The sequence below is a fragment of the Eublepharis macularius genome, chromosome 14 (assembly GCF_028583425.1).
Source record: "Eublepharis macularius isolate TG4126 chromosome 14, MPM_Emac_v1.0, whole genome shotgun sequence".
NCBI classification, from domain to species: domain Eukaryota; kingdom Metazoa; phylum Chordata; class Lepidosauria; order Squamata; family Eublepharidae; genus Eublepharis; species Eublepharis macularius.
In genome coordinates this window covers 43,870,324-43,996,635 of record NC_072803.1, presented here as the reverse complement: position 1 = coordinate 43,996,635, position 126,312 = coordinate 43,870,324, and the positions used below count along the sequence as shown (strand labels likewise).

The window sequence follows — 126,312 nt, the reverse complement described above, 5'->3', positions numbered from 1 at the left end:
ATGTATCAGCAGCAGGAAGCTGGCCCAGGTAACAGGCCATGGGACAGCACAGGAGATACAGGAAGAGGGGGAGATCAAATCAATGATTTGCACCTGTTCTCACCTTGGAAAAAGTGGGGCAAGCCATGTGCTAATGCTGAACTTGCTGTTTGGGGGAAGGAACAGCATCAGATGAACTGAGTCTAACAGAGGTGATGATGAGAGATGGAGCTCCATTATCTATGGACAAATTAAAAAGGAATCACTCTCTGGGTCCAGATGGCATACACCTGAGGAACTCAAAGGTGAAACTGGTGATTTTCTAACAGTATATGTATTTTGTTGCCAATATCATCCTCCCTTTCAGAGGACTGGAAAGTAGCAAAGATTACGCTGATTTTTAAAAAGAAGCCTAGGGAAGATCCAGGGAATTATAGGGCAGTCAGCCAAAATTCTATTCTAGGCACATTAGGAGAAACTGGTATTCAAGATGCACATGTGAAGCTGCCTTATTACTGATTCAGACCACTGGTCCATCAGGGTCAGGATTGTCTATTCAGACTGGCAGAGGCTTTCCAGGATCACCTGCCACCCAGTCCGTTTAACTGGAGACGTAGGGAATTGAACCTGGGACCTTCTGCTCTTCCATTGAACTAGGGCCTCTCACTAGAGGCTGAATTTTTAAGCTGCTGAGAGAAAATCCAGATCACTCTACAAAGGGAAATTCTGCCACACCAAACTTCCAGAGTTGTTTGAGAAACTTAACAAAAATGTGGATAATTAGACTTTCAAAACACTTTTGACAGGATTGATGGATCCTTTTATAGATTAGAAACTGGTTAAATGACAAGAAGCAGAGGATAGGAATAAACTGGTTTAAACTGTTTATCTTGGAGCAGACTCAAAGGGAACAATCTTGTGGGGTTCCACAGGGTTCAATCTTATCTCCCATGTTATTCAATCTCTACATAAAGTCTTTAGGAGAACTCATTCGCAGCTATGGAGTTGGATGTAATCAATATGCAGAGGATACCCAACTCCAGATCTCGCTATCCAGGTCCCCACAGGATGCCATACAAAGACCTCTGCCTGACAGCTGTGGTGAATGGTTGAAAAACAACCAATTGAAATTGAACCCAGACAAGACTGAAGTGATGCTTGTTGGGAAGCCAGAGATCTTGAAGGACACTGTACTCTCCACTTTCAACTGAGTTCATCTGACCCCTGCAGACTCAGTTAAGAGCCTAGGGGTTATACTGGATCTAGCGTTATTACTAGAAAAACAAGTTAAGGCACTTTAAAATACTTTCTACAACCTCACTCTAGCCTGGAAGATGGTTTCTTATCTTGACTGACCTGGTCACTTGGATCCATGCTATGGTAACATCAAGGCTTGACTATTGTAATGTTCTATACCATCTAAGTCTCCCATCTAAGTTAACTAGGAGGCTCGACTTATCAGGAGCGAGCAGGAGCATGAACATCACTCCCATCCTACGGTTGCTCCATTGGTTACCCATCAGTTACCATGTTCAGTTCAAGGTATTGGTTATTACATACAAAGCTCTGCGCAGTTTTGGTCCGGCATACCCACAGGACCGCCTCCCTCCCTATGTTCCTCCATAGCAGCTTCGCTCATCTGAACAGGGTCTCCTCCAGGTGCCAAACTGCACATGAGTGAAATCAACAGCAGCCTGTACATGGGCTTTCTCTGTGGTGGCCCCTACCATGTGGAATGACCTGCCTGAGGAGGTCAGGAGAGCCCCCACTTTCCTGGCTTTCCACAAACAATGCAAAAGTGAACTATTTTAAAAGGATTTTTATTCAAATGAGAGGGCTGTATTGTAGGGATGAGGTCTCAGATGCTTCACTAATGAGTTAGGGACCATAGACTTCATCACTATATTGCCTTACATATTATCTGTTGCTTTAAATATGTACTCTTATGTACCACCTGTGCTCCATGTTGTCTAATGTCAAACCTAGAACTGATTATTTTCTGTTTCAGTTTTTTTTTCTACTCTGTATTGGATTTTTGCTAATACTATGTCTTTTAAACTTGTATCTATTTACCCTATGGCATCGTGTATGGAAATGTCCTTGATACTGTTTTGAAATTTACTTGATACTGATTGTACTAATCTCATACTATGTAATCTGCCTTGAGTCTCAGTGAAAAAGATGGAGTATAAATGACATAAATAAAATAAATAATAAAAATAAAACAGACAGTTCTCTCAATGGATGGATGTGCGCCATGGGGCCCACAAGGTAGCACTGAGACTGGTGCTATTTAATTTGTTCATACATGATCTGGAACTGGGAGCAAATAGTGCAGTGGCCAAGAATGGGGGTGATAACAAATTATTCAGATTGGTGATGGCTGCTAGCATAGATGAGTTTCAAAGGGAAACGTTCATCGGACTTTAAAAGAGAAACAGATTCAACAGACATGGTAGCCTCTGTTTGCAGAATCAGTAGGCCTCTGAATACCAGTGCTAAGAGGCAACACTGGGTGTGTTGGGGGGTCAGCCTCTATGCCCTGTTGTTAGCCCTCCAGAGTAACTGGCTGGCCACTGCGTGAAACAGAATGCTGGACTAGACTGACCACGGCTCTGATCCACTGGGGTGCTTCTGTGTTTTTAGTTATTTAGGAATTTTTTGTGCCACCTCTCCAGAATCCTGCTGGAGACAGCTTACAAGGAAAAACAATTCCATAAAACTATCATAAATCATTTATTAAAATGAAAACAAAAAAAGGCAGGCACATTAAAAACTGCATAAAATAGACTCCAGACGAGAAGCAGACCATAGTACTGCTTTAAAAAAAGATAAAACCCCTTACTGAAAAGTCTAAGTAAAAAATGTTTTGGCCTGGAGCACCAGGTGAGCCACAAGGGGAGGGATTCCAAAGGCAAGGTGCTACTCTTGAAAATGCCATGTCACTACCTGGCTTGGTTCTGAAGGCAGGTGTGACAGACTGCAATTGAAAGCAGGTTTTCTAAGTGCAGCAATCAGAGAGCTGGGAGGGAAAGAGTTAACTCTTGCTTGGAATAGAGAGCTTGCAAGACAGATTGCTCCCTCATCTCTGATTGGTCAGTTTGAACCCTGCTGAAGGGCTGACAATTGGTTTCTGTCAGGATTGTTCAGAGTGAGTTTGTGAGTCAGTCTGACAGGGAAAGTCAGATAGGTTCCCCTCTGGAGTGAATCAAGAGGAAACTTTTGTCTTAACTGTAACATGATTGTCCTGAAGCACCTTTAAGACTAACCAACTTTATTGTAGCATAAGCTTTCGAGAATCACAGAGAACTGTGATTCTCGAAAGCTTATGCTACAATAACGTTGGTTAGTCTTAAAGGTGCTACTGGACTCTTTTTGATTTTGCTACTACAGACTAACATGGCAAACTCCTCTGCATCTATGATTGTCCTGAAGAAGTCAATTTAAGAATTCTTAGTATAAGAAACTGAAGCCCGCTTGACTAGGGTTGCCAACCTCCAGGTGGTAGCTGGAGGTCTCCTGGAATTACAACTGATCTCCAGTCCACAGAGATTGGCTCCCCTGAAGAAAATGGCTGCTTTGAGGGTGGATTCTATGGCATTATATCCCACAGAGATCCCTTCCCTCCCCAAACCCTGTCCACTCCCCAAAATATCCAGGAATTTCCCAACCTGGAGCTGGCAATACTACGCTTGACACAGACACCATAGACCTGGGAGTGTTGTTTGGCAAGAGTGATTGGGTAGTAGGTTAGACTCCCTTTCAAGCCAACAGAAGAAGGGTTATATCTTCTTAGGAGAAAAAGATTGATTCCTGCCCAGTTTCTAAGGGGTGGGCGGGATTGGCTCTGAGGAGGATCCTGGGTTTGTTGTCAAGGGAAAGCAGTTTTAAACTGTCATAGGACTCTGTGAAAAAACATTTTTTTGCTGTAACTGAAGTATTAAGTAAAATACCTCTCACTGCTAAGAACCAAGAATATAAGAAACCAAGCTTCAAGAAAATTATTTTGCCTGTTACTCAAAGTGTATTATGTAGTACCAAAAATTTTTACCTCAGCACTTTCATTCCCTGACTACTCTTATTCAATCTCTGCCTGTTAAATGTTTTCCTTTTGAACATTATATATGCTGATTCCGCACATGTTGGATAATGCACTTTCAATGCACTTTATCAATCGTTTGAGGTGGATTTTTTGTGTGTGGAACAAAAAATCCGCCTCAAACGATTGATAAAGTACGTTGAAAGTGCATTATCCAACGTGTGCGGAATCAGCCATAGTCTCCAGTACCATTTCCAACAAAAAGGAAGAGAGCTTCTGCTTCTCCACATTAAGTTCCTGGGCTGGGCTAAAAAGCCAAATTATATCTGACTGTCAGGGTGGGACAAACAGACTTTCAGATCACAAAGATTAACACAGTACCTGGGGTTGCTCAGCAAAAGCAGGCAAACTGAATTTTGGTGGGAAAATCTGCCTCATCATGGCGGAGCAAAGGGAGGGGTTAATCATACCAGAGGCCTTCTTATATATTGTCAGCTGAGCCCCACACGCAATCTATTTTCAAAGCCAACCAGCATTCAGCCAAAGTAGCAAGAAAGACGAGTATCTCTAAACATATGCAGAGTGTCTGTACCCCCATGACAAGAGTCCTCAAATATTTTAACACCAGTTAAAATCCAGTCAGAAGTAGCAGAAAAGGCATAAATGATTTTTGAGCATATGCAGACTGCCCCATTGTCATTTGTAACCTCAGCACTGGAATTTTTCAGTAACGGACTCAGTTTAAGATATGTGAAGATGGGAGTGCCTGTGCAGTGTGGCATCCCTCACACTTGTGCAACTACAAGCAGAGTTCAAGATTGCATTCAGGACCAGGCTTAGGCCAGGATCATGTGAATTAGTAAGAAAGAGAAGCGCTTTTCTGCAGTGTGTGACTCACCACAGCTAGGCTCAACCTTCACCCTTTGTGGCTGCTGGTGTCAAGCCATGCTGGGATGGTTGAATGGGACCAGGAGATAATGTGGGAGGGTGTAGTTCTGACTGCCTTGAAAGAAACCAACATATGGCCTCTCCTGAAGAAGGCATTCCTAGACCCCAGTAACGTAAACAATTACCACCCAGTGGCCAACATTTCATTTTGGGGCAAGGTGCTTGAGCAGGTGATGGCCACATAGCTTCAGTTGGTCCTGGAGAGATGGACTATCTAGACCTATTTCAATGAGGGTTTTGCAAGTTCAATCCAGAGAAGGACTGAGGGGAGTCAGCCTGTCCAGGAAGGAATACATTTCCCCTGAAGGAACAAGCCTGTAGCTTGGGGATACTGCTGACTGGGTCCTAGCCTACAGTTGGATGCCCAGGTTTCCTCTGTGTGACGAAATGAAAAATACATGGGAGGAACAAAAATTAATGGTTGTTCTATAAGCTCTATATCACAGGTATTTACAATGGCATTATGCTCCAAAGCTTATGAAGGTTTCAATAAATCATGCATAACACAATTCCCACAGGCAGGTCCTAACTGCAAACAAAATATGTACAACAAAGTACAATATGCTCCGTGTTTTCTTATATATTTTGAGTGTCCGGTAAATAAATTTACATGAGTAGATTCTTAAAGGTACAGGATGTCTCAGAAATGTAAACATGCAAAGTGGATGTTCCACAGGTAGATTCTTCGATAGTACAACAGGAATAATCAGATCACACCCAATCCGGGGCTGGCTAATTACTGCAGATTTCGTGCCCTTGCTTCCTCAGAGGCGTGATTCTTGAAGATGACGTTAATTCTAAAAATTGTTGTACATATTTTGTTTGCAGATAGGACCTGCCTGTGGGAATTGTGTTATGCATGATTTATTGTAACCTTTATAAGCTTTGGAGCGTAATGCCATTGTAAATACCTGTGATATAGAGCTTATAGAACAACCATTAATTTTTGTTCCTCCCGTGTATTTTTCATTTCGTCACACACTGTTTCCGGGAGTTGCCTATTTTTGTTACACAGGTTTCCTCTGTGGCATGTAGCACCTTTTATGAGCTTCGGCTGATATGCGATCTATGACCATTTATCAAAAAATGTGATCTGGCTGCAGTGATTCATGCTCTGACCACATCCAGGTTAGATTGATGTAATGTGCTGTACAGAATGCTTTTTACAAAATGTTTTCATGGAAGATAGTCCATCAGTGGCAGTTAGCAATGATAGTTGAATAAGCCTCCGTATTTGGGGGCAGTATACCCTGGAAGGTCAGTTGCTGAAGGCAACACCATAAGATAGCTTTGGTGTCTGTGCCTCTCCTGGTTGGCCATGGCAAACTGGATTCTGAACTAGGTAGACAGTAGGTCAATTCCAGCTGACTTTCTTAGCTAGTTCTACACTGCTAGACATGTGAGGGGTACAAGATGCACTTGGCGGTGAGCGGAGAGCACCCTACACCAGTTTCATGTAGTGGTTAAGAGTGGACTCGAACCAGGTTTGATTCCCCACTCCTCCACTTGAAGCCAATTGGGTGACCTTTGGTCAGTCATAGATCACTCATAGCTTACAGCCCCACCTACCTCACAGGGTAATTGTTGTGAAGATAATAGAACTCTTTGTAAACTGTTCTGTGTGGCATTAAATTGTCCTGAAGGACGATATATAAATCAAATGTTGTTGTTGTTGTTACCTGCTTCATGTTGCTGTTCTCAGCAGCGAGCTTGCCATTTTATAAAATAAGTTTCAAGGGGGAAGTTTCCATATAGTTTGAACTGGCCAGACTCTTCTCAATCCCCTCGCTCTTTTTCTTTTCTGTTTTCCCCTTTTTTTAGCATTTGGTGATTGAGTCATTGTTATTTGCATGTTGCCTTCATAGAGAGAAAAATAATATAATTGCTAACTATAAATACAGCTCTTTGGGGCCCATTGAAGGTATTCCTGAAATAAATGAAAAGTTCTGATTGTGTGTGTGGAGGGGAAGGGGTGTCTCCATTATTATTATTTTTTTACTTCATTCATATCTTTCTCTCCAATGGGCACCTAAAGCATTTTACATCATTTTCCCCTCCTCCATTTTATCCTCACAGCAGACTTCAGGATGAGGATAAGGCAAAACTCTTCCCTCTTGCTTTTTGACCTAAGTGTGTGGATCCTTAGTTACCAAGCAAGTTTTTATGGCAGAGTAGGGATTTGATACCAAATTGGGAGGTGTGGCAAACACCCAAGAAGATAGAGTTAAAATTCAACAAGAGCTGAATACTCTGGAAAAGTGGGTGGTTGTGAACAGGATGCAATTCAACATAGATAAGTGCACAGTATTACATCTGGGCCACAAAAATGTGAAGCACAAATACAGGATGGGGGATACACTTCTGGGTAGTAGTGTATGCAAAAGAGATCTTGGAGTAAGAGTGGACTGTAAACTAAGTATCAGCAGTCAGTGTGATGCAGTGGCAAAAAAGGCAAACTCAGTCTTGGGTTGTATCAAAAGGGCCATTGCATTGAAATCGCAGGAGGTCATAGTCCCTCTCTATAATGCCTTGGTCAGGCCGCACCTGGGGTACTGTGTGCAGTTCTGGAGGCCTCACTTCAAAAAGGATGTGGACAAAATCGAGAGGGTGCAGAAGACAGTGATGAGAATGATCAGGGGTCTGGAGACTGAGCCCTATGAGGAAAGGCTGAGGGCCTTGGGAATGTTTAGTTTGGAGAAGAGGAGATTGAGGAGGGTCATGATTGCTCTCTTTAAATATTTGAAAGGCTGAGGGCCTTGGGAATGTTTAGTTTGGAGAAGAGGAGATTGAGGGGGGTCATGATTGCTCTCTTTAAATATTTGAAAGGCTGTCATTTGGAGGAGGGCAAGGAGCTGTTCCAGTTGGCAGCAGAGGATAGAACTTGAAGCAACAGGCTTAAATTACATGCAGAAAGGTACCGGCTGGATATTAGGAAAAACTTTTTCACAGTCAGAGTAGTTCAAAGGTAGAATCAGCTGCCTAGGGAGGTGGTGAGCTCCCCTTCACTGGCAGTTTGCCAGAAGAGGCTGGATGAATATTTGTCAGGAATACTTTAGGCTCATCCTGCATTGGATAGGGGGTTGGACTAGAAGGTCTGTATGGCCCCTTCCAACTCTGTGATTCTGTGAACCTGAGTTTCCCACATCCTAGTCTAACCACTGCACCCTGGTAGCTCAATCTATTATATTATCTAATCCATGACCCTTGGTATTAGAAAGAGATTTGGGGGTTCAACCCAGGCTAAAATTAAACCCTGCAGGAAACTTTATGAAGAAATTGAGAGTACCTCTGAGACAGTGTAGAGTACATTTCACTTACCAATGAAAATTCACAGCCTACCCTCACATCTGTGAGATGATGTCATAAATTGCGACACAGTGTGGCTTTTATACCTGTACTTTGCCCACTAGGGGGCAAATAGAAGTTTCAAAAGGGTGCAGTTTTGACAGGGGAAAAAGTATAGCTTGATAAAGTTAAACGCCTTCAGTGCCACCTCTCTGATCAAACAAGGAGCCCTTGAGACTATTTTAAAGTTTTTGTTTTAAAAAATCCACTGCTGTGATTGCAGTTTTTATCATGCAGTTTGCCCCCTTCTTGGCAGGTTTATACCATGGGAAGTTAACCGGTGGACAGCCTGGCCTCTCATGTTAAACTTTTAAAATGACATTTCTTAAAAAAAATCTTATGAGTCCTTCTCATAAATGCTCATGTTGGGGAATCTTCATTACACATCATGTCACGATGAGGGAGGGATTGCCAGCTCCTAACATGTTCCCACCGCAAAAGATACAATTCTTTTGTTATCAGCCTTGAACAAAAGTCATCCCTCCATTCCTGCCTTAAAAGAACAGTCTTACAATGCTTATGGAAACAGGACAGTATGGTAGCCCTCTGCATCTCTTCAGAGAGGGCATTTAGTGATGCCAGAACCCTTACCAGGGAAAAAAATAGGCCCATGCTGTAGCTGATGGGAGAGCTCACAGGGAGGGTTCAGCTAGGAAGAGGCCCTGGGCTCACCTCACATCCCACCTGAGCCAGAAACTCACTAGGTAGCCTTAGGTAAACTGCTCTTTTTCAGCCCACCTGCAAGTTGGGGGCAATACTGCTGGCCTACCTTACAGGAAAATAGTAATGCTTACAAGATAATGGTCATCTCCACACACATTGAATAATGCACTTTAGCAATCCTTTGGAAGTGGATTTTCTGTTCCACACATGGAAAAGCAGTTCCAAATGTTCACTAAAGAGTATTGAAAGTGGATTATCCAATGTGTGTGGAAGCAGCCAATAAACGTGAAATGATTTGAATGCCGAAAGTACTATATTAATGATATTATTATACCATGGTGTGCCCCTAACCATTTTGTAAGCCAGCCATCTAATGCTGCAAGTGTCACCGTTTACTGATCTTCTGGTTTATCTAGTAGAATCAGGAGGCATCTGCCATCAGCCTAGTGATAATAGTTAAAAAGGGATGTTCTGAGGCTGTGGTGTGGATTTCCTGTCCCACAATCCTGTGACTGTGTGTGTTGGTTGTGGTTTACCAGTGGCATAGGACAGGAACTCCGCATATGGTTAGAGGCACTCTTTATTGTGGTTTTCCAAGATCCAAAGAAGAGCTGTGACATTCCAGAAAGGTTCAGGGACTAAGTCCCATAGGAGCCTTGGCTCCAGTCAGCCCTGAGATATCGATTAAAGGTGCCTGTGGGAGAAAAGCTGCTAGTGGATGCGGGTTGTAGTTTAAATGAATCTCGTGCTGGGAGGGCTTCCCACATGTGGCGTGGTATGCTCTTATGATCAAACGGTGCCAGGCACGCAGTAGGCCAGGCGTGGTGCTGGGAAGGCTTGCTTCATTTCTTGTCTCTCCTTGCTCTGGGTGTTTGTTCTCATGCTTCTCTCTGATGATGGAGAAGCTCGGCTCAGCTGGAGGCAAAGCTTTGGTGGAAAGAAGATATTGGAGAGCAGGAATGAGCCTTCTAAGTTCGGGCCACCTCCTCAGGCCAGGGTCTCTTGGGACCCAGCTGGCCAAAGGCACCACACCAGCCACATCCCTTCTTGATGCTGCTAGGGCAGATTCGAACATTAATATGGCACAATAGCAAACTGAGATGTGCCCCAGGAGTGGTGTCATCTGCCTTTCAGGGCTACTCATCTTAGATCCAGAGAGCAGCGCTGACAACCAGCATTTGTTTGCCCATTGCCTCCTCCCACAGCATCACTGCAGATGTCTGAATCCAAGCAGAGCGAACCCTGCAAGGCTGAGCACACTCCTGGGGTTCAGCTTATTCTAGCCCACCTGCAACCATGCAGTGGAGCAGCCTGCCAGAAATTTTCCCTGTAAGTTAAAAGGCCAATCCACTCCTGAAAGCTGCTAACTGCCTTAGGACTGCAAAAATGGGGTGTGGTAGGAAGAGATAATAGATTTCATTTTTTAAAAATCTTCAGTCATAAAGATGTTCAAAGCAGTTTTCAAGAATAACCAAATTAAAATACATTGTATAAACCATTAGAACTAGCAACAACAATCAAAACCATTAAACTCCACGGAATAAAAATAAACCAAGCCACTTAAGAATTTAAAAACACTCAAATCAGCAGAGATTCAAAACAGCAGTGCAGTTTGCTTAAATGAAAAGACTGCCTAAACAGAACCATGTTCACCAGTTTCTGAAGGCAGAATCAATGCCAAACGCACCTTACATCATGGGAGGGCATATGGCCACCAATAGCCACTTGCTGGATTACTAAAGACAGGGGACTATGGAACAGGGCTTCTCCACTGGATTTCCAGGGTACAGGTAAGTTCATATTAGAGAAGGTATCTTGGTCCCAAACCATTTCGTTTTCAAACATCTAGCAAGTCACAATACATGTGTGGTGATCTTTTGTTTATGGGACATAAATTTTATTGATCTAATCCAAGACTTGTCTCCAGTGACAACCAGCCAGGTGCCTCTGAGAAGCTCCCAGGAAGGACATGAAGGTATCCCCTCCCCCACACAAGGCATCTGGTACTCATAGATATACTGACCCTACACACACAAGTCCCATTTGGCTATTATAGCTAGATTTTCACTGTCTTGTCTTCTATGAGATATAAGGCTGTGCTTTACATAGAGTCAGACGAATGTTCCATCTAACCTATTATAGCTAGAGATGTAAAATTTCTAGAAATGTTGAAGCCTGGGGGTGGGGACGGGGACTGGGCTTCCAGGGTTTTTTATGGGAGGTAGATATTAGGGGAAATCTAAATATATGCGATACTTGCTTTCACATCAAGCCTAAACTTATTTTACTGTTTAACAACATTAAATGCATCATTTGTAATTCCCTTGTATTCGGCATATTTATGGAATTTAGAAGTGTAATGGCCTAGGTTTTCAGTAAGCAAAATGCAATACTTCAAAGAGAGCTATAGACTGCTGCACTCTATGTAATCTTACATCTGAAAGGCTGATTTTTAAAAAAAAATTACAATTGTAAAATATGTTTTGTAGCAAAGAAAAGAAAATATATGATTTGGACTGAAATGGTTAAATAAACATGTCCTTGAAAATACATGGTACATGTCTACAGTATACATTGCAATTATTGTCATCAAATACTGAAGGTTGTCTTAATAAACATTTTCATGCTATACATTGTGAGTAATTAAACTTTGTCTTAAAATGCATTTCATTCATTCCAACATGGGGTTTTTATTTCAGTGCTCCATGAAATTTTCCAAATTTTTCATTGGAAACTTGAAAAAGTCCTTAGGGACTCCCCACCACTTCATTTTCTCAAGTTTGTTACACAGGCATTTATTTATGTAAGTACAAACTGACAGCAACTACTCTCCAGGGCTTCAAGCAGAAATTTCTCTCAGCCTTGCTACCAGAAAGCTTTTAACTGGAGATTTCACGGATCACTATTGGCAAAATATAGCCTCCACCCAAAAATATTTTGTTCAAAGCACTTTGCATCCATTTTATTAGGACTCCTTACAGCAGTTCTGGAAGGTAAAGCCATTGCTATTACCTTCACATTGCAGATGGTATTCTGTATTGTACCACATAATTTGATAGCATTAAATCAAATTTAACAATGAATGAAAATTTGAACTTCCCAATTAATACTCTTAACCAACTCCAGTGCCACAGTTGTGTAAAAGATGGCCCTTCCAAGCTGCATGCCACTTTCCCACATACGTGGATTCATAGAGTTAACAGTGCCAGATCAAGAGGCTTCATTTTCAGAAAACAACCAGAAATCCACTTTCTGTGGCACCCCACGTACCCCTAGTTTCTTTCCCCCGTCAAGTGCCATCATTTCAGAGCTGTGTCACTCCAGCTCTTGGTTATCATTCATGCAGCCTAAGCTCCACTTATACAAGTGAGTTCAACAGCATGCACAAGCAATAACCATTGAGCAAGAGGTTTCTGAAACCCACCCACCCACCACCCACACCTAGCTCCAGAGGCCAAGAAAGGGAGATGCATGGGAACAACTGTACGATGTAGCCAAAGACCACCCTTCCAATAGCCTCCTCCATGTTGCCCTGTTCCAATTTTCAATGAGTACATTGTTGACAAAATCATTTTCTATTTCTTTGTTCTGAAGTAAACATGGTTAGGTAATATCACCCTAGCAATATAACATTATTTAAATAAATATTTATTAGCACTCTCTTTCTTTGCTAACAAACTTCCTGTTGCATAGCAACATAAATAATAGAATGGTGAACATTAACAAAGCAGCAATCTTAATTTGTTTGTTTTCTTTCCTTCTTCCTTTCGCTCTTCCTTCCCTCCTTCCAACCCTTGACAAAAGTCCTGTGTTACTCAAAAATCTTGCCTCCAGCATTGCAAAAGTGAATGGACTCTTATAAAGGAATTATGTCTCGGTAACACTGTGTTCTTTACTGGATCTGTTTCAGGACACAATGCAGTTAAACAGGCAGGAGGGCCAGGTTCTAGGATTTCATACCTTAGTACCACTAGGCAGCCAGCCAGATCCATAAGCAAAGACTTGGGGAAACCAGCATCTTCCATCTTCCCACAAACAAAAATCAGACCAGAGGAGGACGGCAGCAGAGCTGATAGGTGGATTCCTGATGTTGATGATAATGATGACAATGACAACAATGACAATGCCATTATATCCTGAGCAGCTTGGCCGGGAACAGTCCAGCCACCAAGGCTGAAGGATCTAGCATCTTTCCAAAGCAAGATAAATCCACCCCCGCATCTGCATTCCCTCTCATTTTGTTGTGGAAGGAGCACTTGCTGGTTTGGGTGCACAGAAAAATGTATGGTGGCATTGCTTGGGAGAGTATGAAGAGACTATGCACAAACTCTTGCCGTGATATTATGATTTGTCCTCTGGAGAATCCTCCCATTTTGATCTACAAGGATTGCCAACCCAAGGTTTGGTAATGAATAATTGTAGAGCAGACTGGCAATCTAGGCTCAATATGTTAATAATAAATCAGATTCAGATTAGGATAGATTTGAGAAATTTCATAATGAAGACCAGTTAACATTCTTAGCAAGGAACAGCAGTCTGGTGTTGAAACATAATATGAATGGTAGGGGGTTTCAGCATGTTGTTTTGTTCTAACCATACACTGCAAATGTGGCCACTGGGGTTTATCCATATTTGCGCGATGAAGCAGCTCTCTTGTTGGATGGAGCCAGTTTGATTTCATAACTAGCAAATGTCATTGTAACCATAAAGAAGGAAGGCAGGACGGCTGCCCTTCTTTCTGGTTTTGCCTGACTTCTGCTTCAAGGCTTTTCAGTAGCCTTAGGAATAGTGGCTTGTTACTGAGCATGTAACACCCCCTCCTCTTTTCTGCCGCAGAATCCCCTCTGTTTTTTTATTCTTACAGCACATTTGGAGAAGTGGGACACTGAACAGTTGCCATAGCAACATGCACTATTTAAAGACGTCAGCAGAACAAATTTGCATTGATGAAAGGGGGAAGAAATAATCTCCTTCAGCTCTTTTATTTTGAATAAGGGGGAAGATGTGAGCTGTAACAACATTTGGGAACGGCAAGGAGAAAAGATATATATAGAAGTACACCCACCAGCCACTTAGTGGCGTTTGTCATGCCAGATTAGAAAACCTTTGTTTCTGCACTTCATCTGCAAACCTTTTAATTTAGTCCTGGTGATGAAAGCTGCCAAGAGGAATGCTCTGGAATGTACAGCTTGAGTTATTGCTTATGTGCACATGCTGGGCAGAAAAATAAACTATTCTGAAAAGGAAAGCAGGCAGCAGAGCAGAATTTAATTTGCTCGCCCAAGTTTCCACCTGTGAATCTGGGTGTTGAATTATCTTCAAAGGATTCCAAAAATCCATTTTTTAAATTCATATATGTCAAATATTTGGTGAAGATTTTCATTATATCAAATATTCTGCCCAGTGTCCTCAGTTATTGAATACCATTAGATGCCAGTTATCAAATGCAACTGAACATCAAATATCTAAAGTAAATATGAATGTCACATATCAATGTAACTCCATAAACCATAGAAGTAAAATCTCAGTCACCTATATCAGATATTATAGGTAATGATTAAAGCTGCATATCAAGATTGAAATGCAATGTCAAAAATCAACTATCAAATACTAAAATCAATTATTAGATTTTAAAGCAGATATCAAATATTATTAACTATTCAGCAAAAATTCAAGCATTTAAAGAACATCCTGGCAAATTTGGTATCAAAATTTATGGTGGAGAATTTTTGGAAACAATGCAACTTTGTTTCAGCTCTGCTTGGGTCAACCAACTTCTCTACCTTTGGATGAAAGAGTCTGGATTATTTCCAATCTGCATATACTACACATGTGTGGAGAAAAACCACCAGAAACTTGGGCCCAGTAACTCTGTGTCCTGATCCCAGATGTGTTCCTCAGTCGTGAAAGGCATTGTGCACATTGTCAGATACATTCTATTTATCTTTACTGGTACTTCCTATTTCAGGGCTGAGCATTGGAAATAAATTCTGGAGCTCAGTTTTGTGAATCTCTTCTCACTTTTGAATGAACTTCCCTTAAGACACTAATATAGGATGGCCATTGCTGAAACCTCAGTTGATGATTCTTCATAGGAAAGAGCCACAGATCAATATGAAATTAAATGGGCTTCAGCAAGATAACATCACAGTGATCTCAGACGGCCGTCTTTGCCAGCTTTTAACTTCTACCCTGTCAGTGGAGTCTGTTCCTTCTCCAGCTCTGTTCCCATGGGGGTGGGGGCTGTAGCTCAGTGGTTGAGAACTTGTGTTGCCTGCAGAAGGTTCTAAATTCAAGGTGCAATCCTTGGCATTTTCAGCCACGGCACGCCTATTTAAAGGTGTTGGAAAAGACCTTTCTCTGCACAAGACCTTGATTCAATATAAACTGCATGTTTAAAACATGTGAAACTAATGACAAAGAGTAAACTCAACACACTCACACAGTCAGGTCCAGGCTCGGGCCATGTTTGGTCATACCAGAATCTAGACCTGCACTGCATTTTCTTCATTCCAGGGTTTCTTTGGTCAAGAATAGAGTCTGAATGCTTCAACTGGAAGGCTTGGGCCAGGACTGGAAGTAATTAGCATAATGCCCAGCTCTGTTCACTAGATAAGGACTAAAACTCAGGCTGCTGGGGGTTCAGTGCTTCAGGCCATGAAGTTCTTCATTCAGACCCCAAAGGTCTTCACAGACATCACTGAATATATATGCATGTGTTTTATCCCTCCACCATCTCTAGTCAAATGTGGTTTTGCATGGTTTTGGAACAGTGTAAAGACCTGCCTGTAGACCAGAGCAAAAATGGGATGTGCTTAAATACCATAAGCAGTGATTCACCTTTCAAAAATCCTTGAAGTGCCCAGAAAACTATCGTCTGTCTGCAGCTTCAGTCACCCATAAATGGAAAATGTAACTGGTTGTCACATGAGAAATAATCCTACACAGAAGCGGACTAACATTTTCCTGCTTTGAAAATGGACTTCTTTCTACAAAAAATGTGGAAACTTCTCTGATTTTTAATTTTTTAATTTGGGAGAAATGTAATTATTTGAATTATTATTATGTATTATGTTTATCATTATAAAAATTATAATTATAAAATTATATCAATTGCTATCTTTGCTCAAAACATGAGGCATTCTCATACTTAGAGGAAAATAGACGTGGGATTCAAAATGTTGAAAAAGGACATGCATACATTTTCGCTTCTGTCATCCTTTTCCTCCCCATTATTATATGTGTGCAAAATCTTTGTGCTGCATCTGTATGTGTATTTAATTTTGCTTTTGGTTTATTATTGTTTGTTGCTGTACATTGCCCAAGTGTCTTGATAGAAAGGTGATGCATTCATTTTTATTAATATATAACCATATTCCATAGCAATAATGGTGTTAGTCTGTTGCAACAAATGGAAGAATCTAGTGGCACTTAAAAGGCTAATAGATTTATTATAGCAAATCTTTAAGGTGCCACACAACCAATCATTGCAATGATCAACTAAATGTTGAATGGTTAAACTGGCCATGCAGGATTATTGGAAGTATGTTCTCTCCAAAATGAATCCCAGTGATCTTAACAGGTCTCCATAATAATTGTGCTTAGGAATGCAGCTTTAATTATGGATCTCCCACAAGAAGGGAGCTTGGCACTCACTCGTGTCTTTAAGGATTCACCAACTAGAAAAAGATCCAGAAGACAGGAAATCTGGACCTAGCCATCCATGTCCACCCACTACCTCTCCTCCCTCCCTCCCTCCCTCAATGATTCCCGTATGCTGTCCACTGTACCACAGGGATATCATTTGAATTCTTCATTCACACCCTTCTTGTTTTCTGGTCCTTTCTCCTTCAGCCTCATCTTGTACCTTCTCCTGGCACCATCTAGTCTGTGTCTATCTGGTAGTCCCTCCATCCCTCCTTATCACCCTATCTTGCCATCGTCTTTTGCCTACTTGGTCTACTCTCTGGCCATCCATCTCCCCATCCTCCTGCATTCTCCCATCCACTTCATCCATCCTTTTGGCTGGGTCTCCAGCATAGCTGCCACATCTCCCCCCAAATCACCTGCCCGCATTGCTGCTGGGGGGCTGTCAAGGAGAACTGGAGAGACATCCTTTCTGTGGTGAACCCACAGAGGAAGGCGGAAAGAAGAGAGAAAACCTCTTTAATCTGATCTGGGGAACCGGCAGTCTCTACACTTTGGAGAGGGAGGAGGACTACATTAGCTGAGGGCTGATTTTCTCTAGCCTCCAGATTTCTAAAGGGTTACTTGGTGTCCAGCTTTTCTTCTTTGGCCATCTCCCCGCTTTTATTCCCTGGTTTCTAGTTAGGGGGAAAGATTCCAGAAGCTCGGGTGGGGAGAGAAATCTCTCTTGATCTGACAGGTTTGGACAGGGCTGGCTTTCACCTGCCCCTCCCTTGCCCACCCCCTACTCCAGGGCCCTTATCCTCATCCCCTCTCCTCCCTCCTCACCCCAAGCTCAGCTGCCGCCCCCGCCACAAGACGAAGCACTGCCGCATTGGCAGGCTGGGCTGGTTGGCAGTGCGCAAGCTGCTCGTCTCTCTGTCTTGCAGGGGGCTGCTGGGGGGTCTCAGCGGAGGAAGTCGCAGCGAGGGCAGGAGCAGGCGGCGGCTGGTTTCAGCACCACGGACAGAGCAGCCGGATTTCAGGACCACGGACAGCACCACCGTTTATCCCGGCGTGGGCGATGGGCGGCTGAGCGAGCCAGTGGCCCATGAGCGCGATGCGCCTCTTGCTTCTCGCCGTGCTCGTCTCCTTCTCGTTTGCCCGCGCCGGCTGCGAGCCCAAGATCGTCAATATCGGCGCGGTGCTGAGCACCAAGAAACATGAGCAGGTCTTCCGCGAGGCCATCAACCAGGCCAACAAGCGCCATGGCACCTGGAAGATCCAGCTCAACGCCACCTCCGTCACGCACAAGCCCAACGCCATCCAGATGGCCCTGTCCGTCTGCGAGGATCTTATCTCCAGCCAGGTACCAGCCCCAGCTCATACTTCCGCCCAACTCCCCCCCCCATTCCCTTTCCCTACATTCATGCATTTGTGCTTGGCCAGGTTGACTTGACCATGCACCGGTCAGTCCATCCCTCCACATGGGCCATCCTTCCACTGAACAGTCCAGCAGTCCACAACCCTTCCCCTTTCGGCTGTTTGTCCCTCCAACCCAATATCAGCCCTCCTGATATCCATCGCCCTAGCCATCCGTCTGCCCTCTGGTTACCTCCTCCCGTGCTTCTTCGACATAACTCCTTTCTGCCCACCACAGCTGGCGCATCCGTCTGCCCCGGGCACCGGTCCTTTCATCCTTCCAAACGTGCCCGTCACTCCTGATTTGTCCAACCATCCTCAAGAAATCGCCTTGCTGGATCAAAACCCAATGGTCCACCCGGTCCAGTTCCTAGCAGTGCCAGTCAGATCCCTTGGGAAGCTCCCAAGCAGAGGATGACGGAGACTACAGCATAAACCCCATTTAGCCACCTGTCCTTTTCTATCCCTCTCGTGTGCCCGTCCATCACAAGCACCCCCCACCCATCCACTAGAACATTATCTACGCCGGCACCCCTCCCTCTACTTCCCTCGTTTTTAATATATGATCCAGTCATGGAGACAGAGTGGGATTGGGGTAGGGGTGGCACTGGATCTCTAGGAGATCTTCCCTCCTTGCCGTGTGTATGTCTATTGGACGTGACTCGGGATTCTTGGGAGTGGGGTGGGTGGGTTACTGCATTTATGAACGACCCGTGAATAATCTGTACGTGTATATCGGATAAGGCGGTTACAGCCTTATTTCTGCTTTGCCGAGCGCCTGCACAGAATGCGCTTTAAAGATCTCGCAACCCACATTCTGTCGTAGGATCTCTCTGTCGAGACTGTGTCCCCTCCTCTCCCTTCAAACGTCCTGATGCCACTCTAAACCGTAATAGTGCTGGGGCTAGTGAGCGCAGAAACCAGGGTGTGGTAGTTAATCCGGATCAATTTATACACCATGGACTGCGCGCGTGTGTAAACAGGCACTTCGAAGGAGCATTGCAGGCAGCATCTTCGTGTCTTTGTGCAGGAAAAGAATATAAGCTCGGAAGGAGTGCAGGGAAACAGAAACGTCTACTTTCTGCCGAATGTCTTTCTTTGCGAGCACAATTTGGCACCAATCCGGATGGGAGGGGGTGCTCCCTTTGCTATGTCTCCGAACCCTGATGGGGGGAACAAGACTGGAGAGGCAAACGACCGTCCCCAAATCAATACAATCGGCTCGTCCTGTTTTCCACCTAGCTGCGTTCATATACACATAAACCCCAGAAATAGCGGCTGCGCGCATCCCGCATTCCCAAGCAATCATGCACGCCTCTTTGCAAGCTCATACACAAACGAGCCAGCGGAGGCACAAGCACAAACGCGAGCGCAGCTTTCATACGTACACGTTGTAAGCGGTTTAATTCCAGAGGGGGGGGGAATCAGCCAATGTGTCATTTTATTTGAGTATTCGAGGGGAAGTGTGACTGAATAGTGGTCTACAAAGCCACATCTGCATCTCCCCCTTCTCCCCCCCCCCCGAGTTTGTAAGAACGTAACATTTTGTTTGTTTAGAGACCAACAAGATTTTCACCGTATAAGCTCCCAGACTTAGAGATCCCTTCTTCAGATTTTTGTTTCTGTAACACTAGGGACTAGAAACATAGTTCTGTCTTAAAAACAAAGCAATGCAACGTGTCATCAATTACCCAGAAAACAGGGGTAGGGGAGTTTACCAGAGTCAATGGCATACATTTTACAGGCACAATACATTTTTATGTATTTTATGTATCTTATATATTGTAAAAAAAGTATTTTATAAAGTTTATAGGCTCAATACATTTTTGGCATATGGAGAAAATTATGTCCTTTCCTGCCTGTGCAAAACCAAGCAGATCCCCCCTCCCCATCACAAAACAGACATTTCTTTTAGGGGTTAAACACCGGGAGGTGCCCTCTGGGCAATGCCTAAAATGTTTTGTTGATGAAAATCTAGGATCAAAAGGAGTTCTCATCAGTGGCAGGGACAATGGTGGGTTAGTGGATATCTCTGAGTATGTGCAGAGTTCTGTTTGCAACAACAGTCCACAAATTCAGTATTAAGAAGGGGACAAGACAAGTAAGGAGTGGGTGTGGATTCCAGTGGTGTTAAACCCACCTTTCTCTTGTTCCACATTGTTCCTCCTCCTGCTGCCCCTTCCCCAAGGCTTCACACTTCCCTCTGTTTCCTTCTCACCCCTCCCCTCCATTTTCTTTCAGCCGCATTGCAGGGGTTTTACATAACAGAACTGTGCTTGCCTGTGAAAAGCACACACGGGAGAGAAATACAAAACACACAGGGAAAAAGAAATAATTATCTTCACACTTGGAAGGCAGGCAAGCAATAAGGAAAGTCAATGATACAAGAGTTGAAATTAACAGAAGGTTCCTCTCTACAGCCTCTGCGGGGCTAATGCTGCATCAAGCCCCAGTACCTCATATGAAATTGGACAGGGGACCCCTTTCCTAATTCTGCAGCCTTCATAATGTCTTTTTCCACATGCAGCGTCCAAGCTGCACCTTTCTTTTCTAACAAGACTCCCACATCTTTAACAGTTGCCTGACAGGTAGAAATTCAACAAGAGCTACAAGGATTTTAGGCAGCCAGCTCAGGAAAGGCAGATTAATTGACCCAACTGGAGAGCTGGTAGTATCTTACTAAAGGGGGTGGGGAGGCAGTGGGGGGAGGAGGCTTTCCTCCATGAGTTTTGTCTAATATTCTCCAGCTATTCTCTGAACATGCAATGATATCAAGCATTAGAATGTAATCAATAACAGGCATCTTATGGGAGTCCAAGAAAGGCCAGCCAGATGTTTCAGAGATGTCCCCAGTACAATGTGACGGTAATGGTCATCCCTAGTTGCTTTCATCTGGTACTCAGAAATATACTGTCCCTGTACATTCTGGTTCCGTTTAGCTGTCATGACTAAAGGTCAAAAAAGAGAGAGAGAGAGAGAGAGAAAGATACAACAGATGAAGCAAGGAGGAACTCCAGAAAAGGAGTGGGCAGAGAAGGCCATGTTCTGTGCTATCACAGTGTGCCAAAGAAAGGTCCTATGCTGCCTGAACCAGAAATGGAATTTTTTGCCAATTATGACTGCACCAACAGTTCATCATAAGTTGCCTTAGGGATCTGATTCACACATCCACGGAAAATATGATGGTGGTGGCGATGGATATTGTAGGGGTGGGTGGGAAGAGGATAGGGGAAGAAAAAAACAGTTTTGGGACTTGATGGAAAAGTTTCGAGTCTACAGCCTGTAGACATGTTTAAAAGGCATATAGAAGGAGATCAGTCTTTGGCATTGCCATTTTAATGGATCTCAAGTAGCAAGCATTTAGAATGACTGTTATCTGTCTGAGATCTTGGAGAGCAGATACTGCTGACCTAAAGAGACCAATAAAGCCTCTTGATATTGGGGAGGGGATTTGACTCAGGGGTAGAGGATGTGGCTTTGTGTGCAGAAAGTTCCAGATTCTACCTTCAGCTAAAGCAGCTCCAAGAGCAGATGATGGGAGAGATCGTTCTCTCAAAAAAAGGAGGGGGGGAGTCCCTTCTCGTGAACAACAATTAATGCAATCAGTAAAGATGTTTATACAAAGTATATGAAGTGTATATTTAAAGTGCAAAGTGCCAAAGTAATGTTAGGAATAAATAATCAAACTACTCTACAGAATAAATAGTTATAAATAAGACATCCAGCACAATACAAAATGGGCTCAAAATACATAATGATATATGATTATGCTGAACTCTTTCCAAATGCTATTCCTACTGGGAAAAAATCAAGTGGACATTCCCGAACCAAGGTAGGTATACAATTTCAATGTTGCTCCTGCCAATTGTTAATATTGTCCCTTCTCTCTTACTGTCCCCGGGGAAAGTCCAAAACTCAAATGCATTCTGCTGAGAGGTAGGTATGCAAATCTAATGTGGCTTCTGCCGTAGTCAAGAGCGTACACAGTTACAGTTGACGGCTATCCCAAGAAATCAAGGCACAGATTTCTACAACGTTTCTGCTGATGACAAGAGATTTTTCAAACATCTTGAAAAAGATTTTCAAAATTGGCTTGATCTAGCAGCCTGTTGAGCGGCATAAGTTTTATTGCTGGACTCTCTTGTGGTTGTCACCTGCAAAAGAAGAGACATTAACTATTGGCAGAAGCCACGTTGGATTTGCACACCTCTCTCTCAGCGGAATGACTTTGGCACTTTGCACTTTAAATATACACTTCAGATACGTTGTATAAACCGCTTTACTGATTGCATTGATTGCTGTTCAAGGGGAGGGAGCCCCCCCTACCCCCATGACTACCTTTCTTCTTTGACTGAAAGATCTTTCTCTACCCAAGGGTTTGGAGAGTTGCTGCCAGTCAGTATAGTCAGTATGAAGCTGGATGGACCAAGGTTTGACTCAGTCAGAAGCAGTTTCAATATGTTAATGGGTAGTTCCAAATCTTATTTATATATCATGTTAAAGAATGATTCCTGTGTTCTCTGCAAAGAAAGTGACCTGATTTCACATGAAAAGGAAAAAAAACCATCTATATATTTGCCAGTTCTGTGAATTATGGCCCCACGTGCCCAAATGCCATTGACATGTAGCCATGACCCACTTAAGCTCCATTGATTTCAGCTAGGGATGGCACTGAATTTCACAAGCTTGCTGGTTCAATTCAAATATTGCCATATTGATTTTGCTTCTCCCTTGTGCAAATCAAAACTCGGAGACATTATTTTTGGGGACATTTTCTGTTTCTTTGCACCATTCCCTGCGCCCCCCCCCCCAGAAAACATATGCATTTTTCAATGTTCAATAAATCAGTGTTATATATTACAGTATAATGTATGAATAAATGACATGGTGGAAAATACCATTAAGTCACAGGTGACTTACGGCAACCTTGTAGGAATTTCAAAGCAAGAGATGATCAGAGGTGGTTTGCCATTGCCTGCTTCGGCATAGTGACTCTGGACTTCCATGGTGGTCTCCCATCCATGTACTAATTAGGGCCAACCCCGCTTAGAGTTCTGAGATCTGATGAGATAAATGATATAAATGCCATATACATTGCATAAAAGAAATAAACAGATCATCCATACTAGTAATAAAAATGAGTGGACCTAGACCGTTCACAGTGACAATGTACAGAAGAAGATAAAGCACATTCTTCATCCATCCTTACCAACGTGGGGTGTGACTAACATTCCCTGGCTGGCCCCTGCTTTTCACACGACCTTTGCCTTGGGAACAGGAGAGCCTTTGCTGTGCCTGCTGACATTTATTCCCACAGAGGAAGGAGCAGTTGTGTGTACACTGGTGCATTTTTCTTTCTCATTCCCCCTTCTCTTCCTTTGCCCAGAATCTCAGCCAACCGTTTAGCCTGGAATAGTCCTCTGAGGAAAATTACACTTACGTATTAAATGTGTGGTTAAATAAATCACATTATCTAGCCTGCCCGATCACTGGAGCTTTCTGCTTGCTCTGCAAAACGCATTCAGGAAACGAACATGGCTCCGCTAAGGGCAACAGAAATCCACTGCAGACGAATTCTGTCTGCATGAGCTGTGCAGAGTCCACACTGACTTGCCTGGTTTTACAGTTCGATCCTAAGAAGAGTTACTCCAGTCTAAGCCCACTGATTTCCATATATACATACCCAACTTTTAGACGGACATCTGAGGCCCTTGCAGTGCATTTCTTTGCCGTCAGATGCAGTGAGTTGGGACGTGAAATCGATGCCATATGCATGCCCTTCCGGGGGAAATCTGTGCATCCCTATCACTATCACTACTCTCATTTTGAGATGAACAGAAAAGACCTGTTCAGAAAGACTTGGAACCTTCCTTAATGCCTTTCTGAGCCAGCGGATTTGGTTCCATCATGCTTCTCCCCCTGTGAGGTTTACATTGATGGCTGTGGTTTATAATTGGTTTTACTAGTTAATATAGTATGAAATTGGTTTATATATACTTGTTTTACTTATATATAGTTAATGAAGTTTGGTGATTTTTTAAAATCCAAAAGTAAGATAAAATATTGAAAGGTTTTAACTATTTAAAATTCTGTGTCCAAACATTCCAAATTCTATGTATTGTCGAAGGCTTTCATGGCCGGAGAATGATGGTTGTTGTGGGTTTTCCGGGCTGTATTGCCGTGGTCTTGGCATTGTAGTTCCTGACGTTTCGCCAGCAGCTGTGGCTGGCATCTTCAACCCCAACCCCAACCCCCCTGAGTAGATATAAATGACCTGCCAATATCTTTTCCACACTGTGACACTGAAAGATCTCTGTCTTTTGGTGCTACACCTCTGAAGATGCCAGCCACAGCTGCTGGCGAAACGTCAGGAACTACAATGCCAAGACCACAGCAATACAGCCCGGAAAACCCACAACAACCAATCCAAATTCTACTTAAGAACTGTTAGATTCTGTAGTCCAGGGCTTTTTTTCTGGGAAAAGAGGTGGTGGAACTCAGTGGGTTGCCCTCAGAGAAAATGGTCACATGGCTGGTGGCCCCACCCCCTGCTCTCCAGACAGAGGGGAGTTTAGTTTGCCCTCCGCGCAGCGCGGAGGTCAGTCTAAACTCTCCTCTGTCTGGAGAGCAGGGGGCGGGGCCACCAGCCATGTGACCATTTTCAAGAGGTTCCGGAACTCCGTTCCCCCGCGTTCCCCCTGAAAAAAAGCCCTGCTGTAGTCTATATAAAGTATAATAATTATGCAAGTTTGCAGATTGCCTCTTGTTTTACATGCTGTATCCTGAAGCAATACTAGGCAGAGGCCCTAATGCATTGCTATCTTATTCAGCTCAGCCCCAGTGCAGGTGTTACCTACATACTTGCAAATATATATTTATGTCCATAAGGACTAGAAACTTGCCTTTTTACAAATGAAAACTAACAGTCTCAGAAAACTATTACACATCCAATATTTCATTCTGGGGATTTCTGCACTTTGTGCTATGTTATGTACTAAAAAAAGCACATTGTGCTCTGTTATGGAACTTTGTGCTATGTTTTGGAAGCCATGACATTGTGTAAAGGTATATTAATGGTCTTTTAAAGAATGACCAAAGCTGCTCATGGCCATGCTGTGTTGGTAAGGGGAGAAAAATACTGCTCTGGGAAATGTATATAGACAGGAATGAAAAAAGACAGAAACAGGGAGGCAGATGGCTAGAATCTACATCTAGGTAAGGTTTTTAAGAATATAAGAAGAGCCCTACTAGATCAGGCCAAATGTTCATCTATGCCAGCATCCTGTTTTCCATAGCGGCCAGCTGCAAAGGCCATAAACATGAAGGCTACAGCTTCCCCTGGTTGTTGCACCTCAGAAACTGATATTTAAGTATACTGCCTCTGAACATGGAGGTTCCATTTAGCTATCATGGCTAATAGTAATTGATAGGCGGCCTATTCTCTATTAATTTCACTAGTCCCTTTTTAAAGTTAATGGGCATCTCTACATCTTGTAGCTGTGAATTCTGTAAGTTAACTACATTTTGTGTGAAAAAGTACTTTTTGTCTGTCATTAATCTACAGCCTATCAATTCATTTGGGTAACATCAAATTCTATTATGAAAAAGAGGGAAAGAGTTCTTTTTTCCACTTTCCCCACAGCATAAATAATTTTATAAATCTTTATTTATGTTCCCCCTTAATTATCTTTTCTTTTTAACTGAAAAGCCCCAGATTCTTTATTATTTTCTCATGGGGAAGATGTTTCAGTTCATTAATAATTTAGGTTACTCTTTTCCAGCACAAGAAACAATGACCAGAACTGTGCAAAGTGTTGTATTTGTAGCTGCATCATAGACCTATTACAAGGGCATTCAAACACTGGTTATTTCATCCTGTCATGATCCTTTAAGCAGGGGCAATATGATAATAGACTTTTGAGTGGAGATAGGCACCTTCCACCCCCCCCCCCCCAGAAAGGTGAAGATCGTTTCAGAGAGGATTCACTTTGCATAGTATGTATGCATGCTTTTCATATTGCAATGTACAGATTCCAAGCAGTAATTCCTCTTTCAAACTACTGTTAGGTCTCTAAAAAATCTCTCTCCATCCAGAAAGTACTTTCCCGTTGTGTTTTAATAGCTGTAGTTTGTGTAATTGTTGATATTTAGAAGGTTTTTTCCCATTATGGAGACCACAGTCTGTTGCTGGGCAGACTAGAGCTCTTGCTACTGAAAGGAAACGGCAAAGGAGGAAAGAAAGATGGAGGAGAATGTAGAGCAGGGACTATAAGAATAAAACCTTGTATTAAGAATCCTGTCTTGTCTCGTTTCCTTTCCTGCATAAAATTACAGAACATCTTCCATCTCTGAAAGAGCATTAATAACCTCAGCCGGCAAAAGGTACAACCTCCCCTAACTGGCTTTCACCAACTAGGATGGGCACAAGTCTTGCTTGCAAGTGGGTAGCCTTCATACCTTCCAATTTGTCATCTGGCTAAATGAAGAAAAAAGAGTCTGAAAGATCCAAACTAACACAGCCAACGTGAGCAAGCAACCTCTCAACTCTGTCTCTCTGGGTGTACCCAATATACCAGGAAGAGAGTGGTGGAGACAGTTTTATAGCTTACTGTGCCCACATACTAGCTCTAACACAGGCTTATGTTAAAAATACAGGTCTGCAAGTTTCAGCTGGGATCTGCTTATTGAGGGCTCTGACTAGCTGATGTCCATAACATCTTAAACCTGTTTTCCTTCCTCCCCTTTTCCCCATCCCTGGAGCAGTTTTGAAACTCTTTGCAGCTCTTTTTAAAAAGATGAGGGATGAAGTAATAATCTTACTTGCATTGCCTGAGGCATTGGGGGAGGGGTAAAATTGTCAACCATGCTGGCATTCAGTTTACTATCGAGTACATCAGTCATGTAAATTGTAAAACTGGAAGCAAACCACAGCAACTTCTGCTTAAGCAGTACATCAACCTGTTCCAGAACACTTCTCAACCACCATCCATTTCAACCACCATACAACAGCCAGTGACAATGGATGCCGATAGGGTTATTATGATGGCAGCCACATGTATAAATCAATGTTGGTATCTTATATCCTACAGGTCTATGCCATCTTAGTGAGCCACCCACCAGCTCCCAATGACCACCTAACACCAACGCCTGTGTCATACACAGCCGGCTTCTATAGAATCCCTGTTATTGGGCTGACAACACGCATGTCTATATATTCAGATAAGGTAAACTGATTCATTATTATTATGATTATGGTTATTTGGATATCGGGGTACATGGCACTTCCTAGGAAAAGCTAAAATGAAAGAAAGGGATAGGTTTCTAACGCAAAGAGTCTACAGTTATACTGAGCTAACAAGCAGGACGTATATCTTAGAATAAAATCAATTGATCAATATCAACAGAGTTTTAGAGAGTAGAGAGTGAGAAGAAGAGAAGGTCATTGCAGAAGGAAGGGGGAGAATTAGGAGAGGGCAAAGCAACCAGGACTCAGAGAAATGTTGGTTCAGATGAAAGTCTGAAAGTAAAGAGACGGAGAGGTAATGTCCTCAGAAGGAGGACAAGGTATAGAAAGTAGTATGGGTGAATGCATGGAGGCATTCAGATAGCTGGGGTGGTAGCAGAGTTGGCAGACAGTCACAGATAATGATATATGTAGAAATAAGAGCAGAAACATCAAAGGTGCAGAGAGCCATATTCATATTATATAGCAGTATCTTGTGCTATAAAGTAGGCCAACTCGTTGGAAGGGATTCTGTTTTCCCACTTTCTGAAGAACACTCTTGGCTGCCGCCTCCTACCCCTAGTTTTTGCTGGGCAGTTCTTAGCACTGACCTACATATAGCAAGATGGGTTCCTGCCTCTGTCAGGCAGTACTTTAGTCCAATCAACAGCTTTATCACTGTACCACTGAACAATAGTAGCTAGGACCCCCATCACTGGTCCCTGGTAACTGGACAGGTTGCTGGAACAAAGGAGGATAGAAAAAGCATAATTATTTACATAAAACTTCTTATGTTAAAGCAGCCTCCAAGCTGTTCTGGGACAGCTAAAGTGAAACCAGCTAAATACTGATTCACACATACATGATGAGTGATTGCAATGAAAATTAAGGCAGCCCACACATTTTAAACTGATCGGATGCTAGGAAAGGACTGCATAAAGAAACCTCAAAGCTAGCTTCTGTTTGTAGGGTATATCTTTGGGGCAAATAGCAGCTTTATGTTTAACTTACTCGCCTTCAGCAACGTCAGGGTCCCAATCAGAATCTGAGCTGCTATAGCATAGTGTTTAAGTGGTTGGACTGTGAGCCAGCACTCTGCTGGTTTGAATCCCTCTACTGTCATGAGTTCAGCTGGTGGCCTTGGGTAAGCTGCTTCTCTCAGCCCCAGCTCCCCAGCTGGATTGTGAAGATAACAACAACACGGACTTTGTTCACTGCTCTGAGTGGGGCACTAATCTATCTAGAAGAGTGGTATATAAGCACAGGGAATTTTTCTGGGAAAAGAGGTGGTGGAACTCAATGGTGGAACTCAGGACCGCACAATGACGTCACTTTGGATCAGCTGGAACAAGGGGGAGTTTTTTAAAGTTTAAATCACCCTCAGCGAAAATTGTCACATGGCCGGTGGCCCTGCCCCCTGATCTCCAGACAGAGGGCAATCTAAACTCCCCTCTGTCTGGAGATCAAGGGCGGGGCCACCGGCCATGTGACCATTTTTAAGAGGTGCCAGAACTACGTTCCACCACGTTCCAGCTGAAAAAAAGCCCTGGTTATGATGATTATTATATAAGCACAGTTATTATAGGTCCTATTTACAATAAATGCTTGGGATATTCAAACATGGAACTCCCGGGGTCTCATCTAGTTTGACCCTAGCGGCTGGGCTGATTACAAGTGAATATTTGTTTTAAAACATCAGCAGAGCCCTGCTGGATCAGATCAAGGATTCATCTAGACTAGCATCTTAATTCCAAAACGAGTTAGCCACATTGCCTTTCAAGAAGCCAACTAGTACAATATGAAAGTTTGTCTTTTACCAGGAGAGGAGGATTCTGTTTAAGCGTCATGACTAATAGCCATTGATAGACTCCTCCCCCTCCGTGATTTTTTCTAACCCTTTTCCATCCAAGATAGTGGCCATTGCTATAACTTGCAGCAGTAAATTCCATACATTCATTCACTATTATGTGAAGAAGTATATCCTGATTCTATAGCTAATCTGTTTTCACTGAGTGAGTGACTCCCTCCCACTTCCAGCTTGAGTTCTAAGAGAGGAAAGAGAAATTTCTTTCTCTCCCCAACATCCAAAACTTAATAAAGTCATATCATGTTCCATTCTCTAATTATGTTATTGCCAAACTAAAAATATTCAAGCACTTTAATGTTAGTGTCGCCTCGCACTATTTCTGTGCTCATGTAGAACACACGAAGTCCTGATGGTCAGCTGCCACAAAAATCCACCCCAAGCCATGAGGAAAGGCAGGATATACATATTTTAATTACTTAATCAAAACCTTTAATATTGTGTTTGTTCTTCTTTCCAGAGTATCCACTTGTCTTTCTTGCGCACTGTCCCCCCCTATTCCCACCAGTCCAATGTCTGGTTTGAAATGATGCGTTATTATAAGTGGAACCACATTATTCTCATTGTCAGCGATGATCACGAGGGGCGGGCGGCGCAAAAGAAACTAGAGACCCTCTTGGAGGAAAAAGAATCCAAGGTCAGTATCCAGCACCCCACACCATGTAGAATGTTGCCATTACAGCAAACTCTTTTAAAGTCTCAGGCTTGTTGTATGTATGTAGATTTCTGTATGTAAAACACCTTTTTTCTTCCCATTGTTAACATGACTAACATTATGCTTTAAGCATCAACAGTGTCTTGAGTAGTACCTGACAAAAGTTTGTACTCTTATTCATTTCACTTGCTTTGCCATGGTCGAAAATCTCCTACATTTAAAACAAAACAAAACCAGCAACAACAACTGTGAAAGGAAGGGAAGCATAACCTGGAGCTCGTCAAATTCCCATCTCTCAATGACAAAGAAAGAAGCCCAACCAGTTTAGGAAAAGACCTCCTCTTGGCAACAATCAGGATTCTAATTGGGGGCCTCCTGACAAGTGGCAGGCTACTCAGGGCTGCAGAGAGATAGTGGAAACAGTTCCTTAAGCCTTCCAAGTTTCCGCACAGCTCCGCCCATCCAGGAAGCCCATTAGCTTGCTCTGGCTTAGCCTGGTTAGTAGAAATACACCCAGTCCAGGCCACAGTCTTTGTTGCATAGCTGCAGCCTCTGGCTTCTCCCACCTATTCCTCAGTCTCTCTGCCTGCTTCTCAGTCCTGGGTAGGCCAATAGTCCCATTCTGATGGAACTTGCACCTCCAGCCTCCCCGAGCTCCGGGTTGTCCTTGCCCTAGTACTACTGACACCTCCTCTCTTATATTCATTTAATAAAAATCCAATAAAGCTAACATCTAGAAAAAAGACATTTTTTCCCCATTACAAAATGTAGAAGGGCACATTGTTATGTCGGTATAATGCCATTGGGTCACGGTTGTTTCTTTATTTAAAAGATCTAAATCTCCACAACAAAATTCCAAGGTGGTTTCCAACAAGAATATAATACCTCAAAAATATAAAATGATACTGGCAGAGCTTTTTAAATAAATTTCTATGGAATGGGAAGAAATCTAGAATAGCTTTTAAGACTCTCAGGTTAAAACACTCAGACGGGGGATTTAATTACCCAGACTTGAATATTTATCAAATTTCAATTAGATTATTAAATATTATACAAATGGTAAAATTCACAAGTTCCTCAGATTGGATTAAATCTATACACCCTAACAAAGATCTATCATCAATTCAAAGCTCGATTTGGAATGGAAAAGAAAATCAATTGACAGGAAGTATTAATAACCCATTTTTTACCGCTATGCTAACAAACTGGAACCAACACAAGAAAAAGATTTTACCTAATATTTCAAGATTTTCATCCTTTTTGGGCCAAAATTGGTTTTTGCCGGGTCAATCCAGAGCCTTTGTAAACATCTGGCAACAAAATGATATAACTAGACTAACTGATATCACTTCAACCAAAGGCATATTAGACAAATCAGAAATAGAACAAAAATTACAACATAAACTACAATAGTTCACTTACTTCCAACTGGTCCACATGACGAACCACATTAAGGTAACGCAAATTATTAATGCTCCTCTGACGGAATTCGACACAACTCAAAAGGGACTAATATCTAAATTATATAATGTGCTTCTAAGCACTTTAGAAACCAAACTTTTAAAATACCAACAGAATTGGCAGCTAGACTGTAATTCAGAAATCCCTGTAGCCCAATGGAAAGCAATTTGGACTTCCAATTTACTACAATCAAATATTACTTCTATGAAAGTACAATCTTACAAAATTCTTCATCGATGCTACTTGACCCCTTAAAAACTCACTGATTTCCCCAAAGCGTTCTCCACTCTGTTGGAAAGGGTGCGGAGGTGTAGGTACTTTCGCACATTGCTGGTGGGCTTGCCCATTTGTTGAGAAATTTTGGAAGGAGATCTTAACAAACATACAAGACATCACGGGATATTCTATCCCACTCGATCCAAAATTAATATTTTTGAACCAATGGGAGACTGTGAACATACCTAAAATAGGGAAAGAGTTAATTTGCAACCTCTTGATGGCTGCTAAGTCATTATTAGCATCCAAATGGAAATCACCCAAAATCCCCTCTACTGAAAATTGGTTAATTAAGTTATGGGATTTTTATATCCAAGAAAAGGTCTCAGAAATTACAAGGCAATCACAACCCTGCCCAAAAGATTCTAATTTTGCAACTAAATGGCTTCCGTTTTTTGAATTTTTAATTGTCAAGGATATACACCCCCCTAAACACTTATCATTCTTTTGGTTACCCTAAATTAATGTTCAGTTATTTCAGCATTAAAGGTTATTTAACATTTCAATAACAGTAATAACATGTTAAGGCTGTAAGATTTGTATGATATATTCCTCATGTTCACTCGTTGGTTTGCTCTTTGTCGTTATAACGTTTTATTGTTAACTGTTAAAAATTTAATAAAATATATATATATATATAAAATGATTAAAAGCAAGTATCAAACAACACTGTAACAAGGAAAGTAAATACAGCAGTTAACCTAAAAACAGCAGTAAGAATCATGAGAAGGCAAAAAGAAGCTTGTGAGGTATTGCACAGATAATATCCCCTTTCTACAAAGCTCTCTCAGTCTATAATAACATCCCTGCTTCCTCATCTTCATATGTTAAACATATTTTCCAGACATATGGTGTAGGTAAGAAAGAACTGATTTACACAGGCAAAAGAATCATATGATATATTTCCTGGATATTACCATTCAAACTGCTGATGGGGCATCCTATTCAGGCTCCTCCACAAAAAAACATACTAGCCTTTCTCCCTGAATCACTAGTTTTCTGCAAGTATGACTATTTTTAATGATTTTTTAAAAATAAGATTTCACACACAGAGAGGTTCTTGAGAATATAAGACCTCCTGCATGTCTTTATTTGTAACTTAGAAGAGGAAGGGGCCAGTTAAAATGCCTGCTGGGTCTTTCGTCTATGTTTATTATAAGCGCAGAATGGGTCAATGCTGAGACAAATCCTTTTGGCCTGCAGCAATCACTGAGAACATTGACACAGCTGATGTAGGGTGGCTCCACCGGAAGCTGTGTGTGGTTGGCTCAAGTAGGATACTTTAATAAACCACAATAATGCCTGTGGCTAAATAATGGGCAGGTTATTTAAAACCAATGCAGCCAAATCTCCCAAAACAATTTGCCCTCCATCAAATGCCCTGTGAAATAAAACTATTATTAGTTGATTAATGCTTGCCTTTTAACAGATTGGATTAATGAATTTATTAATTACATTTAAATAAATTGTCAAAGCTGTAACGCTGGTGAATGATATATAAAACTTGCCATCCATTGTTAGACAAAAGCTCATCTTTAATCACTTCTTTTTCATTCCTGATTACAGTAAGTGCGTCTGTATCTAATATTTAGAAGATTTTAGTCTTGTCTTTCTGTGCTCAAAATCAACACAATCTATTAAAACTATAAAATATAAATACATAAATATAATACCTAATACATAAATATATAAAAATAATATACACAAATATAAATAACATAAGATCAATAATCATAATGCAAACTCAATAATCATTAAAACTAATTTAAAACAGTGAAAGCTGCAGAACAACTAAAAACGAATAAGAAATAGCAGCAAGTGGCATAGCATATTACAGACTTCAGTCTTTCAAAAACCTTCTGGCTAAAAAAGGATTTTTAATTTCCAACAGAAGGCAGGAAGAGATGGGGCTATTTATACATTCGGGGTCAGAGAATTCCACAACATGGGGGCAGAAAAACTGAAAAGATCCTGAGTACCCAACAGCCTTATGCCTGGTTCCCGCAACAAGACGTCACTCACAGATCTCAAGTCCTGAGCAGGTTCATTCTCACTAGTTCCACTGTTTAAAATTAGTCCCCAACCAATTAATGAACTAAAGCTTTAGTGGGTTTAACTCAACTCCAGAAAAAGAGGATAAAGCTGAGAAAGTGGCTTGCAGATGCTATTCAGTGAGCTCAGGCATGAGCAGTAGAAATTTGAACCAGGACCTTCCTGCCAGGCTCATAGCCAGGCCTCCTAACCACAATGCTATATCAGTTCTGAAACATAGACCCTTGCGACTCATTCCCACCAGTGCTAATGGGACTGTGCAACAGGCAAACCAAGGCAGGATCAAGTTCCAGAGTTTACCTTTATAAGAAAATCAAACACTATGTGGGGTGATCTATAATAAAATACAGAGTGGCTAGGTCTATGGAGGAAGCCTGTGAACCATTCTGAACCAGTATCCCACCTTCTGATGCTTGGTAGGGATACCTAGACCTCCTCTCTAATTATTTTGACAATATATTTTGAAGAAACCAGCTCACACATTCATAAGGACTAGAAACTTGCTTGTTTTTTAATTACAAGAAGAGATTCTGACATTCTGGATCAGCTACCAAAATTTGCTTTACAATTGTACCCTGAGCATGCTTATCCAGAAGTAGACCCCAGTGAGGTCTGAGAGAAATTACTTTGAATAGTTTCCCCCTCGAACTTCCAATACGTGATATGCTTTTTTCTTTCTTAAATAGGAGGCACAGGTCACACGTTTTTAATGAAAAGCTGTATTTTTAGAGCACAAGAATTATCCCCCCTCTGAGGAGTCCATATACTGTATTTCTGCATGACTAGAAGGAGGCAAGCTCAGAGGAGTGACTCATGCAGAGGCACAACAGAAGGCTCCTCAGATGGCAAGCAATTTTGTTGCATCAGGATTGTTTCAATGATCTACACGTACCTGAAGCAAAGACAAAACAGAATTACTTATACCACTGCCCTGGGGGAAGGTGGATTGGAAAGAGACCACAGCAGGGCAGCAAATCCTGCAGAGATACAGCAGGCAACCACCTCTGTGGATGGATGCTTTGTACTCACTGAGGCATTTAATTATGAATTAATAGATTCCTCCTGGCCCTCTAGCAGTTCTCTCAACAATACAATAGGATGTCCTGCACACCATTTGGAAATGGTCCATTAGTCATTCTAGTTAAACGGAACCTCCATGTTCAGAGCTGTGAAGACAAGATACTAGAAACCAACAACAGAGGAGTGCGATTGTTTTCGAGCCTTGCTTGTAAGCTTTCCACAGAGATCTAGCTGGCTGTTGTCAGAAACATGATGCTGGACTACATGAACCTTTGGTCTCATCCAGTGGGGCGCTCCAGTCCTTACGTTCACTTCATGAGGAGACTAGGGAAGAAAGGAGAAGGAGAAGGACTGGCCCATCTTCCCGCTGGAACATTCCTTTATCCTGTTCTCTCTCCGAAACAGAAAACAGACAGTTCTTTTCCAAGTGGTAACTTATCACCACTTGAGTGAGCAAGTTGCAGCCTGCCAGGTGGAGAAGAGCATTGCACATCGCTTCCATTAATTTTGATCAGAGATAGGAGAGGGATGAAATTTTTCTCAGCACTTACCAGGCCAGTTCAGGCAATTGACTGACCAAGTGGTTACATGGTGGTAATGTACCAGTTGGTGAACAGTTGCATATTGCTCAATAGCTTTTAGATGAACAGCAGGGCAATAACAAGCGAGTCAGCAAATGAGAGACTGATTAGATGGCTCCTTCTGGATTCAGCCCCAGGGCTGCCAGTTGCTGACCATTATCAAAATGGCTCCGTCCTAGTCCAGCGACATCATGGAAAGCTCGCCCTCACCACCAGTCATGGGCTTTGCGTGCTCCAGTGTTATTGAGTCCCCCTTTCCACAAGCAGTGGAGGAGGAGTTGGATTTTGGATTGCTTTACTACACGTCATTTTTTTCAACTGTTTATAATATTCTTCTGTGTCTACATATTTTTTCTGTGCACATTGTTCATCAGAGTAAAAAAAGGAACTATGAAAACCTCGAACAACTATCCTATGACAACAAGCGAGGACCCAAGGTATATTTGCATGGACAATGCACGCCGCCCACCAACCTAACTAGCAAAATGACAAATAGCCACAGGCACCAAAAAAAGTTAAAAAAAAAAAAGAAAATCAAATATATATATATATATCAAGCAAGCAAGCAAGCTCCATGTTTTTGGTAGCACGCTCTTTTATGTTGGGATATAAGTTTGGTTTGATCTTGAGAATGGAAATGTAGCAAGCCGACCCTGGAAATATTTCTTTTGGAGACATGCATGTGAAGCAATAATTAACTTGCAAGTTTTTTTTTCTTTCTTGAACAATTGAACCAATCCCATCCTGCTTTCCCTGCCCTTCCTTCCCCCCTCCCAGTTGAAAAGAAACAGCTCCTTGGTGTGAGATGCTCACGTTGATATTCCCCTCCCTCCCAGAGGCAAACCTTGTGACCTTTATTTTTATTTTTAAGTTCCCGTGTTTTTTTATTTTTTGAAAAACAACACTGGTTTGAGTTTTCAATTGCATTGCAAAATGAATAAGTATATATCTCTATATATGCCTTTTTTCTCTTTCCTATACAAATGCACGCCTCTCTTTTGGGTCTTGAGTGACTTCAGTTTGCATGCACAGTGCAAAAAAAAAAATTAAGAAAAAAAAACAGATCTAGAGAAAAAAATAAATAAAAGGGGAGAAAAGAACCCCTAAAAGAAAAAAAATAAAAGAAAGAAAAAAAGAGAAAAGAAATGAAAACGACTTAGCTACCCTTCCTTTCCATACCCAGCAGTGCTTTGAAAGAGTTTGATTAATTCTCTTTCCTAGAAAGCATGGCTCTCACTCAGAGGTGGTTGTCTATCAATCTAACCTGCTTTGCTCACACCATTTACAGGCTGAGAAAGTGCTTCAGTTTGAACCTGGAACAAAAAACGTGACTTCGCTGCTGCTGGAAGCTAAGGAACTGGAGGCCCGAGTTATTATCCTCTCTGCGAGGTAAACTGTCAGATGCTCTGGTCTGAAGTGTTTGCTTTTTATTTTTGGGCTGAAAACACTGCTGTTTGAGGGGTGTGTGTGTCAAAATACCTCCCTCAGCTTCCAGCCCAGTACACAAATGTCCATGTTTTTGTTTCTTATTCATTGCTGTTGTTTCCCGGCACCAATGCTCATGTATTTGCCTTGTTTTGCTTCTTATTACTGCATCTTCTGTTGGAATTAATGCATAGACAATCTCTAACCAAGGTAGGATCTCATAACTAGTGGGGTAATATCTTGATACTACATAAATCAGTCAGATTTGGTAATCATGTTACTGACAGCCAGGGCTTTTTTCAGCAGGAACGCAGTGGAATGGAGTTCCAGAACCTCTTGAAAATGGTCACATGGCTGGTGGCCCTGCCCCCCGATCTCCAGGCAGAGGGAAGTTTAGATTGCCCTCCATGCCACAGCGTGGAGGGCAATCTAAACTCCTCTCTGTCTGGAGATGGGGGGGGGGGCAGGGCCACCAGCCATGTGACCATTGTCTCCAAGGGCAACCCACTGAGTTCCACCACCTCTTTTCCCAGAAAAAATGCCTTGCTGACAGCAAACTAGGCTACACTTCCTGGATCATATATTGCAGCACCCAGCCACAGCCCTTAACATTATAATTGCTCTGAATGATTCATTTTGGCAGCTCTTGAAAAAAATAAGCCACCAGAAGAGCAGATTCTTTTAGCTGTGGTCAAATGTTCATGAAAAGTGCCCCCATTTGACTCGGTCATAGGTTCTCTATAGACATGCAGGTTTTTAAAGAGTTGGGTCCAGGTTCCCCAGACCCAACTCAGGCCCCCCGCAGCCGCACAGCAGTTGTAGGGAATGGCTATTAAAAATAAGGGGGAGCCCAAATGGCCTCAGAGTGCCACTGTGGGGGAGGAAGGGCTCCACCCTCCCCTCTCAAGCTATTTTCCAAAAGAGCAAGTAGAAGGTGTCTCTCTTTTTGCTGCTCCACGTGGAATATTCTGTGCATATGGAGCAGTAAAAACAGGGGAGGAAACCACAGGAAAATGGCTTGAGAGGGGAGGGGGAGCCCTTGCCCCCCCCCACAGTAGCATTCCAAGGCTACTTTTTAATGGCTGTTATTTTTTAACAGCCATTCCCCACAGCTGCTGTGTGGCTGTGGGAAATCCAGGTTGGGTCCTGGACCCAGCTCTTTAAAAACCTGCAGCATTTGAAGCAGGCTGGAACAGAGGGATAGCTGATCACTTGCATCAGCTACAAGTTGTTAAGAGATTCAACAGGTCTGGAAACTTTGGTAGTAGTATAAAACTGGCTGTCTATGTCTAAGGTCACCTGAATCCCAGGAGGGGGCATCTGGTCTTTGATACTGGCATCTTGGTTTGAGCCCAGGTCTTCACAATTTGAATACAAAAATCTATACACAACACCTTGCTGGTTTTGCTGCCGTGGTCCACAAGTTCAAGGCCCACAGTGCCTGGCATTTTGAAAGAGCAAAGAAAGATTTCTACCAGAGCTGGAATGACATTTAGCCCCAATTCAATTCACTTTAAATTCTAATTTTAACATTCTAAGGGCAGCAGGTGGGGGGTAGTTTTAGATTTGCCAGTCTGTTCTGATGCCATTATATTAAGATGCTACAAATGCTCACATTCATGGTACAATTCTATAGTTTTAACATAATTTTTAAAAATAGTTATCAACTTGTTTGTCAGTTATTTCAGTGCCTTTGTACTAGGATTGCCAGCTCCAGGTTGGTAAATTCTTGGAGAGTTGAGGGTGGAACCTGGGAAGATCTGGTTTTGGAGATGGGAGCGACCTCAGAAGGGTTATAATGCCATACACAGCCATTTTCTCCATGTATGGAGAACTGATCTCTGCCATCTGGAGATCAGCTGTAATTCTGGGAGATCTCAAGGCCCTACTTGGAAACTGGCAAATCTGTTTTGCACTCATTGTACAGACCACAGGAGAGAACCAGTGTGGTGTAGTGGTAAGAGTGTCAGTCTAAGATCTGGGAGGTTTTGGTTCCCCACTTGACCATGGAAGCTTGCTGGGTGACCTTGGGCTGATTGCAAACACTCAGCCTAACCTACCTCACAGGGTTGTTGTGAGGATAAAATAAAGAAGGGGAGAATGTTGTAAACCACTTTGAGTCCCTATTGGGGACAAAAGTAGAGTATAAATGAAGTAGGAAAGAAAGAATCAAGTTGATTTCCTAGTGAGCAGCAGAGCAGAATGCTGCCTGCCCATTTCCTCTTATATCTCTCCTTTTAAATTCAGGCAAGGGGACTATAACACATGTAGTGGCCCCTGTAGTAGTTTTGCTTTCTTTTTTTGTATTGTTTTTCTGTTAACCCTGAATTTGAAGCCTCAAGGATAGCTAATATTGTCAAATCATTTACACAGATTGCACATTTGGATTTTACTATGCAAATTCACGAGAGCTTAGAGTTGACAATCATTAGGTGTCTTACCAGTAGACATGGGCACAAAATGGAAAAAGCCCGAGAGTTTCATCACGATCCACAAATCGCGAATCATGAAACTTCACACATTTGCCGAAACGATTTGTTAGTTTCGTGATTCGTCAGAACCTAGGGCATTTCAATGGCACCCTTCATACCCAGAGATGCCAAACTCGCAGGGAGACTTCAGCAGGCTCTCCTCCAACCACCCTCCCAGTTTACAATACGTTGATCGGGAAGGGTGGGAAGGGAAGTGCTGCCAGAGTTCATGACTGAAACAGGGACCGGGAGGTGCTGGATCAGAGGAGGACGGACTGGCCATGGTGGAGCTGGGCTGGGAAGACAGAGTGAGGGGTGGGGTGGGGTGGAGGAAAAAAGGCACCCTCACCCAAAGACCTTCCCACAGCAATAAGAGGCTTCTTTCAGTCTCTTTAATGCAGCAGCAGCCAAAAGCACAATCCCAAATCCTTCTACACACTCTCCCACTCCAATTCCAGCAAAATGCTGACATAAATCTGAACAAGGGGTCTGTGGTTGGCCAACAGACCTGCCTAACAGGGTTTGGAGGGGTGAGATTGGTGTGTCCATGGTTACAGAAGGCCCACCTCCTTGGTTGCCTAGGGGATTGACCCCCCAGCTCCTGGCTGTATACGGCAGAATGGAAGATCTCCAAATGGCTAGGAGAGCTGCCAATCAAAGGTAAATGGGCTATGATTGGGGTTTCCAATGGCAACAAAAGGTCTGGGCCTATTGTTGCCTGGGGAATCAATGGACTGGCGCCAGCCTGTCTGCAATTACGAGTCGTTCACAAAGCTAACGAAACAGGGCAAAAAGTCATGAATTTCGTGATAATTTCGTGATAACCGCGGACCCACAAAACGTTATTTCGTGACACATGAAACGGCCTGTTTCATGACTAAATTTGCTTCGTATTTCAATTCATGCCTATGTCTACTTACCAGTTCACTTGGTATTTTGTTTCTCAGGGTCTTTAGCAGGTATTTTGCTGAACTGAGCTAGGGAGGATGGGTTAAAATGTGTCTTTTTAAAAAAATTGACCACACTTCCTGATCTGCTGGGCTGCCTCCCTTAGGCATTTGAACTGACTAGGTTGTTCCTCTGACCATTGAGAATTTACCCTGGCTCCGGCCCACTGACCAGGTATTTTAAAATCACAACTTTGCTACAGCCCCGCCTGTGACGGTCCCTCCTCCAATTTTACCCCTTTACCAGTTTTGTGTTCCTAGTCACTTGCTGCTCCTTTTGCCTGGTACTCCTCCATCCCTAAACTGTTAATGGTACCCTCTCTCTTTCAAATCCCTTCTAAAACTCTACTTTCGTTGTGAGACCTCTATCTTCACCCCTTAATCCTAACACCCAACTGAAACCAAACTTAAGTTTTAGCTTGGATTTATCCATCACCACCCTTGTCTCCCCCTCCTCTCCACACATCATTGCCTTCCTCACTGTTGAACTGACACTGTAATCTTCTTGGACCTGCTTTTGTACTTGTTAAATTCTGTAAGTGGACAAGCATCCTTTTGTGGAAGCAGGGCACTTCTTTCCCGATATTGCTTCATTACTGCTTTCCACCCCAGTGGGTTATTGCTGGAACAGGATGTCTCTTACGCTAAACTCCTACATTGTGAATTGAACCAGATCCAGACAACAGGACACAGAGAATGCCATGGATTTCGAAGAAGCATGCAATCTGGCCCTTGCAAAAATCAATCATAAAGTGTACCAGAGTCGTTGATTTGCACGAGTCTTCAAGCCCTGACGCTTGAGTTTCAAGAGCAGCCTTTCCCCCAGCCACCTTTTCCTGATATTGCAGTCTGGAGTTTCCTTCAGTTTACGATACCAATCCGTCCGCCACCTGTAGGAAATGCATTTCCTGGTCTTATGGCCGACATCTTCCTCCAGGTGGTAGGCCTCTGGCAGAGAGTTCCTCCACGGTGAACATCCATGGAGGAGTAAGAATCATCCTTCTAGTGTATTCTTCTGTTCTTTTTCAGTGAGGATGATGCTACAACTGTGTACACATCGGCAGCCAAAGAAAACATGACTGGCCCAGGCTATGTGTGGTTGGTAGGGGAAAGGGAGATCTCAGGCAATGCTCTGCGTCATGCACCAGAAGGTACAGTGCATCTTGTTCTTATTGGTTTTTTGGGACCCTCAAGTGTCATAATTAGTCTCTTACTTGTTGCTTTTTTGATATGCGGTACTACCATTTTCCATCTACCCCACCCCCCTCTCTCTCCTAGGTCTCCTGGAAATACAGATGGAGGACTTGCATGCATACGGGGCTTTGTGGTAGTACAGACAAATCTGAGCTGCACTATGCTCAGTGTGGAGGGAACGGTAACAGAAGGAGATTTTTCTCCTCATAGCACATAAAATCCAGAAGTTTACCCTGCTAGAAGTACTTCTTTATGCCATGTCTAATTCCACTTCATTGCTACAGGTGTAGCGCAAACTCAGTAGTCTCAGATTTTTTAAAAAATAGAAAAATTAATGGAGGAGAGATCTACCCTTGGCCATTAGCCATGATAGTTAAATAGAACAACCATATTCAGGAGCGATATATCTCTGAGTATAACATAGGATTGATAATACGCTTTGCTTCTGAACTTCTTGTGGCATCTGACTGAGATATAGTTGGAAACAAAATGCTGAACCTTGGCCTGATCCAGTCAGGCAATGCTTATAGTGTGTCCTCCTTGTTCTAGGGTTAATTGGTTTGCAGCTCATGAATGGGAAGAATGAGTCTGCACACATCAGAGATGCAGTGGCTGTGGTGGCCCAGGCCGTGCATGACTTGTTTGAGAAAGAGAACATTACAGATCCACCAAGAGGCTGCGTGGGAAATACCAACATCTGGAAGACGGGACCTCTGTTCAAGAGGTAGCTGCTTTGCTGGCTCTGCTTTCCTCAGGCCTGGCAGGGACTCAACTATCAAAAGAGACAGTGCCATTCTACAGAGGCTAATCAGGAAGAGAATCTGGCTGCTATTGGCTGAACTGCTGTGATGTGTGAAAGGGGCAGGGCAAGCAGAAAGGCCTATAAGAAGGAAGTGGTAGACAGTGGAGAGACTGAGGAGTCAGATGGTCAAGGGAAGCAGAATAGGCTTCCCAGTTTGCCCTGGGAGACCGGATAAGTCCTGTGTCCCCCCCTCAACTCCCGCCAGGAGAGTATAGGGATCTGGGAACCCTAAAGCAGAAGCTTACAGGAAAGGATGCTTGAAAGAGATCAGAAGGTCAGCGGGAGGATCCAGTAAGAGAGAAAGGCAAACTGGGAGAGAGAATAGATATAGAGAGCAGAGGCACCAGAGGCTGTATATGAGCCAAGATGAAATTCACCTTTTAATTTGATATATAATTAGTCCAGATTTTGACTGCAGCCCTCTTTTAATAATAATAGCCAATGCCAGCAACCTAAATTATGAGGCCTGAACATGTGGTACTGTCACACCTCTTTATATTGCTTAATTAATTTTACTTCCCTTAACCGTTGGGTGGGAAAGGAGCTAACCAAGGTTGCCACTTTCTCATCATTTGAGGCAGTCAACCCCGCTGCCCCTGGCCCTCCCTCCATTCCTTCAGGCACTATCCGTACACTTTGAAGCATACCTCTATAGCCCTCAGGACTAGAAACCTGTCTTTACATGCCAGCATCCTTGAACCAGGGCTCAGTTGTCTTACTCCCTGAACCACTGTAGTAGCTTGCAACTTGCAAGCAGAGACAGCTGCAGCAGGATAGAATTCAGCAGCATTGCAGCACCTCCAGCACTACAATTTGCCAGGTTTCCACTCCATCAGAGATCCAGTGACACAAAGAGCTAATAGGATAATATTCCCTGACTCTGGCCTGACTCCACAGTCAGAGCAAATTGTCACTCAACCACAAACCAAGCTGTTCATCTGCTTACTTGACAACATGCATAATCTGCTTGTCTGACAACATACTTTTTTCATAACCACTTGTGGTACTAACCACCTGCCTTCAGGCCACCAATATTGACAATTTACCATTTTTAAAAAATGAACATTGAACTTTGCTGAATGCTGAACAGGATGCACACATGCACACACACACACACCCAGAGCCTTTTACTTTATGATCTGTTCTGATATCCAAACAATGGTCTTTTCTCTAGAGTGCTGATGCAGACCAAGTATGCAGAGGGTGTGACTGGCCGGGTGGAGTTCAATGAAGATGGAGACCGGAAATATGCCAATTACAGTGTCATGAACCTACAGAACAATAAACTGGTGCAAGTTGGAGTATACAATGGTAGCCACGTACGTATGTCCCCGGAGGAGGTGTGGGAAAGGTGAAGGGTTAATTTTTTTCACTCTTAAGTATGAGCACCAATGGGAATGTCTTTTCACATCTCCTGTTGAGAGGGTGTCTATAATTCTGTGCTTTTAGCCAAGGAAGGGAGGTGATTGTAGGCATTCCTTGCCTGATTTCACATTGGAAGGTAAATGTGCAGCATTTTTGAAGATGGCAATAATTAGCTCTGTGGCTATATGAAAGGGGAAAAACTGTGCACATAGATTTAAAGAAGCCCTACAATTTCTGTATAAATCCTGTAAAACATAGGTCTATTTTCCGTAATTTATTCTGCTTCTGCTAGCTGGCGAGGGCGGGGGGGTGGGGGAGTAAAGTATTTAAATCCTAATGGCAGGAAACCTGCTAATTGGTGCGCTAGTTTTTAAAGATTGCATCACATGCTTTCACCAATCCTTCCTTGCCTTAAGGTTTAGGGACTTCCAGGATTTTAAAATTGTAAGCCCTCTAGATACTAGACCATGGGCCAAAGTTGGTAGACTGACTGTCACAGATTTATCTGCATTAGTCTGCTGCATTTTGTGCCCTGCCCACCCATCTGGGTCAGCCAAGAGGGAGATTATAATTCCCAGTACTGTGCTTCCACAGTTCCTGCCCAATGACCGCAAGATCATCTGGCCTGGAGGAGAAACTGAGACACCACAGGGCTATGAAATGTCTACAAAATTAAAGGTAAAGCTCACAGTAATGAGGTAGTGTTAGATAATGTTTGCTCTTCTAGTCAAAAGTATGCTTGGAAATGCCTAATATTGTACTATAAAAGGTTTGTTCCCATGACAGCAAATACGGATTGCCGTTCTGTGTGAATTGTGCCAAAGATTCCTGAAATTCTCACGAGAAACTTTTTAAACAAGGTATCCCTTGAAATCTTCCACAAAGGCAAAACAGATTCACCAGAGACATGTACCAGAAATCTCAGGCAGGCACTGATAAATAGGAATACATTCAACTCCCTTCTCACTGCTGCCCCTGAGGCAGATACCAGGGACAGAATATGTAATCCCTTTGTAGATTAGATTCAAAGTTTAAGAACATAAGAAGTGCCCTATTGGATCCATCTAGTGCTACACCTTGTTTCCCAACCAGATGCTCCAGGAAAACCCACAAGCAGGGCATGAAGAAAACAACCTTCCTGCATTACTCCCCCCAGCAATTGGTATCCAAAGTTAGATTGCCTCTGACTATGGAGGTTTTGTTTAGCCATTGAAATTAGCTGTTGATTAACTCATGAAGTTGTCTAGTCCCCTTTTAATGACATCTTTTCTAATGACCATTACTGTATTTTATGGCAGTGAGTTCCACAGGCTGACTACATACTATGTGAAGAAACCGGAAGTTATTAAAAATATTTGAATGCACTTTTTCTGAAAGGAAGCACTTCAAGGCAAACCAGCTTTCTGGTTCCTCTTCTTCCAGATTGTCACAATCCACCAAGAGCCCTTTGTCTATGTGAAACCAACACTGGCAGATGGAAAGTGCAAAGCACTGCTCAACAGTACTGGGGGGCTAGTGCAACAGGTCCTCTGCACTGGGCCAAATGAGACTATGCCAGGTAATTCTTTGCATTGACAGCAGAATAGACTGTATATACAAAAATAAATATTGGCCAACAGCAAATAATGGCTAAAACAATTGAAATGAATTGTCCCAGTTTTGCATCTCCAGACTTTTCTCCACTTAGGCAACCATTAATACCCAGCAGGCCATTTCCTAGGGCTATTTCAGGCCAGGAAAATAGTGTACAAAGGAATGCTTAAGCCCTTTCCCCTCACACACTGCAGTCCCATTCAAATCAGGCCCATGTGCCAGCAGGGAGCTCCAAGAACACATCTGTTGAAAGTCCACATGGACTTTAAAACATATGACTTAACCCTAAATGAATGGATCAATAAAGCAGACTATACAGAGGAGGGGCATCAATAGAGTTGCTGTAGCATAGTAGTTAAAGTGGTTGGGTTGTTAATCTGCACTCTGCTGGTTTGACTCTCTCTACTGCCATGTACTCAGTAGGTGGCCTTAGGTAAGCCACTCCTCTCAGTCCCAGCTGTATTGTGGAGCAATAATAACTCCGACTTTGTTCACCACTGTGAGTGGGGCACTAATCTGTCTAGAAGAGTAGTACATAAGAGGAATTGTTGTTGTTGTTATGAGCAAAGCATGTGCTTTGTATTCAGAAGCTCCTAGTTTCAGTTTTTACTATCTCCTGTTAAAGAAGTCTGAGCGGATAGCAGATGGTGAGGAAAGGCCCTTCTTTGCTTGACATGCTGCTGCTCATAATAGTTGACTATACTTAAGCCAGATGGGGCAATGGTCTGACTCATTATAGCAGCTTCATATGTTCACATATCAACTGAAATCAAACATCTTTCTTTATTGACTGCAGAAATAAAATATTCTGTAAATTTTGCACTGGAGAATTTTGAAAGAGAATCATAGGGCCAAACGACAAGTGACAAAAGGCACAGGTTGGACACTTGTCCGCTTCCCTCAAGTTTTGATGGGAAATGTAGGCAGCTTGGCGGAATGTTGGACAAGTGACAGTTGAAAAGTCCATTGGATAGCAGTTGGAGAGCCAAGCTGCAAGACCAGGATGCCTACATTTCCCATCAAAACCTGAGGGAAGCTGACAAGCGTCCAACCTGTGTCAGGCGTCACTTGTAGCTTGGCCCTCAGAGAGGAAATGTTTTTCATCTCTAGGATAAATGAACCAGACTGTCACAGAAAGGGCAGGTAGCAAAGTAACCTTCTACTGAAGCACAGATTAAGGTTCTCACCTCTTTGGACAAAGCAACAAGGATACAAGTTCAGCCTATGAGGTTTTGTATCCAAGCACGGCCACTGCCAGTTCAAAGCACTGAGCACCTCCATTCAAGCTGGCGTTGTGTCCTGTGTATGACCTCTAAATCAGCTCTTATTTAAACTTTTAAACAAAGGTTACCAGGAAGCTGTCTTATCTTTATGATCACTCATATAAAATCACTCAAACATAGCTGTCCCAGAGAACAAAAGAGTGAGTAACGGTTGTATCACATTGTATGCAAGCATTTTTAGACCTATAACACATTCAGGGAACCACAGGTGCGATTGTATATGCTTTAAAAAGAACCACTTACATTTATTTGCCAAGGTAACAAACTGTGTCAAGAAAAACCAAATGTTGTGATCTCACATGCTCTTCCTGAAGTAAGTGATAAAACTAGGGCATGGTAGAGATTATGTAAACTTACTCAGTCACAGTACTGTTCACTGGCATGAAGCAGAACCATCCTCTTGCTGGCAGCAAAGTGAAGGGAGAAGGAAATAGGCACGTGGATAACTATCAGTGATATGCTGCTGGATAGTTTCCCATAATGCAGGCATAAGAATGTATCGTCATTTTTAGGGCTACAAATTATATGAACAGCCTTTCTTGAGGGCTGTTGCATAGTGGTTAAATGGTTGGGTTGTGAAGCAGCACTTTGCTAGTTTGAATCCCACTACTGCCATGAGCTTAGCAGGCAGCCTTGGGTAACTCTCAGCCCCAGCTCCCAAGCTATATTATGGGGATAATAATAACATTGACTTTGTTCACAGCTCCGAATGGGGTACTACTAATCTGTCTAAAAGAGCAGTTGTTGTTATTAAAAGTACAGGCACAACATTTGGATTAAACTCAACAAAGACTACAAATTCCATGATCCACTGCTCAAATTAAAATGCAGGCACATCATCCATGTTAAACAAAACAAATTCTGCAACAGCTCAAATTTTCCCTTTGCCTCAGATCTAGGATTTCAACCCAAATTAGATAGCTGCCTCTGAATTGGATTTTGCATTTGAGACATGGTGGTGGAGAATGCTGGTGGTATCTGAATGGCTGCCTTTGAGGGATTGTTCTATGAATCTGTTTTGTTGTTCTTCCATAGGACGCCCCAGTGTCATGCTGTGTTGCTATGGCTTCTGTATCGACTTACTGATCAAGCTTGCTAAGACAATGAATTTCACCTACGAAGTTCACCTTGTAGGCGATGGTAAATTTGGAACGCAAGAGAGGGTACGTGTGGATAACTGAAATATCATCTTCCTCTCTGTTAAAAGCAAGCACAGCCAAAACGTGCAAGGTTGGTAGCTTCTGAAATTGCTAGGAGTCAAATAGCAGTTTCTGATGTCTCTTCCAGTAAGTGGAAAGAAGTTTCAGGGCTACAGGGAACTCCAGACACAGAGAAGGTACTCTCCAACTAGGGGAGGAGGGGGGGTCAATGACCTGAGTAGAAAGAGCTGGGAGCCTAAAAGTGCAGAAAGCAAAAGGTTCCACTCTATTGACAGAGCAAAATCTGAAGTCCAGGCTCCTAGCATTTTTATCAATCTTGGCCCATCTAGACTTCGTGGAGCCTGAAGAGGGCTCTAAAGGTCTGAGCATAGATTGTCTCATTCAACTAGGTTTCACTCTCAGCCCCTAAGACTCCCAACAGGAGGGAAAATGGAAAGGAGTGGGTACAATTGCTACATCTGCAGATGGAAGATTTCTCCAAATTTCAGAGTGAACTTGTATGCAGATCAGATACTTACAATAGCACTTGGGATGCCCCTGCAGGTGAACAACAGCAACAAGAAAGAGTGGAATGGGATGATGGGGGAGCTTCTGAGTGGCCAAGCTGACATGATTGTGGCCCCGCTGACTATCAACAATGAGCGAGCACAATACATTGAATTCTCCAAGCCTTTCAAATACCAGGGACTCACCATCTTGGTCAAAAAGGTAACATGCTTACACACCTAGTGAAAAACCATCAGTACCAGGCTGTGAGCAGCAGGTGCTAGTTCTAGGCTGGAGCTCTACACAGAAGGGCCCAGGACAAGGGCTGACAACTGTTTACCCTCAAACTGCCCCCTTTGAAAGTGATGCTTTCTCTCCTCTACCCCAATTGCCAACCTGAAGGGAAAATATGGACATTAAGAAAAAGAGTTCCAACAAGGAGCCTCTACTTTGGTGATGGTCATGTGAAGAGGTCCCTGGTTTGAGTCCTAGATTCTGCTGTCATACACCAAGGACAGATGGGCTATTTGAAACCAGAAAAGTTCCCAGTGGAGAGCTGCTCAGGAGGGCTGCTGGCAGCTAGGAACAAGCTAAGCTGTATTGCTGGACCACTCAGCTCAGATCTCAGCCTGACCAAAGGTGGTAACTGCTGGCATAGGCTCACTTATCATCACTACTGGCTTGGTGAGAGATGAGCAGCACGTCAAACACTGCCAACATTGTAAAGGCCACTTGGCTTGTCCCTGGCCAGTCTACCCTGATGGATACCCACAAACCTTGGTGTGAACTTTGTTCCCAGTAGTCTTTTAACTTCAGTTCTCTTGGTTGGTATCAGGACTAAATCTGGCATGACATTTTGCATATATTCACATAAATGTGCATACATTTGGGGGAGAACCCCCCCCCCCAATCTTACAAAGCTCTGCCACAGAGAACACTTCATGTGTATTTGAACCCAGACTTCCTCCCACCTTCTGACTGTTATTCCTGTCTCTGCTGCTGTGTTCCAGGAAATTCCCCGCAGCACCTTGGACTCATTCATGCAACCATTCCAGAGCACTTTGTGGCTTTTGGTGGGGCTCTCGGTGCATGTGGTAGCTGTGATGTTGTATCTCCTCGACAGGTTCAGGTAACCATCCCTTATAGTATATGGATGGGGTATGGACAGCAGCCACAAATAGTTCCTGCAGCTGGAGACACTGAGTAGTTTCATAAATGTCTGGAGCAGGCATCCATTCTGCACACACACACACCAACACTATTTGATCTAGGGCATAGTCTACTGAGTGGTTCCCTTGCACAAGCCTCAGTGAAAGAAATGGCACTGGAGCAAGGAAAGCTTTGCATTGTTCCGAGGTGTGCACAAGGGAAGTTGTACATTAGAGTATCTAGATAAGGGGGCAGGGAAATAAGCAGATCTTGGATGGGAAAGAGGGAGGAAGAAGAGTTTTAAAAGCAGCCAGTGTTGTGAGGTTGGATCCATGAAATCACACTTCAGTGTCCTGTTAACTAAGACTTGTTATGTAGCTTTGGGTACATGACAAATGTCGCAGCATCAGTTTTTCTCCCTTATCTGTGGATTGGACAGAACAGTGGCCTACTTTTCAGGGATGTAATGGAGTTCACCATTCAGCATTTTACCACATTATTAGTACCATATACTTCAAAATAACTAAGCTTATAATGTAAAATATGTTTTATAGTGGGGTCCTTTGTTAGTCTGCTGCAGCCAAAATAATACAGTGGGATGGGTCCTATCCCTAACCTATCACACCGTTGGGCAAAGTAGATTTGACTAATTGAAATATTTATACCTAACCTTACCTTTTAGCTCAAGTCTGAAGTCTTCCTCTCATCTAAAGAGACTTCCTCCAAATTACCTGGCTCTTCCATTGGAGGAAGAGACACTTAAACTGGAGGCAGGCTCCTTATTCTAGAGGATGGTTGGATCCACCCCACTCTCTGTGACACCTTAAAGACAAGTAAATGTATCGCAGCATACATTTTCATAAGCAAGATCCAACTTGCATCTGATGAACTGGGCTCTGGTTTGTGAAAGCTTATGATACAATAAACCTGTTAATCTTTAAGGTGTTACAGAATCTTTGTTTTTATGCACCACAACAAACCAAGTTCTGTAACAAGAATTCTATGTGAATTATGTGCTGTTGCATATCTTTGCATAATGCATTTTACTTCTGCTAATTATGAGCAATTGTAGGGAGCTGTATGGGGGATTGTCATCCGCCTAGTTTACCTTACTGAGCTCATCTTTGGCTACTGAAATTTCAGAAGCATGCTTTCAAACCAAGCTTCAAACATATAAGTACTATAATTTCTGCAAAAAATTGAGATTCTTCAGATGGATAGTTCGCATCCTGTGCAAGATTTTATGCTTGCCGAGTCACAGGATGCATGTAGAGTCCTGATAACAGTGGACTCCAGCAAGGAGCTAAGAACAAGAATATGTCAACTGATTCTGTCTCTCTTTTGCAGCCCATTTGGCCGGTTTAAAGTGAACAGTGAGGAAGAAGAAGAGGATGCCCTGACACTCTCTTCTGCTATGTGGTTCTCCTGGGGAGTCCTCCTGAACTCTGGCATTGGAGAAGGTAAGCAAAAATGAGTGTGAATGAGAGCTGTGAGGAGAACTGATTGATGATAGTTGTAACCTGTTTTGCAGACAACAGTCTCCCAAAGAGGCTCAGCTTGCTTAAGAAACTCAGGTCACAATTAGGTTTTCAAACTAAAAAAGACAAAGCATGCAGTGAAAGCATGGAGAAAGGAGACCAATCCAGTCATGCCAGCACTTACATCCAGTTGGGGCAGAACTGATATTCCTTTCCTGGTGTTCATCCTGGGAAGAAAGGGTGGAACCTCTCCTTAGTCCTTCGGCCAGTGGCAGAGGCCAGAGTGTGCCTCCTCTCACTCCTGCAGTCTCATGGATAACTGGTAATTAGAGCAAAACTCTTTCGGACAAGATGGGGAAGGCCAGTTCACTGCACTTGTTCCCTGCTGCAAGTTCCATGCATGCTCCACCCAAGGAATGGGGCAAGACTGATTGGGTTGTTGCAATGCGTCTTGCATTCAAGAGCCATTGTTTGTGATAAGGGCTACTGCTAGGCAATGGACATTTTACACAATGAAATGTTGAAGCATAGGGGCATGCTTATGAAATTCTCCCCCTCTGAATTCATCCCCATCTTGTCCATGGAGTGATACTAACAAATTATTCATCTGCCGTTCCTCCATTAACTAATTTAATTTGAATATATTAAACTATCTGTATTTGGGTTGTTTTGAACTAACATGATTCTACACAGACACACACACATCAGTGTACCCTTAGCTTGAACCTCAGCAAGTCCCAGGTGCCAAGTTGCCACAGCACCTAGAAACTTCATTGCAACATCTAGTATTTTCTACAGTGTTTTTACTATCGTGTTTCTCAGCAGTTCTCAGTGGAAGTAGGAAGGGCTGGATCTAACCAGTTTTTCTTTTGGTGAAAAAGGGAGGAGGGATCCCCATTGACCACCAACAGCTATGTTTGAGATCATGGGAGCAGCATGAGCAAAAGTCATGGGGAATGGGGACTATGATAAGAAGGGGGAATTGGCTGGAATTAAGTAAAAAAGCTAGCAGGATCCAACCCGAAGTTTATTTATCATTTCATATCAGAATGTTTTGTTGTATAACATAAAAATAAATGTATATGAAGTTCCTGTCATTGCTTATTTATATGTTAACTGAGTTTTACACTGTCCAGTGATGGCGGGTGAATTTATTTCTTAACCAGTTTCTTTCTATTCTGGTTCCAATATTCCATTAAATGGAGCTTTTTAAAGCAACAGAATTATGAGAATTAGGGATAAATTAGGTTGGAAGTTAGCTTTTGGTTGAGGTGATGACAACCAGAATTTCCCCTATATTTATGTATACACTGCAATACTTTTGTCATCATTTTAATAACTTTCCAAGAATATTAAAGGGTTAGGTTTTTGTGGTAGCAATAAGTATAAAATTTGGTCATTAAAATACAAAACCCATGACAGCTGAAAAATGAGTCTGGCTCTTAATTTTTTAGGCTGGCTCTTAGAGTCAATGTGTCAAGGCCTGCCTTAGCGATTCTCCTACAACGTTTTCTAGCTGTGGACCTGGTCAGAAGTTTTAAATAGACCCAATGTAGGCTACTGATGGCTGTCCTGTGCTTCCTGACGCTCTTATCCTTTCCCTATCAGGAGCTCCCCGGAGTTTCTCGGCTCGAATTCTCGGAATGGTGTGGGCTGGATTTGCCATGATTATTGTGGCCTCATATACTGCCAATCTGGCTGCCTTCCTGGTGTTGGACAGACCTGAAGAACGAATCACAGGCATCAATGATCCTAGGGTAATAGCACACTGCTCTGTATTTCAGCTGGCCTGGGAGTTGTTTTGCATAGGAAACAGCAAGCTCTATATTACAGGAGTAACAGGGAAAATGTGTGGACTTGGATCAGTTCTGTTCCCCTCCTTGTATTCATGTTGTATTCTAATGCAACAGAATTCATAAGTGGCAACATTTAAAACAAATTAATTTTGAAATTATGGGTTTTTAAATTAAAACTTAAATTTAAAAAGTTAATTCAAATTAAGAAAAACACAATTCTAAAACTGCATCGAGTTCAGGAGAAACTAACTAAGTTTTTGCTTCTTCCCTTATTACAACCCTCAAAATTTCAAATCCCATTTTATTGTTTTCCAGTTGAGAAACCCCTCGGATAAATTCATATATGCTACAGTGAAGCAAAGTTCGGTGGACATTTACTTCCGCCGTCAGGTGGAGCTGAGCACCATGTACCGCCACATGGAGAAACACAATTATGAGAGCGCTGCAGAAGCTATCCAGGCTGTCAGGGATAAGTAAGTAAAGGGGCTAGGAGTTTGGGAAACAAGTAGAGCCAAATCAATCAGCCATTCACCTATAAATAGATAAAGCTGCCTTATACCAATGGCCCATCTAGATCAGTATTCTCTCATCTCACTGGCAGCGGCTCTCAAGACCCAGACAGAGAAACAATTGCAGCTTCCTTTAACTGGAGATGAACCTAAGGTCTTCTATACATGATATTGCACATGCGCTACAAAGACCATCCTCATCAATGTGTGTGTATGTGTGTGCACATGTGTGCATATGAACCTGCTGTAATACTGTTGGTCCTTCCAGCTAACTATTGTCTAATCTGATTGCCAGTAGCTCTATAGGGACCCAAGCCAAGAATATTTCCCAACACATGCTACTGAGATTCTTTAACTGCACATACCATGCAAAGAACATGCTCTTGCACTAAATTCTATCCCCCTTTATGAATCTGTCTACAGTCTACACTCTTTTTAAAGTCATTTACGCTAGTAGCCCTCACTCCATCCAGCGTTGGTAGGTTCCACAAATTAATTATATATTATTAAAGGTACTTTTTTTCGTCTCTTCTGAACCTACTTTTTTTTTAATTACCAAGCTGTTTCTTGAAACAGCTTCCAATGATCATTAGACACCACAATAGAATACAATAAAATAATATCACACTGAAACTTGCCCCCAGATACACTAATTTGTTTGCCTGAAAGTAATATGGCAAAGGATCATAATCAGAAGAAATTTCAGAACTTAATCAAAAAAGCTGCTTTATACACCTCCTATGGTAAGATATTCCATATGGAACAACAAACCTCCTAGAAGAGGGGACCTCCAGTAACAATTACTGGGCTGAGTAAAGTGGCTGAGCAGGGAAAGTGAGAGAAAGACAGACTGACTTCTTTTAAGTATGTGAGTCAGAAGCTTGTCTTTAAACGTTAAATTCAGCCCCAAAGCAAATTTCGCAACGTGTGCAGCTGTTGTAAAATCAGATAGTGTGGGCATGTTGTCCAGTGCCAGCTAGTGCATTCTGCACAAGATGAAATTTCCAAGATACTTTCAAAGGTAGCCCCACATACAGCAAATTACAGTCCAGCTATAAGGCACAGTGCAGTACTTTCCATCAACTTCACACAGTGTCAAGGGGAAAGGTGCTTACTTATTGAAACATGTAGGCAGGGCTTTTTTTCTGGGGAAAGAGGTGGTGGAACTCAGTGGGTTGCCCTTGGAGAAAATGGTCACATGGCTGGTGGCCCCGCCCCCTGATCTCCAGACAGAGGGGAGTTTAGATTGCCCTCCGCGCCGCTCCAGTGGTGCGGAGGGCAATCTAAACTCCCCTCTGTCTGGAGATCAGGGGGTGGGGCCACCAGCCATGTGACCATTTTCAAGAGGTTCCGGAACTCCGTTCCCCCGCGTTCCCCCTGAAAAAAAGCCCTGCATGTAGGGCATTTTTAAAAATCAAATAATGACAAATGCTGTGACCCAGTAAGGCTATCTCTTGGACAGTTTAGCTTGACAGTTGCCCTCTCTTGCAGCAAGCTCCATGCATTCATCTGGGATTCAGCAGTGCTAGAATTTGAAGCCTCTCAGAAGTGTGACCTGGTGACAACAGGGGAGCTTTTCTTCCGCTCTGGTTTTGGCATCGGGATGCGCAAGGACAGCCCTTGGAAGCAGAACGTCTCCCTGGCCATCCTCAAGTCTGTACCATCTTGCAGTGGGAATGCTGAATGCTCTCTACCTTGCATGGGGCAATCAGTACATTATGAGGGGGGAAGGCAGAGGAATTCCTTTTATATTTCTAGCTTTAAAAAGCCCAAGAGCCAACAAAGAGCCAATAGATGTAGCAGAATTACTTATTACTAGAGGAGACTGCCCATTTCCTGTCTGCCTAAGTACACCCAGACCAGTGACTTACACATGGGATAGCACTCTTTTCAGGGCAGGTAATTATTCTGCCACACTCTAAAAGGTAAAACTTTTTTGATGCAAAACTGAAGTATACCTTGAATATTAAATCCTAAAATAATAATTGTGCCTTGCTTTGCTTGGCTACAAGAAGTATCGGAAACCTGGACTAAGCGATGTAATACAAATACTGAATAACACATCCCTTCTCCACATCCTCGCCAGTTCTTGCCTCTGCTGGGAAACCTGCCCCAGTGACTCCTGTGCTCTCTTCTGCCTCCAGCCTCCACGAGAATGGCTTCATGGAAGAGCTTGACAAGACTTGGGTGAGGTATCAGGAGTGCGATTCCCGTAGCAATGCCCCAGCAACACTCACCTTTGAGAATATGGCAGGTTTGTTCCATTCTCACCTGTCTTCTAATCCCCTCATCTCCGTCTGGCCTTCCCTACACTTTCAAAGAGAGTGTTTCCATGGGGCACCAGAAAGATGTGAAAGAACTTTTCACTCCCTCCACATGTCCCACACCCTTCTCTTTATGGGAACCCATCTAGCTACACCTGGTGGGTAGACACACAAGCATTCCCAATCCATCTCCCCCCCCCCCCCGTTTTTGCAGTAATATGTAGTTGAACATATCCCCATCTCCTGTCCTATTTCACTGACTGCTACTAGGGGAAGGTAGGAAATATTATCATGATGTCATGTCACATCACACTGTTTTGTTAGCTACTGGAGAGATGCACAAAATGTGTTATTTTAACCTAGGAGCCAATCATCATGTGTTAAAACTGTTTCTGGAGTATTCACTTTATACTGGGAGGGAGGAGTCCTGCATTTGTGAACACAACATTATAAAAAAAATTACCTGGACACAGAAAAAGAGCGAGTGAAACTTGTCCCTAACATGCTGATTTTCTATCTGCAGAGTCTTTAAAAAATGAATGGCTCCATCAAACATTGTGCTGTAACACTGCTCTTTACAACAAATGATAGCACTGATATAAGTTGAAGTTTGGGAACCAATTTGTTCTGGCCTAGTGCAAAGTGTGTATTTGTCCAATAGAAGGCCTTGCTGTTGTTAAAAACTGCTCTAGGAATTTGGGATGAGGAAGTGTGTTGGTGAGGTTACTGTTATTGGCCAACAGTCACCATCTACTGCCAGCTTTGCCCTGGTTCATAACTAAATTGTGCCCCCCCCCAAAAAAAACCTTTTCAGAGCTTGCACCAGGACAGATAAAAGGTAAACTGCAACGAGTGCTTTCGAACTGGCCCCATGCCCCCACTTGCACTTAAGCCACAACATCTGTTTTGACCCTTGCTGTGCCAAGAGGAAGATGGGGAGGGAGGGGGGGCTATTGCAGTGCTCTGTCTTCCTCTCTCCTGGGGGTTAACTTTCCTGCTTCTTTCAGGTGTATTCATGCTGGTGGCTGGAGGTATTGTGGCCGGGATATTTTTAATATTCATAGAAATAGCTTACAAAAGGCATAAAGACGCCCGGAGGAAGCAGATGCAACTGGCGTTTGCAGCAGTTAATGTGTGGCGGAAAAACCTGCAGGTAGGACAGACCGTTTTTAGAGCAAAACCTCCAAAACAGGTGCGGTTTTTTGTGTTTCCCATCACTTCACCCAACCAGTGACTACAGTGCTATGTGGGTATAGCACAGGGACAGACTCCCCGCAGCCCCCAGCCCAGCCCAGCCCCAGCTCCTCCTTGCAGGCATACCACTAACAGCCAAACTGGAGCCTGATGCTCCACTAAGCATTAGCATGCAACCCCTCCCCCCATGCAGCACTTGGAAGGTGAGTTGTGTGCCCTTGAATCCACTGTCCTAGTAGGATAGGCCCCACTTAGCTAGACTCCACCTTCCCTCCACCATTTCCACCCCACGCAGTTGGCCAACTGCTGCTCTTCCAGAGGTGGCTTTTTTTTTTTTTTGGCCAGTTCAAGCTTCTGGCCTTTGGCAAGCCATTGCATTGTAAATCTGGTATTTGGCTACCCTTGGCAGGAGGAACACCTTTGGCTAACCTGCCTTGCTCCAGCTTCCCTTCTGATTATCTAGCAAAATAAAATAGTCCAGTGACCTTGAGCATAGCAGCTGCCATCCCATTATGCACCCAGATGAATCTACCCTAATAGTTTCCATGTTTTCCTAGATTCTAAGAAAATGAAGTGTGCTGGAACCAGGGCAGCTGCTCCATGAAGTGCTAAACTTTTAGCACTGCCTGCTGGTGGAAGAAAGGATTACAACAAGCAGAAGGGCTTAAAACAAATTTTGAGCCAAGGGCTGGCTTTTGTTACACACCAGTAGCTGTTTAGTCTGGGCATGTACAATTGCAGAATTGAGACAACAGAAGGGGTACCGGCTGCATATAATTAATACATCCCTATGCCTATCCCTTGGGATCCTGAGGAACCATAGCTGATGAACAGAGCTAATATTTAGGATGGCCTTATGTGTGGCCTGTGCAGAGCTTTTTTAGCCAGAGATTAGCTCCAGATCTGTTTTCAGTGCCAAGACTCAGTCATGAAAAATGTTGATCCTAACAGTACAGATTTTGGGGTACCTCTGAGTATGTGCAGAGTGCCTTTCTCGGTGTGCTGACAAACATCAGCCCTACCTGGGCCACCCCATCCAGATTATAGCACAGAGATTCTAGGCAATAATTGCATGTCAGGTCTGAGTCCCTGGTTCATTTTCTTTTAAAAATATGAAATAAAGAAAAGAATACCTGTCAGATAGGTCCCCAGACAGCTTTGCACAAACCAAGCTAGTCAAGAACAATTTACTTATTATATCGCATGCTAAAGCTCACTATACAGCGGATGCAAAATTGTTAGGCCCAGACACATTCCTAAGGGATTTTTTTAATAGCAAAAGCCATGGGCCTTAGGAGGGGAATCAGGCCATTGAAGAAGAAAGTGAGGAAGAAAGATGAGCTGGCATAGGCCTCTCTGTTAAGAAAACCATGAGCTGTACACTACTGCAATGTTCAAAAAAAGCCATTTCTTATTCTCCCCCTCCCCTCCTTCTTTCTCTTACCATGCCCCCCTCCCCCCCCAGCCAAGTCAGCAGCACTGGAGGGGTTAAGTCCACCAGAGCACATTAGTCACTGCCATTTTTCACTTGCCAACTTTCTAGAAAAAATCCTGCCCTGGGTCATTGGGGGAAAAGAATCTTTGGGGCTGTCAGCCAAGCATGCCACCCCGTGGGTTATATAAACAGAAATACGCTAAAGAGATCCGTTTGACAATGTAAGACTTTTTCACAGGAGGATCCCTCAGACCACTAGTATCTGGTACATTGCTAGAAGGTAGGCAAGTGGAAAGATTTCTTTGTTCAAGAAAAAAACAAAAAACAAATATATCTATATCTATATATATCTATAACGGGGTTTTTTGTTTCCTGGGGGAATCACAGTTTTGCCGTGGCTATTTTCGGCGATGCCATGGAAAGGCACCCCAAAAAAGTCATCCCATCCCATTCTCTTGCTATCTTTTCTTTTTTTTCTATGCATGCGCGCAAAAAAATTTGAGGAAACTGAAAAGGAGGAGGAAATGTATCCCCCGCGCATGCTTCGTGCACCAGTGGGATACATTTTTGGTCACCCCCACCATGTGCTGGTGCAGCCAGACCTGGTTACACCCTCCCCACCCACAAAGAGGTTAAAAAACAAAACACCTCCCCTTAAGAAGTGTCATCTTGCTGTGATTGGCTGGTTTCCCTCCCCCACATGAAAACGAGAAGCCCCCATGTGTTGACCAGGTCTGACCGCTTACCACCGATGGCTATATTCTTTTGAGTTCCGTTTCTTTGAGTTCCTACCATCTCTAACATCATCCAAAGCCTTAATGCTTTGCTTTTTCCTTTTATTTTCCTTGTTTAAGAGATTTTAATTTAAATTTTTTGGTTTTTTGTTTTTACTTTGGAAAAACCAGTTCAGCTTTGCGCCAAGCGTCATTGAAATTTTTGGAATACCTTTTTTTTAACATACAATGACCTTCTCTTTCAATGCAGTCCTCTCTCTCTCTTGTGGCCGTAGGATTCACCTTCAGAAAAGGCCCCGAGCATTTTTATTTAGTGGTAGGTGAAAAGTGTCTCACCTCTCTCTCTAGTCAGCTCAGCTTTGGCAGGAAGGGGTTAGTCCTTCTAGGGAATAAAGAGGCCATTGGTTTGAGCCCAGTTTTCATGGGGAAGCCAAGCTAGCTCCCAAGGCCTCTGAACTTTAAACCCAGGATAAATGAAGCTGCTTGTCCCCTCCCGGCCCTCAAGGGGTTTGTTTCCTTCAAGTCTCAAAGCCATTCCAATGTAGACCATAGAGAACATGTCAACCCTTGCGTAAGACCAGAGCTAAGTTTTAGGGCCCTGTATGTTTGGGACTGACAGCCATAAAACATCTCAGTCATTGGCTTGACCACAATTTAAGAAAAGAGAAAAAAAGCAGAGAAAAACCAAGGATCGTGACGTGGGGCAGTGTTCATCTAGGTGTAGAGGTCCCAACCACCCACTGGAGATCTAATCGCTTATATACATATTCATTTTAGGATAGAAAAAGTGGTAGAGCAGAACCAGACCCTAAAAAGAAAGCCACTTTTAGGTCCTTCACCTCTACCCTGGCCTCCAGCTTCAAGAGACGTAGGTCCTCCAAAGACACGGTAAGAGGAAGAAGACCAATTATGCCCTCTCTCTTTCTCTCTCTCTCTCTCTCTTGCTCTCTCTTTCTCTTCTGTCATCCCATCAACAACCACACACTCATCCCGAAGCTGCCAGTGTAACCTACCATAGCCTCATGTCCGTCAAGAGTCGGTCAGTCAGTCAGTCGGTCAGTCAGTCAGTCATTCCCGTGTCCCTCGAAAGATTCCAAAGTCCTGGAGGGCAAGGAAGGTCTTGGTTGCTTTGTAGTGTCCTGTGAAGAGTTTGGAGATTACTGCAGTGAGTTTCTTGTTCTCAATTCTTTTTCATTTCGTTTTGTTTTTTGGACTGGATGACTTCATTTTATTTGGAAATATGGTTTATATTTTCCTCACCTTCCTGGTGTTGACTTTAAAAAAGAAAAAAGAGAAACAGAGATGTATTTTTCCTGTTTTTGAGTGTTTTTGTACCTGTTTGTCATTGTATGACTAAAGCAGTCACTGACCCCTCCACCCTCTTCTGCCCCAATTTAATTTGGGCACTGTCTCACCTCACTCTGGGTCATATGTTTATCACATTCTCTACCTGTGATTTTTGTGTTTGATTGAAAAAAATTAAGTGACAGGTCAGAACCTTCAGGATTTGGTCTTTATGCACAACTGACATCTGTCTCTGCTTATGACATTTATGGTCAGAGCAGGGCAGGGTCAGACAATGATGATTTGGAGAGAAGGAGTTTTGAAAAGCAAAAATGTTTAAAAAAGAAAAAAAAGGAAGCCAAGCTAAAGAGAAAAAAGGAAGCCAACCTGATTTGAAATTAAAGCACTACTCCATTTCAACACAAAATGTCTCCCACGAGACCAGAAGTAGTGTTGAAACTCCCGCTTGCTACAAACTTCTTGCTTTCAAACATCCCCCTCTGAAGGGGGCGGGTGGGTTGCACGCACAATTCAGTCAAAGTTGGGGCACCTCCCTGTTTGCATGAACTCTGCTGGATGCCCCTTTGCACGTTAAAGCATTTGGAAAGCAGGAAACATTTCTGTTTTGCGCTATGCAGCATAAGAAGTTGGCTCACAAAACTGCCTACTGCTGTGAGTTTTTTAAAAAACTTATTTTTGATTTTTATGCTTTCCCCATTTTCTTTAAAGGGGGGGCAGTCTTTTGTTGGCCCTAGATTACGTTGAGCAGGAAGGGGTTAGACACACAAGTGCATGGGTTGCAAGAGAACACCATCCCCCTGCCCAGGAGTAGAGCAGGGAAGGTCAAATTGTGTGCCCCACTTCCCATACATGTAGCTTAGGTGTGGTGGTGGGCGTCAGCTGTGGAACATGAAAATAAAAACCTGGAGAGTACTTCTGAGAACACACAGAGAACATTTCTCTCATCAAGTAATCACAGTCAGCTGCCACAGATCTGGATTAGGGAAGGGCTTCTTTAGTCAGAGTCCTGCACAGTCATGAAAGTTTGGGGAAACTCGCTAGGAAAACTAAGATGTTTGATGCAGATTATGAGATGGACTCGCTATTGACTCTCTGTCTACCTCATGGTTAAGAAGATACTCCTTTCTTGGAGCTGGGTGCACTTTTGGTCCAAATTGGCTTGCAACACTAGAGGCCTGCTTTGAGAAATTGGTGAGTCAGTGCCTCTGCCTTTTCCCTTTAAAATAGCCTGCATACCAGGCACCACTTCTCCATACCTCTTCTACCCCTAAGCTGGCAACTGAGGAACCAATCAGTATCTTTTAAGGAGCTGAATTTGGCCCACAGGCTTCCACTTGGTGATCCCTTCTCAACATAGAATCTTAAAAGTTTCTGACTTTTTCTCTACCAGGGCTAATAGCAGTTGGAGGAAGGGGGCGATGTCTAACCAGGGTTAACCTCTCCCACCAGCATCACAACTCCATACCCAATTCCCAAAACAACTGTTTTTAAGTGCAGTTAGAGACAGCTGGAGATCTGATCATGGATCTCTTGAATCTCTTGACAAAATGTATCTTAATATTGTATGTGTCCTTCATGCATCGAGCTAGCTTTTAGTGAAAGCTAAGAGACTACCACTATTTAGCAGTGGGGTTCCCCAGACTGCATCCCCATCAGATCAAAGATAGCATTCATCAAGACTATTACTGGTGTCCACATCTCAGATGATCTACAGTTGTGTCTGATTTTTAAAAAATAAATAAATCACTCATCAGATATTACTTTTACTGCGGGTCAAATTGGCTGAAAACTCATTTTTTAAAAATACTTTCCATGCCCCACAAACAGTTTGGCTTGGTTCACTGAAGAAAATGGCACTGCACACAAATCTCTGCAGTGGACTTGCTGTCTGCCAGAAGCATTAACTGTGGTCTGAATTGCAGAGGCTGTTTGCTGGAAGGTTGGCTCAGCTTTTGAGCAGGCAATAGGGCCAGAAGACCAAAGTTTATTTCTAAGGTCATTTCTACACTACAGATGTATATAATCAGTTATCTCTATTCTCTAATAGCTTCTTCCAAATAATCCTGCTTGATGCATGCTGAAAAATCCTCTAACATAGGCTGAATCCACACTACCGTCGTTCTCGCGGCAGTTTTTCGCTTCCACAGTGCCATTCCTTCATCTGTTCACACGCATTGTCTCCAAAGCCATCATTAATTCGGCATGGCGTCGCCACAGCCCATTGCACTTTCGCCGCGGGTTATCTTTTGACGAATAACTGCCCTCCATTGAATTCCGAGCCTCTCTTGACCCGCCTCCCAATTAAGGAGTAATTCTCCGCCTTTGTCCCCACCCCCTTTTTTTAAAAAATAAAAGAGTACCATGTCGATATGGCGACATCTCATCATATTAATCTCATTTTAAAAAAGCGGGCAGACCTCAAATATCAGAGGAACAATTTCATATGTTAATTCAATTTATATATTTGGGGGGGGGCACCCACATGATACTGAAATCATGGCTCATGTTACACCCAACACGGACTGTGCCGACGAGTTAGGCGCAGATGTCAATTTTCCAAAGACAAAATGAAGCTCTGCTGTGGGATGCTGCTGTAGGTGATCGTGACCGCTCACCCATTCCCGGATGATTTCAACCAGCATGCAGGCTGTGATGTTCCGAGCGCTCATCGTAAGTGTCTCGGGTGATTTTTTAAAAATATATTATATTAATGGTGTCGTTGTACCATTGAACCAGGATGCTTACTCGTCGATATAGCGTCAATTTGACTTTTTTAAAAAATAAATAAATAAACCGGGGCCGTTCGGGTTTTTCCCGCCCCTGGATGCATCTTTTTAAAAGGGGATGTGATCATCTGATTGCGCAGGAGAAACGCTGTTCCAGGGGTAATGTGGAAAAATGAACGAAGACTGCGCAATAACTGATGATGCAATCATTGCACGAGAAAAGCGGGAGCTAAGGTAGTGTGGAATCAGCCATAGATACTAAGCATCTCCCATAATAGTTCTAAAGTTTCCCAGAGGAGATAACATGACTACTTAAGTCTCAAAGACTGTTTGTGGCCACATTGGTCCAGAGCAAAATGCAAAACCAGAAACATAACCCATGTAAGCCCTTTTATTAGGACCAACCAAAATTAATTACATTTCAAAAGAAGACCTTTTCTCATCACTACCTCCTTTATTGTTTTTAATTTACATTAGTCTGATGGACAGTTTTAGTGAACTGAAAAGCTTGTACACATTTTTGTATAATTTTGGTTGGTCCTCCTAACAAAAGGGAACCTTCGTAAGACTATATTGTAATGTAGTGCTGGGATTGAGCCAAAGCCTTGAGGATGGTTAGTTAGAGTTCTCTATCTGTTTCCACCTTCCTTGGATCCCCCCTCTTCCACACAACAACAAAACCAGCACATCTAGGAGAGGGAATGGTGGCCAAGAGTTCCTATGCCTCAAAAGCTAGGTTATACATACTTTCCATTAAAGGACAAATTATAATTCTGCACCAAGAAAAGCTGAACTTAGTGGACAATATACATTGTACAAATTATCCAAATTAAGCACAGTTTTCCTTATTTGGCATAATCTCTGCCATTAGTTATGAGGAGGGTCCCCAACAACTAGGAATCTTATTCAGTCACTTTATCAACCTTGCCCACACATTCATTCATACTTTCTTAACTAGGTCAGCTAGAAGTTTAGATGAGATTCTCAGGAAACTAATTCCATGCCAGATACAACAGCCTCTGCTGGTTTTTCTGTCCCCCATACCATACATGCAGCCCTGCCTGTAATCCAATAGTCAAATACAAGTGACATTTATAATAAATGAGATAACTGCAGCTCTGTTTCTTAGACCTCTGACTCATTCACTTTAAAGCGAAGTTATGCAAATGTATAACATTAGCTCTTGCTGCAGATGCATTTATTTCCCTTTAGATATACAAGGACTTTGTAATATTCTAGCCAGCTACTGAAATAAAAAATGCTTACACAATGCCCAATAGTAGCATGCCACCATCTGTTTTTTTAAAATTCTAGCTCCAAAAAAGACATTTTTCTCAAGGCTGAATATGTGCATGTGTTTTTTGGGGAGCACCTCAAATAAAACAGTTTTAAGAATTTTGAAACTAAATTTGTGCTAGCAATGTAACTGCACACAGATCTAGCAGGTAAATATCTAGCACAGATCTAGTAGGGTTGCCAGCTCCAGGTTGGAAAACTCCTGGAGATTTGGGGGATGGAGCCTGGAGAGGGTCAGGTTTGGGGAGGGGAGGTACCTCAGCAGGATATAATGCCTTACAGTCTACCCTGCAAACATCCATTTTCTCTACAGGAACTGATCTCTGTAGGCTGGAGATCAGCTGTAATTCCATATCTCCAGCCACCACCTGGAGGCTGGCAACCCAAAACAGTGAATGTCTAACTACTCTACCCATTATGATTTGGTTCCCAGATTGGTCACAACCCAACCAAAGATAAGTATTGTTAAGTTCCATTTATTTCAGTAGGAGAAATATAGGCATTGGCAAGCATTTTTAACTCAGCGAGAGTTAAAATCACACAACTATGGCCAGAAAGCCAAGGTTTTAAGTTGTGGAAAATCTTTTAAGAACACTGCTAATCTTACAGGCCATCCACACCTCTTTAGTTGCATCCTTTTAGCATTATTCCTTCCCATTTATAGCCATGCTCCTTTTAAAGCAACAAATAGTAAAGGTAACTCTGTGCCAGCACAGAGTTATTACTGACCCATGGGGGGACGTCGCATCATGACATTTTCTTGGCAGACTTTTTACAGGGTGATTTGCCATTGCCTTCCCCAGTCATCTACACTTTACCCCCAGGAAACTGGGTACTCATTTTACTGACCTCGGAAGGATGGAAGGCCAGTCAACCTTGAGCCGGACACATGAACCCGGCTTCTGCCAGGATGGAACTCAGGTCGTGTAAGCAGAGCTTGGGCTGCAGTACTGCAGCTTACCACTCTGTGCCATGGGGCTCAAATATTATGTAAGAAGACTACATATGAACATGTACAGAGTTATTTTTTTCTCTCAACTCTGGGTAATGGCAGCTGATGCCCACACTTTAAAATTCTACAAGAGGGTTCCTTTCCAGGAAGAGGGCAATGTAGGTCTTAGCTCAGATAACTCTTGTTTTAGAAATTAAAGTTTTCTAATTTTCCTTGACAATCTTTTCAAAATGCGGTCTAAAATGTTTTACGCTGATACATTCTGACAGGACTATCATACTACCATTAAAATGTTGCATTGAATAGATATAATCAACATTTCCCAGTGTATTTTGACCCTAAAATTCAGTCACACGAGTCCTGGTTTAGATGGGTGTTTATAATAACACAGCAGGCTCTCCCCATTTTCCCAATCGTCTTTCCTCCTCAGGTTGCAGTTCACACCAACAGGGATAGGGAATTTCTATTCTAATTGCAACCTGGAAGGTTTTGATCAGAAAAACAATCATGGGGAAACGACTGGGAAAGGGCTTGCCCAGAACTACAGCCCCAATCAAAATGGGGTCCCTCTTCAGCTGCTTGTAAATGTCAGGAAATCCAGTCATTCATCTCCAGTAAAACATGTAAATTTGGCCCTCAGTCAAGTAGAAAATCTTCATGCTGCATTGTGCCTTTATGGAAGCCACTGTCTAGGAGTGGCACAGTGAAGTTCTACTATTCTTACTGCCCCCTTACTACTTTTCTGTCATGTATCAAATTACCACTTGATAGCTTCCACCTACCTCCACTTTTGGTCTAAATTTCCCCATGGAGCAGCCATTTTTAATTCCCCTATAGAACATAATAGAAGTTCTTCATGTCTAATACCAGTTATCCAACTTTGGCAATTCAAATATGTCAATTTGTATAATTCCATGGCAGAGTTTCAGAGAAAATAAAAAGATATTTATGAACAATAGGCCAATCTTACATGTACTGTGTTGGCTAAGTGCATGCCAGAAATTCGTGGCTCAAATTCTACTTAGAAAAAAGTTGGAAAAAAAAAATTATATGCTTTCTTCAGCTATGGATTCACCAGGACTGCAATCCTAAGCATATTACTAGGAAGCGATCTCCAGATTGCATGCTGTGTCTTTAGGAAACTCATTTCCTCACAGCCTCAATCTTCATCTGCATTATGGGGATAAGGCTACGGGGCTACCTCACAGTGCACTGTAAACTACTACCAAGCTTATATATGTGTTCTTTGAACACTAAAGAAAACTGGTCTATAAATGCCCAGTATATCAGACATTATTACAGAAATAGTCCTCAGAGAGAGACTCTGCCATTAAAATGCTTACATCTAACCCACCTTATCATTATGAGGCACTATGCCTTATGATGGCTGCCACATCCCATTATTAGTCCCCGCCTCAAAGAAGATGTTTTACAAACATCAACATGTTTGCTCTAAAGAAAGAGAAAGAAATATAGTGGAGATTAAATGCAGATGAGAGCAATCAGCTACCTTGACTGACAGCACCTTGTCACCTCAGACTGAACCGTGAAAGAGTACGTTGATTCTAACAGCCATTATTACTGAAGACATTTTTCATTTTTCATTAAATATCATTTTCTGCTCTCCATAACTAAGTTCCTCTGTCAAAAACGGGAATCACAATCTTCCTGATCCGTGGGGAGGGGAGGGGGGAATGTCCCCTGAGAATTGTCTGTTAACATTTCTGTCCCTGTTTAACGTTTTCTGAGAGGATAACCAAAGCCTGCACTTAATAAAAATAGCTATTTCCACATGGTTTTCACATTTCAAAGGTTTAGAGATTGGATACACACTGTCACGTTGCAAACAGGAAGGAAATCTTGTGAGGGAAATCCTGGAAGGGAGAGCCATCTTTAACAGAGAAACATCAAGGAGAGATTACGGTCATTTTGTCATTCTTTTATAACCTGAGGGCCTTTGCCTCTGTGTTTCCTGATCCACCAAAAATTGGCAGCAAAAATCTTTACAGGAAACCTTCCCCTCAGAATCACATCTTAAAATGGCTGAGCCCACTTCACTTCTACTCACATTTAAAATAGTTTCAAATCTCATTGACTGTCATGACTTCCCCAACAGTACTCTGGGAGTTGCAGTCATGAAGGTGGTGGGAATTTTGTTCAAAGTCCCTTCCTCAAACTACACTGTATCCCACACCAACCAATATTCGCCAAAAACTAATAGACTTGTCTGATATTATGCAGGAGACAATGTATTTGAAAGCTGGAAAGTAAATACATTTTGACAATGGAACTTAGGCCCATGTAAACACAGCTAGACAAACAGGATTGCCAACCTCCAGGTGGGTGGGGTCTAAAGATCTGGAAATGCAACTGATCTCCAGACATCAGTTCCCCTGGAGGAAATAGCTGCTTCGGATGGCATTATTCCCCACTGAGGTTCCCCCCCCCTCCGCAAACCCTGCCTTCTCCAGGTTTCATCCCCCAAATCTCCAGGAATTTACCAACCTGGAGTTGGCAACCCTAACTGTAAGCAAGCACAGTGACTCAATGGACACAGTTGACTAGAAATGATGACTGCCCAAAAGAGGTCTGCACAACATATGATCTGCCAAACCAAACACAGCCCTGCCAATCATGCATGGTGTATTTGACTATACCTATTTTGGGGTTCCTGGGCAAGTGATTTAGGCCCATGTGGAGCTGCCATTTTTGTCTATTATGTTGTGATTGGTAGGGCAGGCCATGTTGTACAGGTGAGTGGAAAGTGTCCGTTTCTCTGCTGATTCTAAACCCATTCCTTTTTACTTTTAGATACATGAACATTTTCCAATGTGGTGATCAAAAGTAGCATCACTAACAGTGCAATCCTAAGAAGAGTTACTCCAGTCTAAACCAATTGATTTAAATGGGCCTAGACTGGAGTAACTCTGCTTAGGATTGCACTGTAAATACTATACTTTTCATAGCAAATTTCTTAAGGGTTGTTTCAAAGCCGAAGAGCTGATATTAGACCATCCAAGCAAATAAAGTTGGTAGTTTGCTTCACAATTACAAACTGTGCACAGAGAGAGAAATTTTCCTCATTTGTCAGACTAGAAGAATGAGGAGCAGTCCAATGAAGTTGATTTGTGGGAGACTTAGGGCAGCAGATATCTTTGTAAAAATGCACAATTAACTTGTACATTTTGGTATCATAAGAGATCATTAATAACCACTAACTTAGGCCCAAACTTAAGGCCCATCTGTCATGAATTGGGTTGAGGTTTGCCTGACTCGAGTGTGATCTTTGTAAAGCCAAATGTGACATCAGAGAACTGTAGCTCCCTAATGTGCCATAATGCTAGGGCCTGCATTTGGCTAGGTACTGCAGCATGGGTTGAGGAAGATTGGCATCAGTCTTTCCTCCCACACTGTTCTCCTGAGCCTAAATGGCCTGGAAAGGGCATATTTGCTCCACTGTGGGGGGCACATGGAGCACCACAGCTGAGCAAAAGCTGGCCATTTTGGCTTGGGAAAATGGCATGGGAAGGAAAGCTGAAGCCCTTTCTCCTCTGTGCCATGGTTCCAGGCTGGATCAGGGCCCCACATAGGGTTGCCAACTCCAGCCTGGGAAATTCCTGGAGATTTGGGGGGGGTAGAGCATAGAGAGGGTGGGGCTTGGGGAAGAGAGGACTTCAGCAGAGTGTAATGCTATGGACTCCACTCTCCAAATCAGCCATTTTCTCCAGGGGAACTGATCTCTATGGCCTGGAGATCAGTTATAATTCCAGGAGATCTCCAGCCACCACCTGGAGGCTGGCAACCATAGCCCCACATGATTGGGAACTTCAATTCCTTATATCATGTATGGCTGTGTAAAAAAATCAGAGTCAGGGTTGAGACTTAGATGGCTTTTTTTAAAAAAGCGCTAGACAAGCACCACAGAGGATACGCCTAGCGATGGCTATTAGCCAGGAGAGCTAAATGAAACCTTCATGCTGAGACACAGCCTACCTCTGAGTACTAGTAGCGGGCAATAAGCAACAGGGGGTGCCCGTCATCTTCATGGCCCGCTTTTGAGTTTCCAATGGCACCTTGCTGGCCTTTCTTGGAAACATAGGTCTGATCTAGCAAGTCATACGTTCATATCATTTGGGGAAAATTCAGCACAAGCCAGTAATCAGCTGGCAAGAAAATAGACACCATACCTATGAAATAGGCCCAGTTGGAGGGTATGGTACAGCCATCTTGGGACCCAGAAAGGTTAAGCAGGCTAAACTGACAAAGCAAATGTTCGTGTGTGGGGGAAATAACATGTTAAAAGGTTGCACAGACGTCTCCAGGGCAAATTCCAGAGGTTGTTGGGCGGGCAGGATGGCGTTCTTTTGGGCACAGTGACAAGGGTAGTAGATTCCTGCTTTCTTTGCAAAACTCGATTTTGCCTTTAACTCTGGAACTGCAGCCGATGCCTCTGTAATAGACAATCCCTTTGATGCGCCTGCTCCCTACAGACAGCCCCGCGATGTCACCACGCCCAGAATCCGTGAGCTGCAGATAAGCCCTGTAGAGAATCCCCGGCTTCAGGAGCTGCTCAGCACAGGGTGGGCTCTTGTCCTGAATGTTCATTCGCTTTTGTCCTGTATCCAAAGTCCTGTATTATGGGGGGTTTGCAATGTGCAGAAAGTAAAAGGGCTGAGGCAGGGACAGCAAAAAAAAAAGAAGGGAAGGGGAGAATGGCAGACCCTACAGACCATGGGGAGGGGACTTGGAGGTCAGTGGGTGGGAAAAGAGTTGGATTTGAACATTCTTTTGAATATCCAAAAATATAGAGAGAGAGAGAAAGAAAGAAAAAGAAAAAGCCAAACAAAGTTTGGAAATGCCTCCAAGGCTGCCACTGGTCAATGGTTTTGATGGCCACTGGAGCATCGTACAAGGGGGTTGGCTCTCCACTGCAATGTGGGAAAGGGCCACCAATGCTGTCATATAACCCTCCCTGTCCTCCGGGGAATCCCTGAGAGATGATGCATATCTCTGCTGTCACAGCAGGAAGCTTGGGAAGGTGCAAGCCAAGGGCAAACAGATCTAAACTCTTGCCAGTGAGAGTAAAGGCACCAGAACAACCTTAAACTCTGCCACATAGCAAGAAACCATGAGGAGGGCAGAAAAAAACAAATTAAATTAGGGCCCGGGCAGATATTGGCATCCCGCAGAATATTCTTCTTGTGATCTCTCACATGCTGGTTCTTGACAACCACGAGGATTGGTGAAGAAGACCAGCAAAGAGCTGAAGGATCCTGTCCACCTGTCTGTCCGGCAGAGATCAGAAATGCTGCAATGCTCCTCTTTGTCCTGGAAATCTGAATGCACCTTACCTGCCTTTAACCAGAGGGCATCAAAGCAACACCCAATAAATCATCTTGCGTGTAATATCACTATGGGGCAGAGTCAAAGTTGTTTGCACCTTTGTTCAACTTACAGATTCGGAATTTTTTGGAAAAAAAATAATATTGACACACCAATTCTCTTGGGTTTCAAACATTTAGGTAAAGGAGTGGGGTTGGGGAGGAGTGCCACTCCCTCAAGGAGTTTTCCAGCAGAGAGAGAAGAATGACAAAATACAAAGCTGGTTTTGTTTCCAGTTGGAACAAACCCATTGGTCGTTCCCACGGGGCTAGCACCAACCCCTCCAGCAGGGACAGCAGAGATTCAGTCACAGGCCTTGTCTCTAACACATGACATGTGTCAGCATTTTCACCTTAACAACTGTCTTTTCAGTTTATCACAAACCAAACAAACTGAGTTGTGCATTTCTTTATTCATCTGCCACTAAATCCAAATTCCAGGTCTCTGGAACTAGGAGGGAGGGAATGTGCTGCAAAGGGAAGGCAGTTAAGGGGCGGTGTGTGTGGGAACCTTCCTTGTTTAGCCCCAGCTAAGCCGCCCCAAAATAAGCAACCCCATAAGCTGGCTTGCACACTCTTTGTGGTTCCACCCCAGAACAGAGACAACCATAGCCAGGTGATGTGGAAAGTGCTCTCACCAGAGGTGAGCTGCAGAGATTTCTGGCTGGCAGCAGAAGCTTTGATTGCCTCTGCAGCCGTTGCATCATCCCTGAGTGATCTCCCATAGGGGCATGCATCTCAACTGAGCTGGGTGACCTGGCCCAACCCTGCCTAATCCCTTGCCCTCTTTGTCTGTCTGTTTGTCTCTTGCAGCAGTATCATCCCACCGACATCACGGGGCAGCTCAACCTCTCCGACCCCTCGGTCAGCACCGTGGTGTGATATCTGGGCACTGTCACCACCGGTTGTGACCAGGCAGACTCACAAGGGGCAGACCAATGGAGACTCTGATGGGTTCTTCCTGCACACACTGAAGGAAAGCCTTTGCCATCCAGCCACGGCGTCTGCATTGCTTTCTCCCTCGCATTGTAGATCCCCTTCTCTTCCTCGGCCAGCTGAGATCCCAGCTTTGGGACAAACTACAGAACACAAAGCCTTGGAGTGACCAAATCCCACTTTGCATAGCTGGTGACCTCCATTTATTTCTCTTTGTGACACCAACTGAGATAGAGAAGGTGGCTCCATGTAGCACAACAAACACTCCAAGGATGGAACATACAAGCACTCATCGAAGCAGACTTGGTTCCTTTGCAGCAAGGGGAGTCTCTTTATCAGACATGCATGTATGGAACATCATAAGCCTGCCTTATCCCATGTTCACACCACATAGGAGGACTATGGAGGGGAATCCATGTCCCCCAGCACTCACGGGTCATTGTACATAGTGCGCCATGCAAAGAACATGCCCATCCCCCTCAGAGGGGGAGCCATCTCTGATTGGGATTGGGATGATCCTGCCCCTCTATATACATACAGTGCCACTTTTGTCCCTTGTCTAGGGGTACTGCCCCCCCTCCCTGTTTTTCGGTTCTGGCTCATTGTTAAAGAGGAACTTTTGATACCTCCCTCTCCACTCCCCCAGTGTTTTAAAGAAATGTATAAAGGGAATGTTAACAAAAGTGAAGGCGGACAACAGGGATGTTCTCTGCTTCCATTTGTTGAACTGTGGCTTGAAAATTCTGCCAGGAACAGCCTTGATGTTTTCTGAGACACAGCTTTGCAAAACAGCCTTGTACATACTGCAAGGGGTGGGAAACCACATCTCCTACTCACTCTGGAAAGTTTTGTTTATCCTTAACTGGGGCTACAGAGAGTAAAGAGTTCTTATTTACAAGCCTGATTTCCTTCCTGTCCTCCCCAAGAGTTGGGCTCAGGGTGGGTTGCACAATTTCCCAGGCTTAGTTCATATTCAAAATAGCCCTTTGTGGTCAGTTATTTATGCATGTTATAAATAAGCTGCCATTTAAAAAATTGCCCAAGGCAACTTGGGAAAGAGTTGCAAAGACAGTGACTTTGCACTCAAGGCTTCCCAGTCAGCTTTTGTGGCACATTTGGATTTTGAATTGGAGCATCCCACATCCAGCCTAAGCCTCTTTGTTGCACTTCATGAGCTTTCACTTCTCACTGTTTCAGGGTTCTGTCACTACAGATAGAAAATCAAGAAGACAAAAAGTCCTGTCCACCCCAATTCTCCTATAGCTGTGGAGGGATCAAGCGAGCAACTCATTGTCATCACAACTGCACCATCATCTGGCTGCCCTTGGAAGTGTAAGGGCCAATGGTGCTGATTTTTCTAGTTTACTAGTCTGGACATAGCAGCTATGCTTAAGCACTTGATTGTATTTCACACTATACAGATTATCAGAATGCAGCCTTTGATGCAAAGACCAGATGTTGAATTGGGACAAACAAGTTGTTCCTTCTTATGCAGTGCCTATGCTTTCCCTGGCCTTGCCTCCCCTTTAGCCTTTTGAAAATGTACGCTATATGGAGTGGCCTTATATGAAGTCAGACATAATCCAGAATTGTCACCTCCCCTGTCACTAGCAGACACTTTCCAAGGTCTTGGGCAGACGTCTGCCCCAGAATCCCAGCCTTGCAATCCAAATTCTTAAGAGGAGAAACTGGGGAAGTACATTAGTGAATAGGGCAATATGTGGATATAAGTGTCCAGAAACTAGCTGGCCAGTGAATTGTGCTCTGCCCAAATGGTTATTCCACACAAAAATATGTTTTCCAAAAAGAACTGGGTTAGAATTAACTCATTCCTTCTGGAATATATATTGATTTCAAATTATAGCAGTGCTCATTTCCACCTTTGGAAAAAGACAGCTGTTTACAAAAATCTTGCAGCCTTCAGAGGCAAGGCTGTTAGGGCTGGTTACTTCTATGGTTACCATGCTCAAGAGCATCCTGGGAGAATTCTACTGATATGGCCCAAAAATTCTAATCCTTATTATTGCAGAGGGTTTTAAATCCTTTTAAAGGACTATGTTGAACTCTCAACCCCAATATTCATCATCATTTGGGGATTACTGAGATAGCATATAAAGTGCTTTGGAAACTTAAAATGTGAGGTGTAACAAATATATATTGACAGGAAATTCTAATTGATTTGGGGGACAGAGAGTATAGAACCATACACGTTAGTTAGTCTAGATTAAGGGACAAATGCTTCATAGGACCTAGTTAGGTTTGCTGCTGTAAGATTTTGGTTCAAAGCCCCACAAAGCCACTGGGAGATCTTTGTGGAAATCCCTTTCTTTCAGTCTCTGTTCCTCTTCTTTGTAAAACAGCAATAAAAACTTGGCAGAGGCCACCAACCCACCTCCATCCAAAGGTGAGCCGCCATCTTTCCAAAGCAAGCTGAAACTTCTGAATAGACAACAAAGGCAGCCCCGCAAGGAGATTACAGTAGTTTAAGGTGAATATGAGAGAACCTTTTCTGCCTTCCAGAGTAACATCCAGGCTGTTCCCGCCCCCGCCCCCGGTTTTGAGTTGTCAAACAATGTTAACCTGGAGCACATATAGAAGAACAATCCTGAACATGTATCAAACACAGTAAAAAATAGGATTTTTCTTTTTTTTGCACTTTTTTGAACCATCATTACATCCAAATTTTATAATTCAGGTTTGCAACCTTGAGTACAGAACCTGGGTAGAGGAGGGAGGGGTGACAGCTGTTCTCAATTAGTTAATCAGGAATTTTTATAAAGTATGTGATCTAATATATGCACCCAGAGTTACACTGGGTTCCTCTGTAAATAGATGTGAGTGTGTGTATGGAATTTTTAACTGGGTATCTGCATCCAATTACTATGAATAATAATCATGTTTATTTACAACTGCACTGTGTTTTTTTGTAACCACTCAGGGTGTTTGTTCCAAAACAAACTTTATATTACACTTGGAGAGTATGGGTGTGTCTCGATTATCTAGATTCAAGCCTGTGGAGGGGAAAAGACAATGCATCTTTGCTCATGGAAGCATCTCCCATCCCCTTTCACAGAACACTACAAATGTGGGTCCTCTGGCTTCTGTATGTACACTGGATTTTCATAGGGCAGGGCTTTAGGTATGTCACAACTCCATGGAATATGCAAGTCTTGCAAATCTCAGCTCTCTTTTAAAATACAAATAGCTGCCCATCATTGTACAACTATACTTGAAAGCACGCCAGCCAGCTGAAACCTCAGAAACCAGTAAGGTATCGGAATAAGATTTATGTGAACACGGAGCCCCTCTCAGTATGACTTATTCCAGGTGGCAATGGTTCGCCAGGGTCTCAGGCAGACAAAGGTCTTTCTTTATTTACTTCACTTATAGCCCTCCTTTCTCACTGTGACTCAAGGCAGATTACAAAGTATCACCTACTTCTTAAGATTCAACTGGTTACGCTAGGGATTGAAACAGGGACTTTCTGCATGTGTTTTAGCCCTGAACCATTGACTCTCCTTGTTATGAAACCACCTTATGATGATTTGGTCGACTGGCCCATCTAACTTTCTGGCTAACAGTAGCACTCCAGCATCTTACACAGAGGCCCTTTAACTGGAGGGCAATGCTAAGGGTTAAACAAATATATTTGAAAGCTTGCAGCCAGTTGAAACCTCGGAAACTAGAAAGGTGTCTGGGTATGATTTATGTGAAGATGCGTCACCTTGTGCATACAAAGCAGATACTCTACCACTTGGCCACAGCCTCTCACATTTACCATGGCTGGGAGTAGTACTCTGTGTGCTGCAGCTCTCTTTGCTCCTCCTTACAATTATGAGCACCAGAATAATTCATGCAAAATTAGAAAAAAAAGTATAGAAGTGCTTTACCATAAGAATGTAGGGAAGATGCCAAATTTAGGCATTGCAGAATTGTTTGATAATGCCAAGTACACGGACAGTGCTTGTACAGGGTTCATCATAACTGGAGTAATGATATCTTATTGCCAGAGGGACTAGTTAAACATCAAATGCATTTCCTCTCTTTTTCTGTTTGCAAGCATTTGTTGCTCTGTTCCATCTTTATCATTGCCAATGATTACCCATAGCTTTTTTGGCTGCAGCATGACTCATTTCTCAACACACAAACTACAAAATCTGAACTTACTGTGAAATTCACCGCACAGTTACACCCTTCTAAACCCCCTGAATTTAGTAGAAAGGTATGACCCAGTTCAGGATTGCACTGTTAGCATGCAGAGGAGTTAGCCGTGTTAGTCTGTAGTAGCAAAATCAAAGAGAATCCAGCAGCACCTTTAAGACTAACCAACTTTATTGTAGCATAAGCTTTCGAGAATCACTGTTAGCATGGATTGCTTGTGCTTCTGACATGGATATGGCATGCATGTGCAAACACACCTATTTACAAGTGATGTTTGCTTATGCTAACAGAAGGGGCAGCATTTCCAAGTGGGAAAAATGTTTGTGGTGGGCAGAATCAGCTGTTGTTGATGTAATTCCCTAAACAGAGGGTGCTTTCGTGCACGGTGGCCTGCCAAACCCTCTTCTCCACCATCCGCTTCCATTCTGACTCATCTCTACTGAGGGATGTCTGGGTGTGGATCCAGCTGGCTGTGATGTTCAGGCTGTGCTGGGGAAGGCATTAAAGGAACTGGCCTCTGTGTCTGAGGCATCTGATACCTTGAACTGAATGCCTGAGCATATACTAAGTGCCCCTTCAAAGAGGACTAAGTCTTCTTTAAACGTGTTTAAGGGCAATATTTATCTGAGCATGCAAAAAGTACCTTTCCTTTCTCAAAAGAACCAGAATGTTTAAAAAAAAAAAACCTAAAAACACAGCGCTTATCAGGTGTTCCTGTACCTGAGAGCTGGAAAGGCCCAATGGCTAGAGAAGCTGCAGGCAGTAGGAAGCAGAGGGTGGAATTTGTTGGCTGGGCAGGAAGCCTATGCCATTCTTGTTGCTAATGGGTGTAGTAGCAGAAGCCATTTGGATAAGCCGTCACAGTAGAATAGTCTGAAGTAGCAGAAAGGTGAGCTGGTGGCTTCTCTGTAGACTACACTGTCCAGGGTGACCTCAGACCTATATCACACAAATTGACAGCTCAGGTTCTTAGATCTCCTACAAGCAGAAGGCTTGACCTGCTTGCAAGTCCCTCTAACCCTCTGCTGATCTATTGGCTTGGTGGTACAAACAATCAGTGTGTGGTTTGCAGGTAATGCCTCTGAACTTGTTTGGAATGCTCCCATTGAAGGGCACCATCTGTTTTGTTATTTCAGCAACAAAAACAAAACCAAGAAAAGAAATAAAACCTTTTTTTCTGGCTTTATATCCTTTTTCCCCACTGACAAACAGCCAGAAGGAAATGGGCTAAGACAGCTGAATTGTGGAAATGTGGCTTGTCTCAGATGGAGAGGAACAGAATAGAGTAAATAGGGGGTTTGTTTGGCCCATATGCTTTTGGGTGAGAAGCATCAGATTGGGAACAACACTCAAACATAATCAGCAGGGGGCACCAGCTTGCCAACTTCCAGGTACTCAAAGCAATCACAGAAGGCATTTTCAGCCTTTTCTCTTTAAAACCAGAGCAAGGTCCTTATGAACCCAGCCCCATTCTAATTGTCTAACTTCACAAAGAGCTGTTTAGGATCCAAACTACAGCGTTTTTTCTCTGAGCTTCTTCTTGACAGTGGCCATTTCCAAACTGGTTTTTTGATCTTGGTTCAATACTGTTAGGAAGCAGGTTTTTTCTTGCTTCCCTGCAGCATCATGGTGCAGCCATACACTTTGGGTTTCCCTTGTTTTTCTCTGATCTTTCCCAAACCTGCTTTGCTGCAGAGTTTTAGGAAAGATCAGAGCAAAGCCTGAATCGCTGCTGTGCAGGTAGAAAAGTTTGGTCTTTCCTAATCTCACCTAAATGGCAGCTATTTCCCCCCACTCCTGTCCCCACAGAGGACATTTCCTTCCCCCACCACCCAGCTTTTAAAAGTATCTAGCCCCTTTCACAGCAAAGATAAAAAAGGGAAAGAAATCTCTGCACCAAAAGGGATTAGAGACATCCCTTTTATTTAATGAAAGCAGGAAATTCAGAGAAACTTGATACATAGATAGTCATAACAACAAGATTCAATTACTGATTTTTTAAAAAAACAGAAAAGGCCCAGGTGGATTGGGAGGGGGTGGTTGCTGCCAGGAGTCCGAGGAAGGCAAACTGGTGGAACCTGTCATGCGGAAGCCCAATTGCTGCTGTGCTGTATCGGCAGTTGCAGCAGCTACAGGGAAATTACACAAGCCTGTTTTCATGCGGCTTTTCCATTTGATGTCCTCATTGTTTCTTTCTGGTTTTTGAAGCCACCTTTCATCAGATGTGAGAAAGTTCAGAGGAATTATGAAGAATGCACAGAAGTGCAACAAATGGAAACGCAGCTTGGAGAAAACGACTGCAGTTTATCCATACTTTTCATATGCAGCTTTTCCTGCAGTAAAATTATACTCCAGTATAATGTTGTTAAAAATCCAGAAATGTTGTTATTATCTTTGCATTTAGAAGATGTTAATAGAAATGATAAGACATTGTTATATTATATGATAACAGCAGCAAGAATTTTATATGCTCAACACTGGAAGAAAGAAGAACTACCTGAAATTGAAGAATGGACTAGGAAATTGTTGCACATGGCTGAAATGGACAAGTTAACAAGAAACTTGAAAGATCAAGATCAGAAAAGGTTTTTGGAAGACTGGAAAAAGTTGAAAAAATACATGGAAAAGAGATGGGATGTTAAGGGACAATTATGGTATTTTGAAGGGTTTTAAGATATTAAGTAAAATAAAATATAGTTAAGATCTCTACCAATAACAAGTTAAGAACAATTATAGTATAGAAATAAATTGATAATAATAATGGGGAGTTGGAGTGCTGTTGGAAGTCTACATTGAAAAGGGAGAGGGGAGGGGTGGGGAAATATATTTGTGGGAAATGGAATGAATTGTATATGTGCTTTAATTTGTTTATATTGACCCATCCAATAAATTTTTTTAAAAAAGAAAAGCAGCTTGGAGAAAACGACTGCAGTTTATCCATACTTAAGGGTCTTTTCATATGCAGCTTTTCCTGCAAAACACTAGCAGGACTGTGGTTGTTGTGGGTTTTCCGGGCTGTATTGCCATGGTCTTGGCATTGTAGTTCCTGACGTTTCGCCAGCAGCTGTGGCTGGCATCTTCAGAGGTGTAGCACCTCTGAAGATGCCAGCCAAAAGAGGTGTAGCACCTCTTTTGGTGCTACACCTCTGAAGATGCCAGCCACAGCTGCTGGCGAAACGTCAGGAACTACAATGCCAAGACCACGGCAATACAGCCCGGAAAACCCACAACAACCATCGTTCTCCGGCCGTGAAAGCCTTCGACAACTAGCAGGACTCTTACCTTTTCTTGCCTGAAAACGGAGAAGCCCAATGGTGGGTCAAAAATGATAGGAGCAGCAGTTCGCAGAATCAGATGATGGCTTTCATCTCCAAGGGCTATATTCAAATCCTCCCTTTGCCATAGACTCGCAATATTGGCCTCAACATTTCTTCAGACTAAGAAGTCACTAATTGAAAGGCAGGGTATGGTGACCCACATCTCAGAACAGTTATAGGAGCAATGTAAAGCAGAGATCAGAAGATGGGATTCCCCCATATTGTTCTTTTGACCCTAAAAGCACCTTGCCTGCAACTTCTGGGATAGAGAGGAAGGTAGGTTAGGGGTGTAGTAGGTGAAAGGAAAGTTCAGTAGCCTCATCTGCCTGACACTCCTGGCTTCAAACTGACCTCAGCTTTACAATTGTGCGATATTACATCTAGGTAATGCACCCCCCCCACACACACACACGCAAGAAACATAGGAACAACAATATCCTTCTGCACACTGAAATTAAGGCTGCCCAGATTGAAGAGAAGAGCACTCGGCACATTAGAAGTACCATCTGAGCGCAACAGGAGTTATTTGTGGACATACTGATGAACACGCTGGCGCTCTGCACGTGTTGCCGGGGGGCCGTGATAAGTGTACGACCCAGTCAACATCTTTACACAGGCCACTGCGAGGAAGCCAACAAGGAGACACATGCAGATGCTGGTTAGAAAGGTGGATGGGCCGATGAGCAGGAAAAAGGCATAGTCCTGAGGGAGCAGCCAGGGTTCGTGGCAGGGAGCAAAAGATTCATTTCCAATGTCAATGATGGGGTATTGGGCAAGAGGAGCCGGGAGTCTGCAACGGACTGATTTCACTTCTAGAGAAAGAAAGGAGAGGAAAACACACTTAGGACAAGGCAGCATTTTTTAAAATGCCATGACATCTACCCAAAAATTCTAGGACTGTACAAAAGCAGTCCTAGAATTGACCCCACGTCTCTCCCCCCCGACATCTTCAGTCTCTCCCTCTCCTCCAATGAACAGGGGCTCCCAAGACACTTCGAAGAAGAAAGCCTCCACAGTGCAGTAAAAAATTATTACCATCAATGAATTATCTGCCTTTTACTAATACCTCAAAATGTGCCACCCACTGTGAGCCACCTGTCTCTGCTTCCATTTTCTTGGCCACTACTGACAAGCAACACCCCACTTTTGAGTGTTTTAGGAATCACTAGTTCTGCCCACTGCAAGAAAACATGTGCACTTGGGTCAGGGAGATCTGGGACAGACCGGTTTCTCAGAGCTCTGGGCACACAGGCATTGAAAGACTATTACAGGGAGCGATCCTAAGCAAGTCTACTCAGAAGTAAGTCCCATTTTATTCAAGGCAGCTTACTCACAGGAAAGTGTTCTTAGGATTACAGTCTTACTCCCACAATCAACACACCTATTTGGATAAGACTGGTGCAGCATTGAACTTTCCCACAGCCAATATCCTCCCATCGCCTTCAAAGTTCTTGACCATGGCTTAAGAAAAGCCCTGCCGGATCAGACCAATGGCCCATCTAGTCCAGCATCTTTTTGCACACAGGCCTCAGAATGCCTCTGAGGGAGGAAGAGGGGCTCCTCCCTCAAGCCATTCCCCCATGTCAAAAGAGCACGGAGGAGAGATTTTTCCTTGTTTTTTCTGCTCCACGTGGAGTATTCTGTGCTTGTGGAGCAGTAAAAACCAGGGGAGGGGGGGACTCCCTTGTGCTATTTTGATGCGGGGGCATTCTGCAGAGGCATTCTGAGGCTGTTTAGGCTCTCCTTTATTTTTTAACAGCCATTTACTTTTTAATCCAGACCCAACTCTTTAAAAACCTGCACTTTTAAACTTGACCCTAAAATGCCTTTCCACTGACCCCTTTTAGGTTTCCACTGACCCCTTTTAGACCAGATCCAAAGATATCTTCTGTTCTTATATTCTTTCACATTTAAGATGGAGAAAGGCATTCATTTTTAAAAAAATAAGAGTTGAAGGCAGTTTGATAGTTTTATACTGCCCATAAGTGTACGCCCTCTTTTCTTTTGTTCAGCTATGGTCTCTGGCCACAGAGGATTTTCAGGTGCCAAAAACTCTTCAGAAACGTTTGAACAGATGAAAACAGGGTGAATTTGCATGCCGTGGCGACAACACCTTTATCGCCCCACCTTTAACCATTGAAACATAACTTGGAATTCTGCAAACATGGAATCAAATATAAAAATATGAGTTGTTAGGAGCGATTTTGTGATAGGAGATACTTGCATTTTCAGATGTATTTGGGCTCTGAAAAGAAGTCCATGAAGAGAAAAGTCTACCATTGCTAGAACATTGGCAGAGGGGTAAGAATTAAGAGGGGATGGATCTGGACTTCAGTTAAACCAGCAGCAGCAAGTATATTTTCTAACATTCCCATGTCCCTCTCACCTGGAACTGTATCCACGTTATCAGTGAGCCACTGAAAGAGGGGCTGGATGTCACAGGTGCACACCCAGGGATTGTTATCAAGCTTGAAACTGTGCAAGGGAGGCAGATTCTCAAAGAAGGCTGAAGAGAGTGAGGTCAAAGCATTGCTATGCAACGACAAGGTCTGGAGGTGGGGCAAGGCCCCCAGAAGCTCAGGGTCCAGACTCAGAAGTTTGTTGTTCCCCAGGTTTAGCACCGTCAGTCTTGGTACAGGAAGGAATGCCTCTGGTGGCAGGTTGCTCAGGGAGTTTCCACTCAGGTCTAGTTCCTGGAGCTCACCAAGGCCCACCAGAGCCTGGCGGTGGACACTCACAATGAGATTGCTGTGAAGGCTCAGGCGTTGCAGCACATGCTGTGCCAGGAAGGTGCGGTTCTGGAGGACAGCAATGCTGTTGTAGTCTAGCAGGATGGTGGTGGCATTGGCTGGCAGGTTGTCAGGCACAAGGCGCAGCTCGCGGTCCATGCAGTTCACCTCCCCAGAGGAGCAGCTGCAAACAGATGGGCAGCCAGAGGAGGGGTACAGTGGCAAGAGAAGGACAACACTGATGATGTAGCCAGTCTGCAGCTTTCCATAGTTGGTAATGCCAGAGCCTTTGTCAGGCAAAAGGAAGGTTTGGTACCTACCACACCAAGCCATAAAGGGGATTGATATGGCCTTTAGAGAAGAATTCTCATACCTGTCCCAATCCCTGGGCCAACACAGATACACACAGAATCAGATTAACCTTAAACCTAACCTTTTCTAGCAAAGGAATATCCAATGTAGGTCTCTCTCCGATCAGACCCAGGCTGGACTCCACTTCTCAGCACCTCTTGCTCCCACAAGCAAAGTTTTCTATGCCAGCCTCCGTCCTGCACAACTATTAATCCGGCTGCTCTGTTGCTTCAGTTTGCAGTTAATTCTGGGTGGAGCTGCTGCTGCTCTTCCTTAGCAAATATTTTAACAGAACAGCCTTGCCTGCCAAGGGGCAAAGCCACAACTTCCTTGTGGGCCCAGTCAGTCTCCCACAACAGACCTTTGCCAAGCTGCCCTGGTATACGCAACTGGGTTCACTTGGTGTCAACCACCTTGTTCTTTTTGCCTGGCCAAGTGCCTGGGAAATTAACCAGTTTACTTGTTTGCATGTTACTTTTTATCCTGCCAATCAATTTTATTTGTTATTAACTAAAGGACATATACAACTTTTTTTCTCCTGCCCTTCCTTCAAGGAGCTTAGGAGTGACGCTTTAGATTCACAACAAGCCTGTAGGATAGATTAGGCAAAGATTTTACCCAGGGCAAGACAAAAAAGAAAATGACTTCACACATCATTTAACTTACTTATAGAATTCACTACCCCAAGAAGAGAGGAGGACGACTAGCAGCTTTTTGTAAGGATTAGATCAATTCATGAAGGAGAGAAAGCCTAACAAATGGCCATCAGCTTTGGTAAGTTAAATGGAATCTCATTGTTCAAAGGAAGTCAACCTCTGATTTCAAGAAGCCAAGGCCAAATGATAGGAGAAAGTGGTCACTCACAAACTGCTTGGGAACGTCGGCCTCTGGATTTGCTGCTGTTGGATTTTTTTATTTATTCATTTATTTATATTTCGCCATTCTCACTGAGACTCAAGGCAGATTACATAGTGTTGGATTAGTACAATCAGTGGCAAGGACAAGGGCAGGCATTTCCATACAGTGTCAGGAACATTTCCATAAATAATGTCATGGGGTAAATGAATAGAAGTTTACAAAGACATATCATTAGCAGGGGTTGAAGAATTGCTGAAACCGAACATAATCAATTCTAGGACTTACATTAAACAAGATGAAGCACAGGTAGTATATAGGAATACCTATTTAAAGCAACAGATCATATGTAAGGCAACTTAATGGTGAAATCTATGGTTCCTAACTCATTAGCGAAACATCTGGGACCCCTTTCCTACAATACTGCCCTCTTAGCTGAGAAAAAGGCCTTTTTGAATAATTCAGTTTTACGTTGTTTGCAGAAAGCCGGGAGTGTGGGGGCTCTCCTGACCTCCTCAGGCATGCCTCGTTCCATAGGGTAGGGGCCACCACAGAGAAAGCCCGTATATGGGCTGCTGTTGATTTCACCCATGTACGGGGGGCACCTGCAAGAGACCCTGTTCAGATGAGTGAAGCTGCCATGGCGGAACATAGGGAGGGAGGGAGTCCCATAGGTATGCTGGACCAAGGCTGTGAAGAGCTTTGTATGGAATAACCATTACCTTGAACTGAGCATGGAGCTGATAGGTAGCCAATGGAGTGACTGTAGGATGGCAGTGATGTTCAAGCTTCTGGAACGATCCAGTCCTTATGTCTACATTAAGGGTTAACAACTGGCATCCCAGGGCCATTTCCAGTTCTAACAAATGCTGTCTGGCCTGCCAGTTTCCAGCTGAACAATAAAGTGTGGTGTGGATGGCATGATCCTCCTGGCACTGACATACTGACATCTTGGAGATATGTTGATTGTGCCTCGGCCCACACTCTCACCCCTTGGCTCAAAGAGGTTCACTGGCAAAATTAGGGAGAAGTTAGACAATATTCAATGGAAAGTTCACAGAAGATCCCTTAAACAAGGAGCAAGCCCAACTTCTATTTTATTGCTCAGCTGACTAGGGAGGTTACTTGGTGACATCACAGAGCGGCTGGCTAGTCAGTGCTGTGCCCTGCTGGCTTCTGCTTCAAAGCTGCAAAAGCATTATTTCTTTCCGGAGCTCAGCTGTGGACATGGAAAAGGTACAACTGGAGGGAATGCAGTGAGGGCACACCCAGAGCAGTCCTACTGCTTTGCATTATGTTATGTCCATCTCTACTCTGATTTAGTGAGTGTTTGCCGACAGGAGAATACTCAAAGCAGAAACACACATGAAATATGATACACAGGAACACTCTCTAAAAGCCTTTCCAGCCTTTATTTCTCTCAGTTCCTTTCACAGGATGGGGAAATATCAAGGGTATCTGGGGTCATATATAATTCTGGACGAGTTGCCTCTATCCCTTTCATCTTCCGTGGTGAGACTGAGCGAGTGTGACACTCTGAACTGAATCATCGTTATGAGAGCATGTTCCTGGGGGTCCAGATTGCTCAGGCTGGCCTCTGGGTAGCAAGGAAAAGAAAGAGAAATGTTGGTTTTCCAGGTTGCATACCTATCCATTTCAAAATTCAGATGATCAGCCTGAACCTACTGCCATGTATCCAACCATCTAGTTTCTCTGATGGAATGGCATTTCCATTTGTGAAGAGGGGTGGCAATTTCCACTGATCCCCTCTGCTAATATAGACCCCACTTTGCCCATATGCTGTTCTTGGGGGCCTGCAGAACCTCCAGAAACAGATGGGGGATGACTCTGCAACAGGACAGACTGGCTCTGTAAACTCCATGGATGGTTGGATACACACCATGGTCTGCTGTGTGATGTGTGGAGTAGACAATGGCAGTACAAGAGCCCCTCACACCACTGCAAGGCGCAACATTTCACTGCTGGAAGACAGAAGCTGCACATCAGGTCTGTGCAAGAGCACCTGGCAAAACATTATATGTAGGCAGAGAATGTGATGTGGCAGGGGCAACAGGGGACTGCCAATACAACTGTATCGGTCACCAAGTGAGAACAGCTCAGCCAGTACTAGAGTGACAAGTTGCTCAGATGGAGGTGATCAGACCAAAGTGGACCACTTTATAGGATCTGGTCAAAGCCTATTGGTGCTTTATGTCACTTTATGCCTGCTAAGGTGGAAGAAGCCGCAATACCACCCTCTAGCAAACTGCTGTGGATTTGCTGAAGAGTAGCAGAGAACAAGCCAACAGTTCTGTCCTTCAGCAAGCAACCTGGGTCTAGCTACTGGAATTCCTGGTTCAAGACCTTCAGCATGTTATACTACTATATCTCCTCCCCCTTGATCCACATACAGTATTGTAACAGTAAAACATTAACTGAAAAACAGTCAGAGCCACAGGTTGCCATAGAAGAAGATACTGCCTAGTTTGCATCAGTGTAAAAATAGGTGTAGCACCTGAGCGACGGCTGATCAGCTCCTCCACCCAATGAAATTCCTTCCCCAGACTAACCCCAGAAAAGCCTGGGCAGTCAGTAGACATCTTTATATTTGCATCCTTTTAGATCATACTGCAATGCATAGTTGAATGACAAACATATAACGTTATTGCCAGCTGAGCTTGCCATCTCAGGACCTGAAGTTAGAGGGTCAAACTAAACGTGCAGGTTTTTAAAGAGTTGGAATCATCTGGGTTCCCTGCAACCACACAGCGACTGTGGGAAATGGCTGTTAAAAAATAAGGGAGAGCCCAAACAGCCTCCAAATGCTACCAAGGGGGAGGAAAAGTTCTTCCCTCCCCTCTCAAGCCATTTTCCAACATAGGGAGGGCAGCTCTCTGTTTTTACTGCTCCATGTGGAGTATTCTGTGCACGTGGAGCAGTAAAATCAGGAGGGAAAACCTCCTCTGTGCTATTTTGACATGGGCAATGACTAGTGAGAGAGGCAGGGGGAAGCAGGAGCTCTTCCTTCCCCTGTGATGGCATTCTGAGTCTGTTTGACCAGCTCGTTTCCTTTACAGCTCTACAGCTGCTGTGTGGTTGCAGGGAATCAGAGTTGGGACTGGGGAACCTGGGCTGAACTCTTTAAAAACATGCATGTTTAGTTTGACCCTTAAAAGGTCTGTTTGCAAGACTTCAGAATATGTTTAGCAAACTAATTCTTTAAATGCAAAGAAGCATTTAAAGAAGCTAAGGTCTTTTGAAGAACCCTGCTTTGACTGGACAACTCAGGTTTTGTGAAGTTTATTTAACCAGCTTGTACAGGAGTGGAGATCCTGCAGAATGTTTTATTGTGATTTGCAAGGTTGTGAATGTTATTGTGATCTGCATGGAACATGCCAGATTACAAGGTTTGTTAATTTTTATTGTGATCTGCATGGAACATGCCAGATTACAGGGATGTGGGTTTTAAGAATCTTACTAGGAAGGGAACAACTGTCCCCTCCCGTTGGTGATTCTTGTTCATATTCTCCTGCAATGCCCTTATGTGCTCCAGTTTAGGCTAAAATGAATTAGCCTAATTGATAAATGGAATATGTTCCCTTTAGCAACATCAGAATCATAGAATCATAGGGCTGAAAGAGACCTCTGGGGTCATCCAGTCCAACCCCCTGCACAATGCAGGAAATGTACAAATACCTCCCCCCGCCCCTCCACACACACACCCAGTGACCCTTACTCCATGCCCAGAAGATGGCAAAACACGGCCAGGAAGGATCCCTAGCCAAACTGAATAAATTCCTCTTAGTGGATTCTGACTCCAAATGCGCTTATTTTGCCGATCAGTTTCTAGAGGCTGCAGAGAAGTGTTGGAGGGAGGTGTTTTTAGACATGGACTCTATGTAAGTTTTCTTTTAGCCTCATTGTTCAAGACCTAGGCCAAGGACAGGGGGGAGGAGGAGGAGGAGGAGAAAACTAAGCTCAAAGAGGAAACAGAGTGGGCAGGGGGAGCGCGAGTCCACCCATGTGCCCCCAAAGCCACAGCTCACTGAGGGGAGGGCAGTTGCTCACCAGTACAGGCAGGCAAGCAGAGGGAGCAATTTTTCCACGTTGTCATACGGCGGCAGTCATCCACACAGCTCCGTACTGGGATGCCACAAACTGTATCAAGACATACCATGTGGTTATTTATCTGAAGTCTGAAGACCTCAACATCTCCCACTTGCCTCCCCATCTGCCTATAGTCACTATAGGCAATCCTGCACTGCAGTTGTAAACTGGTTGAAGTATTTCCCTCATCCAAGGGAACTCTTGGAACTGAAGTACTGCAAAGTATAGCTAACAGAATTCTTAGCAACCTCTTCAAATTGTGACTACCAGGATACTTTCTGGGAGGAATGAAACCAGTATAAAACAAATATAAATCTGCATAATTTGGATATGCCTTCTAGGTGATGTAAGACTGTCAAAAATGCTTTAGGCAAGTTAGTGGAGAGAATATCTGCCGAGCTCACTGGACAGTTTTGGGGACTTGTGCCAATTCAACTTTTTAGCTGCTTGTCTAGGTGGCAAACCAAAGAAACTTGAGTGTTAAACATCAATTGCCCACTACCCACAAGGAAGGATTTTTCCCAAAGAAAGAAATCTTATCCTTGCTTCTGGAAGAGGTTCAAGCATTCCCTGGGTGGGGGAGGGGGCTACTCTTAGATGTAGGCAACATCTCAGGCAAGGCCAAAGGCCTTTTCCTCATTGCTGAATAAACTCAACCAGGTCCCAGGGATGGAGAACTGAAAGCACAGCAGAAAGCACGGTTCCCATGACGACTTACGCCCTGCTCTCTCTCACTTCAGAAATGACTGAACACTGACTAACGTCAAGTACTTGATGTAACCAAACCAGCTGAAGTAATTGCACCTTTACTAATAATGACTTGCTGAACTTTTTTGTTGCTTTTGGAACAAGTTGCCTAAGCAAGTTGCCCATGCCCCTCCCACCAATATGCCATTCAGCATTCTTCCATTCCCCTCTCTGTCACCTCTCCAATGCTAGAGATTATGCCTGTAGAGAAACTTCTACAGCACAATCTGTAGCACTCCATTCTTAACACTAATGCTATATTAACATTTGGATTGCAGTATAAGCAGACTGCTGGTCTAACCTAGCTCACTGATTCACAGCAGCTTTCTGGGATCTTGACTGATACCTGTTGCTGGGGAATTAACTGGTAGAGTTGCCGACTGTTTCTCAAAAAATACAGGACACAAGGGCTGCCCAGAATACACTGTAGTGGAGTTTTTTGCAAGTGTGCTCACCTCTTTTCAGAAGTGACATCATCCACCACCTACAGCTACCTGGGCTGCTTTTGCAGGGGGTTCCGCTTCCTGAGATCCTGGCTGCAGCCACTCCCAGGCACACTCCTGCCCTCTCTGCCCCAGAGGGCCACCGCTGCAGCAGCAGCAGCCACCTCATCAGCTCGTTCACGGGGCAAGGTGGCAGGGCGTGGGCAAGCTGGCTGGCTGGCCACTTCCCCAGTGCACTGGAGGCCAGGTTGGCGGGCTGGGCAGGCAAGCGAGCGATGGAGCGAGGGGTTGCAGGGCTCTGCACTATGGATGCACCACAAGGCCAGAGGCAATCTTGCAGGGCCGGAGGCAATCTTGCAGTCGTAATATTAGGGTGCAATCCTGTCAAATGCCATCATTTGTGAGGGTCTCAGGCAAAGGTGTCTTCTAATGCTTGCTGCCCAAGAGGCTTAAGCTGGAGACACTAGTTACATGTAGACACTAGGGCCTTCTACATGTAAAACATATGCTCCCTCATATACCGCGGCTCCTCCTCATAAATAAGGATAACAGCCTAATCAATTTGCAGAATCTCCAAGAGGAAAACAAAAATAAAATATTTTTAAAGGTATTCCAGTGGGAGAAGATCACATTTAAGTTCTTGCACCTAAAAGGAGAGCTAAAAATAAGTAAGTGTCCTGCTATGAGCAAGATGCTGCGAAAGAATACCTCCAGGACAGCTTGCAAGACCCAGTTTGGTCAGAATGCTTCACAAGGAGCAATCTGTAGAGCTTGCCTAGGGTTGCCAACCTTGGGGGGGAGGGGGTTGTCCCAGATTTACTATCAGGATTACCAACCTCCAGGTGGTGGTGGCTAGAGACCTCCCGGAATCACAACTGATCTCCAGGCCACTTAGATCAGTTTCCCTGAAGAAAATGCTTTGGACTTTATGGCATTATACCCTGCTGAGGTCCCTCCCCTCCCCAAATCCCACCCTCACAAGGCTCCTCCCCAAAAATCTCCAGGAATTTTCCAACCTGTATTAGGCAACCTTAATTACAATTGACCTCTACATTACAGAGATCAGTCCCCCTGGAAAAATGGCTGTTTCAGAGGGTGGTTTCTACAGCATCACACCCCTGCTGGGTTCTCTCCCCTCCCCAAACTCTACCCTCACTGCACCCTGAAATCTCCAGAAATTTCCCAACTTGGAGTGAGCAACCCTTTTCACACAGAGAGCTTTCTGCTTGAAGGGGCTACAGAAGCTGGCAGCTAAATCGGGAAGGTTACTGAATTTCTGATGAGCTCCAAACTAGGCTCCATTACTAAGGTGTAGATAGGTGCCCCCCTGCCAAACCTGCCTGCCTTCCATCTACTTTCTGTCTTCCTATCTCTTGCTCCTTACCTTCTTTGGTAGTTGTCCAGAATTTGCCACTGCAGTCACAGGCTGGACGTGGTGGGGGTGTCAAGGCCTTGTGGCAGCGTGGGCCACTAAAACCCTTTGCACAAACTGTAAGAAAATGGAGGAAGAGAGCAAGGTTGTAAACACTACAGAACATGAACATTCTGTTCTGTAGTTCAGCAGGAACAGCATCATAGCCCCAGAACTTTACCTCTTGCATTCCACACTTTATGGAACCAGCTAATATAGTTATACCTATCGATCAGACGTTCACAAGCGGCAGCCATCTTGACCAGACCTATTCTAACATGGCTCCCAGCCAATCAGGAAAAGTTCAGGGCAGCCAATTAAAAGGATGTTACAAGATGGCAGAGAAAAGCAACAAATTAAGCATTTTCTGTACCTTTTTAAACTGGCTAATTAAATAACATGGTGTTGCCAACTTTTTAAAAAACAAGCTTCTCTGAATTTAGCAGCAGCCTGGTAGACAAAAATCCAGCAAATTAATTTTTTCCCCCCAGGGATTGGAATACTGATAGAAGAAACCTTGCTTCCTTAATTTTTGAAGTCTGCAAGTCGTCATTCCACTAAAGTGGTGGCACCTCTAGTGTCAGACCTGTGATTCCAGACTTGAAGAAGTCTGATTCTAGTCCTCATGGGGGCTGCCTTCTGGCAAATTCAAGATTTTCGGGATCTGCATACTGTTACTCATTAGTGAAAAGAATGTACTCTGAACATATTCTGGCACCCTTTATTATTACTTCATGAATCCCCAGGTTGAGCCATGTTGATGTTACACCCCAGTGAACCTTCCTCTTGCATGAAAGCAACAACCTTCCCCTCTGCCACCCTGTTTGCTTCCAGCAACTCTTATTCAGAAATATTTCACCACTTCAAACAGAGGCTCCATTGAGCCATCTTAGTTAACAGACTTTAGTTACTTTGCCCACTCAAGTCAAAAATATCAAGAGCTTGCCCCTTTCTGTCCTCTGCTCCTCAAATCCACTTACTGGACCATGTGTAGAGAGTTGAGTCTGGCTTTGAGATAATACCCTCCATAGAGTTCAGCAAGTAGAATCCTTTGTCTGTCTGGAGGACAGCAACACACACGCTGCGTTCCAGCAAGCACTCCTGCTTTGCCTGCTCCAGGCTATCCATAGACGGGTACAGTAGCTCCAGCTCTCCAGCCATACCACGGCCAGACTGCTTATCAAACCACTCTGTGGCTGGGAAGGGCAAGAGCACAGCTGTCAATGGCACAATATGTAAAAGCATCGCAACAGCCCGTTCATGCTACTTAGACTTAATCAGATTCCTGGACTATTAACAGTTAAAACCAGCGCCCTTACCACCACATCGCAGGCCTATTTGTATGCCTAACTACCAACTCAGAGAAGGGAAAGGCTACCCTGTTAAATTGACCAACAGCCCAAAATGGAAATGTACATACAGAAGTAAATAACAGCTAGCACAATTAATCTACATAGTTCCCCACTATTTGGAGAAAGCAGGCATTTTCTGGTTAATACTTTTCTTTATCATTTTATTTATTCTAAATATTTATATCCTGCCTTATCTACTTGGACTCAAAGTAGCTAACTATGCATAAACAAGTTGCAAGGACAGTAACAAGCATAGAATATCAAGTGGTTCTTTTACTGAACTGATACAACCTGAGTTGGAGAAAGGGTACCTGGTTTTCCCCATGAGACTTTTTCCTCACTAGATTTAAGAGGATCCCCCCACAACAGGGATGTCAACTCCATGATGGGAAATACCTCAAAATTTGGGGAAGGAGCCTGGAGATGGCCGGGTTTGGGGAGTGGAGAGACTTCAGAGGTAATACCATGTAGTCCACCCTCCAAAGCAGCCATTTTCTCCAGGGGAATTGATCTCTGTTATCTGGAGATCAGTTGTAATTATGGGAGATCTCCAGGCCCCAGCTGGAGACTGACAACCCTACTCCAGAATTTTTGCTGACATAGTCAAAATGAAAAAAAGCACATGCTTCCACAGTCATCCTTGTCTGTTCCAACAACTCCCTTTCTCAAGCATAGGGACAATGGACTCCCATCCATTCAGAAATTCATATTTTGACTGGAACAATCCCAGTGGGTTGAACCAGAGTCCAAACAATATGTTTTGCCCTCAGAATGAGACATCCAGCCTAGCAAAATGGTGCTAGCCTAGGCTGTTCTTATCTAGCTGCCTCCTTACAAGATTAACGTGAAAAGGTCTCCAAAACTTGTTTGACAACCAACTTTTATGGTGATTGTTCTAGCACTTTCTATCATCAACCATCACATGTACAGGAAGCAATATAGCCTCTCTTGAGTCCTAGCTTCACCCAAGCAATAACTCTAGAGGGGCTGAATTTGGCTTCAGATGGATCACCAGTTGTTCATCAGCTCCCGCACAGCTGGCAAACAATTGTCAAACTTTGCCCCAAGAGTCAAATAGCATTATGCTCTCCTGGAATCTTGGCTTTTCTCTGCTCCATTGCAGAGATTGTGCATGCAAACGCAGACAGGGGAAAGGTTGTGGATAAAGCTAGGGTTCCTCCAATGGCAGTGGGCTAAGGCGCTCATCCATAATTGTGGCTCTTACCTTCACTACACTTGCAGAGGAAAGGCCTCTTGTCCTTGCAACTGGCATCAATTAGAAATCCAGTCACAGTGTCAAACCACACACAGTCCTTCAGGCCACCATCTGCCATGTCATCGTGCAAGTACCTTTTCCACCACAAACAGAAAGAAGGGAGAGGGACATATGTACTCCAAACAGCCTTTTATGTCGCAGCACCACTTAGTTCAGTGAGTACACTGTAAATCTTCTCAGCCAATATGCTGGTGTGCTAGAATCAGGTCTGCTTTTCTACTTATATGTCTTATCCTTACTTATCGTATTGTTCCAGTCCCTAACTCAGGGCCAAACTACACAGTCATGTTTTTAAAGAATGGGGTCTGAATTCTCAGCCTCCCCACTGCCACACAGTAACTGCAGATAGGATTGCTAGGTCCCTATACCCTTTGGGCAGGGGGAGGGGGAACCTGGCACTTCCCCCATGCTTTGTAGATTGTTGCAGACATGCACTCCTGGCGCTTGTGTAATGGCATCACTTCCAGGAAGTGATGTCATCACACCAGCCACATTCGTGTGCCTGCACTTTGCACAGGGAAAATTCAGCCTGTTTGGGGCCAAAATTGGCCCCAGCAAAGTGCATAGCTGGCATGATGACTTCACTTCATGAAGTAATGTTATCACACTCCATTGGGAGTGTGCCCCGTTGCACACTTTCCTGGGTTGCCTGCCAGTGGAGAGCAGTCATCATGGGGCTTGCCAACTCCTGCCAATTGCCAGGCAACGAGGCAAACCTCTGGGAGATCGCCCACCACTGGTGGGCAAGAGGGAAGCCTAATAGGGAATGTCTTTTAAAATAAAGGAGAACTCAAATGGGCTCAGAATGCCATCTCTGGATGAGGAAGACCCCCCCCCCGCCCACACACACACACAATGCTAGAGAAGGTATTTCTCTTTTTTTGCTCTCCATGTGTACAGAATACTCCATGTAGAGCAGTCTTCATTCTGACTCTGTGTCTAGACATGCTAAGCATTAACTCAATAATTTTTTAAATCTAAGTACCCAGTCATAAAAGCTGATGTTACATCCCTGCATGATTCGCTGCTCTGGTCTTGTTTCCTTCCAATCAGCTTTTTCCAGGGACAGGTGGTTCTGCCCTATTTCTGAAATTCACCCACTGGCCTGTCCTTCTGGGAAAAAGGGGGACAGTTTTTCTGTGGGAAAGGCCTTGGGCAATTGCACAGGGCCTGTAAGAATTCTGGGTGCTCACTGTGCCAGTGGCAGCCTAAGGGGCTCCTGCGTTGTCCACCAAAAGACAGATTCATCCCTCAGGTCGTTCAAGCCTGTCCAGAAAGATCCTCTAAAGTTTGAACGGACCCATTCCTGGAAGGAACAACAATAGAATTTCAACTTCAGTTTAGAAGAAAGAAGGGCTGCATTTTTCAGTAACTTCTAGTCCCCAAGCAGTCCCTGGTGCATTTATGCACAAGTGAGAGCACATGTGCAAACAGACTAGAAAGTTGTCCTCATCCCTAGAGCAAGCACCTCCCACTCCGCTCCTTCAGATTTGCATGGAATTGTACATGTGCATATTTAACAATGGGGGCCTTTTGGAAAGATCAAGATGTTTATAGAGCATCACCACTCCCTTCAGCCACCTGCTTCTTGCTTGTTGACTGTGCATTGAGGGGAGAGCCCTGGGGCAGGGTTTTGCTTTTCCACATATGATGAGGGCCAAGGGCTTCCCTCATGGTCATGGGCATGAGCATTTTAATCATTACTTTATTTTCACCACCACTTCTCCTATATGTAAAGCAACTTACACATTAATGACCAATCAAAATCCAGACTTACAGGGCCAAACTACACAGTACATTTGGCCATGAATTGGGTCAGGGTTCTGAACACATGTGCAGCCCTGTAATGAGGCAGATAATAGCCCCTCTCAGGAAATCAGCATGGGGAGGGGGGAGACTGGAACTCCTCCTCCCCCAGTGCTGCAGTCCTGATCTTATGGTGCTTTGGAAAGTGTGACCCAAACCATTGTGTAGTTTGGCCCTCAGAGTGCCCCAAAAGCCTTGTGGGATGGTTCTGTGTTAGACACGCCAGAAATTCAGCAGAGTATTCCCCTCCTTCCAGAAGGGTGTTCCTCAGACATGGGGCAGCCAATGGAAAATCCTGAGCCTGGGCTGTTACAGAGTGCACTGTGTACCCTCAGTGTGGGCCAAACAGCTTTTGTCCTCCATGTTATGGCCTGTTTGCCATAAGGATGAAGAAGAAGTCATAGGAAAAGAGGGGGAAAGCAGCCATTGCAAGTGGGGTGTGGTAGGCCACCAAAGCAGACTCTGACCTTTAGTGGGGCATCAGCCCTTTTTAACCCACTCTTTTTAAGGTTCTTAGGGCTGCTACCAGGGGTCATTTCCTAGAAAAAGAGCTGAACTCATTAGCATAACTCATTAGCATATGCCATGCCCCTTGCCATCACCGGAAGTGCGTCATTGGCATAACTGATTTGCATATGCCACACCCCCTGACATCACCTATCCTGGCTGTTTTGGACCCAATCCTTGCCATTCAGGGCCGGAATTGGGCCCAAAATGGTCAGGATTGGGCCGCTGCTGAGTGGGAGAATGATCCACCACCTGTCAGAGGCCCGTTCCGGGCTGTTTTGGCCCCAATCCAAGCTGAAACAGGCCCAAAATGGCCGACAGTCAGGTGGGTGGGGCCACCTGACATGTGACCTCTTTGGGGAACTGCCGGAACTATGCTCTGGCACGTTCACCCTCGAAATGAGCCCTGGCTGCTACTCTGATTAAATACCAGCTGTTGGAGAGGAGCTGAGGCTCAATAGAAGAACACCTGCTTTGCATGTTGAAAGTCCCAAGTTCAACATCTCCAGTTAAAGCCTCTCATGCAGCAGGTGCTGCAAAAGGCCTTTCTTTACTTGAGATGTTAGAGACCCATTGCCACTCAGGGTAAACAATATTGAGTTAATGGGCCAACAGTCTGACTCTGCACAAGGCAGCTTCATAAGTTGTCCCATTGGCATCTCCTGGTAGTTAAAGGGGCAAAATCTGAGTTGCTTCTCAGTTGTGGAGCAAGTCTAAGGAAATATAAGTGGGAGTCAACAGTAGGTCCAAGTCAGAACTAAAGCAAAGAGTAGTAAAAGATAACAGGAGGGGATGCATCACTCTGCCCGTCACGTTATGCAATAGATACATTACATCATCCCTCTCCTCTCTCCACTTACTCTACAGATAGCTAATATGTAATACCATAGATGTAGCCCCCTAGAGATGGGCTCATTCTGGGCCGTAACTTCCTCCCTTCAATCTAGTTTCAGTGGGTTGCTGCTGGTTCCTCGCTACATAGCCACTTGACTGTTACCCCATAGCCAATTCCCCCGAGTCAGAAGTCACCAGAAACCCCAAGAGGCCCAGCTCTTCATTCTGCAGAGGCTCTCAAAGCCTGAAGTCATACCATCTCCTGAAGCGAAGTCAGGTACAGCAATTCTGTCTTCTTGAACTTCCGACAGACTTGCAGGGCCTCATGCCACCCACTGACCAAGGAAGAATCCCAGAAGTAGCAACTGCCATTCCAGGGTATCCATCCAGGCTCTGTAGGACAGGAACTCTGGGGTGCTAAGCCAGAGAGGAAATTTTTTTCATTAAACAGGAAGAACATGAAACAAAATGACTTCAGGAGAACCCATGTCACCTTTTTTTGCTTCCTACTTTCCAAAAACCACCTTCAGCTAATCCAAAATCTTGCCTCAAGAAACCCATTTCGTAACTTCTTGTGATAGGTACCCTGGCCAGGAACGCTTCCTGTTGGCCTCAGCAAGTGCTGCTGCATGGTGAGAGCAGCTGGACTCTCACCGTACCATTTCTTCCCCGTCAAAGCCCAGTGAAAGCACTTACCCACAGCTGTTTTGCAGATCCATGGCTTGAGTTCAGAGCAAGAGGAAGCAGCCTCATTTTGCTCCCCCTGAGGCCCAATTCCAAAACAGCCACCTGAGATAAGCTGCACATCAGCCAACCTAATAGGGGAAGCAAAAGAAAATTGCACATGATTTGGGAGGGGGGAGCTGAGCAGTTAATATTTGCTTAGCAATTGCCAAAAGAATCAAACCTTCAATACAGGATATAGAGAGGAGGGCAAAGGGTCCCAAACTGGGGGACAAACTGGAGATGTAGTCCTGAAGCTGGCACCTGGATTTGTTTGCTGCCCCACCATCTTTCCTGGCAGTAGCTGCTTTTTACAAAGATGCAAAGGAAGAATTTCGGGCTCGTCAAATCTGCAGCTCCTTTGGGGGAATATCTGAACAAATTGATCAAGACTGGGGCATTGCATCAGGAGAGGCGACAGCTCACTGGGAAAAACATATGTTTTTTTTTTTACACAGGTTTCAAATGAATCCAATTAAAGGACTTCTGGCCAGCAGAGCTGAGACAGAGCTCTCCCTGAGACTCTGGAGAGCCTCTGCCAGTCAGATGGACCAGTAGTCTGGTTCAGGCAAGGCTCATGTTCTCTAACTGGGGAAATACTTGCAGGTTCTGCCACAGGGGAGACAGTCTGCCTACCCCGCTTGTCTTGAAGGCTGACAGTGTTGTCCATCCATAACTGAAGGCAGCTGCTTATCCCAAAAATATACTCACCAGGGAGGAGAGAAATCGGCAGCCTGGCCTTCTGCCCATGTCCATGTCCCATCCTTGTCCAGATCGTTCAGCCCTGTCCAGCTCTCCTTCTGCACCATGGCCATTATCCAGGCCTGCCGGGAAGGAAAAGGGCTCACTTACTAAAGATCTCATGCTGCCTTATGCTGTTGGTACAGGAAGTTCAGTACTGGTAGCCCCCCCCCCCTCCCTGACTGGCAGCATCTCTCCAGGCTCTCTGTCAGAGAATGGTCTTTGCCCACAAGATGCTTTTAACTGGGGATGCCAAGGATTGAACCCAGGACCTTCTATATACAAAGTGAGGAAGGGAGGATGGCCTGATCCTCTGCACCTGTGTAGTTTCTGCTAGTGGCAAACTCGTGATATGATGGTGCTTGGTGTTAGTGACTTTGAGGGGCAAGGATGCAACATAAGTGGAATGTGGCTACTAGGTCCAAGCGGGGATGAGAAGCAGAACCTTCCTGACTCCATTCCACTCAGGCTGCCTCTCTGGCTGGACCCAGGCAAATCTCTTTGGATCTCTCCTCTCCAAGAGATTTCCCCTGCCTTGCACACAACCCTGTGACTGCTCAAAGTACTTGCCACCCCACCCCCTTCCTGTGCTTGCCTTTTCCTTGGCACTAGCGAGAGTCAGCAAGCCCACATCCTTGCCATAGGCCTGGCAAGCTGCTTTGGCCCCCTGCCAGCTCTTGCTGCTTTGCTCCTCCAGGTAATAGCAGTGTCCATCCCAGAACCACCAGCCAGGACTGTGAGGACATCTTGAGCTCACCAGGCCTGAGAAAGCAATAGAAAAAGAGAGGGGGAGGGAATATTCGGGCCTGCAAGTCCAACAATTCCTGCTTTTCTCTCCTGGCCCCTTCCTCACACAAAAACTCTAGGCAGCCCATGGGTAAGATCCAGCTCCCACCCAAAGCCTCTTTAAGTAACTTCCAAGAGGGGCCCTGCTGGGGTTGCCAGCTCCAGGTTGGGAAATTCCTGGAGATCTGAGGGGTGAAACCAGGAGAAACCCAGAGAAAGTGGGGTTTGGGGAGGGACTTAACACACACACACACACACACACCCCACCACCACCACCACCCAAGTAGCCATTTTCCCCAAGTGAACTGATCTCTGTGGCCTGGAGACCAGCTGTACTTCTGAGAGATCTCCAGCCACTACCTGGAGGCTGGCAACCCTAGGCCCTGCCCAGTTTTAATTGGGATTTGCTAAAATATTTTGCTTAGTTCCACTTGTAAGTGAAAGAATCAGTGAAGTTTGGTGTTTATTTCATTTAACGTCGTGGTATTGCTTTGTGATATACATTCTGAAAATAAAATAGACTGCCAGGGTTTTTCCTCCCCAAAGTATCTGCTCAGTCACCACAAATGGCTTTGTACCAGCCAAGCCTTTGTGCTCCTCTTACTTCAAGAAGAGATCATCTTCACTGAACAGCTAATGTCATCCATGAGGGAGCCACATTGCTCCAGGCCCTCAGCAAGAGCTGGGAGAACCCAGTGGCCCCCTGAGACTACATAAATCAGCCACTCTTGCTATAAATAAAACCCCTAGAGGTCAGTCCACATTGAAGCTTGCATGAATGTAGGTGTATTACAGTTGGGATTAAGCTGGCATTCTGGTCTGAGCAAAGCTGCCCAGATTTCCCTGGTATTCCCTAATCCCATTTCTCCATTGTCTTGTTCCTGTCCCCTCATCCCAATCTATGCCTCCCTCCATTCCATTATCATCAGAATTGCACCCATGCTCATATGACAGTGGCTTTACAAGACCTTCCTTTAGCATTACTTTTACTCCAACAGTTACCACCAAGAGCACAAGCTCCTCACCGTGAAGACAAGAAGGGCTGAACCGACGTACGCAACGCAGAAGGCCATCACATTGACCCGTCAAGGGGTTGTAGGTGCGCCTGCTCAAGCAGGTAGGAGGGCAATGCTTCTGGCATTTGTCTCCACAGAAGCCAGTAGAACAGGCTGAAAACACAGAAGTTCCATAGTTCATAGATTGCTGAAGTCTTGGAGCACATAAAATGTTATCCAAACATACATTATTTTATTATTATTATTATTTTATTTATTATTTTATCGTATTTATATTAATAATAATAATTTATATAGAACTTGTTCAAAGTTCTTCACGTGTAAATTACCCTGTTGGAACCATTGCAACAGCTCTGTATTGCAGATATGGGAGGGAGTGTTCATAGCAGTGGTAAGATTTAAACCAGGAATCTCCCAGATCTGTTTTTCAGCCCCCAGTGCTGCATCCACTCCCATCAGGCTCCTTACTAGTACCTAGTGCTGCTTTGCTTCTGGCATTTGTCTCCACAGAAGCCGGCTGAGCAGGCTGAAAACACAGAAGTGTATTTGCAAGACTGCAAGCTCCTTGGAGGCATGATGTAGGCCATTTCCACACAGGTTATCCACCCCAGGTTCAATGCTGCTGGAAATTAGTTTTTTTCCCCCCACTTCCCCACAGCAGGACCGTATTTAGGGGGCGCAGGGGGGGTCACTTGCCCCGAGCACCGCCAAAGAGAGGGCGCCGGGCGTAGCTGCTGGTCGAGAGCATGCGGAGTTGGTGGTGGAAGCACGGGCGGCTGTGTGGGAGGGTTGGGAGGCCACCCACACCGCCCTGGCCGCCTGCCGCACCAACAAGAGAGCCACAGCCCAAATCATGGGAATGGGAACGTTCCCGGGGGGGGGGGGCGCACCCTGCACAATGACGCCACTTCCCAAAAGTGACATCATCATGCGGTCCTGGAAGTGTGTGAGCATGTGCGCATGCTTTGTTCGTGCACACATGTGGTGATGGGGGCACCACCTGACAGGAATTGCCCCAGGTGCTGGCAACCCAAGATACGTTGCTGCCCCACAGCACTGTGGTATATTTGCGTATCTCCTAGGATTTCCTTGGCTTTTCACCAATCTTTCTAAACCTGCTTTGCACTGAAGTTTTGGGAAAGATCACAGTAAAGCCTGGATGGCTGCTTTGTGGGTGGGAAAATTTGGGTCTTCCTGCACATACGGTAGCCATTTTCTCTGGTCCTGTCCCCACAGCAGTCATTTACTCTCCCTACTACTAAGGAGCTTCTTTTTTTAAAAAATCGGCATTACAATATAATTATATCTATACACTTGTAACAATACATATGACAAATTCTTCAAATACTAAGCTTTCATTTTTTAAAAACAAGAACATCTCTAGCCTCTTCCCTTGTGGAGATATAAAGAGAAAGGCATATTGTTGTGATGATAGGGGCTAGAGACTTAGTCTTTTAAAATGAAAGTTGGGAATTCACAGAACCTATTATTATTGTTACAATGGTATATTGATATGATTTTCTACTGTTGTTTTTTTTTAAAAAAAGTATTGCAAATGCCCTGGGGCCTCAGGGTAGGAAGATAGCTACTGCCAGGACACTGAAGCAGGGCAACTGCAGGGCAACCTGCCAAGTAGAAGCCCCATTGCAGCTGTGCTTTATCTACAGCCACACCAGCAATGGGGAAACCACACAAGCCCATCCCCATGTAGAAACTGCCATAGTATCAGCATGTTAATAGTTTTCCATTCCCCTCTTCATTTCAGTGGCTGCCATCCATGAGGAGGAACTCACCAGATGTTGTCACATCTGACATGTGACAACAATAAAATGGCTGTAATGTTTAGTTCTGGCTTCACCGTTGACAACAATTTGAGAACCTCTGGTCCATACACTGTATGATTTTCATCATCGTCACTGGCCCAGTTGGGAAAGGAGCCCAAAAGCTCGAGGATATCCCTGCATGCAAGAGACGGGACAACCTCCAACCCTTTGCCTGCTTTCCCTTCCTATCCCAATGAGTCACTGACCTGACTTTACATAGAGGAGGGCTCCTGACCCAGGGCAGTCAACTAGCACCGTCCCTGCCACTATATAATAGGAACCATGCAGGCTCAGCACCCCAGTGCAGCGCTCCTTCTGCAAGTAGCAGGCATCTTTCGCTTCCTGTAATGATGCACGCCTCTGTGGCAAAGGAGCATCCTGGAGGGAAATGAGCAGCTTCTCCTTAAATGATGGCAGCTTCACATCTGTAAGGGTAATGGTGAAATTGCAGGGGTGGGGAACAAAAGAAAAGAAATCTGCCTGACACTGTAGAGAGAGTCAAAGACAATTTGGGCGCAGGAATCTAAGAAATCAGTTCCAGGAGCCCTACCAGATCATGAGGCTATCTCACTTCTCCAGCATGGCACACAGGGCTGCTGTCCATTAGGCTTACAGTGTAAGGCCCAGACCAGATGTGACATATTTCACATGTTCTCTGTGGATCAACAACAGCAACAACAACTGCACTTATATACCACTTTTCTAGACTGATTAGTGCCCCACTCAGGGCGGTGACCAAAGTCCCTGTTATTATTATCCCCACAATACAGCTGGGGAGCTGGGGCTGAGAGGAGTGGCTTACCCAAGGCCACCTAGTGAGCTCATGGCAGTAGTGGGATTCAAACCAGCAGAGTGCTGATTCACAACCTAACCACTTAACTACTATGCTATAGAAGGTCATACACCAGCTGCCGGTCCCTCTGGAGAACTCCATCTAAAGTGCTGTGGAGCCTGATTCTGGTCAGGACTGCAGTGTAGGGGAGGAAAGGCTCCTGCTTCTCCTCAGCACTGTTTCCCTGGCCTGAAATGGCCTGGCGGGGGGGGGAGTGCCCCACTGAGCAGCTACATGTGCAGTTCTCAATAGGGGGTATTAGTTGCTCCAGGAGAGCAAATACTGCCCCCTAGTGCTGCTTCAGGTCAGGAAAATTGCATGGGAAGCAGTAGAAATCCCTCCTTACCTGTTGCTGTGATCCCAACCAGAATTGGGGCCCCACAGCCAGGGCCGGTGCCAGGGTTTCTGGCACCTGAGGAGAGATACCTACTTGCGCCCCCCCCCAACCAACTTGATATTGTAGGCTTAAAAATGATGAATTTTAAATACATCTCCAAAAATATACCTTTTCCAGCTTTTCCAGCCCGCTTTCAGTATTCTTGGTGATTGGGAGGGGCAGTGGCGTAGCGTGGTCGTGGGGCTCCTGGGGCAGAAGGTAGTGACTCTCGCCCCATGCGCCGGTGCAAAGTGCACACGCGCTCCAACCCTGCACAATGACATCACTTGTGACGTCACACCTGAGGCAGGCGGCAGCGGCGAAGGGGCAGGGAGGTGGCCTGCTTCCCCGCTCGCCCCCCCCCCTGCTTGTTGCTGCGCCACCGGTGCACCCGGCTTGCCAGGCACTGACCCAAGGTGGGTGGCAGCGGCAAAGTGTCAGACAGGCAAGTGGGGACGCGGCCCACTTCCAGGTCGGGGGGGGGGGTTGGGGGCCGGCACGGCGCCTTCTTCAGCGCTCAAGGCAGCTGCCGGCACCGCCTCCATGGACATGCCAGGCCTGCCCACAGCACTTTTACAGGGTGCTCTCCACAAGGACCAGCAGATGGTTTCTGGCTGCCAGTTCCCAGAGAACACGTGGCAAACATCATTTCTAGTTTGGCCCTAAAATAGGATATGTTCAGGATGACATTTTTATAAAGCGAAAAGGGTCATAGTTAATATCTGTGAAATTTTAGGCATTTTTCATTGCTCATTGTAAATATTATACTCTTTCTATTGCACTGTTCTCTAAGTTTATAAGCCAGTTTTGTTGCATTTCTTGTTGTATGTATTATACTGCTCTTATCACACTGTTTTAAAATGTGTAATCCTCACTGAATTTCAGTGAGAAAGGTGAACTACAAATGAATGAATAAATAAATAAATAAATTGGCCATGATGAGTCATGCATCCTCTCATTTGTGGGCAAAATAGATGATAGTAAGATCTACTTTTAGCAGAAAACAAAGTGCATGAGAGCTAGGGGAGCTGAACTCTGCCCCATCTCTTGCTCACTTCATTGCAGTCCAGCACTTTAAGGATCTGTCTCCCAGCATGACTCACTTCTAGCATCAGAGCTGGGTTGGGGAGAAAAAAACTTAAACCACCAAAGTGCAAGGAGGTAAGGCTAAGGCACGGGCAATGTTTAGCTGCCCTCAGTAGTTATTTTCATTTCAAATCATTTTCATTTCAACAGAAAACAGAAGGACAGGTAGGTATCTTCCGGTAGTTCCTCCTTCCACATCCAGTTTGACCCCCAAATTTATTTCTGATGTGTTGATGCCAAAAAGAAAGCAGCAAAGGAGCCTTTGTAATGCAGATGAACATATTGCCCATTGCAGTGGTGCATTCACATTACAAAGTCTCTATAAAGAGACTTGTGTTCAAAGACCCAAATCAACCTTTTATTTCCCCCCCCCCAGTTTGATACTTGAATCATTTAAGATGCAAACACAGAAATGAAGCTTTGGAAACAGCCCCCCTCTTCAAGTACAGGGGCTCCCACCTTCTGGTTTCTGGCAAGCCCAAAGGAAATCTTCAGTCTCAAAACCTCTTCTTTCACCTCCAGAAAAGCCCATCGGGACCTGAAGAAAAGAAGACAACAATGACTTGCTACGTATATAGTAAAATAGAGTATATTTCGAAACCCTTCATATGCATTATATACTTGTTTGTTTGTTATATTTATTTATATTTATACTCTGCCCTTCTACTGCAGTGCCCACTAAAGAAGAAAACAAAGGAGCTGGAAAACCACAAACACTAACAGCAGTCTAAAAAGGTAAACCTTTAACCTGCATATAAAATCAGCAAAACAGCTGAAAATCAGATTAACAGCAGAACTATCCAACAATAAAAACTAGTAAAAGACAGAAATGTAGAAAAAAAGAGAAAGAAACACCCAGCACTAAAATTCTCAAAAGCAGGTTCCCTTCAGAGATCTTCTAGAATCAAACTGCTGGCCAGCAGTGGAGGCCTTCTAGAGGTATGGAGTTCTAAGGGGGGGCACAACCGAAAAGGCCCTCTTCTGTGCCTTACCAACCTCACCTCATTCAAGCCAGAAAAGAGCAGCACTATCTGATTTTAGGCTACGGGCAAGTTCATGGCCAAGGTGTCGCCCCTGGCCCCTATGGAAGATGATTCTGTTAAAAGTGTTTCTAGATACAGGAACTGTAGTGGAAAATGGGGTGCTTGACTTTCTTAGCCCCTCCCTCTGCTAGTATATTGCAGATAGTAATACGGACCAGTAAAATTATCCCCATATTGCAAATGGGAGATTGAAGTTGCACAAGAGTAAACAGGTGGAATGGGTTCCCCATATGATGAATTAAGAACCTGGCCATCATAGCAAAACCCCTACTCCACAAGCCACTTCCCTGAATCCTAACAGGGCTCCTTACCATATGCAGGGGATGCTTGGCCTTCCACACTTTAGCTCCCAGGTATCTCTTGCAAACAGAATCAGCTTCCTCTCGACTGCTGTAGTGCTCCAATGACATGCAAGACCCATGCTCAAATACCCAAATATCCAAGGGCAAACACTTCAGAGAAGTATATACAGCTGCAGAAAAGGGATTGGCCATTACCAGAAGAGAATTTGTATTCATTAAAATTATTTATATCTCGTCTTTTATATGTCACCTTCCTCCTGAGACGTAAGATGACTTGCAGTGGGCGAGTCAAAAAGATACTATACATTACATCATTAGGGCGTGTACCAAGATCTGGTACAAAAATAAACTAAACGTATAACCCAAGTTATGCTTGGTCCTATGGAAAAGGTTGGTCTTGCTCACCTTTCTAAAGAAAGAAGAGGGCACTCACCCATTCTTCAGGCAAACTGTTCCATAAAGTTCAGCTAATGACTGGAAATATTCAGGCTCAGGCAATGGCAGAGAGAGCCACTGTTTGAGAAGGAATACAGCTGAATGTAAAAGGCACAAGGGTTCTGACCAGGAGGTGTGATCCTTCAGGGAAGAGGATCAAGATGACAATGAGTATGCAGTGTACTGTCACCGTATCTGCAAGATTTGGCTATTATAGTCAGAGGCTGCTCTTTGACCTTGCCTGGAAGTTTAAGATTGTGCAAAAGGCACATCACCTGGGGCACATCACTCTGCTAATCATCAAAGTCTCTTTGCTACTCAAAGTCTTGGGGCATATGAAGTGATATATGGGTAGTGAGGTGCTCTAGAGAGGGGGGTTATCAGGCATGGGGTGGTCACCCATATTTATTATTCTTTTATATTATGTTTTATGTATTCCCTATTGGTTGTTGCTTTGTTAGCTGCCTTGAGTCTAAGGTTAGATACAGATATTGAAAAAGATGGAAAGTTGTGAAACGCCTGAAAAACAGGCAATGTAGAACACATATAATAAGACGGGCTCTACCTAGTAGCCTTATAATCAAATGTAGACTAGTGGCCTTATAATAAAATATAGACAACAAATGTAGACAATGTGAATTAGACATGAGCCGATGAAACATGGCTTAGCTGAAATGAGTCATTTTGAAAAAATGTGAATCAAAGAGACAAACGAAAAAGAGTTCCACAGATAAAGAGCATTAATGAGGAAAGCACAAGACGTGAAACAGAGGAAGGGAATTACAGAGTATAAAAAGTCCCAAAAAACCAGAAGAAAGCAACCACTTCAAGAGAAATAATATAGAGAAGTCAGAGAGGAAAGATAAGCAGGAACCAGAGACTGATAACATTTGAAGGTAAGTAAGGGGGTATTAGGTTGAATACAAAGAAAAAAATTGTCAAAAGAAATCAAAGGTAGAGAAATATGATCACATTTAGGTGTGAGTTAAGGGGCGAATAGCCAGGATAGCCAGGATACTGATAAAATTTGGGGTTGCTGTTGAGATCCTTGTTTAAGCTGGAGTTTTAAATGTGACTACATTATGTGCCAAGGCTCAGTCCTGGAACTGGTTGTCAACTCCAGGGCTTAGTCTATTAGGAAGAGCCTGTTAGCTTGCTAGCAGCAGCTGAGTACCATGTGAACCAACTTTGTTTCTTCCCCTCCCTGCAGGCACTTAAGCCTGGGCTTGGCCAGAGACATGGGTCCTTATGTGTGTGCAGAAAGGCAACAGCCTGGAGCCTATGATAGCCAGTCCAGTGAATGAGGATCCACCAAAGCATACATTTGTTTTCCCTGTATGTCTTATTTATTTAAATTATATTATTTTGGAAATTTCTGAAAGCTACTTTGCAACGCTTTGGGGAGAAAAGTGGCACAGAAATGCCTTGGTAAAAATGAATAATAAATAAATGCTTCTAAGGCTATGTAGAGTGCTACTGCGTTACCCTCTGAGCAAAAATAGATGCATTAAATAACTAGTGGTTGAGGGCAGAAAGCTTCTTGGCAGGCTTGGGCCTGGGCTATTCTCTTCTAAGAAATTAAGCCCTCTTGCAAAGCTTTTATGCCACACCTCCAAGCCTTGCCTATCTCTAGCCTCACAGGAGGGAAGGCTGCAATGCACCTTGCGTGCAAGTTCGAAGAAGAAACACACAATATCCCTTCCTGGAAAGGCAGCCTCGTAAATTCATTCAGCACACTCCTATCTTCTTGTGGGGGCTCTGGGCATGTATGCTATTCCAGTGGCATGGATGAAGTCATTCAAGCCCTCAAATGATTCTTAGAAGCACTGTTAGGAGGTGCTTTATATTATACCAAGAGGTGCTGGAGAACCTGTAAAGCCAGCCACAGAGATACTAGAAAGTAGTTTAGGGCTGAACATTATCATGATATATTCAATCCATCAAAAGCACCTATTAAAGCAATATTTGTAAACTGTTAACCACATACGTATTTATGGTGACAGCGTTGTACGACTGATCAGATTTTGGAGGATTTTGTATAGACTGTGTGGAGCTATTCTGAAGACTTTGATTTATAGGAAGATACCAATTCTTCAGCCTACGGTACACTGTGCTTTACCTGACTGGCTGAATACATTATTTTATTTATTTCAAATTTGTATTCTGCCCTCCCCGCAAGCGGGCTCAGGGTGGATAACAACATATTAAAAATACAATTAAAATACAATTAAAAATTCATATTCATTAAAAACAACACATTTAAAACAAGATGGTGGACAGCCTTCACAGGGAGGGTTTTATACACCCCTTTTTTCCAGGCTGGCGAAGGCCCAGCCTCAGCCATATGCCTGGCGGAACAACTCTGTCTTGCAGGCCCGGCGAAAAGATAGTAAGTCCTGCCAGGCCCTGATTTCAGCTCAATCCTAATTATGCTTGCAGAGTGACATGAATTTAACATGGCAGTGACATCCACATGGCAGACATGAAGATGCTGCCATTTCCAGTTTGCCCCCCTGAAAAGGTGAGCAAGCAAGATGCAATTGCAGCTAGACGGCGCCATTGTCACTCATATAGCCAAGTGAATGGGCAAGTGGCAAAGAAGCTTAGTCGCCATCACTGCTTGCTCACTTGTCCATGTCTCCCCCCACGTCAATCTTTTTTCAGAACTACTCTCACTGCTGCTGCTGGCCAGAGGAGCAGTTCAGGTGGAGGGGTATTGCTGCTCCTAATATCAGCCGTGCTAGCAGTGCTTCATGCACACCCTCTTGCTATGAGCTGGGAGAACAAAAGCCAGGGAGCAGCTCAGTTAATGGCATATCACCATGGCTATATGGCAACACTAGTCCCATTTGCGTCTCTGCATACCAAGCGCCTCCCTGTAGTAGAGGAAGCCATCACACAGTCCGGTCAGTGGATTGCAGCTCACACCAGGCTCACAATGGGGACACACAGATTGGCAGTCCTGTCCAGAATATCCAGGGAAGCACTCCAACTTGACATGCACAGCAGCTGCTGGGTCCGCAGTAGGCTCCTCCAGTGTAGCAAAGTGTGTCCCCGTACCAAGGCGGTGGCCAGCTGCTGTGCTGACCACCATGTTGCAGCCCCTGCCCAGACTGGTGCACTGTTGCTTGGCGGTTGACAGTGAGGGAAAGGTCACATCGGTAGTCCAAGCACCGTAAAAAAACTTCCCTGGGAATGTCATGTACGAGTCTGGAAGGGAAAATTGGAGCAAGGCTGAATGGGAGCATTCCAAGCTTCTTCACCCACAAATCCCTCTGTGAAGCGGGGCAGAAGACTCGGCCAAGCTGCAGATATTCCACCAGCTGCCAGAACCAGCAGACAGACAACCTGCACCTGCTCCAGCACCAAACTGATGGGCAGGGAGGCCCTAAAGCAGGTGATGCCCATTCTTCTTACCGCTCCGACGTGAGGTCTGGCAAATCCAGCGGTGAGGTCTCTGGCATGATTCAGCCTTCAGAAAGCCAGATGTCAGGGCAAGCATGCAGCTCATCATGTTAGATGAACCCTGAGAGAAAATGAAGCTGACTCCAAAGAGAAGAGAGGATATCAGCAAAGAGGAAGGAAAGCAGGAGGCAGGCCTGCCCACTCTCTCATTTTCAAGACACTCCGAGCATCCTCCTCCAACTCTGAAGCCTCACCTCATGCCTCTACTTCTTCCATCCTTATTGAGGTTTATTATACAATCCTACTATAAAGGAAGCTCTCCAAGAACTAAGCCCAGGAAAACATAAGACAGTGTCTCTGAATGCTAAATATAAGTGGGCTATTGTTATTACACAAAGTATCTCTTTTGAAGTACAAAGAAATCCTAAGAAGAGTTACTCCAGTCTAAGCCCATTGATTTCAATAGAGTTAGACTGGAGTAACTCTGCTCAGGATTTCACTGTGAGTCACAAACAGGCCTGCAGGAAAGTGCAGCCTCCATACATCAAGGGCACTGACAAACCCGTTAAAGCTGGGAGCCCAAACTGCAACAGATCCCCTAGCGCAGCTCTCTCTTCCACTGACTTCATTCATATCTTTCCCCCGAGCTTCCCTGTGGTGCACAAGCAAAGCCAAATATACCTGTAGGAAGATTCTTACCGCTGTAAAGCCTTGTTTAAGGGTGTCCCATTGGCCCATCTTAATGAGCCATCAACACTGACGTAAAGACCAGTCCAGACACTCACAGACAGCTCCTTCTGCAGCCAAACCTGAGAAGAAACACAAGGCAATCTATCCTATAGGTCCACTTCAGCAAATGCAGAGAACCAAAAAAGTAAACTCTGAAAAGCCTCTAGAGGGCAGCAGATAGTGGGTGCAACATCATTGCAAGAGGTCGAATGGGTGAAGCTTTGGGGACTTGCTCTAAAGCTTAAACTTAGGGTACCAGAAAGAAGGCACCATTTCAGCACAGATTCAGCGAGGGCCAAAGGCTATATACAGCACACTTTTGAGGTTAATGCGCAAAAAGGCAGCATATTTTAAAATCATGTTTTGTAACTCTCTTAAGCACTTCATAGTAACAACTGAAGTTCATGAACAAAATGCAAACACTTTCTATAAAATACATTTTTATTCCACCCCTTCCTCAAGGAGATCAGGTTGGAGTATATTGGTCTCCCCTTCTCCATTTTATCCCCACAACAACACTGTGTAGTAGGTTATATTGCCTGGCTCTCATGATCTTCAAGCTGCAATATATCATGGGCCAGAACCCACCATACAGTCCACATGATACATGGCCAGAACTCTCCCAGCAGGAATATTCCTGCCCCTTCCCCGCATGCTCAGCTTTTTTTTTTTAAAGTCTCTAGCCCTTTTATTTGTAGAGATATAAAGCGAAATATGCAGGCAGGATTCTACCTAACTCCTGATCCCTCCTTCCAAAATTCTGGCTGTTTCTCAGACATTTAGATGAATGCTCAGTAATAGGCACTATTTGTTAAATATGTGTATACAATTAATTTTGGTTTTAATATAATTAGATAACTCCATCTGTAGGCTACCTGTGATTAAGTGCTGGCTCTTCTGTACTGATTCTTCACAAACACATTCATATGATACACACTAAGTTTTCTTCCCACCACATTTCTGGCTGTGAAACTGTGTAAGTTGCACCAAATCCCAGAGTGCAGCTGCCAGCTCCTGCCAGCAAGAACTGGAATAAAACTCTGACCAAGGAAGATGCTTACCTGGTCTTGCAAGCTGTTCAGAGTTACTAAGCTCCCACCAAGAAATCTCTGACAGTATTTTAGAGCCTGCTGCCACTCAAGGGCCACATTCAACGCAAAGAAGAAGCACTTATCCTTTCTGGATATCCATCCCCGGGACTGAGGGCAGTGCACATCTGGTAAGGAAACAGCAGGCAGATACAGTACAGTGAAACCAAACCCAAGATACTATTTGACTATGGGTTTTCCAGCACCAGGGCCAGCTCTTGGCACAAGCAACTCAAGCGGTCACTTGGGACAACAATATTGTTAGGGATACCATGTGAAGCAACATATGAGTGGACTGCTGTACCCCAACATCCTCTGTGGCATTGCAAGAGAGTGTGGGGTGCATCTTTGAGATCATATGATGCAGCCATGTTTGAGACGACAGAAAATTTAGCCCTGACTTGGGCTTAGTCCTGGGAACCATGTTCATATGTTAGGATTTATGAGGACCAGGATACAAATCAAATGTGTACAGCCCTGGGGGAAAACTTTCCGGGGGGAGAGTTATGACCTAGAACAGATTCCCATTCAGGTTTACTTATTCTTTGCAGACCCTTTGCAGTTTCTCAATTTTTGGCCCTGGTCAGCAACTTGTTTGCTTAAAGGGTCACTGCGAAGTAAGCAAGGCACTGATAGGTTAGTGCCTCAATTCCCCTCACTGTGTCCTCTCAGCAATAACTTATTTCATAAAGGTCAACGTCCTTGCTTTTACACATGATAGTAAGAACATGTTTTAAGTGGGCTGTTACCTGATTAAAGACATTTTAGCTGGTTAATTGATCGATCAACTCTGCAAATTTGTATAAATAATTGTAATGATGTGTAAAGCATTCTTTGTTTCTAGATGATGCACATGTGCGTTGCTGATTGCACCAACCTGAAAGAGGCATTCCAGGTTGGTGCAACCTGGTACTTGTACTTCTTTACAAGTACTTATACTATTTTTTAAGCATTGGTAGATTCTATTGTATTGCTCCCCTTGCACTTTTCTGCACAGTGATGTTCACTTCCTCTGCTGCTAGCGCTTCCACATGTGCAAGATCAAATATCTTTCAAGGAACCTTTACATATGTAGAATGCTAACAGACGAGGAAGCGAGCACCATAGGGCCAGAGTATTGCAAGGCGAACAATGTCATAGGGGTAAGAGAGAAGGGCTTCGTTCCTATCTGCTTTGTAACTGAGCAGAAGATTTTTAGTCAATTAATGCCATTGATTATCAACCCAGACTACTTTGTTGTGAATAATGAATATAGGGAGGAGGTAAAGTACGACCACTCAAAACTCCTTGGAGAAAGGATAGCATAAAACTACATCTCTAAAAACATACCCCAATCCAAAGCAAAATACAAGGCTTCGGAGGTACATTTCTGCAAGTACAGTTTGGTACTTATGACTTCTTGAAACAAGCAGAAGCCAGTGTTGAGATTCTGCAGGCGCTGGTCTGGCAGCAGGCGGAAGGAGCTCTTGGCATCAGTGGAACAGTTTGAGTTACTCAGCAGAGAGACTCCATCTGGTGCCACCTACACAAACAAAACATCAACATGGTTGATTCAGGAATTAGGGTCCTTTTTAAAATTGGAGGAGTGGGTCATCTCTACACAGCAAATTTAAATAAGTTAAGAAAATATAGTGATTAGGTTACGAATACTTAATGAACAATACTAGTACTTGCTACAAAAACTGCAATTCCTATGTGGGAATGGCTGGGGAGGAAGAGGAATAGCAATTAATCGATTTTTCAGTTTGTGATTTGGATGTGAGGGATAGAAAGAAAAACTATTTTTCAAGTGCTCAGAGGATGTCCTTTACCCATGTTAGCAACTGGCAGTCCAAAAGGAAGGCAAACACTAGGTCAGTCAGCGAATACGCTCTTAGTCTTGTTCCTCCCCTCATGTACCAGTGGTGTGTCCACTGTGTCCTGAAAGACACATATTTATGCATATATATATATATGCATTAAGGGCTTGATGCATATATGTGTGTGTGTGTGTGTGTGTGTGTGTGTGTGTGTGTGTGTGTGTGTGTGTGTGTGTGTGTGTGTGTGTGTGTGTGTGTGTGTGTGTGTGTGTGTGTGTGTGTGTGTTCACTCTTCACCTTACAATTTTTTTTAATCTGTTCAGGGTGGTTGAATCATGGATGCTAGCCAATAAGTGCTCACTATAGAGGTAACACGTTCAGCATTAGGATGGGGAATTTGCTTTTTCCCCCAACTTCAAACTGAGCTAAGCTGGAATGTGCAGACCTGTGGGAATACATAGTGCATTTTAAGGGCAGTGAAACTGCAGCCTATTTGCCTGCAACATGTTAGTCTATTATTATTAATGTCTTATTGTATCAGAAGGAGTCATTTGTGTCCATGTGCATGCAATACAACTGTGCATGTGCAGTGTTTCTTCTGAAATTCAGGGCACTGAAACTCCAGGTTTCTCCTTGCCCTTCAATTTCTTTTTTCTTTCTTTTGTGTGGGGTAGGAGGGGGAGGGAAACGGTGAACAGGCAGAAAAAAAGAAGAGGTAGGGAGAAGAGGAAAAGGCTCCCATCAGATCCCAAACAATGAAGCTTGTAAAAATCTGTACGCAGTGCATTAAAGTAGGTGAAGTGGATTGAGACCACTTTTCAAATTAAAATGTGCATAATTCCTTAGTCATCTTGACCTGGATAACCCTGGCAAGCCTGATCTCATCAGATCTTGGAAGTTAAACTGGGTTGGCCTTGGTTAGTAATTGGATGGGAGACCTCAAAAGAGGATGAGTGTCTCTATGCAGCGGCAGGCAATGGCAAACCACCTCTGTTAATTTCTTGCCTTGAAAACCCCAGCAGGAGTCACCATAAGTCAGCTATGACTTAACACTTTCCACCACCACCATCAAGCCCTTAATCGTTCCTTGTCTTGTCACCTGACATGCATCTATATAATAATAATAATAACAGTAACATTCGATTTATATACTGCCCTTCAGGTTGACTTAACTCCCACTCAGAGCAGTTTACAAAGTATGTCGTTATTATCCCCAATACAACAAACACCCTGTGAGGTGGGTGAGGCTGAGAGAGCTCCTAGAAGCTGGGGCTGACCCAAGGTCACCCTGCTGGCTTCAAGTGGAGGAGTGGGGAATCAAACCCGGCTCTCCAGATTAGAGTCCTGCCACTCTTAACCACTACACCAAACTGGCTCTGAGAGGGGCATTTTTACAAGACCTCCAATCCTCAGACTGCCTATTCCCAACCCCTAGATGAGATGGGAGCATCAATTTCATTTACCAGAAGACAGGAAGAAGGGTCTGCAACATTGCGGACTCGGCCATTCAGCTGCAGCCCCCAAAAGGCATGTTTGAGGCACTGTTCCGGCATGGGCTCAATATAGACCAGAGAGCGCTCTGGATCAAAGCACAGAAATGATCGCCTCCCACTGAGCCGCAGGAGGCCAAACCACACAAAGGCATCATCTGGGGGAAAACAAAACAGAAGTAGATGATGGAGAAAGCCCAGACCCAAAGCAATCCCACTGCCTTAATAATGGTATTCCAGTGATGTGGAAAAACTATTTGGAAAACTCTGAGGAGTTCCATTGTGACATAACTTGTCTCATGGCTGGTTTTTCAGAAGAAAAGAACTCTGCTGAACTAGACCAAATCCCATCAGATTCAGCATCCTGATGTTTCTGTGAAGTTCACAAGCAGACAACATGTTATATGTGATGGGAAAAGCTTATGTTAAATTTCCAAGCATTTATTCATCTTTGTATGCTGCAATTGATGACCTACAGATCATGACACTGATTGCACCTATAAAATAATAAAAAACAATTTTAAGAAATCAACAGAATGACCAAAATAAAAAGTAGTTTTTGGAGGGAAGGGGAATTTTTATTCAGAAAATAGTGTCTCTTTAACATCCAGTTCCAAGGATATTGGAAGTTTAAGATTTCCATAGTCCCACATTTATATTAAATGTGTCAGCATTCTTATTTACTTATATTTACTAAGTATATTTATATATACTTATATTGAACATATTTATTTAAAATGTAACTATTTATTAATTTTATTATAAGCACAATATTTTTCTTTGCTTTCTTTTTGTAATGGTACCAAAACTAATACTGCTTTTATTTCTCTCTCTTTCTCTCTAATTGGAATCAACTATTTAACAAAAATCCAGCAAAAAGTAAAAAGCCCACAGCACCCTATGCATCATAAAAACAGATCATTAATCAAAGCAATAAACAGCATTGCAGTAAATAGCATTAAGACAACAACACTTGCATTCAAAGTAGAACTCTTTTAAGAGTAAAATCAAAATGCCTGGGAAAATAAAAAGTATGTTCACCAGTCAGTCTCTAAAACACCATAAATTTGGTGACAGCTGTGAGAGGAATTCCAAAGATGGGGTGCTACTTCATAGAGAAGGCCTTGTCTCAGATAGCCACCCATCTTACTTCTGAAAATGAAGACATACAGAATAGGGCTTCTAACAAAGATCTTTACTGTCATGCAAGTACAAGACTCTTTGTACTTGTACAGGTTTGAAGCGTACAACCAAGCACCACCTGATTTTCATTTACTTCTCTTCTCTCTAACTTGCAAACTGGTGCAAATTGCAACCTCAGTCTGCATACTAAGGAAATCTGGAGCAGCTAATTCTGAGGGGCCACAAAAAATGTGCCAATAATAACAACAACAACATTTGATTTATATACCGCCCTTCAGGACAACTTAGAACGATTTACACTCAGAACGATTTACAAAGTATGTTATTATTATCCCCACAACAATCACCCTGTGAGGTGGGTGGGGCTGAGAGAGCTTTAAAAGAGCTGTGACTGATCACCCAGCTGGCTTCAAGCAGAAGAGTAAGGAATCAAACCTGGTTCTCCAGATTAGAGTCCCACCGCTCCTAACCACTACACCAAACTGGCGAGAACACACCTTCTCTCAACTATCCACATACCTGAGTCTTCACTTGGGGTGCTGATCTGCACAGTTACAGGCCTTTTAGTCACTAGCTGGCTCCAGCTCACCACATTCCCAGGGTATTTCCACTTTGTCTTGGAGGCTGCCAGCTGCTTTACTGGAAGCTCAGAGAGAACTTGGTCCCAAAGATTGGCCTCACTCAGATCACCCACATAGAAGCTGGTCCCTGAAATCCAAGGTGAGAGACACTAAACACAGCAACATGGAAGACCACAGGCCAAGCTTGGTTAGAAGACTTGGGTTTGTGTGCAAGAGATGAAAGAGATGCAGGTCACTGTAGCCTGGTGCAAGTCAGGATGTTGTATTATGTAAAAAGGCCCTGTCCTCAGCCACTAAACTCTGACCACTAATAAACAACAATGGACACTAAGGGGCAATTGCATTTAGCCAGGGCAGAGTCTAACATCAGCTCCAGCTGGCTTGAACATGTGCAAAGAACACCAGAAAGAAAGTGGTGGTGCTGGTAGTGTTCACAAAATGATATGAATCTGGTACTGCCTGTGTGTTTCTATGACCCTGTTAATACAAACTCAAGCTATACATTTGCAAACATGTTGCTATTAAAAAAAGAAACCAACAGAGCAAAGCTCTCTGGCCCAGATGAACAATGTTGACTAAACAATGCTTTTAAAACTCAGAGAATGGAGTGCTGTTGGACTGAGCCATGGGTTATTGTGTTGCAAGAGTACTGGAAAACATTTTTTACCTTGAAAAACCGTACAAGCAAGATCCAATGCAAAAGACTTTGGTTTCTTATACTTTCTAAGATCTATTTCCAGATGGGAGAGATACAATGTGTATTTGTATTCAGTACTTTCTATCCCATCTTGTCCCTCTAAGGACCTCAGACTGGTGCATATCATTCTCCTCTTCTCTGTCTTATCCTCACAGCAACCCTGTTAAGTGGGTTAGGATGGGAAAGAATAGCCAAAGATCACCAAGTGATCTTCACAGCATTTGAACATGCATTTCCCAGATCCTACTCTGACACCATAACCACTACACCACGGAATCTATATCTGTTGAATCAAAACATCATAAAGTAATAGAAAACTGCCATAAGGCAACTACTGAAAACATACAAGATGCAACAGTAATACTGAGGCTAAGAAAATAGCCTACAGCTATTCAACTCAATGCTGTTGGATGCAGCCAAGGGCCCTGGACTCACCTCTGGTGTCCACTTCCAGCTGCCCTACATTCAGCTTTCCTCCCAGAGACAGCCCCTTATACAAGAAGCTGGCATGATCTGCATATTCCGGCTCCCAGGATTCTCCATCGACAAATACCTGGAAGGGGATGACACCAGGAAGGCTGGAGACGGACACAGCCACGTGGTGCCAGGACCCATCCAGAAGACCGCCACTAGCGCCACTGAACATCATCGCTCTGTAAAGAACAGTCAGGAGGAGATTTTTAATGGAAATCATTGTCAGCATTTTAAAGCCCACACAATTGCCACTGCAGCTGTAAGAATCACTGATTCTAGAAACAGGGCCATGTGTATGCTGCAGTTCTTTGGGAGCGCAGAGTGTAACATGGTACTGGGTGCAGAATTCAGCTTTCTGAGAGGTTCTAACCTTTATGAATTTGGAAGCATATAGACAAAGCTGTTAAATTCTCAAGAGCCAGAGAAGGACTAGTGAATATTTCCACTGTGGTCAGAGAGAAGTTGGGGTTTTAGCATTCTTCACAGCTCCTTTCCCTGCCACTTGAGCAGCAGAAGCAAAGAAACCCTCCTATGTATGCAGATATGTTCAGTACATCTTTTTCTATAGGTCACGCACAGTATTCAGATTTCTAAAGCTGTCATTTGGGCACAGAATCTTCAGAATCTCAGCTTTTTTACAAAAAAAAGTTTCTAACCCTCATGAACTTGAAAATATATGGATAAAGTTAGCAGCTTAAGGTGCCAAGTTTACACTGGCCTTCAGATTATTTTTATAGCTTTTACAGTGCAATTCTAAGCCGAGTTAAACCCAGTCTTCAATGGCAAGAAGGACTGCATCATTAATCTCTGGCATGGGGCGTTTTATGGTTTTGCTGGCTTTTATGTATTAAGATAATGTTTTTTATCAATCACTGTAATGTTTATCAGCAGGATTTGGCATCTTAGAGACCAACAAGATTTTCAGAGTGTAAACTTTGGTCAGAGTTGGCCACTGGACTGAAATCCTGCAGTTCTACTGCAGACTAATACAGTTATACACCGAAAACTGTAATGTTTATTCTGCTAGTAATATTTTTTTTTTTTAGAAACCATTTTCACCATAAGCCAAGAATTTGTGGTATAAACATTAACTTAATACAAATATACAACCAGCAAGGATCATATGGATAAGACCATGGGTCCACCCAGCTCAGTATTGTCTGTTCTGACTGACTCCAGGACAGGAAAAGGTGTTTACCAATACTGAATTTTTTAACTAATAATTCCAGGGATTGAACCTGTAACCTGCATGCAAAGCCTCTGCTCTACAGCTCTTCCCACATGCCCTGAACTGCTAAAAGTAGGAGAGGGAACCCCTTTACCCCTTGACATGGAATTCCAATCCAGAAGGAGAGAGGAGAAAGAGTGCAAATTCCAGTGGTCTCCATTTCAGTGAATAGCTGATCAGACACATCTTGGGGGAGAAGGTGAAGTTGCTTCGAACCCACAGGCCAATGGTGAAGTTGTTCAAGTAGCGACTGATGGCATTCTCCAGCTGCACGCTGCTACCACCAGGGAAGTGCAGGTCAGAGGAAAGGCGATACACTAAGAGGGAAAGAAAGAAAGAGATCTTTGGAACCAGACATGGCAACATGAGCTCCCTGCTCTGGCTAGCTCAGAGAAGTGCAAAACTGCAATATGACTTTAAGCTCCTTTAAGCCTTCTTCTTCAGTTTATTCCAGAAATGATCAGAGGTGGATCTTCAAAGTATGTAGCAGAGAATCATGGAACAATAGCATTGAAAGGGGACCATCAAATCCAACTCTGTCATTAATGGATCTAACAAAAATCATTTTAAATCAAAGATTCAATCAATAATCAAAGCAATGGTTTTCAACTTCATAATGGAACCCTTCCATGATGTCCGTATCCAGATGAGAGCCCCCATCCTTCAAGTTACCTACTGGCATTGCTGAGATCATCAGAGGGAGAAGAGGCAGCAGCCAAGCTACCTTCCATCATGCCTAGGACTCAGGGCCAAACTAGTTATCTACTTTAAGAGTTGGGATCCAACTCAGGTTTCCTGCAGCCACACATTAGCTGTAGGGAATAGCTATTTAAAAAGTAAAGCAGGGCCCGTTTCAGCTTGGAATGCTACCGGGAGGAGGGGAAGGCTCCTGCCTCCCCCCCACAGCAATTTTCTGCACAAAAACAGCACTGGGGGAGACATTATTTCCATGTGTTTGCTGTACCATGGTTAGCAGAAACAAAAACTGCATAAACTAAGCAAATGTACACATATTTGCCTAATTAATACTGATAGCAAAACTAGGCAACTGGAATATGATCAAAGTTTGATGAACTCTATGTTTTTTTTAAAAAAATCTGAAATTCTAAATGTCAGTAATCTGATCTCTGCACCAATAATGGCTAAATTCTGAGATCGGTATCAATTATGCAAATTGAGCGAGTTTGTATAACCTTCTTTTGCAGAATTTATTCTGCAGTTCACTCTTCTACATATTTTATTTTCATTTTGCTAATAGGGCATTGACACTTAACTCACAAGCTTTTAAAACATTATTCAGCAACACAATTTCAAGAGTATTCTTGCAATCATGCAGGCAAGAAATTTGCCTTTTCATTTTAATAAAGCACAAGGCATTCAGGAAACTGAATTCTGTGCCTGATAGCACAGATTGTGCATATGTGGCACTGCATCTTACTCATAATAACCCTGAGAATGATCCTGTTGCATGTCTGCTAGTTAGCCGCTCTGTATTTTACTTCAACCTACCTAGGGATGCGTTGGTCACAGTCACTCCACTCATCTGCACGGAGCTGAGATCAGCAAAAGAAATGTCTTGGGCATTGGAGATTCGGAAATGCTCCCAGTGGTTGAAGAAGCTTGCAATGCCATCAGGGAAGGTAAAGAAACTCCACGTGTTAAGCCCAGGGAAAAATGGCACATGAGGGAAATTCTTGTGCATTGAAATGTTGCCAAGTTCAGCCATGATGCTGCCATGCACATGAGTGGCATCAGATACAAGCCTAAGCTGGAAAAGGGGAGTGTGGGTAGAGAGGACGATCAAGGACAGCAAACAGGAAGACTGGGCAGGCAAAGCAAAGACGATGTCAGCTGTGGCGTGCGGACCTATCCCACCAGGGAGGGGGAAATCCACGGGCTCTGGCGGACCACAAAAATCTGACAATAGACACAAAATTGTATTAGGCTTAACCCTAGTTTCTCGAACTCTCAAAGCCAAGTGAGACAAACACTAGCAGAGGGCACTCTACAAGAAATTACATGCATAGTTTTCCCTGATGGGAAATATTCCAAGGCACATTACATTGGTTCCCAGCACCTTTGTTTCCCATGAGACAAAAAAAAGTTGGAAAGGAAATTTAAATAAGGAAAATAAACAGCCCAACTGGAAAGGATTAATCCACGTCCTCCCAGTGCTGCAGCCGCAATCTTATTTATCCACATCCACACAATCTCCCATTGTTTAGACTGAAATCTCACGTGAATTGTAGGAGTATAGGAAGGTTGAAATTCAATTGTAGACTGACATTCCTACATGGCTATTAATTACATTTCGAGCATCTCTACGCAAGACATCTTGCACAGGGATGCTCAAGTGAAAGATCTAACACTTGTTCTCCCATTGTGGATACACATGCACTGCTAGGGAGACAGGGTACACCTGAATATAAGACTACACAAAAAGTAAGTCACTTGAGCATCCTTGTGTAAGGTGTCTTGTGTAGAGAGACTCTCAGAAACCCAGGAAAGTGCATTAACACTGCAATGGTTTCTAGATGGGGATGCAAAACAATGCTTCCACTGTCTAAGCAACAGAGAGTGAGTGAAAGTAGAGATGGCATCCACATTTCCAGCCCTCACACCACTTGCTGCTGGTGCTATGCGCCTCCCCCCTTTCCCTTCAATGCACTAGCCTCTCGACCGCTCTTCCTCTCCACAACGGAGCCATGGTATAAACACATTAAATGGCTGAAAATGGGGGGGTGGGATTTGATCTGGCCCCTTCCCAGATTGGCTGGTGGCAAAACTTCTGCCTGGATGCTCATCCCACAGCCACTTCAGTTTCCTCTTTGAGCTAGAGCAAAGAGAATGGGTTTTTTGCTCTTATGCTTTAAGTGGTTTATTGGAATTTAGTCTTAGTTTGGCCCAACTGAAAAGGGATTGTGTTAAAACGTTCTTGAAAGGCATGAGTCTTTTCTATATGTTTGTAATCGCAAAGGTTTCTAGCAAAACTGATGAGAAAAGTTTTTTGGGGATCAGACTACTGGCCTGTCTTGCTTCGTGTGACCAATTTTCACTGGCAGTTGCTCTCCAAGTTCTGAAACAGATTTTTCCCTTCTCTCTTTTTAACTGGAGATGCAGCACAGTCTTCTGCATGCATTGCTCTTGTTCTACTATATCGAATTCAGGCAAATTACAGCTTAAGGCTCACATCTGGCCTTTTCACCTGGCACTCAAGCTCCTTAATAATTTGGAAGGAGCATTAGCCTGGCAGACGGCAGTATTGGGCTGATGTGCCCAACAAATAGCTTGAGAGCAAAGTGTTATTTAAAGCAACAGAGTGAAGAGGGAAGCCACATTGGCTTTTCTGGACTCCAGACTGGACACCAGGTCTTCCTGTTTTCAATGCCAGCACACTACAGAGCACACAAATGTGGGCAGAGGTCCAGATGCAGCCGTCAGGCCAAAAAAATTGCCCACACTTGTTCTGTATGCTTAACATTTTTAGCTTTAAACATACTTTCTATGAATTTATTTGGACTGGATTGAAAATAGATCCTGGCTCTTGCTTTCCCCATCATCCTTTTTTTTTTAATGTTGGTATTTATACTGGCTACCTTCTAACCGACAGATAAGGAGACATATTTTAGAGGTAGGTACTCTAATAAAAGACAGCCATTTGAGGTTGTAAGGAACTTTCAGGTAGCCCCTTGTAATATGTTACTTTTATTTTTAATAGTTAATTCTAGAAGATCATTCTTTGTCAGTTCAGTTTTAACAATTCTCCAGCTGAACAACTCAAACACATGATCTAAAAGGAGCATCTCTCCTGAGTTCCTCAGAGGCTTTCTTGTTTTCCTTCATGGCACTCACCATGCTTGTGTTCGCAGATAAAGCCTGTGGCTTCAGAAGTCGGATGTGCATTGCAAGACCTGGTTTTCCATGTTCCATGGCGGGCAACATCATCGGGCTGGAGACTCAGCACAGCACACTGGTCCAGTGCCTTAGCTGGGGCTTCTTCTACCAAAGAGAATAACTAGGGGTTGCTAAAGCCCTTTGAAGGTGTTTCTGCTGCATAGCAGAAACAGTATTAGAAGGAGGACTGCCTCCCTGAATCCCCTACTGACATCTGTATCCCCATCCTAAAGGACTCTTTTACCACTAAGAGAAAAGGCATTCAACTCAGTTTCCTTCCCAATCTCTATACCTGCAACAAAACTGTAGGCAGAAACGCCTGGACAGGACTCCCTATGGTGTGGTAGATACTAAATATTACATTTTATAAAACTCTCTTGATTCTTCTGTGCTGTGCTGTCCTCCTCCCTACCAAGGTTTTTCCAGATTATTTCATATCCGTGTTGTGTTGTCAGCTGTACTCTATTTTGGACTTCTGAAAGACATTTGACAAAGTACCTCACCAAAGACCCCTGAGTAAGCTTAGTAGTCATGGAATAGGAGGACAGGTCCTTTTACGGACCAAAAACAGAAAGATAGTAGGAATAAATGAACAGTTCTCACAATGGAGGAGAGTAAGCAGCATGGTTCCACAGGTGCTATTTAATTTGTTCATAAATGATTTGTAATTGGAGGTTAGCAGTGTAGTAGCCAGGTTTGCAGATAATACCAAACTATTCAGGACAGTGAAAACCAAGGTAAGTTATGAAGAGCTACAGGAGGATCTATCTAAATTGGGTGAGTGGGCAAGAATGTGGTAAATGAAGTTCTATATTGGTAAGTGTAAGGTGATGCATGATAGAACATAATATCCTAACTCTAAATATATGTTAATAGGTTCTGAACTGGCTGAGACCAAGATTGGGGTTATAGAGGGGTTATAGCAGATAGCCTGATGAACATGTCAATTGAGTGTTTGACAGCAGTGAAAAAAGGCAAACGTCATCCTAAGGATTATGAAAAAGGGGATTGAGAATAAGACAGCCAATATTGTAATAACCCTCCTTTATATAAAGTTATGGTGAAGCCTCATTTGGAATATAGTGTACATTTCTTGTTGCTGTATTTGGCATAGGACAGGCAAAGGAAATACTTCTTTCCTCAACAAGTAAATAAATTGTGAGATTCACTGCCAATGGATGTAGTGACAGCCACAAGCATGGATGGATTTAAAAGGGGGTTAGACAGATTGATGAAGGTCATGTCCATCAATGGCTACTAATCATGGTGATTAAGGGTATCCATCAGTGCTAGTAGACAACATCAGGATCTTGGCCTCTATCCCCTGTTTGCTGGCTCTCAAAGATAACTGTGTTGGCTACTGCGTGAAATGTGTTGCTGGACTAGATGGCCCACTGGTCTGATCCAGCAGGGCTATTCATATGTCAGATACAGATGTGCTCATATATAGAATGGAATTACTAGCTGTAAGACAGAAAAAAAATTAACTGTAAATTGCTCCAGACCAAAGCTGTAAACTGTATAGGTGGGACCACTTAATTTAAAGATCAAAATTAAGTCATACAGACATACATACTATGCAAGATGTTATGTTTCTTGTTTGTATGTATAAATTGTACTGTAATGACCAGTGGTTGTAAGTAATATGATTACAGTACCATCATAACCAGAGTTACACCATTCTAAGTGCATTGAAGTTAATGGATTTAGAAGGGTTTAACTGTGTTTAACTGGACCGGCCTCTTCATACAGAACTCCATACACCTGCCAGAGCCTTTATGGGTTTCTGAGTCACAGCCAAAAAGGATGGCAGATACAGACAAGCAAACCATGTTGTTCTTCTGGATTGCAGCACTCTGCAAATATGAGGCTCAGGAACACCTATGTTCTGAGAGCCAAACTAGACGAGATGAATTACACGAGGTCATGCGAGTGTCTAGAATCATGTTTGTTCCTACCTGCCCGTGTTCATTTTACCCCTGATGAACATGTGTTCTGTAGCCCTAGTCCGTGCACGTGTCAAGTAACTGATGTAGTTGCAGTTGCGAGTGTCCATAGTCATAATCAGCGAGTCGCCATTGCAGAGCATCTATTTTGAATGGCTTCCACTTCCCTCTCCCCTCTTTTTGCCCTTAGATCAGGCTTACACTCAAACTGTTTTACTTTTAATCTGGCAATTTTAAATTCTCCCTACTCCTCCTTCATGCACCCTCCTTCCCTCTTAACTTCCTCCTCCTCCTCCTCATGCAGTGTCTTCGGTCAGGAGAAGGAGAAGGTGGGAAGAAAGATCATGGAAACACAATTAAGTGAGCAAGCTACCTTCAATGTCCATTATTCCCTGTGGGGAAAACTAGGGAGCTATCTAGGGAGATAAGGATGGCATTTTGCAAGCAAAATCCACCAAATTTGCAGGGGAGCTAGTCCTATCTATCCCCTAAAGACTTCCCAAGTTTCAGGGAAAATCAACCCCAAGAAAGGCATGATCCATGGGTTTCCCCAGTTCCTGTCATTTTCTCTTCACAATAATAAAAAACGGGGAAGCTGATGGCACCTACTTTGAGGGGCTTCGAAATGACCTCCCCAAGATCCAAAATCCACCAAATTTGCAGGAGACCTATTCCTTACTGTCCTCTAAAGATCCTCCATGTTTCAGGGAGATTGAACCACAGGGAAGGCATGATCAATGGGTTTTCCCAGTTCCTGTCATTTTCTCTTCACAATAGTAAAAAACAGGGCGGCTGATGGTACCTACTGAGGGGCTTCAAAATGACCTCCCCAAGGTCCAATCTCCCTGAAACATGGGGGGTCTTTAGAGAACAGTTAGCAGTTGGTCCCCTGAAAATGTTGTAGATTTATTTTGCAAAATGTCACCCCCATCCCCCTAGATAGCCCCCATAGTTTCCCCCATAGATAATAATGATCGGAGGTCGCTGTGGACAAACAGGCAGGAAAGAGCTGATTCTGGCTAACAGCAAGAAACGCTACCATGGCTTCCGACGTGGAAATTGCCCACCTCCCTTTGCATAGATGCCCCCCCTTCCTGGCAAGCTGAGCTGCAAGATCTCAGCAGAGGTGTGGAACCCCCATTTTCAGCGCCCCCCACCCCGAAACCTGGCAGGTTTTTTTCCTGATATGTCCAATTGAGTAAACAAGTCTCCCTCTCAGAAAAGCTGCAGAGGAAGGTTTGAGCATGCACGAAGAGAAGGTTCATCATGGGATACCATCTCTCGTCTGGGAGGAATGGAGAAGAAACATGTGCCAATCCGAGCACAGGATCGACTGCAGTGTAGCCACATTGTGCGAAACGGGGAAACATGTGTAAGTGCATTCATGTGTCATATGCATGTAATTCATCTCGTGTAGTTTGAAGCAATCTTACCTGGATGCCACCGGAAATAAACAGGGAATGAAGAGTCACTCCACTTCCATGCAGTGTCAAAGCGCAGCCCAATCCACATGTGCCAGCCATCTTCAGGAAAGGCATCTGGAAGGCAAGCAGCAGAACCAACATTGCCAACCCTTTGAAAAGACAGACTCTTCTACCACTGGGTATTTTCAAAACATATAATCAATAGCACAAACTAAATTTGACAGGATGAGGCAGGTTAGAAATTTTGACAATTGTCTTATTTTGAGCTAAATCCACTTTGACTATCGCTTTCTTTTTCATTTCTAATCCCTTACATGACAGGAAGGCATTGTCCTCCTCATTGTGGATGGTCACTAAGTTTCCCCCGGATTCCTGGCACAAAGATTGGGCCTCTCTCCATGATCTCACTTCCCGGAAGGATGGAAAATGGAAGGTGTAGCAGTTGGAATTAAAATGTACCTTCCTCACAGAGCCAGAGAAGGCATCTAGAAAAGAAAGGAAGAAGTGTGGTCTAAGAAAAGGATAGAGTTGCAAAGTCTATGGCCATGCCACATACAGATCTGTCATCCCCTCTTCACAGGGAAATATAATATTGTGAGGTTGGAGCTAGAGGTCTAATTGAGGATTCTCAGCAATCTGAGTACCATTTTCAGAATGAGCTGAGAGAAACCATAAACTCATATCAAACTGATGTGTAGTATGTTTGGGCTCTTAAGACGAAGTTGTCCATATTGCCAGTTTGTCTCCTCACATCTCAGGCCCCTGTAAGTAGAAAAATATTCTTCAAATCCTCTCTGTTGGCCACCTGAGACATCCATTCCTGGTAGGAGGTTTGAAAGAGAGTGGAAGCAAACTTGAGTGGTAGTATAATTATCGTGTAAACAGCTGACTCAAGTTCACTTGTATAAATTCTTCCTTATATTCAAATTTCTGGCAATGTTCCTATTGTATCCTGGTGGATCTTGGAATTGGGAGGTAGGCCTGACCTGGACAGCTTCATCTCTTCAGATTCAGGAAGCTAAGTGGGGTTGGCCCTGGTTAGTACTTGGATGGAAACCACTAAAGAAGTCCAGGGTTGCTATGCAGAGGCAGGCAATGGCAAGTTATCTCTGTTTGCCTTAAAAAATCTAATGGGTTGCCGTAAGTTGATTGTGACTTGATGGCACATTACAAACAGAGCATGGGGGTGGCCTCATTGATCTCACAAGAAAAATTCTTCTCATACCTTTTGCAGGAATCTCACAGATGAAGGAGCTGTTTACACTACAATCCCAATCTCGCCACTGACTGGTGTAGAAGCCCACCAGCTGAACACAGCGTCCCTTCTTGGGATGTCCCTGCAGCCAGTTACTAATAAAACAGAACAGTTCAAAATCTAATAGGTATGCTGGAGAAAAAAAATTCTGAATAATCTATGGTTCTGTTCTTATAGCTGTATTCATTATGCTGTCCTAAATGAACTTTATTGACTACTAGAACCATCTTGGAGACTCTTCCCCAGCCTGCAGAAGAAGAACAAAGAGCAGCTGGAAATAGGAAAAATATTTGCCCTGGTGCTATTTTTGGTGTATGATGAAGGAGCTTCCCCCTGCCTCATAGCTGGCTTGCTCCGCACACAGAAAAAATCCATCCTTGATGCCACTGCCCTTTGCATGCTAATCAAGCACTTTTACCATCTGAGCCAAATATTCTCTTCTTCCTACCTGTACCAGCTCTGTGATATTGGAGTTCCATCCACCCAGGTGAGCTGAGCTTTTGCCTCTTGCCACGCCAACCCTATCCAATAGTGAGAAGTGCGTCTTCTGGCACCTTCTGTAAGGCCTGTCAGAAACATCTGCAGCAAAGTAGACAAATTTAAGATGGATCAGTGTCACTTTCTCTGGCACTAAACAAGTAGACATCATAAAAGTGTTTTCAGAAGTCACTATCACAGATTACAGGGCTAAAAACATATGGACCACTAGACTTTCCCTCGTGGTCTATAGACCCTCGTGGTCTATACTTAGTGTAGAAGGAAACAGGAGTGGCCATGTAACTGGTAGGTAGTACAAAATGACATGGCTGGCCAATGCTGGTAGTAGTATCAGGACCCTGGTGGCTCTCTGCCCTTGTCTTGTCCACTGAGTAGGACCTTCTGCTTGTACTTCAAGCACCAACAGTGGATGAAGCTACCAGTTCAACTTCTCCACTCTATTTTCAGCAATGGACAACTTATTCCATGAGTTAGTAGACCTCCAAAAGATAGGCACTGGGGGCAATTGCCCCAGACCTCACATGGAGAGAGCAACATCAGCATTGCCCTCATCCATGGAGACGGTGA

At 43.8% G+C, this 126,312-nt stretch overlaps 2 protein-coding genes across 5 annotated transcripts; one reads left to right on the top strand and one right to left on the bottom strand.

Moving 5' to 3' along the window:
• Positions 1-17,711: 17,711 nt before the first annotated feature.
• GRIN1 (glutamate ionotropic receptor NMDA type subunit 1) lies at positions 17,712-70,981 on the top strand. Of its 4 annotated transcripts, XM_054997770.1 has the most exons (21): positions 17,712-17,969; positions 27,112-27,246; positions 29,570-29,746; positions 35,529-35,591; positions 36,443-36,543; positions 41,027-41,148; positions 41,741-41,915; positions 43,168-43,312; positions 43,953-44,036; positions 44,781-44,916; positions 47,270-47,397; positions 47,938-48,102; positions 48,891-49,009; positions 50,377-50,489; positions 52,116-52,264; positions 52,619-52,776; positions 54,304-54,465; positions 54,957-55,066; positions 56,084-56,229; positions 59,217-59,327; positions 70,913-70,981. In XM_054997770.1, exons 1-21 carry the CDS (start codon positions 17,712-17,714, stop codon positions 70,979-70,981), a joined length of 2,826 nt encoding a protein of 941 aa, XP_054853745.1. The 4 variants fall into 4 exon arrangements, with proteins under 4 accessions (XP_054853745.1, XP_054853746.1, XP_054853747.1 ...); XM_054997771.1 differs by lacking the exon at positions 35,529-35,591; XM_054997772.1 differs by lacking the exon at positions 59,217-59,327.
• A 7,416-nt stretch (positions 70,982-78,397) lies between these two features.
• Positions 78,398-81,803, bottom strand: LRRC26 (leucine rich repeat containing 26). Its single transcript, XM_054998400.1, has 2 exons — positions 80,900-81,803; positions 78,398-79,325 (listed from the first exon to the last, which is right to left on the bottom strand). Exons 1-2 carry the CDS (start codon positions 81,573-81,575, stop codon positions 79,036-79,038), a joined length of 966 nt encoding a protein of 321 aa, XP_054854375.1. The 5' UTR covers positions 81,576-81,803; the 3' UTR covers positions 78,398-79,035.
• Between the last annotated feature and the right edge of the window lie 44,509 nt (positions 81,804-126,312).

Excerpts from the sequence above, each read along its gene's own strand:
- GRIN1 (XM_054997770.1), top strand. The coding sequence starts at position 17,712 with ATGAGCGCGATGCGCCTCTTGCTTCTCGCCGTGCTCGTCTCCTTCTCG. Across the intron at positions 17,970-27,111 it reads AGGATCTTATCTCCAGCCAG|GTCTATGCCATCTTAGTGAG; the intron begins GTACCAGCCCCA and ends TATATCCTACAG. Across the intron at positions 55,067-56,083 it reads CACCTTTGAGAATATGGCAG|GTGTATTCATGCTGGTGGCT; the intron begins GTTTGTTCCATT and ends TGCTTCTTTCAG.
- LRRC26 (XM_054998400.1), bottom strand. The coding sequence starts at position 81,575 with ATGGCTTGGTGTGGTAGGTACCAAACCTTCCTTTTGCCTGACAAAGGC. Across the intron at positions 79,326-80,899 it reads TAACGTGGATACAGTTCCAG|AAGTGAAATCAGTCCGTTGC; the intron begins GTGAGAGGGACA and ends TTCTTTCTCTAG.